This window comes from Bubalus kerabau, chromosome 1 (genome assembly GCF_029407905.1).
Source record: "Bubalus kerabau isolate K-KA32 ecotype Philippines breed swamp buffalo chromosome 1, PCC_UOA_SB_1v2, whole genome shotgun sequence".
Lineage (NCBI taxonomy): Eukaryota > Metazoa > Chordata > Mammalia > Artiodactyla > Bovidae > Bubalus > Bubalus kerabau.
This window is the reverse complement of record NC_073624.1, coordinates 10,454,469-10,591,646: the sequence shown is the minus strand read 5'-3', so window position 1 is coordinate 10,591,646 and position 137,178 is coordinate 10,454,469. Positions and strand designations below refer to the sequence as shown.

General features: G+C 53.9%; 8 protein-coding genes and 2 long non-coding RNA genes across 15 annotated transcripts in view; 8 read left to right on the top strand and 2 right to left on the bottom strand.

Annotated features, from left to right (window-relative positions):
• Positions 1-1,020, top strand: part of CDC42EP1 (CDC42 effector protein 1) — an 8,306-nt gene extending 7,286 nt beyond the window's left edge. For all 4 annotated transcript variants that reach the window (XM_055567237.1, XM_055567245.1, XM_055567226.1 and 1 more), the window contains one exon: positions 1-1,020. This exon is cut by the window's left edge and continues 635 nt beyond it. The gene's annotated coding sequence lies outside the window, so the exon portion shown is untranslated.
• Positions 1,021-1,218: 198 nt separating this feature from the next.
• LGALS2 (galectin 2) lies at positions 1,219-3,076 on the bottom strand. Its single transcript, XM_055567255.1, has 3 exons — positions 3,000-3,076; positions 1,531-1,690; positions 1,219-1,362 (listed from the first exon to the last, which is right to left on the bottom strand). The coding sequence occupies exons 1-3, from the start codon at positions 3,059-3,061 to the stop codon at positions 1,219-1,221; spliced, it is 366 nt and encodes a 121-aa protein (XP_055423230.1). The 5' UTR covers positions 3,062-3,076.
• A 24,405-nt stretch (positions 3,077-27,481) lies between these two features.
• On the top strand, positions 27,482-46,703 carry GGA1 (golgi associated, gamma adaptin ear containing, ARF binding protein 1). 2 transcript variants are annotated; one of them, XM_055567215.1, is made up of 17 exons: positions 27,482-27,881; positions 31,658-31,742; positions 33,017-33,092; positions 33,993-34,091; positions 35,097-35,220; positions 35,648-35,748; positions 36,598-36,678; positions 37,759-37,899; positions 37,982-38,063; positions 39,126-39,233; positions 39,931-40,032; positions 42,823-42,881; positions 43,329-43,495; positions 43,943-44,136; positions 45,138-45,307; positions 45,514-45,624; positions 45,721-46,703. In XM_055567215.1, exons 1-17 carry the CDS (start codon positions 27,839-27,841, stop codon positions 45,829-45,831), a joined length of 1,854 nt encoding a protein of 617 aa, XP_055423190.1. In that variant the 5' UTR covers positions 27,482-27,838; the 3' UTR covers positions 45,832-46,703. The 2 variants fall into 2 exon arrangements, with proteins under 2 accessions (XP_055423190.1, XP_055423182.1); XM_055567207.1 differs by having other exon boundaries at positions 27,483-27,881; positions 39,880-40,032.
• Positions 46,704-52,801: 6,098 nt separating this feature from the next.
• SH3BP1 (SH3 domain binding protein 1) lies at positions 52,802-65,469 on the top strand. Its single transcript, XM_055566053.1, has 18 exons — positions 52,802-52,995; positions 54,073-54,115; positions 54,346-54,450; positions 55,599-55,675; positions 56,121-56,232; positions 56,329-56,405; positions 56,895-57,033; positions 57,543-57,611; positions 57,767-57,857; positions 58,237-58,382; positions 59,166-59,277; positions 59,907-59,988; positions 60,069-60,149; positions 60,705-60,821; positions 61,373-61,470; positions 61,785-61,950; positions 63,143-63,237; positions 64,612-65,469. Exons 1-18 carry the CDS (start codon positions 52,937-52,939, stop codon positions 65,022-65,024), a joined length of 2,082 nt encoding a protein of 693 aa, XP_055422028.1. The 5' UTR covers positions 52,802-52,936; the 3' UTR covers positions 65,025-65,469.
• Positions 65,470-67,121: 1,652 nt separating this feature from the next.
• PDXP (pyridoxal phosphatase) lies at positions 67,122-72,933 on the top strand. Its single transcript, XM_055567182.1, has 2 exons — positions 67,122-67,802; positions 71,631-72,933. The coding sequence occupies exons 1-2, from the start codon at positions 67,229-67,231 to the stop codon at positions 71,945-71,947; spliced, it is 891 nt and encodes a 296-aa protein (XP_055423157.1). The 5' UTR covers positions 67,122-67,228; the 3' UTR covers positions 71,948-72,933.
• On the bottom strand, positions 72,908-83,977 carry LOC129643086 (uncharacterized). The gene is made up of 8 exons (XR_008710071.1): positions 83,793-83,977; positions 83,056-83,170; positions 80,858-82,657; positions 79,648-79,833; positions 78,833-79,022; positions 78,446-78,511; positions 75,209-76,003; positions 72,908-73,821 (listed from the first exon to the last, which is right to left on the bottom strand). It is a non-coding gene; the product is annotated as an uncharacterized LOC129643086 (long non-coding RNA).
• Positions 80,832-84,189, top strand: LGALS1 (galectin 1). The gene is made up of 4 exons (XM_055567191.1): positions 80,832-80,975; positions 82,298-82,377; positions 83,476-83,647; positions 83,985-84,189. Exons 1-4 carry the CDS (start codon positions 80,967-80,969, stop codon positions 84,129-84,131), a joined length of 408 nt encoding a protein of 135 aa, XP_055423166.1. The 5' UTR covers positions 80,832-80,966; the 3' UTR covers positions 84,132-84,189.
• Positions 84,190-87,610: 3,421 nt separating this feature from the next.
• NOL12 (nucleolar protein 12) lies at positions 87,611-92,321 on the top strand. 2 transcript variants are annotated; one of them, XM_055567158.1, is made up of 6 exons: positions 87,611-87,807; positions 89,113-89,218; positions 89,493-89,541; positions 90,056-90,198; positions 91,486-91,583; positions 91,851-92,321. In XM_055567158.1, exons 1-6 carry the CDS (start codon positions 87,725-87,727, stop codon positions 92,026-92,028), a joined length of 657 nt encoding a protein of 218 aa, XP_055423133.1. In that variant the 5' UTR covers positions 87,611-87,724; the 3' UTR covers positions 92,029-92,321. The 2 variants fall into 2 exon arrangements, with proteins under 2 accessions (XP_055423133.1, XP_055423141.1); XM_055567166.1 differs by having other exon boundaries at positions 87,614-87,807; positions 91,892-92,321.
• Positions 92,322-100,974: 8,653 nt separating this feature from the next.
• Positions 100,975-102,670, top strand: LOC129643066 (uncharacterized). The gene is made up of 3 exons (XR_008710053.1): positions 100,975-101,071; positions 101,565-101,694; positions 102,618-102,670. It is a non-coding gene; the product is annotated as an uncharacterized LOC129643066 (long non-coding RNA).
• Positions 102,671-135,365: 32,695 nt separating this feature from the next.
• Positions 135,366-137,178, top strand: part of TRIOBP (TRIO and F-actin binding protein) — a 24,657-nt gene continuing 22,844 nt past the window's right edge. The window contains exon 1 of the mRNA XM_055567134.1: positions 135,366-135,537. Within this exon, the coding sequence (XP_055423109.1) occupies positions 135,532-135,537 (6 nt within the window). The 5' untranslated portion in view covers positions 135,366-135,531. The remainder of the gene's footprint in view (positions 135,538-137,178) is intronic.

The following is a 137,178-nucleotide window of genomic DNA, read 5'->3' as shown; positions in this document are numbered from 1 at the left end:
AGGCTGAGAACCCCGGTCAGCCTCCAGGCACCGCCTGCAAGGAACCCAGATGCAGCCCCAGCCCCTGGTGGCTGGGTCTTGCCAACGACAGACGGGAGAACCCAAGTTGTCCCCAGACCTGGGCACACCTCTGCTGGACAGACATGGGAAGGAGGCCAGGGGAGACCAAGCTTGTTCTGGGACCCAGGTGTTCCCCTGGGCCCTGCTCGGCCACCTCACCTCCCTCCACTGCCACTCCGGACCTCCGGACCCAGTAGCCATTCCCTGGGCCCACCCTCCACCCCAGGCCCCCAACCCGCTGGAGGGCCCAGCCTCACAGTGCAGCCTTTGTGTTGGGAAAAATGCCCTTGCTGGGTGGGGGTGGGGAGCCTACCACATAGAGCCTTTGTCTCCTCTCCCGAAGAGACCCTCGGCCCCAGCTCATCCTGGAGTTGCCCCCAGCAGGGTCCCTCCTGCCTTTCTGAGAGCCCCCATGGCTGCCTCCCCAACATTCCCACCGCCGGCCCCATGTCCCAGAAGCCTCAGAAACGTCAGGTGTGTCCTCCTCACTGGGAGGGAGGAGGGTCCCACCTTCCCGTGCACCCCAGACCTGCCTCTGGGTCCTGATTAAAAAGGCTTTTTTTGATAAAAGGTGTCCAGTGAGATGCTTGAGGACCTGGGATGACCGTGTCCGCGCCACCTGCTCGAGTACATTCAGCACTGGGTTTGGAAAGCCAAGGACTCCCCCCACCACCCAACCAGGGCCCCCAGTGTGGGGAGGGACCAAGGCAGGGTGTAATGAGTAACCAGACTGGAATGAATAGCCCTGAGATAAGAAGCCCAGGTGGGAGCCCTTATCTGCAGTTCCGGGAACAGCCCCTGGCCCAGGTGCCTGGAACTGTAATCCCACAGAGCAACTTGGCACTTGTCCTGGTGAAAAAGGGGACTCGCAGGCAGGACCAGTGGCTCAGAGGTGTTTGGAGCTCATCCCCCACTGGGCAGCCTCAGTTTCCTTGTCTGTATCATGAGGACGCTAGCAGCATAAAGATAGTGGAAAACACCACGGTTGGAAAGACTATAAAGGTGGATTCTTTTGTTGGTTCTGAGCCCCAGGGGATGAGGGCAGAGGATTAGGAACAATAGGTGCATCGCAAGGGTCACTGATACCACATGAAAGGACAGCTCTGGGTCAGGAGTCTGCTTGCAGGGATGGGTCTTGCTCTCTGGTGAGGTGCTACCTCACTCTAGCTTGAAGGAGGAGACGAGGAAGTTCTGCACACCCAGGTAGCTCAGGTGGCTGTGGCCCAGCCTGTTGGGAAAGGTCAACTGGTGGCCATCTGGCAGCTTCACCTTGAATTCATTGTTCTCGAAGGTCACGATGAGCTGCAGTGGGAGGGAGGGCATCAGGGAGGCAGGAGGCACCCTGGAAATGGGCTTGGGCCATGACTGGTGGCTCAAACAGTCCCAGCACATGTCTAGGCCAGGGTGCCCCCACCATCTGTGCTCCCCCCTTGAGATGTGTTTTCAGGCCCCTTTCCCCTTTGACCTCACCTTGACTTCTGACCCTGGGCTGAAGCACAAGTGATTGTCCCGTTGCTCCGCCCCCCAGCTGTTGCCATCTCGTGAGTTGCAGACGATGGTGGATTCAGCAAAGCGTGGGTTGAAATGCAGGTTCAGTTTATCTGTCCCCTGGCCCAAATTAATCACAAAGCTGCCAGAGAAGGAGTAAGAAGTGAGAATAAGGGGCCAGCCCTGGGTATAACAGCTTGGGTGGCAGCGTCTTGACCATAAAATTGGTAGAATCACCAAAGGTTGTGTTAATTGAGGTTTGTGCCTTAAAACAAGGGAGGTGACAATTTGATCGGACTTGGCACTGGAGTATCACATTCCATTTAGAGCACAGACTAAGGCTCCTGACAAGTTAACTAATAGTGACATTTCAGGAAATGAAGGTGTCTATCCTTGGGAAAAACTGCCATTCTTAACTATTTGTTGTATGCCTAAGGTGGTGAGCTCCCTGTCATTAGAAGTATGCCATCAGGGGTTGTGTGATCTTTTAGAAAGATCAACAGAGGCCTTGGTTAGACCTTCACGGTTCCTGAGAGTGGGACATTCTGAGTCACGGGGTGTCTCCATTGGGAGGACTCAGGCCAGAGGTATCCCACATTTCTGCAACCTTGAGGGACCCAAGTAGGAGTAAGAGGTGATTTTTCTCTTGGCTCCTACTGGATGCTTCTGCCTGCCTGTCCCCAATCAAAAACTGATTGAGATCAGTCTCAAGAAATGCTGACCCTTGTCCTGCACACAGGACAGCCTAACGCTGACCTGTAGCCCCTGAGGTGAGAAACGTCTTGGATTCCAGTGGAGAGGATGCAAACGAGACCACTAGGCGCCCCCTGGTTGGTGCCCCTGGTTTAGTGCTGGTTGTAGTCGCTAAGTCTGACTTTTGTGACATCATGGACTGTACGGCTAGGCTCCCTGGTCAAGAATACTGGAGTGGGTTGCCATTTCCTTCTCCAGGGGGTCTTCCCGACCCAGGGATTGAACCCTGGTCTCCTGCATCGCAGGTGGATTCTTTACCAACTGAGCTATCCCTGGTTTAATGCATGTGAAAGGCCAGTCCCTGGTCCTTCAGCAGTATCAAGAGGGTAGTGTCCCCGGGGGTTGGGGCTTTCAGTAGAGGCATCTGACTCGCGGAGGCCTGGGCAAAGACCTCAGGGATTTCTCACTTGCCCCTTCCGTGTCTGTTGGGGCCAAGGAATTGAGCACATGGCATCCAATGTGAATTCTGCAGGTCCCCTAACCTGGCCTCAGATGTGAAAGCAGCCCAAATGGAGCCAGCAAGGGTGAGGGAGGGGTGTGAGAGGAGCAGAATGTACAAACGGCCCCCTGGCCAGCGGTCACTCTCACTGTCCCAACATCTCACAAGGCTGCCTTGCCTGCCCCACCTTCCCAGCCAATGCCAGCTCTGTGGCCGGCCCCCTCCCCGTCCTGCCCCACCTGCCCTCCCCTGGGCTCACCCATTAGCACCATCAGCGATCTTGCCCTTGATCTTCAGGCTTGACCCCATCTTCATGTCCATGTTCACAATCTCAAATTTCCCCTGCGCCAACAGAGAAACATCCCACACAAATCAATCACACTCTTCTGCTGGTAAAGCCCACTCGCCAGCATCCTCCCATCCCAACCAGGCCCCAGGCCCCCCTCTCCTTCTCCCCATGTGAGGCCTTGGAGCCAGGAAGGGAAAAAGCCAGAGAGCTCAGATCAAAGTTTCCTGGAGCCCTCTCTTGCCCATTTTGCTTCACTCTCATCCACCCCAGCCTGAAGAATAGCTGGATCTGGAGACATAGGGCCCAGCTAAGGGAACCTCAGTTTGCCCATCTATAAAATGGGTAGAGTGACCCCTGCCAACCTCACTGTTCCTAAATGTGTTCAAGTGATGAGGCACAATGCCCTCGGCAAAATCCCATGAACAAGGGTACGTTTATTTCTTGCACAAACTTGGGAGTCATTTTACGGATAGAAAATGACTGTATTAGGACTTCCCTAGTGGTCCAGTGGCTAAGACTCCACATTCCCAATGCAGGGGGCCCAGGTTCTATCCCTGGCCAGGGAACTAGATCCCACATGCTGCAACTAAGAGTTCGAAAGCCCCAGCTAAAAGATCCCACGTGCTGAAACTAAGAAAGATCCCATGTACCACCATTAAGACACATTGTAGACAAATCTTTTTTTATTTTTTTAAAAGAAAATAACTGTATGACAGGCAAGTCTAGGCCCATCCCAAACAGAGAATCTGTAAAACTCCATCAGTCACATGTCTGAACATGTCCATCAAAGTCCCTCTGTAAACCCCACACTCCTCATCTGTAAAATGGGCTGATCTGATTTATTCATTCAAACCCAGTTCCCAAGCACCCTTGTGACAGATGCTGTCGGATGCCCTGAGGTTAACAGCACCTTCTTCACCCTGGTTTGGAGGATGAGACCTCCCGTTTGTGAAGCCCCTCAAATAGGACTTGGCACAGACTAAAAGCAAATCGAGGGGCTGTGGTCATTAGGCTTACTTGCTACTGTGGGATCCTCCGGCTTCCTATTTTCCCACAGGACCTGGGCAGCGCGTGAATTTCTATACTCTAGTTAGAAGGGAGGTTCTCGAAGCTGGGTTTTCAAACCTCATGATCCAAGCCTGAGAAAATGTCCAGTTATCCATGATTGGAGGGTGTGAGGCTGGGCCAGACAGGATTCAGCAGCCACAAAAGACTTAGAACACTTAATGGGGGAACACATTTAAATTATAGGATTTCTGTTCACTGATGTCTTTTTTTTTTCTGGAGGGAGCTCACTTGGGAAGCCTTGAAACAACTTCCGGGACTGGAGTGCTTCGCTGAAAGTCAAGGGCAGTGTCCGTGGGGGGTAGATTAGGACTCCCCTGCTGGCAGCTGCCTCCTTTCCACCAAGGGGGAAGACAGTCCTCGGGTTCCTACACGGGTGTAGGGCTGCCCAGTTTTCTTGGTGGTGGTGGTTCAGTCGCTCAGTCGTGTCTGACTCTGGTGACCCCATGGACTGTAGTCTGCCAGGCTCCTCTGTCCATGGGATTCTCCAGGCAAGAATACTGGAGTGGGTTGCCATTTCCTTCTCCAGGGGATCTTCCTGACCCAGTGATCAAACCCGGGTCTCTTGTATCTCCTGCATTACAGGTGGATTCTTTACTGACTGAGCCACCAGAGAAGCCCTCTCCTGGAGTCAGTACATTTTAAAAGGAGGCCTGGGGACATCCTTGGTGGTCCAGTAGTTAAGACTCTCTGTGTCCATGCAGGGGCACAGTGTCCATTCCTGGTTGGGGAACTAAGATTCTGCCTGCCACAGGCCATGGCCAAAAATAAAGTAAATAAAAGGAAGGCATGAAAGAGGCCATGCCAAGCCAAGGAGGGTGGAGCATCACGGCACGTTGGACCCTACGATGCTTCAGAGCAGGGTTTTCCAGGCTCAGCGCCCTGGACTTTCCAACTGAATCATTCTCTGCTGTGGGGTTGTCATGTGTGTGTAGGAGGTAGAGCCTCAGGCCGGGTCTCTAACCACCGGATGCCAGTAGCACCCTCCGCCCAAGCAGTGACAACCAAAAATGCCTCCAGATGTCCCCTGTGTGTTAGTCACTCACTCCTGTCTGACTCTTTGCGACCCCATGGACTGTAGCCCACCAGGCTCCTCTGTCCATGGGATTCTCCAGGCAAGGATACTGGAGTGGGTTGCCATTTCCTCCTCCAGGGGATCTTCCCAACCCAGGGATCGCACCCAGGTCTCCTGCATGACAGGTGGATTCTTTACCATCTGAGCCACCAGGGAAGCCCAGATGTCCCCAGGGTAGGGGGCATTTCACTGCCTCTGAGAAAGTGGTGCTCAGAGGCCTAACCCCTCAGATGGGTGCTTAATGTAACATGTGGATCACCAGCCAAAATGGATTAAAATCCTCCTTCAGCCTCTCTTAGAAGGACAGAGAGCAGTCCCCTAGGAGAGGTTATCCCGTCCCTCCCAGAGGAGCATGGGTGACCTGCCAACAAGCAGCCCTTCACGGTGTGGGCCCTGCAGCACGCACAGTCCCCACCAGGCATCATGAGGAGTCTCCGGTCTCCTCCCTGGGATGGTCAGGGTGAGACTGAGGTGGGGAGAAGCACCCTCGCCGCCCCCATGGCTCCTGGAGGCTGCCTGGCTCAGACAGAAAAATCTCGGCCCCTAGAGCTGCTGCAGGGCAGGGCCGAGAGGAAGGCCGGGCTTGGGGATCCATCTGGGCAAACAGGGATCCCCGTGGGAGGGGGCAGGCCTAGTAACCTGTCCCCCCTCCGTAAGGTCTGCAGCACAGAGAGAGACGGGGATGCAAAGCTGGGTGGAGGCAGGTGTCAGTGGTCAGGTGACTAAGCAAGTGACTAGGGCCCAACGGTGCCCCTTATGGACCTTGGTTCCCCCATCTTTTTTTCTTTTAATATTTTGGCCTCACCTCATGGCGTGTAGGATCTTAGTCCCCCGACCAGGGTTTGAACATGTGCCCCCTGCATTGGCAGAGCAGAGTCTTCACCCCTGGTCCACCAGGGACATCCCCCTCCCCTCTCTTTAGTGTAAGAGATTTGGACTAGGAAGTCTCTTAAGAAGGAGGAAAGAAAGGGGAGGGTGAGGAGATCAGGGGAAGGAGAAGTCAGGCACAAAGGTCCTCCCTGAGAGGCAGAGGGTGGGGAGGGCACCATGCGGTGCACGCTGGACCCTCTAGTCACATCCACGCCCACATCCCACCTGTGCTGACTCTCCCAGAAAACTATGTCCCCCTGGAGCCTGTGAATGGGACCTATTTGGAAATAGGACCAAGTTGAGATGAGGTCGTAGTGGTTTAGTGTGGACCTCAAACTCCATATGACTGACATCCTTAGAAGAAGAGGAAATTTGGACCCAGAAACCCAGACACGCAGAGAAGCTGTGTGAAGACAGAGGCAGGGGTTGGAGGGAGACAGCTGCAAGCCCAGGAATACCACAGATTGCCGGCAACAAATAGAAGCTGGAAAAGGCAAGAAAGAACCCTCCCCTAGAGCCTTCGGAGAGAGCAAGTTCCCACCAACACCTGGATTTCAGACCTCAAGCCTCCAAAACTGTGAGAGACTAAATTTGTTACGGCAGCCACAGGAAAGCAATGCACCAGCCTCAGAAGATGCCGTCTGTAACCCAGTTCCCCAAATACAGGAGACAGGCTCAGAGAGGAGTAGTGATTTCTCCAAGGCCACACAGCGGACTACAGCAGAGCAGAGTTTGGAATCAGAGAATCGGGGAGAGACCTTGAAGAAGATCCACTTGACCCCCTGCAATTTACAGATTTTGCTCTAGGGCAAGTCAACCTTCTAGTCTCAATTTCGTCATCTTTTAAAGCTCAGGAGGTGTTAGTGGTTATCCTTGTTGCCGCGATTAATGTTATTGAGAGGAAATTCCCTGGCTGTCCAGAGGTTAGGACTCCAGTGCTTCCACTGCAGTGAGCCCAGGTTTGATCCCTGGTTGGGGAAATAAGATCCTGTAAGCCGAAAGAGATAGGCAAAAAATAAACAAATAAATTACCAATGAGAAAACCAGGCTGGAGGGGGAAAGAGACAGACTCAGAATGGTGGTGGGGGGAACAGAGAGCCTTGATGCTAAAGGACAGTGGAGGTGGTCTGTCCAACTTCCTCCCTACACAGATAAGGCAACCAAAGCTGGAGGGGCAGCGATGCTTTTTCTCCAGCATCCACCCCACCCCCACTCAGGTAAAGATTTGGAGCCGGCGTTCTCACCGACATGGTAGCAGCTCCGGACAGCAGCTCTGGGTTGCTCCTGGAGGTCTGGGCTCAGGGTCTCACCTTGCAGTCCAGCTTATATCCTGGAATATTACACATTAACTCCCCCCAGGCCATAAATGGGGACTTTGTTCCATCCTGCCAGGGTGTCTCTCCACCCGCACCTCCTGGTACCCAGAACAAACAAGCAGAAGGCTCATCGCCCCAGCCCAGCCTGCCCAGCCCAGAGCATCCTCCTGACGTCTCTCCAGCTCAGCCTCCCGCCTCCTCCCTGAGCCCTAGGGGATGTGACCCTGGAAGCAACGCTGCATTGGGCGCCAGGAGCTGGCACAAACCGTGTGAGCGTGGCAGGCCACCCAACAACCCTGAGCCCCACTTTCTCATCCTCAAACAGAGAGACTTGCTTTGTAAAAACCTCTATGCTTCTATGATGTCCAGATTCACTTTGAGAATCTTTTGTTTTCTCTCCTCACCCCATGCTTTTTCTGATTGTACAAGTAAGGTTTTGGGGGGGCGGGTAAAAATTTTTTTTCGTACATCTAAGTTTTAAAAGCAATCCATGGTGGATTTAAAGAAAACATCTAGAAATATCTACAACAAACTAAGTAAAGAAGGGAGTAGAGGGGCTGGGGGTGTGTGGTGGGTAATGGAATTTCAGTGCTTTGCTCTTTATTTCTACTACTTATATAATTGACATGCTTGCCATATGCAATGGGCGCTATTAAATAAAAAGAAAAGCAGGGGGCTTCCTTGGTGGATCAGCGGTAAAGAATCCGGCTGCCAAAGCAGGAGATGCAGGTTCGGTCCCTGATCCAGGAAGATCCCACAGGCTACTGAGCAACTAAGCCCGTGGGCCACAACTGTTAAGCCTGTGCTCTAAAACCCAGGAACCGCAACTACTGAGCCCTCGTGCCACATATACTGAGGCCCATGCACCTAGAGCCTGTGTTCCACAGCAAGAGAAGCCACTACAATGAAAAGCCAGAGCACAGCAACTGGAGAAGAGCCCCTGCTCGCTGCAACTGGAGAAAAGCCGGTGCAGCAGAGAAGGTCTAGCACAGTCAAAAAATTAAATAAATAATTAATTAATTTAGAAAGAAACAAAAACAGGGCTTCCCTGGTGGCTCAGTGGTAAAGAATCTACCTGCCAACGCGGGAGACACAGGTTCGATCCCTGAGATGGGACGACCCCGTATGTCCCAGAGCCCCTAAGCCCGTGCACCACAACTATTGAGCCTGTGCTCTGGAGCCCATGTGCCACAACTACGGAAGCCCCCGCTCCCTAGAGCCAGTGCTCCACAACAAGAGAAGCCATGACGATGAGAAACCCACGCACTGCAACTTGGGAGTAGCCCCTGCTCGCCACAGCTAGAGAAAAGCCTGTGCAGCAATGAAGACCCAGCACAACAGCTCCCCCACAAAAAAATTAATGAATGAATTAAAAAGTTATATTGAAAATATACCACCTAAAATGTCTGTTAAAAAAAAAAGAAAGAAAATAATCACCCATAATCCCAGCTCCAGGATAGAATCTGCTCACTTTATTGACACATTTCCTTCCATGTGGTTTTCAATGAATTTATATCACAGACGTCCCCTCTGTCTTACTCAAATGTTGATTCTGCTTCAGCCGGTAAACTCCAAAGCCCATGAATCTATATTTCAGAATGATACCTTCAGTTCAGTTCAGTTCAGTCGTGTCCGACTCTTTGCGACCCCATGAATCGCAGCATGCCAGGCCTCCCTGTCCATCACCAACTCCCGGAGTTCACTCAAGCTCATGTCCATCGAGTCAGTGATGCCATCCAGCCATCTCATCCTCTGTCATCCCCTTCTCCTCCTGCCCCCAATCCCTCCCAGCATCAGGGTCTTTTCCAATGAGTCAACTCTTCGCATGAGGTGGCCAAAGTGCTGGACTTTCAGCTTTAGCATCAGTCCTTCCAAAGAACACCCAGGGCTGATCTCCTTTAGAATGGAGTGGTTGGATCTCCTTGCAGTCCAAGGGACTCTCAAGAGTCTTCTCCAACACCACAGTTCAAAAGCATCAATTCTTCGGTGCTCAGCCTTCTTCACAGTCCAACTCTCGCATCCATACACGACCACAGGAAAAACCATAGCCTTGACTAGACAGACCTTTGTTGCCAAAGTAATGTCTCTGCTTTTGAACATGCTATCTAGGTTGGTCATAACTTTTCTTCCAAGGAATAAGCGTCTTTTAATTTCATGGCTGCAGTCACCATCTGCAGTGATTTTGGAGCCCAAAAAAATAAAGTCTGACACTGTTTCCACTGTTTCCCCATCTATTTCCCATGAAGTGATGGGACCAGATGCCATGATCTTCATTTTCTGAATGTTGAGCTTTAAGCCAAATTTTTCACTCTCCTCTTTCACTTTCATCAAGAGGCTTTTTAGTTCCTCTTCACTTTCTGCCATAAGGGTGGTGTATGGCAGTGAAATAGTCTGCCTTTCAATGACTAAATTTATTCAACTAATTTCCTTCTGCTGAACACTTACATTAATTCTAAGTGTCTATTATTAAAAATGCTGCTGCATTCAATTATTTGCACATAAAGTTTGGCAGCATCATGAGAACTTATTTAAGGCGGATTCCCAGAAGTAGAATTTTTCTGGAGCCTTGGTTTGGCGAGCTGAAGGGTTTTCCATTAGAGCTGACGGTGGCCACTCCGGGTGGGGTGCTGGGGGACCAGCCTCCTGAAGGCCTTTCCGTGCCAGGAGCAGACAGGTGGCTCACTGCCCAGCACTCACAGAAAACACCGCCTTCAGTTCCCTTCCCTCCCCCATCCCCACCGCGAGAGGAGAGTGATTTCCTCATTTTACCCGCGAGGAAATTGATCCTTGATCCTTTCTTGATCTTTTTCCCGTGGCCATTATAAAACTCAAACAAGATAAGGATTTGGCAAGTGCTTTATACACGGAAACTCTCTAATCAACAGAAGCTACACCTTGCGGAGGTGACATTCTTATGACGACAGTAGTAATTCTAGCTCACTGTGGAAGGTTTTGGAAAGTGCACAAAGTAAAAAGAACTTAAAAGCTCACTTGGTTTAGAAGAACGCTTAAACACAGGTGATCATGACCACATTTATGAACTGTGCACTTTTCTGTGGGCTTCCCTGATAGCTCAGTTGGTAAAGAATCCTCCTGCAATACAGGAGACCCAGGTTCGATTTCTGGGTCAGGAAGATCCACTGGAGAAGGGATAATCAGCCACCCACTCCAATATTCTTGGGCTTCCCCTTGGTGCTCAGCTGGTAAAAAACCTGCCTGCAATGTGGGAGACCTGGGTTCAATCCCTGGGTTGGGAAGATCCCCTGGAGAAGGGAAAGGCTACCCACTCCAGTATTCTGGCCTGGAGAATTTTTCCTGTGTGTATGTTTTACATCAATGAAAGATTTTTAAAATACTAGTAAGAAGGAGGGGAAAGAGTGGAAACAGTGGAAACAGGGTCAGACTTTATCTTTTTGGGCTCCAAAATCACTGCAGATGGTGACTGCAGCCATGAAATTAACAGATGCTTACTCCTTGGAAGGAAAGTTATGACCAACCTAGATAGCATATTCAAAAGCAGAGACATTACTTTGCCAACAAAGGTCCGTCTAGTCAAGGCTATGGTTTTTCCTGTGGTCATGTATGGATGTGAGAGCTGGACTGTGAAGAAGGCTGAGCGCTGAAGAATTGATGCTTTTGAACTGTGGTGTTGGAGAAGACTCTTGAGAGTCCCTTGGACTGCAAGGAGATCCAACCACTCCATTCTCAAGGAGATCAGCCCTGGGATTTCTTTGGAAGGAATGATGCGAAAGCTGAAAGTCCAGTACTTTGGCCACCTCATGCGAAGAGTTGACTCATTGGAAAAGACCCTGATGCTGGGAGGGATTGGGGGCAGGAGGAGAAGGGGATGACAGAGGATGAGATGGCTGGATGGCATCACTGACTCGATGGACGTGAGTCTGAGTGAACTCCAGGAGTTGGTGATGGACAGGGAGGCCTGGCGTGCTGCGATTCATGGGGTCGCAAAGAGTCGGACACGACTGAGAGACCGAACTGAACTGAATAAGAAGGAGAAAAAAAAAATCACAGACACTTGAATCTTCAACACTGTTCTCTTAATAATGCCTAACTTCTGAAGGGTATTTTATACCCACCCCTCATCACAATAAACTCAGTAAATTCTGAAGGTGATCTTTATTATGACCCCATTTTTCAGATGAGAACAAAGGTTCCCAGGCCTCACACAACCAATATGTAGCCGAACTTGCCTTTTCTACTAACCCATTGCTCAGATGACTGCCAAGGCAGTCACTTAGCAAAAAGAATATTTGACTTCCAGGAGGCATATGATCTTAAAACCTTTGTGTGGTGGCAGCTTCTTTGATGGCCCCCAGTGATCCCTACTCCTGGTATTCATACTCGTGTATAATTGGCTACCCTTGACTGTGGCTGGACCCAGTGACTCAATTCTAACTAATAGCATACAGAATTCTAGAAGAGAATACTAGTAGATTAGGTTACAAAAAGCCTACTTACAAAAAGAAAGGTTACAAAAAGATTGTGCTCTCTCACTCTCTCTCTCGCTCTTTCCCCTCTAGCTCTGGGAGAAGTGAGCCATACAATCAGCAGCCCTATGGAGAAGCCCATGTGCTAGGGAAATGATGTCTCCAGCCAACCAGCGATGAAGACCTGAGCCCCGCCAGTACCCATGTGAGTGAACTTAGCAGTGGATCTTCTCCTCTTTGAGCCTTGGGATGGCTCGTGTTGCCAACACCTTGACTGAAGCCTTGTAAAAGACCCTGAGCCAAAAGGCACCCAGCTAAATCCTATCTGGTTTCCTGGCCCCACGAGCTGTAAGAAATGTGTTTCTTACTTTAGGTCCCTAGGTTTTGGTAAATTTGTTACACCGCAATAGATAGCTAATACACTTTGCCAAGCTACTGTTATCAGAAGTTTGGTGGGAGAAATAATATTCATGAAAGCTTCCTGGCTAAAGAATCTGCAGTTTGCACATGTCCCTAGACCTTCTACTACCTTGGTCTTTTCAAAGAACCAGCTCTCGTTTTGTTTCCTTCATTATTTTCTGCTTCTATGCTAATTAACATTTACTTTTTCCTTTATTGCCTTTTTCTAACTTCCTGAGTCAAATGCTTAGTTCATTGACTTTTCATCTTTTCTTCTTATTAACTGGGGCTTCTGAGGTGGCACAGTGATAAAGAAGCCACTTGCCAATGCAGGTGACACAAGAGACATGGGTTCCATCCCTGTATCAGGAAGATCCCCTGGAGTAGGAAATGGCAACCCACTCCAGTATCCTTGCCTGGAAAATTCAAAGGACAGAGGAGCCTGGTAGGCTACAGTCCATGGAGTTGCAAAAAATTTTACATGACTGAACACACATACTTCTCATTAATAAATATATTTAAGGCTATAAATTTTCCTCTGCCTACTACTTTGACCAATTCTCACAGGTTTTCAGAAGTTCTGCTCAGTACTCCAAATGTTGCCCTTAAATCAAGCCAGATGATCAGAAAATTGTTCTCAGCACTTAGTACATCCTTGCTGCTGCTGCTGCTAAGTTGCTTCAGTCGTGTCCAACTCTGTGCGACCCCATAGACAGCCTCCTACAAGGCTTCTCTGTCCCTGGGATTCTCCAGGCAAGAACACTGGAGTGGGTTGCCATTTCCTTCTCCAATGCATGAAAGTGAGAAGCGAAAGTGAAGTCGCTCAGTCATGTCCGACTCTTAGCGACTCTTAGCAGCCTACCAGGCTTCTCCATCCATGGGAGTTTCCAGGCAAGAGTACTGGAGAGGGTGCCATATCCTTAACAGCAAGTATTTATTGACTGACTGAATAGCAAAAGTCATCATCACCATTAGGGAAGAATTAGAAAGTGAAACATCAATACTATAGGATTGGCTAAGTTTATGGTGCTACAAAAATATAAATGAACTATTATGTAGTCATCAAAAATCACATTTTTTGAAAAAAAAAATCACATTTTTGGGAGACCCTTGATGGCTGTGGTTCCCTGTTCGTGGTACAATGTGAAGTTAATAAAGCAGCTGCAGAAGCGAGTTCCCAGGACTTTGTGATGGGCCCTCACTGATCTGCTTGCACTGACTTGTACAGCAGCTGCCAGGCTGCACTGAGGGGCTGCAGTGAGGAGCAAGGCCCCCAGGAGGACAGGCTTGGCTGGCCACACAGGGTCTCCCCAAGGAACACGAGCAAGAGGACTTGATTCAAGTGCATGGGAGCAAGGGCCTCCGTAGATAAAGGGACGAAATACAGCCAGGCCTTAAATGAGGCCAAGTCTCGTAGAGAGACAAGCTAGGGCACAGGAAATGACTGCAAATAATTAATGACACCCCAGTGGAAAGCTTCAGAAAGTCCCAGATTCCTGGGGCCAGGGAGGGTTCTCGAATGTCATTTTAAAGCCAGTACAGCATTAGAATCTGAGTTCTAACCTGAGTTCTGTCTCCTCCCCTGTAAAATGAGAGCAATAATGTGGTGAGAATTAGGGAGATAAAGCCTGGCACTTCGTTAATAGTTAACAGACAATATTTGTTATTTTTATCAGGAGCCCGGTGCCCCACCTGTGTCAGCTGGAAAGGAGGCCGCTCACCCCCATCTGGTGGCTGCTGAGTCTGAGCCCCAGGCTTATGAGAAAGTTCTTGCAAATTCCCAGGGCCTCATCGTGACTGTTGTGAGCCTGAGGTACTGCTGCCCTCACGGGCCCCTTCCTCCATTAGAAAACATGGATGATGTATATGCTAGTTGCTCAGTAGCGTCCAACTCTTTGCAGCCCTTTGGCTGTAGCCAGCCAGGTTTCCTTGTCCATGGAATTTCCCAGGCAAGAATACTGGAGTGGGTCGCCATTTCCTTCTTCAGGGGATCTTCCCAACTCAGGGATCGAACCCAAGTCTCCTATGTCTGCCTGCACTGCAGGCAGACTCTTTACCTGCTGAGCCATGGGGGAAGCCCATATATTATATATGGTGGTAGTGTAGTTGCTAAGACATGTCCAACTCTTTGCAACCCCACAGACTGTAGACTGCCAGATTTCCTTGTCCATGGGATTTCCCAGACAAGAATACTGGAGTGGGTTGCCATTTCCTTCCTCAGTGAATCTTCCCAACTCAGGGATCGAACCCAAGTCTCCTATGTCTGCCTGCATTGCAGGCAGACTCTACCTGCTTAGCCATCAGGGAAGCCCATATATTATATATGGTGGTGGTTTAGTCACTAAGACATGTCCAACTCTTTGCGACCCCACGGACTGTAGCCTGCCATACTCCTCTGTCCATGGGATTTTCCAGACAAGAATACTGGAGTGGGTTGCCATTTCCTTCTCCAGGGGATCTTCCCCACCCAGGGATTGAATCTGGGTCTCCTGCATTGCAGGCAGATTCTTTACCAACTGAGCTACCAAGGAAGCCCCATATTATACATATACAGACATGAATACTACACATAGATATAATTCTAATTCATGTTTTAATATATAACTTGATCCATTTATTCAATGCAGCTATGGAATAGAATTCTATCTATGTGTAGTATTTGTATTATCTATGCACAGGCATAAATGCTACACATGGATATAATTTCATGGCTGCATTGAATAAATGGATTAATGTTATATATTGAAATATTTTCATCTACCTAGAAATTCACTTTTTTCTTCTGATTTTACATGATAGTAAAACATTTTGGTGGGCCCCTAGAGTGTCTGGGCCTGAGCCTCTGTGTCTGCTGCGCCTAAGGGAGAGTTTGGCTGGTGGCTTTCAGTAAGTATCAGCCGTCAGCCTCCTGCTGTTGGGGGACTTTGGTCCTGAGGTCTGTGGTATCTCTGCTCATCTCCTCTCCTGTCCTCCTCCCAGAGAACAAACAAATCAACTCATCCTTGATATCTCTCTGCACTCCCCTCCTTGCTCGTCTCCTCCCCAGCACCCTCTTTCCCAGATAGGGAAAGGTGCACGAAGTGTGGACATATGGGAAGCACTGAGTTTGGGGCATCAAATGGGACAATGATGCATCCTAGCTCTGTCGCCTACAAGCTGGGAGCCACGTCCAGCCACTTCAAGCCTCAATTTCTTCATCTGTGAAAGGGAGCTAATAATATCTTCTTCACAAGCTGATTATAAGTTGTTTTGCTTGTTTGTTTTGGCTGAACCACACAGCATGGGGGATCTTAGTTCCCTGAGCAGGGATCAAACCCATGCCTTCTGCAGTGGAAGTGTGGGGGAATTCCCAATTGTGAGAATTTTAAAAGATCTTTTTAAATTAAAGAAGTGAACCGATATAGCATGTAGTGTGCATATTAGATGCTAAAGAATTAAATAAATAAGCAAATGCCTTCCTTTCTTGCTTTGAGGGAGGATCCTAAATGGGCAGAGGTTTCACCTGAGACGATGAAGCCAAGTATCCAGAGCAGTGGAGACAGCAGAAGTGAAGTGAAGTTGCTTAGTCATGTCTCAGGAGCAGCATCCAACAGCGTGGACCCGGGCTGGTGAGCACATCCCTTTCTGTGCCCTGGAGGACAGGGCTCCTTAGGAAGGCAGTGTCCATCCTCCCAGAGTCCAGGGAGCCTGAGACCAGAGCCTGGTGAGTGAGGAAGATGCTGAGACAGGCAGATGAACCATCTCAAGGAGCCAAATAATCACATCAGCAAGTTAGGGGCTCTATTGCTACTGAACATATCTGGAAACCCATGATTCGTGATTTCCAGTCTCTGTCCAGAGAAAAATCCCTCTTATTCCCACAGTTCGTTTTTTTTTTCCAGGTGGGTTAGTCTCAGGCACAAGGAGGTCTGTCTATAGCTGTGTGACGCTGGGTGAGTCACATAACCTCTCTGAGCTTCAGCTGGTCCATTGGCAAAATGGGAACCGTAACTGCCACAGCTTATAGGGTAGACGCGAACTTTAAGGGAGAATTTGTGGAGTGTTAAGCACAGTGCTGACCTCTGTTCAGTGCTGAATAAATAAATGTTTGCTGTTATGAAATATCATCAGGCTTGCTTGGCTGTCCCACCATGCTTCTCCATCTCTGACCAGCTGACTACCTGTTCTTCGAGAGACATCCACAGAGCTCTTACCTTGTCTGGTCCAGGGATCTTCCTTGTCTAACCTGATCGCCAGGTTCTGTGGCCTCACCCTGAGCCCCAGCTGCCGGCTACACCGGGCAGCACTCTCAGTGGGCATCGTTCCAGGGCCGCCTAGATCCGCTGGAGCTCTTGGGTCATCCTCACCTCACCTGGAATTAGGGAAGGTCCTTGAGGGAGGACGGGATGGGTCGCTGTCTCTTAGCTACCCCCGTTCTCTGCTCCTGCCCCCACAATCCTTTCACCACTCACTGCAGTCTTGGTGAAATGGAAATAACAACACCCCACTGTCCTGCTCAAAACCCTCCAATGACTCCTCACACTTGAAACAAATCCAAAATCCCCTGTTGGCTGACCAAGTCCACCTGATCTGGTCCCATCCACCTTGCAGCCTCATCTCATCCCAGCTGCTCCCTGGCCAGGCTGACCTGTAGATTCACCAAGCTCATTCCAGCCTCAACCCTATGTCCTTGCTCTTCCCTCCACCTAGAACTCTTCCTCAGCTCTTGGCTGGACCTTTTCAGATTGGCCTTAATTCAAAAGGTGGAGAGAAAGATGATGGCTGGCTGGCTCAGTGAACGGAAGGATGACAAGGTGAGTAGGTGGTTGGCCGGGTGGGGAAGAGATGGATGGATGGATGGGTGGTTGTATGATGGAGCAACAGCTGGAACCACTCATCACAGAGCTCAGAAGTGGGTATTTTCAGGGGCTCCAATCCAGAGATGCATTGCCTCTTCCCTTCCTCTTCCCTCTGCCCCTCCCAGGATGTTACCCCAGCCCTTTGGACTGGGGAGGCTCAGGGGCACACCCACCTACGCACATGTTGGTACTGGGTGTATTTACCTAGGAGACCATGATGTCCTATAATGATGATATAAGAGACCATGATGACATAAGAGACCATGATGTCCTACCTCTTATAAGTGGCAAGAGGAACATTTTCCCATAGAGAACATCTCTCTAGAAATGAAACAATACAGCAAGCTGTTTCTGTTACTTGGATGGTCTTCAAGTACTCTTCTGGGGGAAAGGAGACCCCAGCCCTGAGCCTGGTTGGTCCTCCCGGGTCCAGGACACCCCAATCTTCCTGGGGACGGTGGGGTCTCAGATGCCTTAATGGCCTGGTCACAGCTGATAAGGCAGATGCATGGGGTACGGGATCGACACCTGTATTACAACCCCCAGCTGAGAATTCCCACCGGCTCCCAGCTCCTGATCAGCATGTTAATTCTGTCCCAATAAAGCTATCTTAAAATCAAAGATTCCATAAGGTCCTAGAGTCCATAATGACAACTTATTTTCACTTATTTTCCTTTTAAGACTCCACTTGGAGTCTGGGTTCCAGCCACAGGGCACAGCCATGGTGTTTCCTTTTTTATTTTATTTTTTAATTTTAATTGGAGGATAATTAACTTTGCAATATTGTGATGGTCTTTGACACGGTATTTTATGAAGATTGTAGAAGAGGAAACCTCTCCCCAAAAGAGAGAAAGCATTTGGCTCCTCCTGCTGGCCACTAGGAGAACAGTCTAAATTAGGAAGAAAAAATAGCTTGTCAACTGCTATAAACATTTATCTCAGAAAGAAAAGAAAAATGGACACGTATGTGATTTAAAAAACACTTCATAAAGCTCAAAAGGGTTTTACTGGGAAAATCAAGCTCCTCATCCCCTCCAGTCTCCACAGCCGCTCAGAGGCAAATAGTCTTGTCCTGCTTCCTTCCAGAGATGCCCTACACACAGGTACAAGTGTGCTATGCTCACCGTCTTGTATCTTGGTTGTATTCTCTTAATGTTTCTGGGAGATTGTTCCACGTCAGTAAGACATTTTTGTCTTTCCAAAGGCTGTGTCTGACTAGTGCGAGATGCAACTAATGGGAAACTAAGCTGGGCATACATTTAGTTTGAGCTTACTGGGTTACGGTTATAAGGTTCACAGTCAACTCCTAGAATATTTAGATGATTGCTAGTATCCTAGTGTAGGGATGGTTCCCAGAAACACTCCAATTACCCACACCCACTCACCATGCCGATTTACTTGGTGCCCTGACCTAAAGATGGAGGAACACAGGTCAATCACTATGTCACCATGACGTAGGTCCTAGGCACTGGACATGGGAAGATGTGGGCAGTGGAGGAGAACCAAGATCTGCATTGTACAGAGCCAGCAGCTCGTCTATGGAAGACTCTCTCAATCCTCAGACGTGTAAAATTACACGTGGAAGATTTAATTCCCACTGATCTAATTACAGCAGATGTCCATGCCATTGGGGATACAATTAATAACATAGCATACTGAACTATAAATGCGCCATATGCTATTTTCTGTTTTTGGTGGGTGTTGGGGATCACATGCAGTAGAACTGATCAGGACACCTCTGTTGCAGGACACCAACTCCTAACAGTACTGAAGTAGCAAGCACATCTGTGTATGACTTTGAATGTTTCATATGTCACGACACATGGAGTTCTATCTCACATGCAACACGTTTTGTTCTGACGAAATCTGCCATTCCTGGTGAAACAATATAGAAAATTTGTCTTTCTCAGATCTGACAAAATTAAACATTTCAGGTTTACATGACATCACCAATAACAGATTGTGAAGCTGAGAAAATTTTTTCTAAAATAACAAAATAAAAAAGACTTTTGATCAAACCTGCTAGAAGGCTGACTTTTCTTTCTCCTTATAGAAAAGAATAGAAGAAAGTCACTGCTGTATGAAAATCATGCAGCCTAAAATTACCTTTAAAATTACAAATACAGGTATTAAAGTGACATGTCAGGTAGTTAAGTAAAAATTTCTTGTTGTCCTGACTTTATGATTATGGTATTTGTTGGATTTTGAAGTTTGTAATTTATAGGAATTCATTTTCTAACACTAAATAAATACCTGATTTTGCCTACAAAATTTTACACATATATTTTTAAGAAGTCCCCCAATTTTACAAACTGCAGCCTCCGCAAAACTTGAGTTCACCTGGTCCTGGTGTAAAGCACATTTCTTAGATTGTATTTCTGTCCCCTCTCCCCAAATAAAAAAGGTTGAAAAGCTCTGGACTTGATATGTTATCTCGAAGCTTTCTTCCAGCTCTGGAATTTTCTGAATCATTGGGAAGTGTATCCAGTTCCCTCCCCTCAGCAGCTGCAACTCTGACCAAAAGACAAGAAGTCCTTTCTTGGAGTTTATCCAAGTCTTTCCTGCTGTACTTGGAGTCCTTGTCCCCTGAGGCAGGGAGTCAAAATGCCAGTGGGCAAAGCTCCAAGGGAGAGAGAAGGGAAGACAGAAAGTCTGAAGCTATAAGCTTTGGGGGAAAAGGAGGAGAGAGGTGTAGGACCAAAATTCTAAATCTAGGGAACAGAATTGAGGGACTCTCCCAATATGACAATTATGGTCACCACTCGGAACTTTCTTCAGCATTTATTGAGTGCACATATATGCTATGTAGTCTTCCCAGGTGGCAATAGCTGTAAAGAACCCGCCTGCCAATGCAGGAGACATAAGAGACACGGGTTCGATCCCGGGGTCGGGAAGACCCTCTGGAGGAGGAAATGGCAACCCACTCCAGTATTCTTGCCTGGAGAATTCCATGGACAGAGGAGACTGATGGGTTACCGTCCATGCGGTCACAGAGTCAGACAGGACTGAGCGATTAACACACATCAGTTTACTAGAATGTAAGTGCCACAAGGGCGGTGCCTGCCCCTGTTATTAGCCTCTGTATTCCCTGACTCAGGACTTGGCACAACAAGGTGGGAGCTCAATAATTGCTTCCATGTGTAACCTCTACCTCAAAGCTGCGCTCCAAGCCGCATCTCAGAACTCGAGAAGGAATGGTACGTATCTGTCCATCAACCAATTAACGTAGGGCAATATTTGCATATTGCCTCCCTATTGGTGAAATCCACGGTCCCTAGTTTCCTTCCAGCCAGTGGAGGGAGGGTCATAATACCGGCCTCTGTGGCCACAGTTCAGTTGCGACCCAATAGACTGCAGCACACCAGGCTTCCCTGTCCAACGCCAACTCCCGGAGTTTACTCAAACTCATGTCCATTGAGTTGGTGATGCCATCCAGGCATCTCATCCTCTGTTGTCCCCTTCTCCTCCCGCCTTCAATCTTTCCCAGCATCAGGGTCTTTTCAAATGAGTCAGTTCTTCACATCAGGTGGCCAAAGTATTGGAGTTTCAGCTTCAGCATCAGTCCTTCCAATGAATATTCAGTACTGATTTCCTTTAGGATGGACTGATTGGATCTCCTTGCAGTCCAAGGGACTCTCAAGAGTCTTCTCCAACATCACAGATCAAAAGCATCAATTCTTTGGTCCTCAGCTTTCTTTATAAGTCCAACTCTCATCCATACATGACTACCGGAAAAACCATAGCTTTGACTAGACAGAACTTTGTTGGCAAGTAATGTGTCTGCTTTTTAATACGCTGTCTAGGTTGGTCATAACTTTCCTTCCAAGGAGTAAGCGTCTTTTAATTTCATGGCTGCAATCAACATCTGCAGTGGTTTTGGAGCCCCCCAAAATAAAGTCTGCCACTGTTTCCATTGTTTCCCCATCTATTTCCCATGAAGTGATGATCTTAGTTTTCTGAATGTTGAGCTTTAAGCCAACTTTTTCACTCTCCTCTTTCGCTTTCGTCAAGAGGCTCCTTAGTTCTTCTCTTTCTGCCATAAGGGTGGTGTCATCTGCATATCTGAGGTTATTGAGATTTCTCCCGGCAATCTTGATTTCAGTTTGTGCTTCATCCAGCCCAGCGTTTCTCATGATGTACTCTGCATATAAGTTAAATAAGCAGGGTGACAATATACATACAGCCTTGACGTACTCCTTTTCCTATTTGGAACCACTATTTTGTTTTATGTCCAGTTCTAACTGTTGCTTCCTGACCTGCATACAGATTTGTCAAGAAGCAGGTCAGGTAGTCTGGTATTCCCATCTCTTTCAAAATTTTCCAGTTTGTTGTGGTCCACACAGTCAAAGGCTTTGGCATAGTCAATAAAGCAGAAGTAGATGTTTTTCTGGAACTCTCTTGCTTTTTCAATGATCCAGCAGATGTTGGCAATTTGATCTCTGGTTCCTCTGCCTTTTCTAAATCCAGCTTGGACATCTGGAAGTTCATGGTTCACATACTGTTGAAGCCTGGCTTGGAGAATTTTGAGCATTACTTTACTAGTGTGTGAGATGAGTGCAATTGTGCAGTAATTTGAACATTTTTTTGGCATTGCCTTTCTTTGGGATTGGAATGAAAACTGACCTTTTCCAGTCCTGTGGCCACTGTTGTTTTCCAAATTTTCTGGCATATTGAGTGCAACACTTTCATAGCATCATCTTTTAGGATTTGAAATAGCTCAACTGGAATTCCATCACCTCCACTAGCTTTGTTTGTAGTGATGCTTCCTCAGGCCCACTTGACTTCACACTCCAGGATGTCTGGCTCTAGGCTGATGATCACACCATTGTGATTATCTGGGTTGTGAAGATCTTTTTTGTATAGTTCTTCTGTGTATCCTTGCCACCTGTTCTTAATATCTTCTGCTTCTGTTAGGTCTATACCATTTCTGTCCTTTATTGTGCCCATCTTTGCATGAAATTTTCCCAAGTTATCTCTAATTTTCTTGAAGAGATCTCTAGACTTTCCCATTTTGAGATTGCATCCAAGTACTGCATTTCAGACTCTTTTGTTGACTATGATGGCTACTCCATTTCTTCTAAGGGATTCTTGCCCACAGTAGTAAATATAATGGTCATTTGAGTTAAATTCACCCATTCCACACCCTCCTGTAAAAACCCATTCCACACCCTCCTGTAAAAACCAGTTCTTCCTACCAGCTAGTAAAGGGTATGGGTTTAGAGGGATGGGAGTGGGGATGGGGTTGCTCAGAACTTTCAGTCCCCAGTCCCTTATTCTCCAAACTTGTTGGCACACAACTCAGTCACACAGCAAGTGTGACCCTACCTGGTATATCTGAGCTCTGAGCTTGGAGAGGCTGATGTTACCAAGAGCTGGGGCAGGGGGCTGTAGGGGACCAGAGTCTCACTAAGTTGCAGCTGATTGTCCACACCGCAAAGTCAGACCATCGGGATGGGTCTGTGTTACCCTAGACGGGCACATCTTAGATCTAAGGTCCTTGAGGAACCAGAGCAGGCAAAGGGGGTTCAGGGAACAGGGGGTGAACTGAGCATACAATAAGGCTAATTTTGGAGGGTAGATTCCTGGGCCACACACCCAGAGTCCTACTTAAACTGCCCAGGAGCCTGAATGCTACATTAGCTCCTCGGGGGATTTTGACACAGGCAGTCACCTCAGGGAAAACCACAGTTGGGTTAGTTGGTTATAGCTGCTTCATGGACAACTCATGTCTACTTGCCCATCCACTCTTAGGGATTCCCCAAGTCACTTAGAGGAACACATTTGCAAGCGGTGCAGATGAGAACAGCTGCCAAAGGCCCCATTCCTGCATTTCCTGTCTCCTGTGTTGGTCCTCCTTCCTTTCACCATCCTCAGATCCTTCCTTCCACACCTATGCTGATCCCCACCCCACCCCCGAGTTTGGGCCCAGGCCTTACCTTCACAGTCACTTCCTGTCTCCCTCGCCAATTCTTGCTCTCCAGGACTTGGTGAGGCAAGCTTAGAGCCTTCATTAAAAGTAGGATCTGGCTCCACACACACACACACACACACACACACACACACACAAACACAACACACCCTCCCTGGGCAATGTAGAGCACATTCCTGCACCCTTCCATCCATAAAGCTTATGAATAATAGTTTCAACTCCTTCACTTATTCAATGGGTGTTGATTGAACACCTATGTGTCAGCTACTCTTTCAAGCCTTGAGGATACATGGGTGAACCACATAGCTGAGATTCCTCATCCTCACAGAGCTGACATTCCGGTGGGGAAGAAAGACAGAAAACACAACGAGAAAAAGGAAATAGACGGTGGAAATAAGTGCTAAGGAGAAAAGTTCAGCAGAGAAAGTGGATGGAGAGCATGTACTGGGGATTCACTTTGCAGACACCCACCCATTGAATTCTCACAACCAAGTTTCAGATGAGAAGCCTGAGATCTAGGGAGTCTATGTGACTTGTCCTAGGTTTAGAAAGCAATCAAGTCAGAATTTGAACCTTGGTCAGATCTATGCCATCTTTAAAAAGTGAGTCTTGACAGCGTGCTCAGTTCAGTTCAGTTGCTCAGTCATGTCCAACTCTTTGCGACCCCATGAATCGCAGCACGCCAGGCCTCCCTGTCTATCACCAACTCCCGGAGTTCACTCAGACTCACGTCCATTGAGTCAGTGATGCCATCCAGCCATCTCATCCTCTGTCATCCCCTTCTCCTCCTGCTCCCAGTTCCTCCCAGCATCAGAGTCTTTTCCAATGAGTCAACTCTTCGCATGAGGTGGCCAAAGTACTGGAGTTTCAGCTTCAGCATCATTCCCTCCAAAGAGATCCCAGGGCTGATCTCCTTCAGAATGGACTGGTTGGATCTCCTTGCAGTCCAAGGGACTCTCAAGAGTCTTCTCCAACACCATAGTTCAAAAGCATCAATTCTTCAGCGCTCAGCCTTCTTCACAGTCCAGCTCTCACATCCATACATGACCACAGGAAAAACCATAGCCTTGACTAGACAGACCTTTGTTGGCAAAGTAATGTCTCTGCTTTTGAATATGCTATCTAGGTTGGTCATAACTTTCCTTCTAAGGAGTAAGCGTCTTTTAATTTCATGGCTGCAGTCACCATCTGCAGTGATTTTGGAGCCCCCAAAAATAAAGTCTGCCACTGTTTCCATTGTTTCCCCATCTATTTCCCATGAAGTGATGGGACCAGATGCCATGATCTTCGTTTTCTGAATGTTGAGCTTTAAGCCAACTTTTTCACTCTCCACTTTCACTTTCATCAAGAGGCTTTTTAGTTCCTCTTCACTTTCTGCCATAAGGGTGGTGTCATCTGCATATCTGAGGTTATTGAGATTTCTCCCAGCAATCTTGATTCCAGCTTGTGCTTCTTCCAGCCCAGCGTTTCTCATGATGTACTCTGCATATAAGTTAAATAAGCAGGGTGACAATATACAGCCTTGACGTACTCCTTTTCCTATTTGGAACCAGTCCGTTGTTCCATGACCAGTTCTAACTGTTGCTTCCTGACCTGCATACAGATTTCTCAAGAGGGAGGTCAGGTGATCTGGTATTCCCATCTTTTTCAGAATTTTCCACAGTTTGTTGTGATCCATACAGTCAAAGGCTTTGGCATAGTCAATAAAGCAGAAATAGATGTTTTTCTGGAACTCTCTTGCTTTTTCCATGATCCAGCGGATGTTGGCAATTTGATCTCTGGTTCCTCTGCCTTTTCTAAACCCAGCTTGAGCATCTGGAAGTTCACGGTTCACATATTGCTGAAGCCTGGCTTGGAGAATTTTGAGCATTACTTTACTAGTGTGTGAGATGAGTGCAATTGTGCAGTAGTTTGAGCATTCTTTGGCATTGCCTTTCTTTGGGATTGGAATGAAAACTGACCTTTTCCAGTCCTGTGGCCACTGCTGAGTTTTCCAAATTTGCTGGCATATTGAGTGCAGCACTTTCACAGCATCATCTTTCAGGATTTGAAATAGCTCAACTGGAATTCCATCACCTCCACTAGCTTTGTTCATAGTGATGCTTTCTGAGGCCCACTTGACTTCACATTCCAGGATGTCTGGCTCTAGATGAGTAATCACACCATTGTGATTATCGGAGTCATGAAGATCTTTTTTGCACAGTTCTTCTGTGTATTCTTGCCACCTCTTCTTAATATCTTCTGCTTCTGTTAGGTCTATACCATTTCGGTCCTTTTTCGAGCCCATCTTTGCATGAAATGTTCCCTTGGTATCTCTAATTTTCTTGAAGAGATCTCTAGTCTTTCCCATTCTGTTGTTTTCCTCTATTTCTTTTGCATTGATTGCTGAGGAAGGCTTTATCTCTTCTTGCTATTCTTTGGAACTCTGCATTCAGATGTTTGTATCTTTCCTTTTCTCCTTTGCTTTTCACCTCTCTTCTTTTCACAGTGATTTGTAAGGCCTCCCCAGACAGCCATTTTGCTTTTTTGCATTTCTTGTCCATGGGGATGGTCTTGATCCCTGTCTCCTGTACAATGTCATGAACCTCATTCCATAGTTCATCAGGCACTCTATCTATCAGATCTAGGCCCTTAAATCTATTTCTCACTTCCACTGCATAATCATAAGGGATTTGATTAAGGTCATACCTGAATGGTCTAGTGGTTTTCCCTACTTTCTTCAATTTCAGTCTGAATTTGGCAATAAGGAATTCATGATCTGAGCCACAGTCAGCTCCTGGTCTTGTTTTTGTTGACTGTATAGAGCTTCTCCATCTTTGGCCGCAAAGAATATAATCAATCTGATTTCGGTGTTGACCATCTGGTGATGTCCATGTGTAGAGTCTTCTCTTGTGTTGTTGGAAGAGGGTGTTTGCTATGACCAGTGCATTTTCTTGGCAAAACTCTATTAGTCTTCGCCCTGCTTCATTCCGTATTCCAAGGCCAAATTTGCCTGTTACTCCAGGTGTTTCTTGACTTCCTACTTTTGCATTCCAGTCCCCTATAATGAAAAGGACATCTTTTTTGGGTGTTAGTTCTAAAAGGTCTTATAGGTCTTCATAGAACCGTTCAACATCAGCTTCTTCAGAGTGTATATAGCCTTAAATCAATGTGGTAAGTGCGGTTACATTTTATTTCTGTAATAATCCATTTCAGTAATAAAAGAAACAAAGGAAAAGAGCTCTAAGCACATTTTATGTTACAGCTTTTATTGAGGAATGCAATAAACATATGTATCATTTTCCTGTACAATTTTAATGGCCTGTGGGGGAGAATCTTAAAAAAATCCCAGTCTGCTGAATGGTTGAGTTTAGGGGAAAAACTGACCCAGCACATGCCTCGCAACTCCCTGATGAGGTCACCGTGGTTCTGCAAGGTGAATCGAGGTCGCTTGCCAGGGCGACGGCCAAGCGGAACCGGAATCGCCAGATTCCGTTTCGGTCTCCGCTTTAACCCTCCGGAAGACCGAAGGCTTGAGTGGATACCATGGATCAGTTCCCCGACGGGCCGCCAGGGGGCGACGGACCCGGGTGACCCTGGAGACCGGGCTCCCTCCGGCCGCGGGTGGGAAAAAACAGATGAAGAGGGTCTGTGATGGAGAAACGGCAGAAAAGTCACCGAGCCTAGAAGTCTGTTCATTCCGCCCTCCTTGATTTCAGTCCAGCACCCGTCACTGTCTTTCGCTCACTGTTGCGCCTGGACCTTTCTAAAACAAAAGCCTGACTTTGTCATCACCACTCGTTGAAAGTCTTTAACGACACCCCCAGCATAGTTTACAAGAAAAAAAGCTAAACGCAGGAACTGCGTGATCTTGCCCCGGCCTATTTCCAGGCCAACAACCTCTGGAGCCGCATTAAACTATTTTGAATTATTTGAACTCATCATCCTCTTTCTATCCTGTGAATCCTGAAATGTTTGGTTCCCCTCACCTGGAGTACCTTTCCACTCCAGGTTTCCTGGGAGAATTCTGACTGTCTTTCAGCTAAATATCACCTTCTCTGTGAAACCTCCTGACAAGACACCCCCCACCCCCCACCCCGCAATCCCCTATCCCCGCCCCAGTTTAGGGTAGGGGGTCCCTCCTATGTTGCCATTATCCCTGGGCTTCCCCAGGGATAGGGGATGTAATATCTGGCCTTGTCTTTCTGTTTCGGCGCCTGTCCCAGAACAAGACGAATAAAGAGTGCATGAACGGATTGCAGAATGGATGCAGGAGATAGTACAGGGTTCAGGCTCTGCCACTTGTGTGATCTCAGACAAACTATCTGGTTCACGTTGTGAGAAATAGCAAATCATTAAACAATACTTTAAAACAGTGCTTGGAACACTGTAAGCACTCAAACGTCATTTTCACAGCGGCCAAGGTGCCATTGCCCTTTTAAGGACCCCCTCCCCACTTTTGCAGCTAAACGGAATATCCGCTCAGGGATCCGGAAGTGACTTCAGAGCCCCTCAGAAACATGGCCCCAGAACGTTCTTCCGGAAGCGGTCATAGGCATCTCCGTGACGCACGGCGATTTAGAGCGTCCCGCAGGGTTTCCATGGTGCAGCCCTCAGTCCCGAGTCCCTCGGCTTTCTCTTGTTCCCGAGCGCTCTGAACAAGGCAGGAGGCGAGTCGCTCTCGCGACATTAACGCCGCTTGGAGGGGTTGGGAAAACAGATGACGCTCTAGGCAAGCCCGTCTTCATCTCTATGGTGCCGAATGCTCTGGCGCGCCGCTCCAGCTCGTCGGGACGGACGTTGCCCCTTTAATCGGCGGAGGGCGGTGCCAAGGAGGTCCCGCGAGAGCGGCGGGGGGCGGGGGGCGGTGCCGAGGCTGGGGGCCTGTGGCCGATGGAGCCCGCGATGGAGCCGGAGACTCTGGAGGCGCGAATCAGTGAGTGTCCGGGAGGGGCGCGGGCCGGACCGGAACCGGAACCGGGGGCATTAGGCGGTCCCCTTCCCGACGGGGGCGGGGTACAGGGCGCCCCCTCCTCACGCTCCGCCCCCGGCCCGGTAAGGGGCGGTGTCCCCAAACCCATACCTCAGACCCTGGGGTGAAGAAGGGAGACTCCCACCAGCTGCATGGACCCGCAGTGGGATCGAGTGCCACCCATCCTTCCGATTCCTGGGCCTCGACCCCCGGGGCCGAGTGAGCTGCCCCCAGCTCGGCGCCCAGGACTCCCGGGATGGAGAGTGCAGCTTACAACCTCCTCGGGCCCAGACTTATCCGCGGAGCGGACACCCAAGTCATTCCCTGGACCCCGGGAGGGAGCAGGCGAGCGTCCCCGAGGGCTGCACCACACACCCAGGAGGGAGGGACCCTTAAAGCCCTGAATCCACTTTCTGGCGGTGCCTGATGGGACTCCCTCCTATCTGTTCCTTGAGCTTGCAACTCAGATTCGGTTGTTTCCCCACCCAGGAAGGTAGGACCCACTAACCCATGGAACTCCAAGTTCTGGCCACATAGAAACCCCTGAACTCCACAGGCTTGGGAGGGTCCCCGTCTCAAACTCCAGAAGTAATTTCAAGTTCTGTATCACTACCCTTAGTCCAGTCCCTCAGATTTCTGCACCGCCACCACAAACTCTTTTCCTGCCTCTCACCGAGTTTGCTCCAAAGGCCCGTGCATCCCTCCCTGTGTCTCCTCAGACCCAGCTCCCCACTCCTTCGGCTTCTGAGTGTTGGCCCCTCACATGGTCCACCTGACCTCCCTATCTCACACTGCAGAAGATCCTCGCCTCTCGTAACCCACTCTGGACTCTGGTCCTCAGAGCACGGCTTGCTTCTCCCTGGACTAGTGACAGCTGTCTTCCTTTCCACTCACCTCTGCACCAGGGCTGCAGGGAAGCCTCTGGGTCAACCCTCAGCTCAGCCCTTTGGTCCCAGGCACACCAGGGAGCCGCACAGAGTGATTTGGAATTATGGACAACCCCTTTTAAGCCAGTCTTGTGCAGCGTTGAATCTGGAGGTTGGTCTCAGAACCACACCTTCTCCAGGGATGTTTCACAGTCAGTCTGGCCAGTGGAGGGGGCGGGCATGGAAAGGAAGCACTCAGCGGCCATCGAGACGGTTCTGGAATGCCACAAGTGTCTAGGTCTCCACAATCACCTGGGGGTGGGGGATGGTCAGGGCCCTGACGGACAGATCTGACCAGAAGCAGGCCTTGAGCCATGGGTGATACAGAATGGTGTCAGGTTTAGCAACAGTGGACGATTTCTGAGAGGCCAAGGAGTTTGATCTGAGCAGGAGGCTGGACTCTGAGAGACTGGAGCTGAGGGTGTTTTCTCTTTTTCTTCCTGTTGGTGCCATGGCAAAATTGTAAGCTCTTTCCTTGCAGTGATTGGGGCTGACAGTAGCCTTTGTTGGGTAAAATATGACATCGTCACCACTGTAGAGTGACAAAGTGGAGTCGCATCCTGTTGTGAAACACCTCCTTCCCTGGGTGTTCTGCCCTGAGGCCTGCTGGGGGAAGTGCTCCCCCCAGGTAGAGCTAAGAGGGCTAGGAGTTGAGGGCCAGGCCCAGAGAGGTTGGTCAGATCTCCTTGGACCCAGAGGCCCTTGCTCTGAACCAGATGCAGAGATGTCCCGTGATGCCACTGCTTCATCCTCCCTGGCTTCTGACTTAGGAGCAGACTCTGGAACTCACTCAGACTCACGTGTCTCTTGACACTTAAAGAGACTTCCTGTTTTAGGTTCCCCCAGCTGGGTGTCACTGAGTAGGCAATATCCAGCCCCATGCTATCTTTCTAACTGCAGACTGATGTTACCCAGGCTCCGTCCCTGTTGCAGGACTGGGAGGCAGAGTTGATGGGAGCGGGGAGGCAGCTATTTCTGGCATTCCTGAGTGGTCAGCAGGGGCTTCGTTTCTCCCAGGGACTGGAGGGCTCTGCAGGGCTCCAAGAACAGAGACGTGTGCACAGGGAAAATGCTTCATTGAGGTCTCTGCTCAGCTGGACCTCTGAGGGCCATCCCAGAGAGCAGCAACCCCCACTAACACACACACGCTGTCTATACCGTCTCTCTGCTCTGAGTTTCTTTTCCATTTTTTTTTTAATGATCTGTTTTTCCTAACAGCATCTGCAGCGGTGTGCAGCACCCTGTTTGGTGGCTTGTCTGAGCAGTCAGTGTTTCCTATGCTGAGCTGTTGAGTTCCAGGAGGATGGGGGTTGTGTTCCCTGCCGCAGCCCCACACTCAAAATATTTATTGAATAAATATGAATTGAATGATTGGTTGCCAGGCTCTTGAGACCCTAGGGCACCAGGCCTTCCGCCACAGCACAGGACCCCAAATAGGCAGGCGCCACACGCCGAGTCCCCAGCCTGCCCCTGGCCACAGCTCCTGTGTCCCACCTCCTGGGCTGTTCCCTCCACAGCCCCCGCTCAGTTCTCATGCTGGGGCGGAACTGACCGGGACAGGCTGGGAGGTGACAAGAGATCCAGCTCTGGCTGCCCCCGCCGCTCCCCCTGGGTGGAGTATGTTGTTATCCCAAATCATTCCTTATTTTGCCGCAACTTTACAAATGGGGAAATGGAGGTTCGGGAAAGTTATGTGACTGACTTAATAGTTTTTTGTGGTTTTTTGGTTGTTTTTTCATTTTATTGCAGTACAGTTGATTTACAGCGCTGTGTTCATTTCTGCTGTACGGCACAGTGACTCAGTCCTACACATATATACATTATTTTTTATATTCCTTTTCCTTATGGTTTATCCCGGGATATTGAATGTGGTTTCCTGTGTTCTACAATAGGATCATGTTTATCTTTAATTGTTGTTTGACCGACACTGAGGGGGGTCAGGCGGTTCTGTCTGGCCTTGTTTACCACCCCTTCCTGTTGGCCCTTTCCTAGCCACTACCCACTCTGGATTTGAATTCCCCCAGAACCTCTCCCTGCCAGCCTGCCACCAAGCCCATGTTCATTCACTCATTTACTGGGGGGAGACCGACGTGTACGTAAACGGCTTCGATGCGATGCAGTAGCAGACTTGGGCCTGCGATGAGGGTCAGGTCTGGGGGGACACAGGCGCAAACTGCCTTGGCAGTTAGATAGGGAGGAGGCATACCTGAGCTGTGCTCCTTATCACGCCCCTCATGCCTTGCCCTGGGCTATTATCCACGGCTCTTCTCACATGCAGCCCTTGAGCTGTTCCAAGTCATGTCATCCCCAGCCTGGTACTCCCTCTTGTGCTGCCCCTCCGGGCAGCCTCCCCTGAGTCCCCTCCCCTGGTTCCCAGTTCCCATGACCCTTTTGTCTCCCTCCGTCACCGTGTACTGAGAACCTAGCTGCCCTTGGCCCACTTCCCAGCTGCGAAGCTCCTTGTGTTTGGAACTATGGCTGTTTTTCCCATACCTCTAGCTCTCCTCTGAGAGTGAATTCTGTGAGAGTGTGGTTAGACAGGCGGAGAGGCTTACAGCAGAAGTGACTGTAAGGGAGCAGCTCCTGAGCACTCTCTCAACGTGGGGCCCTTTGGGGAGAGGCTGTGAGGGGAAACCAGTGGCCAGCAGGACCTCTGCTCTGACCTGACGGACGTCAGTGCTGGGGTCTTGGGGCCGTTGGGGCAGGGAGTCAAGGAGAGGCCTTTCCGTGTGCTCAGTCGTACCCCAGGGCAGGAGCTGAAAGGGGCAGGGGTATCCTTTCGCCAGGTTACACTAGCCCTCTGTTCTCCTCCAGACAGAGCCACAAACCCCCTGAACAAGGAGCTGAACTGGGCCAGCATCAACGGCTTCTGTGAGCAGCTCAACGAGGACTTTGAGGGGTAGGTGACTTCCCTGTCCTTTGCTCACGTGCTCAGCACCTGCCATGCACCCTCCAGACCCAGCCTTGAGCAGACATGAGGGTGCATTGAGACCCGGTTTGCATTCTTAATGAGCTCCCAGATTAATGATGGCATCAGGCACTCTGTGCCTGGACCCATTTTACTGGACCCATTTTACAGGTGAAGAAACTGAGGCTCAGGGAACTCAGCAGTTGCCCTAAGATCTCACAGACCTGACGAGGCTCAAGGCTGCCTGACTCGTGCCCAGGCTTGTTTGGGGAGGACCTGCTGGAGAACTGCATGCTCCCCAGTTGGGGTACCCTCTGCTCAAGGCAGAGCCTGAACTGCCCGCATGAAACCCACATGGTGTGCTTGTCAAAACTGTCCGTTGGTGGTGCGTCCAGGCTTGGACTAGACCACTCAGCAGGGACCTTGAGGGGGACATTGTTAGCGGGCTCCCAGGTAGTGCTGAAGTTGGGAGCACAGCCCAGCGTGCTTCACCTCCGCTGCACCCCCCACAAGTGCAGGCGCTCCACTCAGGATGCCTTGTGACCATGACGTGCGTGGTCCCCAGACCAGCTGCTCGGGCCCAAGTCCCATCCCTTCAGTTAGGGGGTTGCCTGGGTGAGTACTGGATGCCTCTGACCCTCCATCTCTGCGACTGTAAAGTGGGGGTGATAGTGCTGCCTGCTTCAGGGGGCTCTTAGGAGCTTAGGCAGGAAAATGGAGGTGAGTCGCCTTGCACATGAAGCACTCGGTACGTGTTAGCTGTTGCTGTCACTGGTGACAGTTAGGATCTGGTAGGTGATGTCACATTCTCCCAGCAGAATGTTCTGGGCACATTGTCGCGTTCTGCTCCCTGGCTGGGCCCCTGTAGACCGTGGGCATGTCTGTGTTAGGATCGGGTAGGTGATGTCACCATTCTCCCAGCAGAATGTTCTGGGCACATTGTTGTGCTCTGCTCCCTGGCTGGGCCCCTGCCTCGGTACTTGTCTGTACAGCCACCCAAGGATACGCAGGTCATAGTTCTCAGTAAAGCCAGCCAAGGAGCTGAGCTCGTGCCTTTCAAAGGTTGCCGCCCTGCGCGCCCTGCCTGGCCCTGCTCTGTTGTGCCAGAGTCTCTGGCCCCAGTCAATCCGAAGAGGGAGTTGGGCCTTTGCGCATGCCCTGCAGGAGCCTCTGCAGACTACAGGTCCGGGGGGAAGAGTGGCAGCACTCTCAGGGTGCCTGGGGCTCTGTGACTAGTCTGGCTCTTTGCTCTTCCTTTCCCCCAGGCCTCCACTTGCCACCCGGCTGTTGGCCCACAAGATCCAGTCCCCGCAGGAGTGGGAGGCAGTCCAGGCCCTGACGGTGAGGAGAAGGAGAAACACAGTACCATCTGTCTCCTGACCATGTGGATGGCACCAGGGGTGGGGGGGGCGGGGACTGAGGTTTTTGGGGTCCCATCAGACTCCTCTTTAGAGCCCAAGGGAATTGTGCCAAGATGGCCTAGAATAAGGGTGTGTGCCAGCCTTTGAGCGCCCCATGGCAACCAGTGAACCAGTGGGCTGGCATCCCACCCCAGACCCTGCACAGTTAGGCCTCTTGCAGGGAGGAAGCCCTCGGTCATCTGGTCCGGGGATTCCCAGCTCCAGCTGTCCCTCAGATCTTCTGGAGGCTGAATCAGGGCCCCACTCCAGACCTGCTGACCAGAACACCTGTAGTACGTGCATCCAGGAATCTCCGTGTTTATAGAGCTCCCGGATGCATTGCGGGACCTGCCAAGGCCAGCCTGTTGATGGCCTCCGGACACAGGACACCAGGCACCCTTTTAATAGTTCGGTGTTTGTTTTAACATGTTAGGGTTTCGGTGTTTTTTTTTCCTCTCCTCACATGTTAGTTCTCACATATGCATGGCTTAGGATGAGGCTGAGGTTGATGGTGCCTATTTACGTTTCCAAAAAACCATCAAAGGAAAATAGTGAGAAAGTAATTTACAAGTGGTACTCAGATGTGGCCAGGCCATGGAGGGACTAAGTTCGTGATGTGAGTTGGGTGTCACCAGGCTCTCAGAGTGGCCCGGCCCTGTCTTCCAGGGGTGGTGATCAATCTCAGGGGTCTCTGAACCTCAGAATGCTTTTTTTTCCTCAAGTCATTTTCTCCCTTCTCACTGCTGGTCTCTGGACTTCTGGGCCCTGGCTGAGGTGTGGGAGAGAGGCTGCCTCCTCTGACCCTCCCAGGGGCCCCCGTACCTCACACCTTCCCCCCCAGGTGCTGGAAACATGCATGAAGAGCTGCGGCAAAAGGTTCCACGACGAGGTGGGCAAGTTCCGCTTCCTCAATGAGCTTATCAAGGTCGTGTCTCCCAAGGTGGGTGCCTCTATCGTATGCTCAGACTTGTGCTGTCATGGGGGGTTGAACAGCGAGGATCCCAGATCGAGAGAGGAGGGTGACTGCCCTCCTCCTGACCCAGCACACAGACCCTTTCTCAAGGTCCCCTTCACACAGCTGAATCCAGGACAGCTGGGCTTCTAGGAAGAATGTTCCAGGCTGCCCGGTGGCTGGCTGACTCGGGAGCAGCTCGGCACTTAGGGAGGAATGACTGTAATGAAAGAACAGCTTCCCCAGTGCGGGCTGCTCGGGTCTGAGCCCTCTCCCTGCAGACCTACCCGTGGCAGGTCTGGGCACCAGGGTGGGGTGCCCTGGTGCCCCCCCAGGTGTCTAGTGGAGGGTCTCCCTGTCCCCACTTCAAAAAGCGGGCTCCTGAAGCCTCAGATCTGAGGCCCCAGAGTCCTCCTGTAGGGCACGAACAGGTTTGGTGCCCCTTGTTGGGTATGTGAGAGCCCACCCCTTTCGCCCGTCCTCTCAGGCCCGTCCCTTGGCCCGAGGAGCTGAATGACCTAGCAGCTGTTCTCAGGAGTTGATCAGTGTGAAAGGTAGTTCCCTCAGCCGAGTGTACTGCTGGGAAACTGAACGGGGCCTGGGGCCAAACGGTCCCACACCTGCTCCTTCCCTGGCCAGCCAGGAGCCTAGTGGCTCCTCCTCCCTGAGGTCACAAGGTTAGGGTTCCACGAGCCAACTGTGAGTAGATGCTGGGCTCTGGGCCTTTCAGCTCTGCGTCCCCACGTGGTCTCACTGCTGTCACCTTACTGAACAGGTGGGGGACTAGGATGCCCAGGGCCGGCTCAGCTTGGGAGCAGCAGGGCCTGGAGCTCTGCCGGGCTGGTCAGGTGGGACATGAGAGTCCTGTAGGCTGAGGTTTCGGAGGGAGTCCTGGGGAGGCAGCCAGGTTGGGGTTGGGGTTGGGGTTGGGGTTGGGGCTGCAGTGAGTGAGGCCAGCCAATGCAAAGCCTCCTCTCCCCTCGGTCCCTGAAGTACCTGGGTTCTCGGACATCAGAGAAGGTGAAGAACAAGATCCTGGAGCTTCTCTACAGCTGGACGGTTGGCCTCCCTGAGGAGGTGAAGATTGCAGAGGCCTACCAGATGCTGAAGAAGCAGGGTGAGGCCCCAGAGGTGGGGGTGACCACCCTTTCTGCTCTGCCCTGGGGCTCCAGCAGCTTCAGGGCCCTGTCAGCAAGATCATGGGTGTGCCCTTTAACTGCTCAAGACCACAGAGTCAGTGGGGCCTCTTTATGGCTCTGCCTGAGGCCAAATGGGCTGCAGAGAAGATGGGTTTGAGTCAGCCTTCCCCTCAGAGAGTGGCCCCCCGGGGAATGGTCTCAAAATAGAGGCTCCTAAGTACGCCCTCTGCTGGCTGCTGCTTGGCGTGGTAGTTCAGGAGCAGGCCTTGACCCGGAAAGGCAGCACCAGCTGCTGGAGAAAGCCTGCCTCCACGCTCCCTCCTACCCTGGCCTGCCCCGATACCCTGGCCTGCCCCGATACCCTGCCCCGCCCCAGCCCCGAGACAGACAGTCTCCCCACTGCAGGAATCGTGAAGGCCGACCCCAAGCTGCCAGATGACGCCGCCTTTCCCGTTCCTCCACCTCGGCCGAAGAATGTGATCTTTGAAGATGAGGAGAAATCCAAGGTGAGGCTTCAGGGAGGGCCAGAGGAGGACCCCAGGCCCCTTGAGGGTCGGCGGATCCCAGCCCGTGGCGGCGCTGTCCCTGGATCAGAGGCTCGCACTGAGCACGGCTGCGTGGCGGGTCCAGGCACCAGGTGTTAAGCCCTTACGTGTGCTGATGCTGCCCGCGTGGTGCCCTGCGCTTAGTACACACGCGCCTGAGCCTGGCGGCCGGGGGTTGGTCTGCGGGCATTTCATAGGCTGATCAGCAGGTTGCCTGTCTTTATGTCTGTGACTCTCAGCAGTAATTTCGCTAGCCTTTTGTTAAAGAAGCATGTGCTCATGGGCAAGAACTTAAAACAGCCCAGAGGTAAGATTAAAAAAAAAACTCCTCTCTACCCAGTCTAGTCCCAGAGGGTAAATGCTGTTGAGTTTCCTGTACTTCCTTCCAGAAGAATTCTCTAGCAACATTAATGTAATTTTTCGCACCATTTGTGGAGAACTTATTTCCGCTGGGCACTGTGGAAAGCACTTATGTGCGTGTGTCACTTGTCCCACGGCCACCACATAAGATTAAGATGTTAGTAGATTCTTTAAAAAAAAACAACAACATAGGATTCATTTATTTTATTTCATTGGCCTCTCAGCATGTGGCATCTTAGCTCCCTGACCAGGGATCGAACCCACACCCCGTGCAGCAGGAGAGTGGCGTCTTAGCCCCTGGACGGCCAGGGAAGTCCCCACTGTCAGTAGGTCCTTGCCGCCCCATCGAGAGCTTAGTGACTTATTCATGTCCCACCTCCAGGAAAAGGAGCCAGCATAGGACCCCAGGCCCAGAGAGTGCCGTCACAGCGGGTCCCTCTCTCTCCACAGATGCTGGCCCGCCTGCTGAAGAGCTCCCATCCTGAGGACCTCCGAGCAGCCAACAAACTCATCAAGGAGATGGTGCAGGAGGTAATAGCCAAGCCCAGGGCTCAAGGAGGTGGCGGGAGGGGATGTTGAGCTGGGCCACCGAGGGGAGCTGTGTATATGTGTGGAACTCTGCAGTGACCCAGCTAAAGGGCCGTGACAGCACAGAAAGGGCTGACTGAGTCAGGGGGCCCTGTGGGCAGAGCCAGGGTCAGTAAGTGCAGAAGAAAGCATTTCCCAGCAGCCAAGCTGACCAGTGCTGGCTTCTGTGAGACTGACTACCTCTTCTATAAAAGTTAGAAAGAAATTAGCTCTTACTGTACTTAAGATAGAGTATGTATACAGAGAAGGAAGAATATACGTGTATTTCATAAGGACGTATACCTGTGTTGGGGGTGCATGCTGAAATCTTTTTTATTGATAAGAGTAAGTCATCAAAAGAATGCAGTCCAGACACACAGAGGCAGATGTTCTGTGCTATCTTAGGGTAAGCTGTGTGCTCTGACAACCCAGAGAAAGTCAGGGCAGCCTCTTTCAAGGAGGGCGACTGTATCAGACAGCACAGCACAAGCCCACCTTTCATTCCACAAGGAAGAAGCGTGCGGGGTGAGCAGAGCGGGTGCGGGATAGCAGGGTCCCTTCTGCAGCAGCCTTTCAAGGCCATGAGCTCCCCCCACTTGCCACACACCGACAGACACCTCACGGGGTCCTGGCACTAGTTTCTCTGTTGGTGACCACTCAGGTTCCCTTTCCCTCTCAAGTACAGGCATCTCCTTTCAAGGGACAGAGGGAGCGGGAGGGTCGTGTAGAACCACAGGTGTGGATCTAGGCCCCGGGCCTCCAGCATCACCTGGCAAATGTGTTGGACTCAAAGATCCCTGGGCCACCCCTGGAGATCCTGATGAGCTTGTGCGTCTAGGGCGTTGGCGAGAGGAGAGGAAAAGTGAACACAGGGTGGGCCAGGGGCTTCTTGGACCAGAGTGCCCTGTCCGGGCCCCGAGGGGCTCTTCGCAGGGGCTGATCCCACACCCAGCGGGCGCCCTCCAGGGTGGTGGGTGGCAGCATCCTGGCTCAGGTCCGGGCCTGACCCGGGCTCTCCGGGGCTGTTTGCCAATGCCTCCCCAGGACCAGAAGCGAATGGAGAAGATCTCGAAGCGGGCGAGCGCCATCGAGGAGGTGAACAACAACGTGAAGCTGCTGACCGAGATGGTGATGAACCACAGCCAGGGCGGAGCAGCAGCCCGGAGCAGCGAGGACCTCATGAAGGTGCACCCCCCCGCCACCCGGCCTCCCCACCCCCACCCCAGTGCCCCCCGCCGGCCTGACCTGCTCGCCCTGCCGCCCCCAGGAATTGTACCAGCGCTGTGAGCGCATGCGGCCCACCCTTTTCCGACTGGCCAGTGACACGGAGGACAATGACGAGGCCTTAGGTGAGCTGCAGTTAGAAGGAGCTACCACTAGGGGCCCCCCCCTCCCTTCTCCAGCAGTGATCTTGGGTTTCTCCACTTTGAGGAAGAAGGAAGCGAAGCTGAGGGGCTGACCCTGAGAAAGGATGGGCCAAGCTCCCCCTTGGCAGACATCTCGTTTACTGCCTGTAAGCTGCACAGGAGGGGGAATTGTTCCTTTTTCACAGCTGGGGTTCAGGGAGGGAAGTGGCCTGTCCAGATCATCAGAGTGGTGGCAGAGCCAGGGAGGACCGGAGGCTCTCCGTCCGGACACTGCCTCCTGGTAAGGGTGAGCTTGAAATCAAGAGCAAGTCCCTCAGGCCTGAGAGCCTCCACGGCTGGGCCCCGTGGCCACACGGAAGGGTCTCATCCTTGTTCTGTGCCACCACACGAGCCACGCCTCCCCGGCAGTGGTCCGGGTACCATCTCAGCCCCCATTCATGGCATTCCCTGAGCGCCTCCCACGTGCCAAGTTCCTGGTGCAGCCAGGAGGCTCGCCCCTCAGGTCCCCCTCAGCCCTGGCCCCGGAGGACCTGGCTTGCGGCAGACGCTGTTCTAGGCCCGGGGCTATGGCAGTGACCAAAGTAAACAGAGCCAAATCCCCCAGGAGCTCTTATCCCATGAGACAGGAGCCTGAGGGTGTGAGCCTGGCAGTTTGTTGGGCGGCAGTAAGGGGCATGGAGAAGAGCAGGGAAGGAACTGGGGTGTGGGGCTGGGGGTGAGGGAGGGCCTCCCTGAGGTGACGTGGGTAAAGACTGGAAAGCAGGAAAGGGTGAAGCCATGTGGAGATCCAGGGGTTTCCAGACAGCAGGGCCGGTGTGGGGGCCTGGAGGCCAGGGCCCGCGTCTGTGTTGAGGGGCTGGCAGGGGGCAGCCCGGAGGCTGGATGAGGGTCACAAGGTGCCTGAGGCAGAGGAGTCAGTATGGGCTGTCCCCAAGCCCCGCGCCCCTCCCACGAGGCTTGGGATGCATGTGGGGCATCCTCCCCACCTCCCCCGGAGGCCCCCACAGTCCTTCAGCCCAGCCCTTCCCCTCCTGCCTGTTCCAGCGGAGATCCTGCAAGCCAATGACAACCTTACCCAGGTCATCAACCTGTACAAGCAGCTGGTGCGGGGCGAGGAGGTCAACGGCGACGCCACCGCTGCCTCTATCCCCGGTGAGGAGGTGGCGGGAGAGCTGGGAGGGCCCACCGGCCAGAATCCAGGGTGGGGCGCTGGTCCCAGAGCTCAGTGGCCCCTTAAGATGGGGGAGGCCCCCACTGGGAGAGCTGGGGGAGGAGTCTGTGCCAAGCCTGCAGCTGCAGGGGAGGAAGTCTGGATGCGGAGCAGAGGGGAGGGGGCTGAGGGTCTGGCAAGGACAGGCTGGGGAAAGAGGGCCTCCCTTTCATTTGACAAATCTGACGCCTGTTGTACGGGCCTGGATGACATCCCAAGGCTTAGTTTGATTATCAGAAGTGCACAGGGAGGGCTTGACACATAAACATTACAGCTCAGCTCCACTCCGGGTAAAGCGACAGCCAGGGGAGGCTAGAATGGGCCCTGTTGGGAGAGGTTAAGGGGGGCACTACCCGGAAACAGCAGAGTCTAAGAGGAGCCTTAAAGGACGAGAGGCAATCAGCCAACTACAAGGGAAGCAGGAAGTACGTTCTCTCCAGAAGGGACACCACATGCCAAAGAAGGGGCCTGGCAAGCAGATCCCAGGCAAGGGTGATGTGGCCAGGAGGGGAGCTTGCTGCTCCCCAACCCCAGGGACTCTGCATGTCCTCCGCCCGGGGCTGGCCTGACTCTCCTTCCCCACCCCAGGGAGCACCTCGGCCCTTCTGGACCTCTCAGGCCTGGATCTCCCTCCGACAGGCACCACCTACCCAGCTGTGCCCACCCGCCCTGGCGACCAGGCCAGCCCGGAGCAGCCCAGCACCTCGGTGTCCCTGCTTGATGATGAGCTCATGTCTCTGGGTGAGGAAGGGGCTGGGGCCGGGCCTGGAGCAGGGCAGGCTCAGCTGCAGGTGGGGTGTGATACCCTGGCACATAAGGCAGCTTTCAGAGTGTGGTCAGGTCAGACTGTTCCTCCTCCTCCTGTGAGTCCTCTGGAGAATGGGGGAGGGGCATCAGGGCCATTTCACAGCTGAGGAGGCTGATGCTCAGAGAAAGGAAGGAGATCCTGCCAGGTCCTACTGTCTGGGGTGAGGCTGGCCCCACCTCTGATAAGCCAGCCACACCTAGGCTCTGGTGGCCTAAGGGAAAACAAAGGGACTTCCCTACAGCAGGTTAGAGCCTAGAATTGGAGCTACCCAGGCAAAAATCAGCAATCTCCTCGCCCCTGAGAGGAAGAGGAGGGGAGCTCTAGGCTCTGAGCACCAAAAACTCCAGGGAAGCTGAGCTCTGTGACCCCCGCTAGTCCCAGACCAGGCCTGCAGTCACTACAGGAGGGGTCGGGGCTCCTGAGCCTGGCGGGGAAACGGGCTCACCCCTGGGGCAGAGCAGGGGCACCCAGCTGGGCACACAGTTTTCGAGTTCCCAACTTTCAGGGGCAGTCGCCCCATCTGAGAGCGTCGAAGCACGAGAGCCTAGTAGCCACCTCTTCACAGTGGCCCCGAAGTTGTGACAAAATAGAGGTAGGTGGTCGGGCTCTGTCACAGGAAACCTTACCCTGTCACGGGTCTCAGAGGATATGTTAGGAAAGTGACTTGGAAGCCGAGTCAGACTGAGTTCTCCCGAATTGGTTCTGAGGTAAAACCCACACCTGATGGACTCCAAGAAGTGACAGAAGGCCAGGGTCCCAGCAGGGACACCCCTGACACACCACGCTGCTGTCTTAGCCCCGCTCCCCTCAGCCCAGGACACAGTGAGGCCAGCACCCCTGGTTTACAGATGCCAGAACCAGGCTCCGAAAGCTGAGCCTCTTGCCCAAAGGGCCACGGGCTTTGGGTGAGACCCTCCGATTCGGAAGCCTCCCCGGGAGCCTCTCTGCTGCTCTGACTCGGCCATCAGCCAGGACAGGGAAGCGAGGACTTAGAGTGCGGAGGGGGACGAGGGGGACAGCGGACCAGGTCGAGGTCTCCTCTGCGGGCTGGTCAGCCAGCACCCCTTCCCTGGGAGGCTCTGACCACAGGGCGTCCCGAGGCCTGCATTGGAATCCCACCACCCGCCCCGTTTGCCTTTGGAGCCGGGGGAGACTCTGAGAGAACCGAGCCGAGCTGGGCGGCAGCTACCTGACCTGGTGGCGGGTCTGTGAGCCCAGCCCCCACCCCACCCCTAGCCAGTGGCTTCGGGGAAGCCACCTCCCTGTGAGAGGCTGTGTGTGCTCGGCACTTCCTGTCCCCGCTGTCACAGCAGAGCCCTGAGCCTCCAGCTTCCTCTGCTTGCTGCTCAAAGTGAAGAAAATGTGGGAACCAGAACCCGACGTGGCAGGGCAGCAGCCGCCCAGCTCCCCCCTGCTCGGGGCAGTGGAGGAAGCCTGGGACCACAAAGGGGGCTCGTCCTGAACGGTTCTCTGTGGCAGGAAGGGTGCGGGGTGGGGGTGGGGCAGGCAGCACAGGCTTCCCGTCTGCCAGGGAGGGTGTCCCAGTGCTTCTGTGTCTGAATTGTCCGATTCATTAGCGACAGAGGCAGATGCTGCTGTTGTCTCCGGAGGCGCAGGAAGGTTGTCACCAGCCCAGGGTCACAGCTGAGTGGCAGAGCTGTGTCTGAACGCCAGTCTTCAGGCCTTGCTCTGGTCACGTCCACACTCTGGGCTTTCCAGTGGTGTGACCGTGGGCAGGTTGCTTAACCCCTCTGAGCGCCTGCTTCCTCATCCCTAAGGGAGGTGTGAGAAGCCCACACCCACCTTTTAAGGTCGCCTGAGGATTGAGGCCCGTGTCTGCAGTGCCTGCCTCAAGGGTGTGGGAGCTGATAGTCTCCATTGTTGGCCTTGGTCTCAGGCGTGTCCAGACGAGGAGGCCCAGCAGTTGCGGCCTCCCTCACCTTTGCCCATCAGGTAGCACATCAGCCTGTTGTTCCATCACTTGAGTCATGTCCAACTCTGTGATTGCCCTTGGACTGCAGCACACCAAGCCTCACTGTCTTATTCACGCTTTGCTACAAACAAGACAGAGGTTAGACTGCCTGGTGACCTACTCCCCTCTACTGACCAGCAGTCAATGAGCAGGCCCTTCCAGAGGGACCACTGCCCTCTTTGCCCCCATCAGCCAACCTTTTGGCACATGCCAGGGCAGACAAGGCTTTTATGTCTGCCCTGGCCGCCATCTGCATGCTGTGCTCAGGGCCCCTGAGGCCCAGCCCAGGGTTGCTCAGTCTCGGTCAGGCTTGGGCCCAGCGCCCTTCTGATGCTCAGAGGGTATCTATCCGTCGAGTCAGTCATTGGACGGGCACAGGATGCTGATTCCTGCTGCCTGGATCTGTGAGAAAACGGACCTCACATAGTGTCTCCCACCCCCCACGCCAGCTCCCACCTGCCCACTGTCAAACGAAAGCGACCTCAACCCTGGCCTTAGTGGTTGAGTCGGCCTCAGAGCGGCAAGAGAGGAAGTGTGTTTGGGCCAGAGAATGGGCCCTTGGGATCTTCAGTTTCTGCTTTTCTCTGCTGAGACAGGGAGGGGGTTGTCCCCTTTGAGCTGAACCTCTTGGAAGAGGGGGTGCAGGGTGAAGGTGGAAGCCAGGAAACCCTGACCTGACCAGAGTCCCCCCCAGCTCTCTTGCCTCTGCTCACAAATCCAGCTCCTTTACCTCTCTCTCACCTCCTTGTAGGCCTCAGCGACCCCACACCCCTCTCTGGCTTGGATGGTGCTGGGTGGAATAGCTTCCAGGTAGGAGGGGTGGGGCAGGGCAGCTGGGACAGGCATCCTGAGGGGGCAGGGACGGGAGAGGTGGGCAGGAGGGCCCAGGGCATGGGCGGTGGGGGTGGGGGGCAGCCATCTCCGGATGGAGGGAGGTGGGTGGGCCTCTCCTCAACTTTCATCGCTTTTCCCTGAGGTCTCAGCCTTGGGTTTCCTTGGGTTGAGCTAGGGGCTCCCTGTTCCTTTCTTGTGACTCTGAGGTCCTTGAAATGGGATGTTTTCTCGTGTGGCCAGATCAGACTTGGCCACCAGTGGCCCTGGAGTCAGGGGCTCAGGCCTGTGGGGATGTCTGCACCTCTGCTGCTGCTTCCCCAGATGTCACCTGCCAGGAGGGGAGGGGGCCTCAGGGCAGCGCCAGGTGACCCAACACCTTTTCAGTGCAGCCTCACCGCCCTGCATCCTTTGTACACCCAACAGTCATCCGATGGCACGGAAGCCCCAGCCCCGACTCCGGCCCCCAGTGTGGACAGTCGGCCCCCAGCGCAGACACCCCCGCCTGCGAGCAGTGGTCTGGATGACCTCGACCTCCTGGGGAAGACCCTTCTGCAGCAGTCACTGCCCCCGGAGTCCCAGCAAGTGCGGTGGTGAGGGTCCGCCCTGCCCAGACCCTCCCCTGCCCCGGGCCAGCAAAAAGAGGCCCAGTGCTGGTTTGGTCAGTGAATGGCATGGCCAGAGCACCACCGCATGCCAAGTGCTGCTTGGGGCTCGAGGGACACAAGTGACCAGGGCAGGCGCAGGGCCCATCCGGCAGGGCATGGAACATATGAGAGAGGAGTCCATGCCCCACTCACACACCCTCCCCCAGGCCTGCCAGCCCCTGAGAAAGACCCAGAGGGCTGCCAGGAAGGAGGGCTCTGAACCCAAGTGGGTGGGGGAGCATGAGTTGCCTGCTCCAAGGCGAGGAGACCAAGGCCAGAGAGACAGGGTGTCTGAGCTAGCCGTCAGGGACCACGAGGACCCCAGCCGTTCCTGTGCCCCTCATCTTCTGGGCCCTGAAGATTCACCTCTCAGTGTACCATCCCCCCAATAAGGGAGAAGCAGCAGCCAGCCCCCCGGCTCACACTCCGGGACCTGCAGAATAAAAGCAGCTGCAGCTTGCCCAGCTCCAGTGCCACCGGCCTGCTCCACACCGTGTCCCCTGAGCCCCCCGGGCCTCCGCAGCAGCCCACGCCCACCGAGGTCTCGCTGGCCAACATCACTGTGCCTCTGGAGTCCATCAAACCCAGTGAGTAGGGCAGTGGCGCGGCTCCCTGCCTGCACCCCACTCCTCCCCCCACCTTGTGCTGTTGGAAGATAGATCGGGGGCAGCAGGTGGGAAGATGGGCTCCCCTCCCAGCCCTGCCCTCTGGGTAAGACGCTTCGCCTTCCTAGGACTCAGTTTCCTCATCAGTCCTGGAGTGTCACAGAACTGCATTCCAAACTCCAGGATGGGGAATTCCTTGGCAGTCCAGTGGTTACGGCTTGGCACTTTGACTGCCAAGGGCCCAGGTTTGATCTAAGATCCCACCAGCCATGCAGCATGGCCAAAAGAATAAATAAACTCCAGGGTGGCTCCAGGGGACTTCTCATGGGTGGCCCCTGCATCGCTCCCCGGGAAGGCAGGGCCAGGAAGTCTGGGGGTGGTCTCCCCAAGACCATAGGGATAAAGACCCAGGTCTGAGCCTGTGCTTCTGCCCAGGAGCAAAAGAGGGGCCACTTACAGCACCAGACTATGACCAGATAGAGGAAGACCAGCCAGGCTTCTCAGCGCTGTCCATCTTGTAAGCTCACGATGACAAGGGCAGTCCTTGGGAGCTGGTTAGTGGTGCCACTGTCTTAGCAGCCTGGGGGACCCTGAACTCAGAGACACAGAGTGACTGTGCCTGGGTCACACAGCGAGAACGTGCCCTCAGCTCCTGCACAGCCCTTCTACTCCAGCATGCCAGGAGCAGCCACACGGCACTGCGTGAGCCCGACTAGGACTCAGTTCCAGGGTGGGCGTCCTGCCTCCACCATCATGCTAGAAGTCCACCTGCCCATCTTGGCCCCAGACTATACCCCTGACTGCACTGCTGCCCAGGGTCAAGGCAGCACGCTGGGTCTGGGTCTTTTCATTCATTCCCAGCAGAGCAGTGGGCACCTGGGGTCAGCCGGGTGTGAGGGGCTGATCGGATGTGCCTGGGCTCAGGCTTGGCACCCCGCCTCCACCCCCTGCCCCCATCAATCTCTCCCCGTCTCCCCTGCCAGGCAGCATCTTGCCGGTGACCGTGTATGACCAGCATGGCTTCCGGGTCCTCTTCCACTTTGCGCGAGACCCGCTGCCTGGGCGCTCCGATGTGCTGGTGGTGGTGGTTTCCATGCTGAGCACCGCCCCCCAGCCCATCCGCAACATTGTTTTCCAGTCAGCGGTCCCCAAGGTGACATGGGTGTGCCTCTCCTCAAAGCAGGGTGATTTGGGGCTGGATGTGGAGTCAGCTCTCTGGAGCAGGGGGTAGAAGGGAACCCAAGGGCAGGGCCCTGGGGTCCTCAGGGTGGCACTCACAGGAGGCTGGCTTTGTTCCTGAGGGACTGGGGACAAGAAGCCAGGGCTGGCTGTCCCAATCTGCCCTCCGACCCTCCACAGGTCATGAAGGTGAAGCTTCAGCCACCCTCAGGCACGGAGCTGCCAGCGTTTAACCCCATCGTCCACCCCTCGGCCATCACGCAGGTCCTGCTCCTTGCCAACCCCCAGAAGGTGAGTGAGGGGCCCGGCTGTGACAGGGCGTGGCCATGGGGTGGGGGCAGCCTCTTCTCCCGCTCTGACCCTCTGTCTTCGCCATCTCTGCTTCAGGAGAAGGTTCGCCTCCGCTACAAGCTCCTCTTCACCATGGGCGACCAGACCTACAACGAGATGGGGGACGTGGACCAGTTCCCCCCACCAGAGACCTGGGGGAGCCTCTAGAACCGAGAAGGCTGGGGAGAGGAGGGGCCACGGGACTGGCTGCTGCCAAGCCTAGGTGGAGGCCATGGCAGCCTGGGTGTGTTCCCACGGCCATATTCCCCTGGGTCTGGTGCTTCTCCCCTCACCCCTGCAGCCCCCACCATCCTTGCCCCTCCCCTACGGAGCCAAACCCAGCAGGAGGCGGGCCTGGGTTTGCACTGGTGGGGACTGTCATCACAGGTGGGAGCCTGGAGCAGGGAGGGCCTACACGCCCCGGAAGGACTTGGGGTCATGGGGGAGAAGCATGGCTGTCGGGCAAGGGCCAGGGCCTCAGGCCTAGCCCGGACCCCAGCCTGGGGAGAGGTCCTCCCTGCCTGTCTCTTATGCCTTATGGGAAGGCCCAGCCATAACTCGGGGCCGGGCTGGAGCCGGGACCAGCTCAGGCCTCCTCCATAGGAACCGGGTGACTGTGGGGGTGACGCCTGCACCCCCAGCCCTTTGCACTCTCGGGTTTGTGGTTTGATTCTCTTAGCTTTTCTCTCTGAGTGGCCCTGTGGTCACCATCTCAGGGGGCCCAGTGCGGGGAGCCCCCCTACCTGTCCCCCACTCCTCCTGGGGATCTCACTCTACCCGCCTGGCCCCTTTGCTGTCAGGCCTCTGGGTGGGGGGGACTATGGGGGTCATGTGATGGCTGGCCCAAAGGTAATGCCCCAGGCGGTGGCCCCAGCTGGGGGCTCCCGGGCTCCTGGCCAAGGGAGGTCCTACACTGGAGTTCTTGCGTGTCTCTTTCATTCACTGGGCTTTGTTCACCCATCTATCCATGGGCAGAAGTGGGGTCGGTGCGTGAGTGAGAGCAGGAGTATTTATGGAAATAAAACGTCCTTTTTCCTGGACCAGCTGCTCTTGTGGCCCTTCTGAGAAAGAGGGAGTCAGGAAGGATCCAGGCGTGCGAGGTCCCCGGGGGCTGCCCCGCAGACTCCTCTGCCTCTCCTGGGAAATAAGGCCACGGTTCCCCTCCTCCCCGCTCCTGATCCCGGCACCGGAAGAGGCCCTGCTCGGGGGCCTGTGGCCACTGCTGAGTCACCAGAGAGAACCCGGGGGGCTGTGGGGGGCCCAGAGCCATCCCAGCTGGAAGCGAGTGGCTGCTTGGGCCTGCTAGGAGCCCCAGCTGCTGCAGACACTGAAGGGGAGGCCCCTGACCACTCACGACTTCCTCTTGCTGCGCTCAGCCCTGAAAGCACAGCTGCAGCGCGGCACCACCCGAGGCCCCTGCCTCAGCTTCTCCCTCTCGCCAGAGGCTGCTCCCAGGGCGCAGGCGCCACCAACCGCAGCCCCTTTCTGCAGGGGCCCCCTGCCATTCCCCGGGATAGCACATTCCCCCTGGGTTTTCGGGGTGTTTCTCTTCACTGGGAGGCTGGGGTCCCGGCCTGGGGCGTGGCTTAGAGACTGGCAGCTGAGGGAGCCAACCAACGTGCAGCAGAGCCATTGACAGGCATTCCGCCGGGGGCCTGCCCCTTGATAGGGAGCCCTCCGCGCTCCGCTCACAGACATCTGGGGAACCCTGCTCGCCACTTCTCTTTCCTAGAAGATGGTGGGAGTTCTGCTTTGAAGACACGAGTTTTCACTTTTGTGTAACCCAGTGTTTCCCAAGTCTGAATTTGGGCGCTGAACACCGTCCTGTAGATACTATTGGGAAGGGCTGGAGGCCAGTCCAGCCTGTGTACTCTTTTCCATCCAGCAAATGAGGGCTCTTCTCTGCGCCAGCCAACACTGGACACGCAGGGCAAGGGTTTCTCCACGGGGAGGGCGTGCTGTCGGTACAGGAGAGGGAGCAAGCCTCTGAGTCCGCATCTCCAGCTCCTCACAATCAGGAGCCTTCTGTCAGATCTGCTCCGTGTGACCACCATCCCACCTCTGGGCCTGCAGACACCCTGACCTCAGGCTGCTGGCTTCCTTCCTGTTCGCCTCCCTACTCTCTAGGCAGGAGTCTGCCTAAACACTTAAATGATGCCTCGGAAAGATAATCTCTCCTTGGAATGTTCTTATAAGAAGAATGTTATTCTTTTACATGAGACAAAACCCTGCTCCCTGTAGCATGCCCCTAGGGTCCCAGAAACTCCCTCTAGGAGCATGTGTTCCACAGGCCGTGGAAGGGTTGTTGTGGGCCTGGGCGCCAGCGTGACTGCCAGCTGGGAGCCTGGGAGCTCTGGCTGGCTGTGTGACTTTGAAGAAGGTGCTTCCTTCTCTGGCCTTTAGGTTCCTTGTTTGAAAAGGTGGGAGGGACCCAGTGAGCTGTAAGGCCCCTCTGAAGAATCCTTGGGCCAAAGGGCCCCCCCGGGTGTCGACTTGCAGTGACCACAGGGACAAGATCTGTTCAGTCTTTTAAACCACCCTTCCCTGATCCAGTCTACCCATCCAGCTGTCTGTCTGTCCATCCCGCCAAGTGCCTCCTGAACAGCCCCGTCCTCAGACCCCTGAGCCAGGAGCATGGCCACCAGAAGCTGGAGGTGGACAGGAGGTGCTCCACGAGCTTGCATCTGTCTGAGGGGCCAGAAGGGGTGCTCTAATCAGAGGAGAGGACCCTTTGCCTCCACCACCTGTTGTATCATCCCCAAATACAGGGTGTCAATCTAGACAGGTCCAGAGCCTCTGGAGCCCTCGGGCTGGGAGAGAGGAACACAAGAAAGTGTTCTCTGTCTCCTCAAGGATGACCCCCACCTCCACCCCAGGAGCAGTGGGACTTCCCACGCCTCAAAGCCACACTTCCACTTCTGTTTGTGCCGCTGGAGGCAGCTGCTTTCCTAAGAGCAAGCACAGGACACTGCTCATCCCTTCATAGCAGCCAAGAGAGACAGAGGCCGCCACTCGCCCAGAGAGCCTGTTTCTGCTGTTTCCTGATGCCCCTGCCCCCATCCTTCACAGGCCTCCTGGCAGGGTTCCAGGCCAGCAAGGTAGATAAGAGGGGAGCCGGCCTAACCTGGTGCTGCCTGAGGCCTGGAGCAAGCAGTCCCTCCCTCCAGCCCCGTGAAAGTAAGAAACTTGAGGCTCGGGGAGCTTATCCAGTGCCTGAGGGCACATGTTAGGGCCCAAGTGTGACCAGCAGTCCTGGGAAGTGACCACCCTGACTGCACATCACCACCCTCCTCACCCCCCGGCAGGTGCTGTCCCCCAGGGCCAGGGTTGAGGGCACACGCTCTCCAGGCTGTCAGGACTGTGGTGTGTCCCTGCCCCAGCTCCACCCAGGATTTCCTGGTAAGTCCTTTTGGCTTGAGGACGTTTTTGGAGCCACAGAAATGACTGCCACCCGCCTCGCTGCTTGGGGCAGAAGCCTCCACATGAAGGGCAGCACTGATCCGGCCACAAACACTGTCAAGTGTCTAAAAGGGGATGTTTTTGCTCGGTTCTGCGGCCCCACCGCTGACCCCTGCTACCACCACCTCGACGCCAGCCACTGGCCTCCCTGCCCACATCCTGCTGGAGCTTCAGCAGTGGGCGCTTCCCAGGCCGTTGCAGGTTTTTGCAGACAATCTGCACTGAAGCTGCTGGGCCTCCTGAAGCAGCCACGGGGATTAAGGCGGGAGGCGGGGGCGGGCAGGGCCCAGCATTTCTGGAGTCCAGGCAGTGCCATCTGGCGCAGCAGGAGAGCACGTGGCTGTTTTGGAGCCTGTCAGATTTGCTTCCTAACTTGGCTTCTACCATTTAGCCGGCCAGGGATGTGGGCCAGGAGCCTGGGTCTACTCACCTATAAAACCCCACGATCCCAACCTCACTGGAGAAGGTGCTAGAGTATCTGACAATAAGTGCCATTGTCCCCATGTAGCAGGACACAGAGGGCAAGGGGCAGCTGAGGCAGGAATGGGGGTTAAAGGATCTTTCCGTTCCTCACTTTGCAGGCTGAATAATAAACAGGGTCAGGCACTGTCTTAAGCATTTTACATATCAATTTATTTAACACAACACCCTATCAGGTAGATGCTATTGTTATCCTCAAGTGAGCAAGTGAACTGCCTCAGCTCAGGTCACCCTGCTAGTGAGAGACTGAGCCCAGCTAGCCAGCTCTGTCTACACCAGTAAGCTCTGTTCCTGCTATCTCTTTGGGCTGGAAATAAATGTCCATTGATGCAATGTCTTCACTTGCCATTCAAGTTAACTGTTTGTTGAGCTCCTGTGACTGTGCCACATTGTTCAGCCCCTGAATTCAGCGTGAGCCAGCCAAGACGCAGGCCCTCATCAGGAGGACACTCAGCAAGTCATTGGCTGGTGACCTCTGTGGTCCCACATATGCAGTTCTAAAACTATGATCTCAACATTCACTGATTGAAACCTCGGTGTCTGAAAGTCTCTGATGACAACATCCTTCAAAGGAACAGCTTATGCTCCAACTACAAGGGCTTCAAACCTTTATATGAGTGTTGATGATCTGAGTGTGCTCAGGCTTAATTATATCCTAAAATATACCCCTTACCCAGCTAAGAGGTATGGCAGTGCCACCCAGGCTGGACACAGAGGAGCCAGGTGCCCTTCCTGCAAAGGCTCTTAGGTTTGGTTGGAGGGGAGTCTGAAGCCCAGAGGGGCGGCCCAGAGTTCAGGCGGCCTGATTATGGGGCTCAGTTGTCTCCACAGCAGCTGCTGCTACAGTCCACATGGACTGAACTCTCCTTAAGCTGGAGCTGGGGGCTCAGGCTCAGGCAAAACTAGGAAGGACAGAGGTACAAGCCAGGACTTGCCCTCAAGGCCCTTCAGAACAGCTGGGGAAGTGATCAAGTCCAGGCCAGTATGGTCTGGGCCAAAGGCAAGGCTGGAACAGGGTGGGGACCCCACGTAGCCTGGAAGTTTCCCAGATGCCAGGCCGTGGCACCTGCTGTCACGTTGCTGCCTCAGGAGTCTTCTGTTTCCTGATTCTGCACGCAGCTGGTTGCGACAACTGCAGAGACAGGGGAAACTGAGTCACCGTGAAGTCCAGTGGCGAAGGTGGAGAGGCTAGAACTAGAACCCAGACATTGCAAAGAGCAGCCCCACATCTTAAGAAGCCAAGTCTACATTGGACCCTGATGTCTCTTTCCATCAAGGCATTCATCAAGCCCCACCTTCCTCAAGAATCCTCTCCTGGGGGGCCTTCCAGCTGGGAGAAGGGAAGTGGGCAAGGAAACCTAGCCTGGGATTGATCCTGTCATCCTGGCCTGAGCCTTTGATCGAACAACCTCCCAACTTCTGGCCAGGATTCCACATTCAGCTTCCCTTTGCAGCCCCTCCACACCCCGCTAGGGCCTGCCTGCTCTCCCTTTGAAGAGTGGAGGGGCAGCCAGTGTCCAGCGCACGCCCACTGTGTGCCAGGGCCCATGCTGGGCACTGGGAATGTGTTAAGATGTCCAAATCGGAGGCTCTACTCTCAGAAGCCCCCAGTCTGCCAACTCATACACAGCAGTAGGTGCTCGAGTAACCCTCAAAGTGAACTGGAGCTCTAACGAGGCAAAGAGCAGTGAGTGAACCAGGACTCTACCTCAGGCCCCCCCGCCCCCCACCCTCGGAGCTCCTGATGTCCAAGGGGTGCAGAGGTTCAGAGTAAGGAGAGCCTGCTGCTACTGCTGCTAAGTCGCTTCAGTCGTGTCTGACCCTGTGCGACCCCATAGACAGCAGCCCACCAGGCTCCCCCATCCCTGGGATTCTCAAGGCAAGAACATTGGAGTGGGTTGCCATTTCCTCCTCCAATGCATGAAAGTGAAAAGTGAAAGTGAAGTCGCTCAGTCGTGTCCGACTCTTAGCGACTCCATGGACTGTAGCCTACCAGGCTCCTCTGTCCATGGGATTTTCCAGGCAAGAGTACTGGAGTGGGTTGCCATTGCCTTCTCCGAAGGAGAGCCTACTGTTTCCCAAAGACTCTCATCTTGAGTTTACTAGCAGTTATGGAGCATCTCCCTGAAGAAGGACATGGCAACCCACTCCAGTATTCTTGCCTGGAGAATCTCATGGACAGAGGAGCCTGGTGGGCTACAGTCCATTGGGTCGCTAACAGTTGGACACAACTGAAAAGTGACTGAGCACGCACGCATGGAGCATCTACTATATGTCCAAGTCTGTTTTGGGTGGAGGCTCAAAGAAATAACTACTACTGAGTTTGGGGAGGTCAGAGCATCAGCCACATCACTGCCTCACAAGAAGTTAGGGCAGGGACTGAGGAAGTCCTCCCAGTGAAGGGACTTCATAGATGGAGAAAACTCCATGTGAGGCCGGAAGACAGCAGGGTGGTAGGGAGCTGCTCTGGGAAGGTCTGCCATGGCTGAAGGAAGGTGAGTACCCCCATGAAAGGGGTGATGCGAGCAGAAACGAGTGCTACAGGAGCAGGCAGGGGTATCTCGTCCACTCTTCTAGGTGGGCAGGGTCGGGACAGCTGACCCACAGGCCTTTAGAGGCAGTGAGGCCAGAGTTCCAGGACTTGTCCCAAGGTACACTGGCAGCCAGGTGGCCCAGGACGCCAAAGCAGCCAGCCAATCATCTTCCAGCAGGGCCGAGGAGGCTGACCTTTGGCTCCAGGTGGCCAGGGGGTCCTTTGGGAAATGAGGGGCAGGACAGCATCCTTTTGGAAAGCCCGGATGGACCTGTTCTTGGCCTCTGACTCCTAAGCATGGAAGCCTGTGTCTCCTTTAAGAGGGTGCTGAGGTTATTTATACCTTGGCCCGCAGGCCAGTGGGTGGGGCAGGAACCCAGGAAGCCAAGCCGGGCAGGCGCTGTGGCTGGAACGGGCTTACCTGCTTCCCGCCACCGGGGCTGGGCGGGGCGGAGCGGGGAGGAGGGGCCGCGCACACAACCTGTGAATCGCCGGACGGCCGGCGGACCCACACTCGCCGGGACCGGCGCAGGGCGAGGCGGGGGCTGGAGGGGCCCGGAAGACGCGAAAAGAGCGAGAAAACAAACTTGGGAGAGAGGAGTGACCTGGGGGCCGGGGGCGGAGTCGCCAGCGGGGGAGGAGAGAGCGAGCCGCAGCGAGAGCGCGGCTGGCCCAGGAAGCGAGGAGCGCCGCCCACCCATCCGGGGCGAGAGAGGCGCCGCGGGCCGAGGCAGGCTGGGCCGGGGGCTGCCGGGCCCTCGACCCCCACCGTGACCCCGCGGCCTCCAGCCTGCCCCCAAGATGATGAAGAGGCAGCTGCATCGCATGCGGCAGCTGGCCCACACGGGCAGCCTGGGACGGTGAGTGTCAACTCCTTCCTCCCAGCCCCATCCTCACCCTGGCAGGACCCTGGGGAGGCCAAGGACAGCTGGACAGCCACCTTAAGACTGGCCACCTCTCCTCCTTCCCCGGAAAGGCACCCCCACCTCCAAAGCAGGAGGAGCAGGCCCTGGCTTTTGGGGCAGGGGAACCCCCAGCTCTCATTGGAGGGTGGGTGGAGGATCAAGGATATTGGGTCTTCTCTGTCTCTAGGAGCCCCCAAGTGGATGATCCTCCCCCACCTCACTTGTCCCCTCTGTACAATGGGGGTGTTAACCATCCCTGGTTGCCTAGGGGAGGTGATGGTCGCTTAAGGACCCAGACCTCGGGGGAGCAGAAGACACGGGGTCCAGGCGGCGATGGAAGGAGGGGCTTGCCCTTGTTGTGCCCCTCACCTCTTCCTGCCACCGCTAGCCCCAAGGCCTCCTGCTTCTCTGTCTTGCTTCTGCTTTTCGTAGCCTCAGGTGGAAACATCCCCAAGTCCACAAACCTCTGGGCTGGTGGGGTGGAGGCCGGAAATGTAGGGAGCTCCCAGAGCCTGCCTTCTCTCCTCTTACCCCTGTGCTGGGCCCAGGGAAGGGGTCTAGGTGTCCACAGACCCCCACCTGTGCAAGCGTGGGCAGCTAGGCCACCTTTCTCTGAGCCGCAGTGTCCACTCATGTCCTGGGCCCCTGCCGGCCACCACAGTGTCCAGAGTCCTGTGTGACCAGCAGCTTGGGAGTCTGAGCTTGCACACTTCCCGTTCTTGGGGCCAGCCCAACCCTCCTTTCCCTGGGTCAGCAGAAGACAGAGACTCCTGAAGTCACCACTTCAGTTTCGTCCACCCTGTCTCAGGACACGGCCCTGGGTGGAGGAGGAAAAGGCCCAGTATCCCATTCCCGCCCCCACGGAATGTGTTCTGACTGGGATTGAGCGGGCGGGCCACCCAGGGCGGCCTGACTGGGAGGGGCATTGGGAGGAACTGGGGTTCAGGTGCCCTGATTGGGGAGGGGCAGCAGGAGGAGGCCGGGGGTTTCCTAACTTGGTCCCGCTCAGCAGAAGCTCTCTCCCCCCCACAGCACCCAGGAGACTGCAGAGTTCCTGGGTGAGGACCTGCAGCAGGTACGTGCCTGGGCTGGCAGCGGGTGGCAGGGCAGGTCCATACAGGCTGTCCGTGGAGGCCCGGGCGGGGATGCCAGTGGGGGCCCTGAGTTGAGTCATTCCCACGCTGTTGGCCATGGGGTCCCCAGGAGTAGTGAGAGAAAGATAGTTTCTGCTCTGGGGGAGAAGAGGGCAGTGGGGCATGGGGGATGACAACCCCCCATGATCTATAACCCCCGGACCCCTCCCAGGTGGAGCAGCGGCTGGAACCAGCTAAGCGAGCAGCCCACAATGTCCACAAACGGCTGCAGGCCTGTCTGCAGGGCCAGAGCGGGGCGGACATGGACAAACGGGTGGTAAGTGGGGATCCCAGGGAGGAGGGGCCTGGGCAGGACATCTCGGTCCAGTGGGACAGTGAGGTCGGGGCTGGCGTCTCCCTACTAGTCTGAGTCTCTGGCACCAAGGGGGTGGAGGTTGCTCTGTCCCAAGGCCCTTCCGGCCCCTCACTCATGAGGTCCTATTTCTTCCCTTCCCCTTCTTGACCCCGCCCCCTCAGCGACAATCCTCTGCACCAAAGCCAGGCCCCTGACCACCTGAACGTCTCTGTCCAGTCAGCACCCAGAGCGAGTGCTTTCAACTCGGCAGCCTGTGAGGGCTTCCTGAAGGAAGCGGCATTTGAACTGGATTTTGTGTTACTCACTAGTATTAATCGGCAGCCAGTATTTATGGACTGATTACGGCTAGTCTGTTGCTAAGATATGTCTATGCCTTGCCTCATTGAATGCTGACAACAGCCGTGGGAGGAGGCTGCCTTTATTAGCACTGTCTGCAGCAGGAAATGGAGATGGAGAGGTAGAGTGACTCGTTCAAGGTCACACAGCTAGTACGTGGCAAAACCGAAATTTGAATTCGGGTCTCCCTGACCTAAACTGGTGCTCTCCACAACACTAGCTAGGGATGTGGGAGGCATGTTTTATAATCAGACAACCGTTCAGGACGGCCAGAGCAATAGGGAGCCATAGGGGGTTTTGAATTCCTCAGAAGCTAGGTCAGCTACAGAGGCCCTGCGGCAGGGGTAAGGGTCTACTCCAAGGCTGTCTTCCTGGCTCCCCACTCTCCCTCTAACTGTGCACGGACCTCAGGCAAGCTCCATGCACCCTGTTTTTAGTGTTCCATTCAGTGATGGGACTTGGTCTTTCCTTTCTGCCCATTCAAGTGGCTTCTGGGAGGGGGCAAGGGGGCCTCGGATGGGTCGGGGCTCTGTGCATGGTCACGCGGAGATGTCACCTCCACTGTGCCTTGTCTTATCTTGCTTCTACTCTCACCTGTGACCGTGGCCCTCCTGGGTTCCTGCCACTCGTGTCCAAGCCCAAGGCCTTGTTGGGGTTCTACCACCAAGAGACTCGCCATGTGCTCAGACCGGTGGGGTGGGGAAAGGTTGAGGGAAGCCCAGCAGGCAGGTGTGCACACCCATGCTCATGGCCACCCCTGCCCCTCCCTGCAGAAGAAGCTTCCCCTCATGGCTCTGTCCACCACGATGGCCGAGAGTTTCAAGGAGTTGGACCCCGATTCCAGCATGGGGTGAGCATGGACAGGGCCCTCAGCCCTCACCTGGAGATGCCGAGGAGGGATCTGGGCTGGGAGAGGGTCCCGATCAGAGAGGGCACCCACTGTGAAAGGATGACCAGGCTGGGAAGAAGGCCTGGGCTGGGAACAGTGTCCAGAGGTCAGTGAGGGCAGCCAGGCCTGGGAGGGCATTGGGCTCGGTGAAGATGAAGGAGAGACAGAACAGACAGGAGGTCGGGACTTCCCTGATAGTCCAGTGGTTAAGACTCCATACTGCCCATGCAGGAGATGCGGATTCAATCCCTGGTCTGAGAACTAAGATCCTGTCATGCATATAGTCAAAAGAACTTTGAAAAAAAGAAGAGACAGGAGGTGATAGGGAGGGAGGAGGCCCTCAGTCTCTCCAAAGAGGGGGTGAGGGGCTGTGGGAGCCTGGGCCCACTGGGTGCTATGTCCACAGGAAGGCCTTGGAGATGAGCTGTGCCATTCAGAACCAGCTGGCCCGCATCCTGGCCGAGTTTGAGATGACTCTGGAGAGGGATGTACTGCAACCGCTCAACCGGCTAAGCGAGGTGACCCCCCCCACCTTCTGCCCCCAGCTCCCCCAGCCCCCACCTCTGCAGCCCGCTGAACCCCCACCCCCACCTCCTACCCACGCCTACCCCCAGGAGGAGCTGCCAGCCATCCTCAAGCACAAGAAAAGCCTGCAGAAGCTGGTGTCTGACTGGAACATGCTCAAGAGCAGGTGGGAGCCACAGCCTCTAGGGGGGTGGTTCACACCTAGGTCAGCCCATGGATGTGGCCACAGAGCTTCGAGACCCCTGCCCCACTAGGAGGATGCTGCAGGGTCCTTAGGGGTATAGTGTGTATCCTTGTGCACACACCTGGGGCTTAGGAAGACACATGGTAATGGTGCATACGACGGGGCCTCTGTGCACATGCTTGTGCCAGCTGGAGGTAACCCCAAAACCTGGGAGAGCCATCAACAACCCTCCAAGAACCCTGGAGGGCCCCCACCCTCCACTCTGGAGGTGGATAGCTAGGATCACCGAGCCCGCCACCAGGGGGGCGCCCCAAAGCACTGCCCACGCCAAGCCGAGACCCCAGACCTGTGCCGCCCTGGGATTTATGTCTATCAACCCCCAGAATCCTATGGGGTCAGGCCGATGGAGGGGCACTTGGCTCTGGACATGCCATAGGGACAGTGACCACCCCACCTTGGGATGATCCTCAGGCTCAGTCAGGCGGCTAAGAACTCCAGCAGCGGTCAGGGCCTGGGCGGCGGCCCGGGCAGCCACACCACCACAGCCAACAAGGTGGAGACGCTGAAGGAGGAGGAGGAGGAGCTGAAGAGGAAGGTGGAGCAGTGCAAGGTGAGGGGCACTGGCGGCTTCCTGGGGGCAGGGGTGGCAGGGGTGGGCGCCATTCCCACTGCACAGGCCACGTGGCTAGGAAGCAGCCGAGCCAGGATTTGAGTCCGGGCTGCCAGGCTCCGGGGTCTGTGTACTCAGCCGTTACCTGGTAGCTGCTTCTGCCTGTACCATACCCGTAACACCTGGGCAGGAGGGGACGGGGAGGAGGGCGGGAGGGGAGAATCTTGGCGTCTTGGCTGAGTGAATGAATGAAGGGTGAGTGAATGAAAGAGTGGTGAGTAATACAGACCACTGGGTTGAGGATATGTGGACACAGAGGAGAGGAACAAAAGAGCCCCTCAAGAGCTTGGAGGGGTTCCCGTGGGCTGACCCAGGAGCAAACCCTGGCAGAGTGAGAGCAGAGTGGACTCCGACCCTCCCATACAACTTGGGCAAACCTCTCCCCGCTCCAAGCTTCCCCAGCAGGCCGCAGCCTCCCTGGTACAAGCCCTGCTCTCTTTGTCCCCAAGGACGAGTACTTGGCCGACCTGTACCACTTTGCCACTAAGGAGGACACCTATGCCAACTACTTCATCCACGTGAGTCCAAGACCAGGCTCCAGCCACCCGGAGCTCGGGGGCCACTGAGATCCCCTGCGAGGTGGTGGGAGGGAAGGGTCTGAGTTTGTGGCCCTTGGGGGAGACTCAACTTCCCTCACTTTCCACCCCCGGGGGGTGCCCCCTTGTCCCCACAGCTCATGGAGATTCAGGCCGATTACCATCGCAAGTCTCTGAGCTCGCTGGACACAGCCCTGGCTGAGCTAAGGGAGAACCACAGCCAAACAGGTGGGGACCTGACCCCCACCCCTGTCCCCCACCCTGCTCAGGGCCTGTTAAGAAGCTTGCACTCCATCCCGAAAGGCACTGGGGAGCCCGGGACGAATTCTGTCCAGGGGAGGGCTCAATGAGATTTGTGATGGAGAGATTGCTCTGGCAGCTACAGGCAGGATAGAATTAAGGGGCAGGATGGAGACCTTTTAGGAGGCAGAAGGGAAGTGACGGAGGCCCAGGCTGGGGTGGAGGCAGTGGAGGTGGGCGGTGGAGACATGTGTGGGATGGTTTCAGGATGTGTCCTGTGGGTGGTCAGGAGGGAGGTGGAAGCCCCCTGACCTGGCTGCTCAGAGGTGGGAGGACCCCGGGCCGCTGATCTGTCTCGTCCCTGCAGACCCCTCCCCCTCGATGACGGCCGCCCCCTTCTCCAGGGTGTATGGGGTGCCTCTGGGAATCCACCTGCGAGAGCTGGGCCGGGACATTGCCCTGCCCATCGAGGCCTGCGTCATGATGCTGCTTTCTGAGGGCATGAAGGAAGAGGTGGGGCTCGCTGGGGCAGGTGGGGCAGGAGCACGGGCCTCTCATCCTGTCCCACCCCTCCCACCCATGCCTGTGCTGGGGTGTAAATCCCACTGTTAGTGCCCAGGTGCCAAGAGAAGGCGTGGCCTCCTGCGGTTGAACTGATGCCTCCTCCCCCTTAGTGATGCTCACGTGGGCCAGGCCCTGTGCTATCAACCCTTTGCATTCCTTGCTCCATTGCATTACCCCAGGAAACCTTATAGGGAGCCCTCCATTTTTACAAGCCTTACCTCTTGCAAAATTGGCTCCATTTTGCAAGAGGTAGACAGAGGCCAGTGGGTAGGCGTGCCCAGTGGCAGGTGAGAAGGTTGGTGGAAAAGCTGGGGAAGCCACGTGAGTCACGGCCCATGCTGCCCTCATCCATCCTGTGCACCTCAGTCCTGCTAGCACATCGGCTGCTTTCCTGAGGACAGGCCTTTAGGAGGTGGATCACACTTCAAAGACAGACCTAGGCTTCGGGACAGTCCTGCGGGGCCTCTTGTCTCTCCTCCACTCCTGTCCAGACTCCAGTCTCCTCATGACTTTTCCCAGCTCCTCCCAGGCTGCTTGTTTTGCTCAGAATCCTAGACGTTGAGAGTCGAGAGGAGCCACGGACACGGTGATGTTCGCTCTGCCCACAAGCCCAGGGGACCCCCGAGGCCCCCTTCCCCTGGGCTCATGAGTGGGCCAGGGCCTCCCAGGCAGGGGGTCCTGTCCCCACCCCGACCCCTCCGTGACCCCCACTCACCCCCTATCGCCTCTCAGGGCCTCTTCCGTCTGGCCGCCGGAGCGTCGGTGCTAAAGCGCCTCAAGCAGACCATGGCCTCAGACCCCCGCAGCCTGCAGGAGTTCTGCTCTGACCCGCATGCTGTGGCAGGTAACCTGCACTGAGGAGCCCTGGGTGGAGGGCCTTCCCCCAGGGCCCTACCCTGAAGCTGCCTGAAATGGTCCCACAATAGTTTAGCTTAAGGCCTGATACTCTGCCAAGAAGACACTTGAGGAGGCACAGGGGTCCTTAACATGGGGTCCATCGTCAGCCCCTCCAAACGTGTACATTTTTCTGTGGACAAGATTACTAGCTTTCATCTTTTTCTCGAGAGCTTATGACCCAAAGAAACGATTCAGTTCAGTTCAGTTCAGTCACTCAGTCATGTCCGATTCCTGTGACCCCATAGACTGCAGCATGCCAGGCCTCCCTATCCATTGCCAACTCCCGGAGTTTACTCAAACTCATGTCCATTGAGTTGGTGATGCCATCCAACCATCTCATCCTCTGTTGTCCCCTTCTCCTGCCTTCAATCTTTCCCAGCATCAGGGTCTTTTCAAATGAGTCAGTTCTCCGCATCAGGTGGCCAAAGGATTGGAGTTTCAGCTTCAGCATCAGGGTTAGACCTAGACATGTTAGTATGAACAAGAGCTACAGGTTCCTAACATGGAGAGAGCCAGGCACTGGGGGTAAAGGTGGCGGCCCTGGGGGCTGAGTCTAAGTCCCTGCCACCATTCCAGGTGCCCTTAAGTCCTACCTGCGGGAGCTGCCGGAGCCCCTGATGACCTTTGACCTCTATGACGATTGGATGAGGGCAGCCAGGTGAGGATGAGGGGCATGTGCTGGGGAGGACTAGGCTGCATAGGCCGCCCAGGACAGCTCACCCGGTCTTTCCTCCCCAGCCTGAAGGAGCCGGGAGCCCGACTGGAGGCCCTCCAGGAGGTGTGCAGCCGTCTGCCCCACGAGAACCTCAGCAACCTCAGGTAAGTACCCAGCCTATCCCCCACCCCCCCACCCCCACCACCCCCTCTGCCCTGGCCTCCCCAGCCAAAGCCCAGCTGGCCCTTCAGGGCCCTGGGCTGGAGTCCTCCCACCTTGTACTAGGCAATATTTCTGAAAATACCTCTTTGATGTATTAGCCATGTGTGTTTTAATACTAGATGTTGAACTGAATATATAGCTTGAACCCTGAAGCCATGCCACCCAGTGGCTTTAGATCGCTCCTCTGCCTCTCTGTGGTCCCCAGCTAGCAATTTAACTCTTCGTGCCTTGGCGCCCTCACGTGGAAGACATGGAACATAACAGTCCCAGTCCTGTAGGGCGGCTGAGGGGTTCACAACTTAGTGCCCGCCATGGAGGTGGTGTTCAGTAGGTCAGCTAATGTAACTAGTGAAAAAAATGTTTAAATGTCCCATGTGGTGTCTTTGCTGCTCTTTGGAAACCCTGGGCTGGGAAGGTCTCAGGTCTTGGGGGCATCCGTGGGTATTCATGGCCTAAGATATCCGGCCGCTGGTCCAAGCCTCCTTCCCACCCCCCAGGTATCTGATGAAGTTCCTAGCGCAGCTGGCCGAGGAGCAGGAGGTGAACAAGATGACACCCAGCAACATTGCCATTGTCCTGGGGCCCAACCTGCTGTGGCCCCCTGAGAAAGACGGGTGAGGGTCTCTGGGTTAGGGGAAGGTGGCAGTCTTGCCCCCCATTTCAACATCTGCTTATTTTCCCCCTGGGCCCCAGTTTCTCCATCCTTGGAATGGGTTGAGCAGCTTCTATTGTCAAGGCTGCTGTGAGGATCATGGGATCATGGACCCCACAGGGCTTCAGAGATAAGACATTCTGGGTAACGGCTTTAATGGGGTGCTTGGTGGCCTGTTGCAGGAGCCAGAGATCTGGTTCCAGCCTCACCCCTCCAACCTTCCAGGGATGAACCTTATAAAGTCACTCTGGACCTTCATTTCTTTATTTGTAAGTTGGAGAGAAACTAGACAGACATTGAGAATTTTTGCTTTGGGAATGTGATGAGCTAATAAACAGAGAAATGTGTTATAAGCTTTAAAATGCGATGATACATGAGCGGTTGTAATTCACCTGGCCATGGATGACAAAAGGATTGATCCTTGTGTCCCCAGCACCCAGCACAGGCCCAGGGAGCTGGGGTCACTAGACTTTGCTAAATGATGCGTCAACTTTGGCTCTCTTTTTGTCCCAGGGACCCAGCCCAGCTGGATGCAGCCTCGGTCTCATCCATCCAGGTGGTAGGCGTGGTCGAGGCTCTGATACAGAACACTGACACCCTCTTTCCTGGAGGTAAAACTCCTGTCTTTATGAACGATCCACCCAACTTGGTGCCCTCCAGACTCAGTTTCAGTCCCTGGCAGCCCCGCAAACTCACCAGGAGGCCTGGAGGAAATGGCTTCTCCACCTCTAGCCTCAGTTTCTCATCTGTAAAATGGGGATGATTGTGCCTGCCTTGTGGGATTGCCGTGAGGCCCACCTGGGAGTGGGAAGGTGAAGCATAGTCTAGATAACATCAGGAGAAGGGGAAAGTGGTCCTGACGCCTGGTGAGGCGGGGAGGCCGGTGGAAGCTCTGAAAATTCATACCTGCGCCCTCTGTCTGTAGATATCAACTTCAACGTGTCAGGCCTGTTCTCAGCGCCTGCCCCCCAGGACAAGGTCAGCGACAGGCCGGCTTCTGAGGAGCTTCCATCGATTCCCACACCTACCCCGGCCACTGTCCCAGCTCTCGGTCTGGCCCCTGCCCTGGCCTCAGTGGCTACCAAGGAAAGGTAAGGACTGATGGGTATGAAGGGCCCTGTCCTGGCCCCAAGATGCCCAGCCAGAGGCACTATCTCCCAGGGCCTCCAAGAGCATTTTAGGAAATATCATTATATTTTCCTCCAAATACCAGATTTCCCAGTTGGGAGTGGGTGGGACTCAGGCATATTCTTCTCAGCCTCTGATATGTTCCTATGTTCCCTGCTGTGTTCTATAGCTCTTTACTGAGCACCTACTCTGTGCCAGGCACTGATTCAGGCCCTGGAGATTTAGGAAACTGAGCATTTCGGAATTTGTAAATACCGTACTTTCCAGCCTTCTCTTTGATCCTTTAAACTGGAAGAAGGGCTGCGTGGTGCCATGCTGTCTCCTTAGCCAGTGGGTGTTGTTCAGTTATCACAGACTGCTGGGGCCCAGAACATGAATTTCCTTAGATGAAGAAGACAGACACATGCTGCCCTTAGGGCTTGCATTCCATGGGGGAGACAGAATCAACCAGAACACCAGTATAATGTCAGCCAGTTATGTGTGCTATGAACAGAAGAACAGGGCTGGGTGGTCGAGTAGGGAACAGGGATCAAAAAAGTGGGGGTCAGGAAGGGCCTCCCCAAGGAGTAGCCAATAAAGCAGAGCCAGGAATGAGCCATGGCTTCCTCCTCTGCTTCTCATCCGCTCTGTGGCTTCTAGTGGTCGAAACATCCCATAAAGATCACATGGAGGCTGGGACTTCCCTAGTAGTCCAGTGGTTAAGAATCCACCTTGCAATGCCTGGGACATGGGTTCAATCTCTGGTCGGGGAACTAAGATCCCACATGCCACAGACTGAGCCTGTGAGCCACAACTCGAGAGTCCGTGCACCACAACGAAAGACCCCGAGTGCCACAACTAAGATCCAACCCAGCCAAATTAATTACTTTTAAAAGCAGGTCGCATGGAGGCTGAGAGCTGAGACTTTCTGCCCCCCATCCTGGCCACGTGGGGGACCATGGACACTGTCACAGGAGCACACAGCAGCCAGGGCTCAGTGGACGCAAACTCGGGCCAATGCTAGAGGATCTTGTCAGACCCCAGGCCCGGCCACAAGGTGGTGGGGAACAGCTCCAGGAGGACCCAGACTCAGCCTGTTGGCTGGGAGTCTCCCCGGATGCCTGGAGACCTCTGGGAGATGCCATGGCTGACCCTGACCCTCTCCTTCCCTTGCAGGGCAGAGTCCGAGGCACCCCTCAGACCAACCTCCCCCAAGGTCAGTCGGAGCCCCCCGGAGGCAGCCGCCCCAGCAGAGGAGACGGCTCGGAGGAGTGAGTTGGCCGTGGGAGGAGAAGGGGCAGAGGGTGGGCAGGGAGAGGGATCAACAATCCCATACTGCCCCATGTTTTCAGACACCCAGGGGAGGCATGGAATCCAGGGGGCTAAGGGCCTGGGTTTGCTGCCTGACATTCTGGGATCAGATTCCAGCTCTGTGACCTTGGACAGGCGACTTCACCTGCCTGTGCCTCAGCTTCTTCCTCTGTGTAATGGGACAATAACCGCACCTACCATGAAGCTATTTAGATAATTAAATAGGGCTGCCTGGCCCATACTCAGCACCCAGTAAATGTGAGTGTTGAGGGCAGTGGAGTCCAGTCCCTCAGGAAGCTCCGGGATCACGGAGTACAGAGGGAGGTGGGGTCTTCAAAGCACAGTGAATGAAGGGGTGGCAGTGGTGGTGGTTAGGTGGTCTCCTTCTGTGCCTCTTGGGTACAATTACATGTTGAAGTGGCCTAAAGTCAGGCAGGTGAGAAGGTCAAGGGTTCAAGTGGAGAATCTGCCAGGGTGACTAGGACACTTGAAAGGCCCAGCCCAGGAGGCGCTCGAGTTTTCCACCTGGATGGCAGTGGATGGAGCAGGAAGCTCTGGACCGGCCAGAGCTGGCAGGTCACACAGGGACCTTCTTACAGGAGGGGGCGTCTAGCTACTTCTCCTGGAAGGGGTGGGGACAGATGGGATGTTAGCTCACCAGAGGACAAGATAAAGGACTGTCACCTGGGCTCATCCTCACGGCAGCCCTGGGAAGTCAAAGCTGTCACCCCATCTCAGCGATGAAGCAACTGAGGCTCCAGGGGGCAAGTCCCCCAGTGGGTGGAGGCAGAGCTTGGAGCAGAGCCCAGCTGTCCTGGCCCCACCCAGGCCCTCGGCTGCCTTGTGAGGCTGGACCATGCAGATGACTCTGAGGTGGGGCAGCCCTAGTGGGCTTCTGAGCCGGGGGTGAGAAGGACCCAGCTGGCCAGTGGGACAGGCGGCATTTCTTTATTCAACAAATATGTACTGAGTGCCTACTCTGTGCCACCCATGTGCTGTGCCAGCTGGACGGAAGATGGCCTCACTTAGTTTGCGTTCTAGTCAGGGAGACAAGAAGTAAGGGAGCAAAATTGAAACTGACAAGATCACTTCAGAGAACACGAAGTCCCCCATGAAGAAAATATGACTGGAAGATATGACAGTAACTGGGGCCGGGTCAGGGAGGGGCCCTCGAGCTGAGGACAGATGTGGACAGAGGCCTGAATGGTGAGCAGCCCGTGTGGACCCTGTTCCGGCAGAAGGGACAGCAGATAAAAGTTCTTGCGGTGGCATCAAGCTTGGGGGTTTGCCCCAGGCAGTACAGACACCTAACCACCCCTTTCCTTCCTCCACAGCCAAGCGCCCAGCACCCGCCAGGCCCACCATGCCGCCCCCCCAGGTCTCCGGCACCCGCAGCTCCCCTCCAGCACCACTGCCGCCCCCTAGCTCTGGCAGCCCCGTGACCCCTCGGGCTCTGCCCCGCCGTCTGGTTGGCAGCAGCCTCCGGGCCCCCACGGTGCCACCCCCGTTGCCTCCCACTGCCCCCCAGCCTGCCCGGCGTCAGAGCCGCCACTCACCAGCTTCTCCCAGCCCGGCCTCCCCAGGTCCGGCCTCTCTCAGCCCAGTCACTCTGAGCTCGCCTGCACATGTGGACCTGGGGGTGGCCACTGAGGAGGGAGAGGGCCCTGAGGCTGCAGGCAGGGCCCCCACTGCCCCAGTCATCCCCCCTCAGGCCCGGCCCAGGAGCCTCGCCTCAGAGACCAACTGAGCCCACAGCTCCTCCCCGACACCCCTCAGCATCCCTTCCCTCCCGCCTTGTCCTCCCAGGACACAGCCCTCAGCCCTCCCAAGGGGGCGGGAGCCTCCAGCCTTTGCCTAAAGTGCCTTGGTGCCCGCTGGGTCGGCCCCCACGGCAAGAAGGACTCAGGACAGTCCTCCACTTCCAGACCTTTTCCTCTTGGATCACCCTGGGCCTGAGGGGCCCCTCAGCCACCTCTCTGCTCTCTGGCAGGATCCCAGGGGAGCTGCCAGAAGGAAGCAGAGGCTTGCCTGCTCCCACAGGACTTTTTTTTTTTTCTCTTGCCAACATTTTTTTTTTTTTTGTAAGGCTAGCAAATAAATTATTTTGGACAAAACTGGAGCAGCTACCCAAATGATAGTTTTCTTTTCTGTTCTTGAAATAAAGAAGCCACTTTCATAAAAGGGGAAAAAAATTACTTATTCTTTGCCTTTTTTTTTCTTATCTGAAATAGTAACAGCCAACATTTTTAGTGCTTACTCTTTGCTACATGTTGTACTTTTCTATGCATGAGTTCCATTTAATCCTCTTTCAGGGAAGTAAATCCCATTACCTCTTACAGGTGAGGAGACTGAAACTCAGAAAGTGACCAAGGTCACATGGCAAGGGAGACATGGACCTGGCCCAGGTCTGCTTGATTCCAGAGCCTGTCCCTCACATCCTGAGCAACTGGAGTTTCCTTTTCTTCAAATGTGAAATCACTTTAACAGCTTTCACCACGGAAATGTTGTTGTGAGGATTAAATGAGACACTTGTAAAGACCAAAGCACTGCCCTTGCACACAGAAGTAAGTGTGCAAGGGCAGTGTGAGTGATGGCTGTCGTCGCTGTTTTCCCCCACCTGTGGTCTCTGTTCCCAGGGAAGGCTCCCCGGGCAGCAAGGATGAACTGTCTTCAAACATTCCCTGACCATACTCTGTGCCAGACTCTGGGCGAGGTCCCCACTCAGCCCTATGCCCAGGGAGCTCCTGGGGAAGGGCAGGAGAACTGACAGTTAGAATCATGTATCATGGGAGTTTCCTGGTACAGTGGTTAGGACTCCTATTTCACTGCCAAGGGTGCAGGTTCAATCCCTGGTCGGGGAACTAAGATCCTGCAAGCTGTGTGACGGGGGGGAAAAAAAAAGGTCAGGAGCAAAAGCCCAGGGCAATGAGAAGCAGAAAATATAAGCCCCAGACGCCGACGGTGTGCCTTTTCTCAGGTCTTTGAAGCTCCAGTTGATCCTGGGGGTCAGACCAGTCTTCAGAGTCTTCTCAGAGGTTGGCAGACAACCTTAGATTTGTGACACATTCCTCACCAAGTAGGCCCCAAGCTGCCTCTAGCCCAGTGTCTCTCCATTCTGGCCTTACAGTAGAATCCCTGGGTGATTAAAAAACAAATCAAAAAAAGTCAGGACTCACCCAAAGGAATTAAAATCAGAATTTCTGGGGTCCTATCACACGTTTTAAAAAACGTTTATCGAACTATACACTTAAGATCCACATATCTTACTATATATAAATTATATAATTTTAAAAATCTGTTTCCTTGGGAACTCTACTGCGCAGACAGGGTGGAAAACCACTGGTCCAGGCCAAGGGCTCCAGCGTCTCAGGGGACACCGTGTGCCTCTCTCCCCAGTCACAACCACACTGCATCCCAGAACTTCTTCCCAGGACTCCGCTCGGAACTGGAGTGTCTAGGGTTAGGAAGGCAGTAAGATTTGACCCAAAGATAACATCTCCTTTAATATTTGTTTTCCTCCTAGCAACCATCTGTCTTAAGCTTGTGATTGGCTGGGGAACGAGGAACGGGCCTTGTTGTTCCATTCGTAACTCCTTATTGGTCAAAAAGGTCAGTCCCTCTCCCGGTAGGCCGCTGAAGCTCTGCGGCTACTGGTCCAGAGGAGCAGAGAGGCGGGACGAAGGACCAGGCTAGATCTTCATTGGTCCCCCTTCCCTTGGTGGAGCTCGAGATTCTACCCTTTTCGCCAGGCTCCTGTAGCTCCCAGCCCCGCCGCCGCTCCTCTCCGAGACTCTCCCTCCCATTGGCTGCAGGTCAGGCCGTGGCCCCGCCCCCTAGCCCTTCCGGCGCGCCGATTGGCCGGTGCCCGCGACAGGCCTTCTGCGGGCGAGCGCGCTGTGCCCGCGGGAAGAGAGCGGCGCGGCTCCGGTGTGCGGGCAGCCAGCCGGCTGCATGGCGCGCTGCGAGCGGCTGCGCGGCGCGGCCCTGCGCGACGTGGTGGGCCGGGCGCAGGGGGTCCTGTTCGACTGCGACGGGGTGCTGTGGAACGGCGAGCGCGCAGTGCCGGGCGCCCCCGAGCTGCTGGAGAGACTGGCTCAGGCTGGCAAGGCGGCGCTCTTCGTGAGCAACAACAGCCGGCGCGCGCGGCCCGAGCTGGCCCTCCGCTTCGCGCGTCTTGGCTTCGGGGGGCTGCGCTCCGAGCAGCTCTTCAGCTCCGCGCTGTGCGCCGCGCGCTTGCTGCGCCAGCGCCTGCTCGGACCTCCGGACACTCAGGGCGCGGTGTTCGTGCTGGGCGGTGAAGGGCTGCGGGCCGAGCTGCGCGCCGCCGGGCTGCGCCTGGCGGGGGACCCCAGCGAGGACCCGGGCGCGGCCCCGCGCGTGCGCGCCGTGCTTGTGGGCTACGACGAGCACTTCTCCTTCGCCAAGCTGAGCGAGGCCTGCGCGCACTTGCGCGACCCCGACTGCCTGCTGGTAGCCACCGACCGCGACCCGTGGCACCCGCTCAGCGACGGCAGCCGGACCCCCGGTGAGCGCGGGGAAACAGCTGGGGGGGTGGGGGGCGGCCCGCGCTTTCAGCTCCATGCCTGGGGGTGAGGGCTGGGGAAGGGGCGTCTCCAGGCGATAGGAGGGGGACTGGAGGGATGTACGGGCGGTTCCCACCCAGCAACAGCCCAGCATGTCTTCACGGCCACATCTGGTATTTCCTGCAGCTTTCTTGCAGCTGCCACCCTGTGAGGGGCAGAAGTAGGGTCCGGTTGGACAGATGAGGACACTGTGGCTCGGGGAGTCACAGGTGCAATCCAGGGCCCCGACTCCCAACCCTAGCCTTCATGAACCAGCCTCCATGACTCCTGTCATTTTCCCCACCCGCCATCGGAGTGAGGTGGGAGAGTTGGGGACAAAGCCTGCTCCCCTACCCCGAGGGTTGGAACAGGCGTTTCTGGCGGCAGATTGAAGGCAGGTGTGCGGAGAGAACGGGCGGTGGATGGAGTTTGACCTGAGTTCCAGCTGCAGGGCTCTGTAATCTTATTAAATTACATAACCGTGGAGCATCTCCTCCCTGGGGGTAAAATGGGAATACTAACCATGTCAGTTTTAGTTTCGCTGAGGAGAGAGTGATCAGGGCAAGTGCTTGCTCGGTAATAGGTGCTCAGATGATGTAAATTGTATCTGAACCCTCTCCTGTTACAGAGCTTTATGAAGCACCTTGGTGTCTGTTATTTAGTTTCAGAATTATTCTGGAGATGGAAGTTATTGTTCCATTTCCAAGTTAAAGCAACTGAGGCTAAGAGAAGGGACATGAGCTACCCAAAAGCAAGAAGACCTGAACTTGGCACTTGAGACCACCTTATCCCCAGTCTCTAAACCCCACCCCTGCCATCCAGGGCACTCTTTGCTGCTGTCATTTAGGAATTTCACATCTGCAGAGGAGGCAGGAGCAAAGGAGGCTCCTATATCTTGGAGGGTTTGCGTTAGACAAGAGCAGAGGGTAGCAAAGGCTAACCAACAGCAGGGAAAACCCGTCAGTTGGCTGAGGGAGGGACAGATCTCCATCACTTTCTCCCTGCTGGCCACTGACTGTATTGATTCCAGATCCTCGGAGGGCAGGGTGAAACTGATGGAGTAGACAGAGTATTATGATGGGTGGCAGGGAGGGCCTAGAGCTGAGGAGACCTGGGAAGGCTTCCTGGAGGAGGCATCTTGCAGGACAGGGCTCTCAGGAATGGAACAGGGCTTGGGCCATGGCAGAATCAGTTCCAAGCTGGGAATCTTAATAGTTCTAGGCCTATCTTGGCTTTGCCGCAGACCTACTTGCTGCATGACCACTTCAGTGTCCCCATAAATCCAAGGGGAGAGCGCTGCTCAGGGCTCCCAGCTGCCAACGGCTCCTGCCTACCTGAGGCCGTGCTGTGAAAAGTGAGTTTCTCCAGAGGCTTCAAAGCTCAGGTGAAGGCTGTGGGTTCAGAAGCTCGCCCAAGGGCTCAGGAGGGATGGTGTGGAGGTGCTGGGGAGAGACCAGGCCCTGCCCAGGTGTGCCCCTTGAATCTCAGCACCCACTTGGCTTTGCCCACCAGCTCTGCTGGTCATTCCCACAGCCAAGAGGGGGAGACAGAGCTCAGGAAATACACCACTGCTGTCCTGTTTGAATCGTGCAGCTTTGTAAGTGGAATAACATTTTAAATAAAGACCCCAGTATGCATAAAATCTTAAATAATGTGAATTTCACCCCAGTTCCCCCTCCCATCCCTATGGGTCTGCTTAATTGTGTGTTTATCTTGTTACCACGTGGCAGTCACTTGAGTCGGCAAATAGAAAGGCCTGCTGTCCTAGGAATACGTCACCAGCAGAATATACAGGACTCTTGGATGACAGGATGTGGAGAAGACTGGGATGTGAAGGTCTGAGGGCAGAGTTGCCTTCAGACTCCCCTGCTGGGATGTTTGCTCCCCCAGAATACGATATCAGTTTCCTTCACTGCTCTATCCCTGGTGCCTGGCACATAGTTGGGCCTCAGTAATACTGGCTGAGTGAGGTGGGACACAAGGGGCCAAGAGTGATAGGCTCAGACCTGGTAGGAAAGGAAGACGCTAACAGAGCAATGGTCCTGGAGCCGAGAAAATCCCTTTGGGGTGACTCAGTTGAGCCCTTTCCATTCTGGAAGGAATTTCTAACCAAAGGGTAAATGGCTTTTCCTTCTGACTCAGTTCTTAGGAAACCGAGTGGGCAAGTTCTAGGTCAGAAGTCAGGGAGACCTGCCCCACTGGGTCACTCTGGGCCGGTTCTGCCTTGATCCCAGGGAAGTTCCTCCTCCTCATCTGGGGGCTGCAAGGCTGAAGACACTTGCTGTTTGTGCACCTTCTGTGCCTTTGGCTTAATCATGTTGAATGTCATTCATTGTGAGAAGGGAGACAGGAGGCCTGGAGTGTTTGGGGTCAGACCAGTGGTATACTGATAAATGTTTAAGAACCGGAAGAGCCTTGATTTACACTTTCGCCAGTTTCTGTGGTGTTAGCACACTCCCTGGTGGCCGATTTCAGCCTACCAACATGAGGTCACTTCCCATCGTGGGCTTGGGAAGGAAAGTAAGTACACACCATTCTGTAATATTTCCATCATTGCAGATGTAAATAACCTCAAGAGCATAGATAATGGTAAAATAATTAGGCAGCAATGAGTTTTGAGAATTTATTACCTTTGTTTTAAACATTTTATTTAAGTTCATATGAGTTGACTTTAAACAGTGGCTTTGTTTAACTACCAGCTCACAGAATTCCTGAAAAGGAAACATTCAGCACTCTGGAGCCAGTACAGGCCGGCCCTCGTGTGTCTGAGTCAGACTTACTTGAATGCATATCCTTTATCTGCCACTTACTAAGCTGTGCAACCCTGGACAAGTTACTTAACAACACTGAACATCAGCTTTCTCGTCTGTAAAATGGGTATTCACGAGCTCCTGCACAACCCCTGGCACTTTAGAATGTGCTTAGTAAATTGTGATTATCATCATCATCTGTTCAGGGACATTAGCGTGAAGGTAGAACATTCTGGCACAAAGACATATCGCTGGGATGGGCACAGTGGACTCATTGTATGGGGCAGGATGGTACTGGGCTGAGAATCAGAACCGTCCTTTTCTCAACAGCCCTCCTATTGTTCAATACTTGGGTGCATTCCACAATTCTGCTTATTATAGTTACTGCAGCCACGGACATCTTCAAGCATGTAGCTTTTGTCTCCAGTTTGAATTCTCGCCTTGTGATCACTCCCAGCGGAGGCAGACTGGGTCAGAGGTGCAAACATTTCTGTGCCCTGCTGTGTTCCAAAAGAGCTGGTGCCAATTTCCGACAGAACACATTCTTGTAGCAATAACCACAACTGCTGTTGGTTAAGTGCTTTTCCATTTCCAAAGCACTTGGCCCCGTGGTGCCCACAGCGCCTCTTTGAAGGCAGGCATCACTTGGACCCCCTTTCCAGTGAGTCCAAGGAAACTCGGAGAGATTGGCTTGCCCAGAGATGTACGGCTGCCAGGGTGAAATAGTGAACCACAGGCAGGACTGACTGAGCCAGGCCTGGTTATGTGCAGTGGCTCCATATTCGAGATGGGAAAACTGAGGCACAGGGAGGTTAATAGCTTGCCCAAGAAAAGTGGAGATGGAATGTGAATGCAGGCAGCTGGTTGCAGAATCTATGCCCTTAACCCCCACACTAAGACTGGGAAGCAGGCGGCCTTTTCACTCATTTCAGCCTGATTTAACCCCCATGCCAAGCTGCCTCTGAGGATTCCACTTCCCAGGCCTGGATGGATGCCTTCCCCGCTGTTTCCCGCACTGACCAAGTGTCCATGTCCCTGCAGGCACCGGGAGCTTGGCTGCCGCTGTGGAGACAGCCTCGGGCCGCCAGGCCCTGGTGGTGGGCAAGCCCAGCCCCTACATGTTCGAGTGCATCACAGAGCACTTCAGCGTGGACCCCGGCCGCACGCTGATGGTGGGCGACCGCCTGGAGACTGACATCCTCTTCGGCCACCGCTGTGGCATGACCACCGTGCTCACGCTCACGGGTGTCTCCCGCCTGGAGGAGGCCCAGGCCTACCTGGCGGCCGGCCAGCACGACCTCGTGCCCCATTACTACGTGGAGAGCATCGCGGACTTGATGGAGGGGTTGGAGGACTGACCCACTGACGCAAGCGCAGCCACAGCCCTCCCTTACCCTGTTCCCGTAGGTGGAGGAGATGGGCCAAGAGCTGCATTAAGGGCTACCGGCTCCCGCACCCCAGTTTCTACCCGGGTGGGACTGGAACCCAGGGAAGGAGTCAGGGTCCCCACACCCACTCCCAGCTGTGGCTGGGCACTCTTTGCTATCCCAGAAGCTGCCCCCTCCCCTCTTACTGGTTCACCCCCGCCTGACCCAGCCAGGTGGCCTTATATCCTGCCCTGTGACCTCCCCTTGTTTCAGTCTGGGCCCTGCTGCCTTGTGATCTCCCCAACCCTGAGCACTTCCGCCCTGGGGCCGCTAGAGCTTTTCCTGGGTCCTGGCCTGGGGTGCCTGTTGACCAATCAGAGGTCTAGGTAACCAGGAATCATTATTGCCCTGAGCCCTGAATGGACCAATCAGAAGGCTAAGTGATAGTGATGCATTGCTGTTGGGTCCTGAGTGGACCAGTTGGGAGCCTAAGTGACAGTGACCTCAGTTCCTAGGTCCTGGGTAGACCAATCAGGACCCCAGCTAGTAATGAGCCATTAGTCTCTTGGATCCTAAATAGAACAATCTAGAAGAGAGACAGTGGCCTCTCGACTATCTGGGTCTGACTGGACCAGCCAGGGGTCCAGATTTCTGTTCATAAATAAGGGTCCAAGTGCTGAAGACACCGCTCCTCCACAAAGGGGGCCCTTAGTGACTCTGGAGGCTTCTGTAGTGAGGGCCCCACCCCTCCCTGATCATGGTATCAGACCAGTGCTGATGGTGGCCACAGCTTGGGAGTGGGGCTTTTGTGTCCCCGCCTTGCTATCAGTGTTTGCTGTGCCACCTCTCTCCTGTGCCCACCCCAGTTATTTATTATCGTGTGCCACTGATGGTGGGGGTGGGGGCTGAGCCTTCCCCAGCCACTTCCACCCCTGTTGTAACTGGTCCTCCCGTACTTAATAAAGTGCGAGTAGGAGTGTCTGTGTGGGTTCAAGTCTGTGTCCAGGGTGGGATGGGGGGAAGAGCCCCTGCCTGAGCCTGTTCTCCCCAAAACCGGCCCGTTCCCTCTGTGAAATGATCCACCCCAGTTCCAGTGTGTTCTCTGTGTAGAGTGGTACCTTAGCTTAATAGCAGTTTATGCCTCACTGAGTCTTTTTATTTTTTAAAAAAATTTTTGGCCATGCCACATGGCATGTGGAATCTAGTTCCCCGACCAGGGGTTGAACCTCCGCCCCCTGCACTGGAAGTGCAGAGTCTTAACCACTGGATCAGCAGGGAGGGTCCTCCTCACTGAGTTTTTATATAACAATATGTTTCAGTCCTTCAGGAAATCCAGCAAGCTTGCATTACTCATTCCACTTTACTCCTTGGGGAACGAGGATCAAAAAGGTGATGTTAGCTTACACAAGGGCACACACCTAGAAAGTGTGACCACCTGAGTGGGGCTGAAACTTGTGTTGACTCTGGGAGGCTGCAGCCCTGCTCTGTAGAGACTGAAGGGGGAGACAGGTCCTCGCCCTCCTCCAGGAGCTCAGGGGAGATGCAGTGCACACCCCTCCACGGGATTTCAGGCATCCGTCACACCTGGGCTGCTGCTGGGACTGCCCTGCTGGCCTCGAGCTTCCCCAGGGCCTCCTGCAGAGCAGGTGCCCAGCTGGAAGCTGGTTGATGGGCAGGCCTGACTGTCACTGATGTACTTGTCACTTGAGCTTGCACAAGCCCGTGCCTGCTCAGCCTGTTTCATCTGTAAAGTGAGGGATGGGACTTCGAGGTCTGGAAAATTCTCTTCAGTGTGGTTCTTCTTGGGAAGATGGAGTACTTGACTGAGTCTGGCTGCATCAGGAGGTAGGAGCAAATGTGCTTTTCTGGTGACTTTGGGTTAAGGCATAAAGGAGTTTATTGGCTGCCCCATGAAGTGGTCCAACACCCTCCAGGTGCATCCCTCTCATCCTCTCTTATGGGCTTTGGATGTGAAAGTGGTTGCAGCCATTATGTGATCACAAGGCATGGCCTGGTATATTTCTCTGCTCTGTGACTCAGCTTCATAAAAATGGGAAGCGCTTGGGGTATTTTCCCTAGACCTCTAAAAGTTGCAAACCATCAGAAAAAGTCTAAGACCAGCACAATGAATACCATATGGTCTTCACTAGATTTCTAGCTAATATTTCAGGAAACCGATGACACCAATTGACGAAACAACTCCTTCACATTATACCTCCTGGTTTCAATAGGTTCCTAGTTTTGCCTCACCCCACCCCCACCCCTGCCTGTTGACTACTATCTTGGTGAACAGAAGCCTGAGAGGTGCTTTCTGTTGTTCCTGCCATAAATTTTCCCTCTGGGAGTGGCTTCGAGTTAGGGGCCAAAGCTTAGACTCGCTGAAATAAATCTGAGCTTAGTCTACCATCAGAGTCCCACAGAGCACTCCTTTTTGATTTCATTTTATCTATTACAGATAATCATAACTACAGGTCTGTAAATTTTACTTTTTTCGCAATTCCTTATGCATCCATTTAGCCAACTCCCCAGGACTTGGAGCCATGTCTAAATTCCACTGGTAACATTTACCTTTATTTAATTAAATTTTTTTTAAGAATGCACATAATTTTTTTGCTTTTTGCCAAGCTGCGTGGCTTGCAGGACCTTAGTTACTCAGTCAGGGACTGAACCCAGGCCCTGGGCCATGAAACTGTGAGTCCTAACCACTGCAGCGCCAGAGAATTCTAGGTTCACCTTTAGAGGCAATGCAGCACTGCTACTTGGACCGCGGGTGACCACGTGACCACCTAGGAATCGAAGGTTCCTCACCCCTGCCCTTTCATACTTTCTCTTTTCAACCCACACATTTCTATAAGCCAGGGCCTTGGTAGCAAATCCCACTTCTCTGACACCCACTGAAAGGGAAAACTGTTTACCCACAGGATACAGTACTTCTGACACCAAAATGTGCGAGGTTTCTACATCAAGCAATTCTCCAGTTTTCTGTGAATACCACCTGGGTGTCCTACAACCTAATTCAATTTTGACACTACCTGCAGTCAGTGCAGACCCCACAGGTTAAGGGCTCAGCCCCCCTAGACTTTCCCCTACTTCAGTGCCAGGCCCAAATGCCAGGTTGTTACCTGTACTCTGATCCACTGGCTATAAATCAGAGGTTCCCACAACCCCCTTCTCGGGTTTGATCATTTGTTACAACGGTTCACAAAACTCAGGGAAACTATGATTTGGGGTTTATTCTACAATAAAGGATACGACAAAGCATACCGGTGAACAGCGAGATGAAGACATACACAGGGCGAGGCCCTAGAGGGTACTAAGAGAAGAGTTGCTGTCCCAGTAGGCTTAGGCTGTGCCACCCTGCCAACATGTGGGCGTGTTCACCAACCTGGATGATCTCCAAACTGTGTAGCTTGGGGATTCCTATGGAGGGGGTTTATCACGTTGGCATGATAGATTATTAGTCTCTAGCTCCTCTCCCCTTCTTGGAAGATGGGTGGCGGACCCGAAAGTTCCAAGCTTCCGATCACTGCTTGATCTTTCTGGTGACCAGCCCCCACCTTGAAGCCATCCAAGTGCCCACTAAGAGTCACCTCATCAGAACAAAAAATGCTCCTATCACCCAGGAAATTCCACAGGATTTAGAAGCTCTATGTCAGGAACCAGGGTCATAAACCAGATACACATTTCTTACTATGTCACACTCCTTCAGTTATTTGTTTTTTATGTTTTGCTGCACCAGCTCTTACTTGCAGCATTCAGGATCTTAAGTTGCAGCATGTGAACTCTTGGTTGTGGCATGTGGGATCTAGTTCCCTGACCAGGGATAGAACCCAGGCTCCCGGCATTGGGAGTGCAGAGTCTTAGCCACTGGACCGCCACGAAAGTCCCTAATTTCAAGTTTCAAACCAACAGAAAAGGTGTAAGTGAAAGTGAAGTCGCTCAGTCGTGTCCAGCTCTTCTCGACCCCATGGACTGCAGCCTACCAGGCTCCTCTGTCCATGGGATTTTCCAGGCGAGAGTACTGCAGTGGGGTGCCATTGCCTTCTCCTAGAAAAGGTGTAACAACGGCACAGTGAACACTCATGCCCTTCATCTACATTCCCAGTTGTTTTCTATTTGTCCAATTTGCTTAGCTGCTCTGTATGTATATTGACATTTTTAAACTGGCTTGTTCGAGAGTATGTTACAGGTATGAAGACTGCTGCTGCTGCTGCTAAGTCGCTTCAGTCGTGTCCGACTCTGTGCGACCCCATAGACGGCAGCCCAGCAGGCTCCGCTGTCCCTGAGATACTCCAGGCAAGAACACTGGAGTGGGTTGCCATTTCCTTCTCCAGTGCATGAAAGTGAAAAGTGAAAGTGAAGTCGCTCAGTCGTGCCCGAGTCTTAGTGACCAGGGACTGCAGCCCACCAGGCTCCTCCATCCATGGGATTTTCCAGGCAAGAGTACTGCAGTGGGGTGCCATTGCCTTCTCCAGGTATGAAGACAGTTCATCTCAAATCTTTTACACTGTCTGTCCTAAAAGCAGGGGCTAACTGTGGATTGTGGTTGTGCAGAAGAGTGAGGACTGTTTATCTGGCCATAATCCATGATCATACAGGAACCCAGATCTCTTATGATTTCATTGAGCCACTGAATCAATCTGCTGTGGAAACCTCCTAGCTCCAGACTGCTTGGTATGTGAATTTTTCTTAATTTTAAAGCAGTTTTTCTTGAGTTTTCTGTTACTTGCAGCTCCAAACTCTCCTGATACACAGGTCCCAAGCACATTATAGAAAACATTAAAATGCATCCACAGCCCCCATTAAATATATTTATGGGGGGGTTACTATACATATCTCCAAGGATTTTTATACTTTCATTTTAGACATTATTTGGCTATGGGGATCTAATGTAAGAGTGACCAATCTCTAGGAAGGCTTGGACATGCTTTTGAAGAAGAAAATTCCACCCACAAAATTGCTTTCAAAGGCAATACAGTTTTTATGACTAGCAAGGGTTAGGTTTGACCAAAGTAAACATTTATTAACTTCCGCTCTGCAGTCTTAGTATTTGGGGGCCAACACATTTTTTTTTTCTTCAAGTCTCAAATATTTTCTAAGCTCTTAAAAAGCTCTTAGCTTCCTCTGAGTCTATAATTATGTCACCCCCCTCCCCACATACACACACACATACCAGAGAACCATTAAAAAAAAAATAAAGACTCATGCCTGAGCCCTGGAGGATAATGAAGGACAGGGTCTGGACCTCACCTAGACCTCATATAAGAGGAGAGGTGATTCTCCAAAGGCAAGCTGGGGCCTGTGTTCAGAGGGGGCCAAACACTAGGTGGGAAGGCAAAGTGACAGAAGCCCCTGTGTTTGGGGAGACAGCTGGCTGAGCACGTGCAGCCGTGCAAGCAAAGGCAGGGAGGTGAGAAAGGATGAGCAGGTAAATGAGGAGGTGGGCTCCAGCACAATCTGCTTGGGAAAGTATCTAAAGTTGGGGGCATCCCCCCACTAATCCTTCCGACCCTTCATGGAACAGGGGGAAAAGATCACTTTTGAGGTCCAAGAATCCCAGCATCACACTGTTCTTCCCTTGGCTCAGCAGATGAAAGCACTGCAGCCCAAGCTCCCCGTGTGACCCTGGCCAAATGGCCACCCTCTCTGGGTGGTCTCCACATCATTAAATGAAGGAGCTCTGGAGCTGGCTCTGGCCACGCCCACCCTCCCCAGCTGGGCCGGCCAGGCTGCCTGGGGGTGCAGAGGGTATCTCAGGGGGTCTGGTAGCCCTGCCCACCACAGCCAGCTGGAGGAGCCACAGCCTTCCTGGGGGCTGGGTGGGAGCCGGCAGCCTGGGAAGAGCCATGCTGGCCTGGATCTCCTGTCTGGACAAGCTCAACTCATTTCTCACAGCAGCAGCCAAGGTCCAGCCCCTAGGGCCAGCCTGCAGGATGGAGGAATTCCAGACAGCTGGCTGCCTCCACTGCAGTGAGGCACAGGAGAGTCTCTGGGTGGGGAGGGGCTTGGCCTTGAGGAGTGCAGGAGAGAAAGCTGACTTTCAGCCCCTCTCACATCACTCCTATAACCCTCCAGGCAATGGGTAACATCCCCACTTTCCAGACCTGGATACAGGTTCAGGGAGGACAAGGATCTTGGCTGGAGTTACAGCCCGGTAGCCCCCAAATCAGGACTTGCCCCTCCTCTCCGATTCTGGTGTCAGCTTGGCTTCAGGGCCCCAGAGCAGCTTCCCTGTGCAGACGTTTGACCGAGGTGGCTGCTTCAGGAGGGAGGTGAAGATGAAATGAGATAATGGATGAAAGCGAGGCGCCGGGCACAGGGCCTGACAGATAAGTGCTGCCACCAGCAGAAGGCCCTGAGACTGTGTGGGGGGGGTATAATGCAGCTTGTCCTTGCCCTCCACCCCCATAAAAACACGGTCCTTCTTATTTATAGGGGACACTGGACTCTGTAGTCTCCCCACCAGAGCCTGGGGATGGGGGGGCCTACCTAGGGATGACGTGGGGGTGAGAGGGCGGCCTCCCATAAGTGTTGACCCAGGAAGGTGAACTCAGTCTGGAAGAAGATAAAAGAAGATGGCAAAAACCTTCTGAGACTCTATGAACAAAAGAATCATCTATTAAGGATATACAACAGACCTGAACTCTACCTTGTGCTAACCTTGTGCAAGAGAGCAGGCCTGCTCATGCCCAATTCACAGACAGGCTGACTGAGGCAATCAGGCAGGCCAAATGCCACAGAGGAGTAAAACAGCCCTCATCCAACAACATACACTTCCTGGTGCCGAACCCCATCTTCCAGGATGCGGGGGAAATGAAGGAGCAGCTCCTGAGGTCCTAAGAGCCCCACCACTGGGGAGTAGCCAGCCAGGCTCACCTGATGGCCGTCACAGCAGGGACTGCATCTGAAGCATCTCTGGCTTTGGTCCAGGGCTCCTCCTGAAATACCCTCATTCCTTGTCCAGGCAGAGAGGATGTCTGTGGGCCTCAGAGGGGAAGCTCAGAGGAAAGGCAGTGGAACTGGGCACCATCCATCCCTCCCTAATGCAGAGGTTTGGAGGGAGGCCCTGGAGGAAAAAGGGAAGCACTTTTGCTGGTTGGTTTCTGAGGCAGCTGGCTTGGTCTAGGAGGAGGGGTGAGGGACTCACAGGGGGTGCCACCCAACCTCTCTGGGCCTGCCTCTCAGCCCCGTGCCCTCGCCCCTCCTCCTGTGCCAATGTGGGCCTCAGTCTCTGGAGGAAGATGGGGGATGGGGAGGCAGCGAGCTCGGGGCAGGGCCTCTAGATGTGAGTCACCCGTGGTCCACATCTTCTTAGCTCTTCAGTGCTGGTGATTTCAGAAGGGGGACACTGATGTGAAGGAGGTCCTGTTGATACCTCTCTTAGCAAGCCCCCCACTGCACCCACCCAGGGCTCCCCATGCTCCTCTCTCTACTTGGTTTCTGAATGTGAGGTGAGCACCCCTTGAACCCACCCTCAAGTCTGTTGCTACAGTGATTTTCCCTGCAGTCTAAATCTGGCCTCACTACTCAATCTTCATGTAACTTTCTGTGGCCTCCCCAGCACCCTCAGATCAAACAATGCCCACACCCCTCTGTGAAGCCCTTCATGATCCAGTACCATTGGCCTCCCAGCCTCATAACCCCATCTTTCCCCAGCACCCCCTGAACTCCAGCCATGCCCAGATGCTCACAGTTGCCCAGATGCTCACAGTTCCCCAGGCGTGTGCTGTCTCATTTCTGTGCCCATGCTGGAATGCCAGTCCCTGCTTCTTCACCCATCCTTGAAGATCGACCTTCTAGAACTTCCCTGGCAGTCCAGTGGTTAAGACTCTGCCCTTCCACTGCAGTTGGCACAGGTTCAATCCTTGGTCAGGGAACTAAGATCCCGCATGCCATGTGGGGTGGCCAAAAGGAGAAAAGACCCACATTCTTCCCATTCTGGACCACCCCACCACAGTGCTTGCTCATGACTTCTCTCAGAGCCAGCATCGTGCTACTTCTTAATTAGGTTCACAGTCAAATTCTGCCCCCAACAAAGAGCTACTTGAGAGCAGGTACTGAGGGCTTCATCTTTGAATCCTCTGAGGCCAGCTCAGGGCCAGGCACATAATAGTACTCAGTAAAATACCTGCTAAACGGATGGGGAAAAGAAGTTGTGCCTGGCGTCAGAAGGAGAAAGAATGGAGGCGGGTGCACAGACCGGGGACCCCAACCTTTTATGGCCTGGCTCACCCTGGGCCTCCTTCCAGGCCTGACCCTCTTGGACAGGCCAGAAGCTGTTTAGGCAGGGGCTCCTGGAGGATCCGCAGCAGGGCCCTCGGGAGGGCCAAAGCCTGCGGCCTGAGTCCCGAGCCTGGGCAGCAGCCTCAACCCTGACACCGGCCCAGCCTTTCTTTAGCGCTATTGAAGAGCAGAGTAGCAGCCGCAATCCCTGTTTCCGGGGGAGGCAGGGCTTTGTGGTTAATGGGTCCTGGGCCCTCTGCAGAGGCGCCCAGAGCGGGCCACGCCCTGGCCCCTGCCAAGGAACAGAGCCTCTCGAATCCCAGATCTAATTCTCGAGGGACCCTGCACCTCTTCAGCTGCCTTCTCTGGGTATCCCCCCAGCTCAGCCAGCTAGCCCTGGCCCTCTTCCAGCTAACTCTTGGACCTAATTCATCCTCAAACTATTTTCCACTGGCTTCCCCCAATCCTTGCCACAGCACAATTTTGGGAAGGGGTAGGAGAATTGGGAGATGGAGCCTGGACCTTGTGGGAGTGGCTAAGAAGGAATGGGGGGGATCTCCACTCCGATTGGTCATCTCTGCTCCAGAACGGGCTTCAAAATTCCATTCACTCCGCCTCCTGTGGCCCCCATCCCTTCCTGAGTTACAATTGGCTCAGCATTCAGGGGGCGGGACTCACCGGGGTCTGGTCCACTTAAAAGGGTGGGAGCGGCCCAAAGCTCATTTCTCCTGCAGAGTCTTCAGACAGCTGGTGCCGAAGTTTCAGAAACATCCTCCTCTCTTCAATCATGGCTTGTGTGAGTATGGGGACCCCCCCCCCACCCTAAGGCCCAGAGATGGTCTGGGGGCTCAGCCGGGGAGAGCGAGGGTAGATCAGGATCTGGGTTCTAGTTCCCGTGGTGCGGCCTTGAACAAGTGTCTTTTCTGGGCCTCAGTGGCCGTGTCTGTAAAATGAGGGTAGGGCCACAGTCTCCCAAGGCCTTCTCTGGCTTAAGAAATTTCTGGATTCCTCCAGAGTCTGATAGCACAATTATTTCTGCCAAGGTCTGACTTTCTGCAGCTCTCTTGAGAAGTGAGAGTGGAAAGGGTGTGGCCGACTGGACATGGGGGCGGGAGGAGCATTTTCTTAGTGCCCAGGACACTGTCCCTTCCCCCTCCTCCACCCTATAGAAACTCCTCTCCCTTCCCCCCCTGCAGCTGTCCCCAGTCCCTGGGCCAGGGCAGAGTCACCCTGTGCTCCAGAGAGCTCTGAAAAGTCGCCAGGATCTGAGCCACAATTCCTGGGGGTAGCCTGCATAGGTTAGCCCGCTGCAGTGAGTGATTCTGTCCAAGGCAGTCAGATGAAGGTTGGGGGAAGAGTGCCCTACGACCCTTTCCTCCAGGCTAGGAGGGGTGTGTATGTGTGATAAGGGATATCAAGGAGCAAGCTAGAATATTCTGCAGGCCCCGAGGGACAGGATTCAAGTTTCTGGCAGGAGGAACCACTCACACCAGTTAAGCTTTGCACTTGCATTGTTAACCCTGAACCAGCCAGGGTGCAGGCTCCTACCTCGGGGCCCATTCTCCCTTCTTAGAGGGGTCTAACTGTGCTCCTTAGGGGACTCCCCTCCAGCCCCTGTCCCTCTCTGAACAGAGGGGCTTGAAGGGGATGGTGGACACCGCCCAGCCCCAGGCCTCTTCCTCTCCAGCAGATGTACAGACAGCCTCACTTACCCTCCTTTGCCCCCCAACTCGCAGAGACCCATGTGGAGGCGGGCTCTCTCCATCTATTCAGCGAGGCAGGCAATGGAGCAGACAGCACTCCACCTCCCAGGCTAGACATTGCATCTAAAACCCCCAGGCTAAATGGCAGAAACTTCTAGATCCTGTCTTCTTAGAATCTCAGTCATGTTACAGACAAGAAATTGACTCAGCTGGGAGTAGGGACTTGCCCAGAACCACACAAAGAAGGAGAGCCTAGGACTTGCAGCCGGGTTCCTCAGGCTTCAGGTCGGCCTGGTCAGAGCACCCTAAAAAGGGGACGACCCCACCCCTTCATCCCCACCCACCCCTCTAGACGCCCCACCCCGCCCCCGCCATTGCGTCCTCTAACCCGTCTGGGCGGGGTCTCGCCTGGCAGGGTCTGGTCGCCAGCAACCTGAATCTCAAACCTGGGGAGTGCCTCAGAGTGCGGGGCGAGGTGGCCGCAGACGCCAAGAGGTGAGGGGGATGAGGGCTGGGGCGGCGGGCGGAAGGGGCGGGGGCTCAGCTCGAGGGAGGAGCCGGGCCCGGCCAGGGGCGTGGCTGGCTGGGCCCGGCCCCTCCCCCCGGCGGGGGGCAGGTTTTAGGTCCGCCGCCGTTGAGGCAGTGTCTTCTGGATGAGTCACTTCTTCCGCGGGGTCTGGACGCCCCCACCATTGTCGCACCCTTAAACTGAACCAGCTGCGGCCTCGTCATCTACCTCGGCTGGCCTTCCTCTCGCCCTTGCTGTGGGCGGGGCCTGAGGGGGCGGGGAGAAGGGATGAAAGGGCGTCACCCTTGCTGCCCGCTTTGCGAGATCCGTTTTTTTTTTCTTTCACTCCTTCCTGAACTTATCCTTCATTCGGCCAGCTGGCCTAGTTTCTCCGGAGTCTTGTGACCTTGGATCAGTCAACCCACCGCCTTGGGCCTTATTTGTTAATCAGTTCATGGAGGGGGGAAGTTGCTGTGTGAAGGTGCAATGCTGGATCTCTCGGTGACGATGATGACCAGCTGACCGTATTAAAAGAGCCGCAGGTTTCACGCGCACCACTTGTGCCATTTTTTCCAAACCCTCAGAGGTAGGCATTGCTGTTAGCTCCACTCAGCAAATGTATTATTGTTATTCGTTCATGAGCCCCGCAGTTATTGAGCACCTACCTGCTGTGTCACGCATCGTGCTGGGCACCAGGGCTACAGATAGACAAGACGGCCAGGACAGTTGCCTTCCCAGAGGACGCCATCTGGAGGGAGTCTCTGACCTTGATCAAAGGGGCTGGGACACAAATTCATGTCTGCAAGAGTCCTGGCTGTCAGCATAGCAAGACCCTTAAGAGATCCTCTTGGTGCAGCCTACGCTGTGTAGATATGGATACTGAGATCCAGAGAGGGGCAGGGACTTGCTCAGGGGCGCATAGCACGGAGGAGGCAGGGACACAGCTGGAATCCAGGTTTCCTGCTTCTCAGCTCAGTGAGTTTCCCCAGCGAGGTGCATTCACATGGACTGGGTGGCACAGACTAGAGGGCCTGAGGGGGCTGTAGCTGGTGGGAGTGGCCTCAAGCCCACCTGTTACCCTCTAGCTTCTTGCTGAACCTGGGCAAAGATGACAACAATCTGTGCCTCCACTTCAACCCTCGTTTCAACGCGCATGGGGACATCAACACCATCGTGTGTAACAGCAAGGACGCTGGGGCCTGGGGGACCGAGCAGAGGGAATCTGCCTTCCCCTTCCAGCCTGGAAGTGTCGTGGAGGTGGGCTGGGGTCTGGGGGCGGCGGGGGATCAGGGCACTGGGTGGGCTGGGGCAGAGCTGGGTTGAGTGGCTAGAAACCTAGGGCCCAACCCTCCAACCCCGCTCCCCCTTCCTCCACCTTCCCATCTCCCTGCCCTTCCCTCACCAGTTGTGTGATCCTCGGTGAGCAATATCCCCTTCTCCCAACCTCAGGGCCTCACCCATGAAGCAGGGCTATTGTCAGGGCCGAGTGAGGAAAGGGCTCTGTGAAGGCCTAGGACCTGCATGCTGCAGCTGTGGCCGTGGAGTCAAGGGTCTCTGTGGGGTCCACATGCTCACTGCCTTTCTGCACCCCTAGGTATGCATCTCCTTCGACCAGACAGACCTAACCATCAAGCTGCCTGATGGATACGAATTCAAGTTCCCCAACCGCCTCAACCTGGAGGCCATCAACTACCTGTCTGCAGGTGGTGACTTCAAGATCAAGTGTGTGGCCTTTGAGTGACATACGGGCCAGCCAGCCCATGGCCCCCAATAAAGGCAGCTGCCTGTGCTCCCCCTGATCCAGCCTCCTGTGTGTGTGGGTGTGGAAGAGGAGGGTTCCACCAACTGCCCCAAGCCCTGTCTCTGCCCTTTCCTTCACTTTCATTCACTACCTTGATGCATACCTTTTGGGGGGGGTGGGGCTGCGCTATGTGGCTCGTGGAATCTGAGTTCCCTGACCAGGGATGGAACCCAGGCCCATGGCAGTGAAAGCATCTAACCATTGGACCCACCAGGGAACTCCCTTGATGTTATACCTCTTAAGTGGGCTTCCAATCCACTCCATTATTCTTGCCTGGAAAATCCCATGGACAGAGGAACCTGGCAGACTACAGTCCATAGGGTCGCAAAGAGTCAAACACGACTGAAGTGCAGGCATACCTCTTACGTGCCACTGACATCTTCTTCTCCTGGGTCCCCTGGGCTGAACAGAAAGCTCAGTACCCAGTAGGGAGCTCAATACTAAATAAGCCCCAGTCACTACCCTCAAACAGTTCCCAACTCAGTGGACTCCAGCACACAGTAGATACTCAAAAGGTATTGAATAAATGAAAACAAGGAGAGTCAAGAACAGGCTGATTCATGCCATGGTATCTGGAGCAGCACAGAGGGAGGTAGAGGGAAGAATACCTGGGGCCCCCTCATTTGTTTTCATGAGCTAGGAAGCCGTCCGATTTCAGACAGGGAAAAGCTGTGTGCCTTTCTGGGCCTTAATTGACCTCACTGAGCCTGTTTAATTCATGCATATAACGGGGAGGATAGCACGGAGCCTCTCATGGGATTGCTGTGAGGATGAGGTGAGGTGTGTGAAGGAGGACAAGCATAGGGCTGGCACATGACAACCACGCAGTGGGTAGTATATCCGTCCCTGCCCCACTATCGCTTGAGATCTTATCCCCTGAATCTGAAGGGGAGGAAACAGGCTCTGGGTGGTGACTCCCTGGTCTGTACCACGCCCAGCTGAGCCTTCTGGGGCTCCCCAAGCACCCCAGCTTTGTGGTGCCTGGCCACACCCCTGAATGCTGGAGTGTAAGGGCAACCAGGGTGCCAGTCTGGAAACTCAGGACCCTTAACCCAACAATGGGAAGATGGGCTTGGGCGATGGCCCTGGCACCACCTGCTGGCCCATTTCTGATAGGAGGAATGGGGGAGGGGGATGCTAGCCCCTGCAGAGAGCCTAGAAATAGAGGCAGGTGGGCCTCCTGCTGCACACAGCCTGTTCTTCCCTGCAGAGCAGAGGAGTGCAGGGGACTCACACAGCTCGTGATAAGGCCTCCACGAGCCCCTCTGCTGGTTTCCAGAGGATGTGCTTTCCAAGGCCAGCCAGGCTGTGTTACTCTGGAGGGCAAGGCTTCACCCAGCTCCGTCATGCTCATTTGTCACAAGGGATGGGACATGAGCTGATTGCTGGGCAACCCTGCACACTGACCACGCCTCTGCCCCCTTTCCTTTCTGCTCCCTCCTGTAGGGCTCCTACCTCCCTGGGAAACAGCCCCTGGGAACTGAGCCAGTGTTCCCAAAAGGCTTAGAATCAGAACCTCAGCAAGCAACCCCCAAACCCCAGGGCAGCCTCCTGAGGTGTGTGTGGGGTGGGAGCTTGGCTAATTTCAGTCTCCAGAACAGCTAGCATCAGCTGTGAAACACTGGATAAGTCTCTTTCCCCTAGCCTTAGTTTTCTCACCTGTAAAATGCGGGCTGTTATTTTCAACTGGCCCCTTTGGGTGGATCACTCCCATCTCAGTGGGTCCGCTGCAGGACACATCTCTATGTGGGCCTCGGAGGATGGAGAACACAGGCTGGGAGCTGCCTTGAGCCACACCCAATCTCCAGGCTCTCCTGGGGCACCCAAGTGGCCACCCAGAGAGAGACAGCTTTGGAAGTCTGGCTGTGGGTGGGGCGCCCTCTGCTGGACATTGGAGAAAGTGTCTTCTTGACTGCCTTTTTCTCGCCCTATTTACTCTCCCTACACTGGCTGAACACACAATATACCAGGACTGGGACTACAACCAGGCAGAGGAAAGCTCCTGGGGCAGATTAGGAGAGAGATCACTGACTGTGGAGGAAAGAAACTGGGCTTGGAGTCAGATAGACCTGTGTTCAAACCCCAGTTCCATCACTGTGTGCCCTTGGACCAGTTACATAACCCCTCTGAACCTGTTTCCTCACCTATCAAATTGCAATACTAGTATCCACCTTGTGTGACTGTTGCAAGGATTAGCTGAGATAATGTGGAGAACTGCATTGTGCCTACCACATAGTAGGGGCTCTGTAAACATTGGTTCCCTTCACCTCTTTTCAGACCCCGTGTGTCCCAAGAGCCTATGAAACTGGGTCCAGAGAAACAATAAGTAGAGTTCTGTCTTTAGATGACAGGGCTCTGCCCTCAGCACCTGCTCTTCTTGTCTGTGTGACCTTGGGTAAGTGACCACACCTCTCTCAGCCTCATTAAAACGGGACTCATATCTCAAAAAAGATAATCATTTAGGGACCATGGCGATCCAGTGGTCCACACTTTCACTCTAGGGGACATGGGTTCCATCTTGGGTTGGAGGACTAAAGATCCCACATGCTACATGGCACAGCCAAAAAAAAAAAAAAAAAAAAAAAAGATAATCGTGCAAAGAACTAAATGGCAGCTGCTGTTAATTCTTTGGCTTATTACCTTCATCATCATTTCTATTAAGAAAATGTGCCATCTCTTGCTGTGTCTGAACATAAAAATATGCTCAATGAACATAAAAATAATTTCAAGGAGAAAGTGATCCTAAAGGGAAGTGTGTTAAGACTGTGAGCTAACTGCAGCAAAGGGCTCTCAAGCTTTTGGAGTCTGGGTGGGGTTGCCAGTCCCACATCTATTTCCCTGGAGTAAAGGGGACCTGGAACTCCCAGGGAAGAGTTTGGAACAACGGCACCTGCCCGGGGTGGTGTGATTCACTCTGCGCTGGGAACTTTCGCAGATGTGGCCTCTTTGAGCCCCTCGTGGGCTGGCAGCTCCAACTGGGTGGGCTGAGAGGGCCGACTGCACAGAGATCCCCACAGAGCAGCTGTCTTCTTACTCTGCACCTGACCGGACGTTCCAGGAGGGCAGAACCCCTCCACACACAGGGCAGCAATCGGGGGTGACGCTGCACACCACTTAAGAACGAGCTGACTTTAAGTTACTTCCCCTGAGCCTCCACGGAAGGCCGCTCGCCGGGCATCTTGCTGGGAGTAAGGCGGGGCGCAACACTGCAGCCAAGGCAATGCTTCTACCCAGTAGGGTGCCAAGGATGGCAAGCGGCATGGCCACTAGTGGCAGTGCCGGGCCAGAGAGACAGTTGTTCATCACCTTGTTCGGCTGCGGGGAGTGGGGAGCGTAGGGGCGGGGGCAGAGATCCCGCCTGTTATACACGAAATAGAGAGGGACGGGAGGAACGCAGGGCGGCCCCTTTAAAAGGCGGGGTCCGGCGAGCGGAACGGCAGAGCGTCGCTGCGGAGCACTTCCGGGAGGCTGTCCGTTCTACAGCCGGAAGTGTCTTTGGTGCGCGGAATCCGCGCCGCCGGAGCGTTCCTGCTATGGGCCGCAACAAGAAGAAGAAGCGAGATGGTGACGACCGGCGGCAGCGGCTCATCCTGAGCTTCGACGAGGAGAAGCGGCGGTGAGTGCCAAGGCTGAGCGGATCTCGTTCGGGCCGCCGGGCAAGGCCGAGGCCGGGAATGTCCGCACACGCTCACGCGGAGGGCCCTTCCGGTCCCGCCCTCTCGGCGTGGTGCGGAGCCCTGGCTGGTGGAAGCCGCGGCTCTGGGCCCCCCAGCCCGGAGGGATGGAATCGCCCGCCCCGCCCTCGCGTCACTTCTCTGCTCCCCAGGCCGCCTTGTGATGCTGTGTGCGCGGCCCGAGAGCGGGCTTCACCCTCCCCAGCCCGGCGGTCTCGCTCGCAGTTGTGTTGTTCAGACTATCAGTCCTGTCGGACTCTGCGATCCCATGGACTCACAGTAGACTCAGCTGTTTTGGGTGAAAATGATTAGTGAATGAAACAAAGGCCTCCGGACCTTTGAGCCGGTCCTCTAAGTCTTAGCGTCTGGTTTAGCACCACTCAGAGTGCCACCTGGACCTATGGTAGTGGGTCAGCGAAAAGCCTGGTGTTGGGCTCCAGAACAGATAGGAATGGTGCGGCCAGACCTAGGAAGATGAGGGGGGCTGAGATAAGATGGAGCGTGGGGAAGGAAGTGCTGGGGCGTCGTCAGGAAACTCAGGGAGGCATCAACAAGACCTACAGACAAGCCGAGGGGCAGAGTCCTGGGGAAATGGGTGTTGGTCCAATGGACAGTTTGTGGAGGTCTGGCTGAGGGTGGCCTTGAAAGCCCCAGTTGAAGCGGACTAATTCACTGAGGAATAGAGTTTGCCAGTGAAGAAGGGACCCTCACCTGCTCTAGGTTCAAAGGCTCTCAGCCTATGTCCACCACCTGGCCCTGTTGCTGGCAACTAAGAGCCCAGGAGGGTAGTGAGTGGGGAAAGAGGCAGCATCTCTCTCTCTTTCCCTAACCTTACACTCTCTGACCCCCTTGGGCAAGTCATCTTATCTTTCTCTGCCTCAGTGTCTCCCATCTGTAAATTGGGAATGGGTACCTGATTGAGGACAGGGGAAAAGGGGGTGACAGAGGATGAGATGGTTAGATGACATCATTGACTCAATGGATCTGAGTTTGAGCAAACTCCAGGAGATAGTGAAGGACAGGTCATGCTGCATACAGTCCATGGGGTCACAAAGAGGCGTGACTGAGCAACTGAACAACAATAACCACCCAATATGCATGCTGTTAAGATTACATGAGTTAATACGTTTACATTTTTGGAATGGTGCTTAGCACATGGTGAGTGCAGTATTAGCTCCCCCCCCACCCTTTTCCTGGAGTGAGCCCTTCTTTCCTTGTGTCTTGTTTCTCTTGCCTCTTTGCTGTAGGGAGTACCTGACAGGCTTCCACAAGAGGAAGGTAGAGCGGAAGAAGGCAGCCATTGAGGAGATCAAGCAGCGGCTGAAGGAGGAGCAGAAGAAGCTCCGGGAAGAGGTGCAGAGGGAGAGGGCAGGAGAGTGTCTCTGACTCCCAGGGACTCTGCAGCCTCGCTGGCCCGAATAGGGGCACCTGCAGGGCTGAGGGGAGGGGGCGGGCAGGCCTGGGGTGCAGTTTATGCAGATAGAGATGCTGTGGTCCAGGTGTGGGGAAGGTTCAGGGTAAGATCTCTTGATCTTTCCCTCCAAGCCATGGTCTTACTCATTCTGGAGGGGAGCAGTGTCTGGGCTGAGAGGCCATACTCACCATGTTGCCTTCCCTTTGGTTCCAGCGCCACCAGGAATACTTGAAGATGCTGGCAGAGAGAGAGGAGGCTCTGGGTAAGTCCAGTCCTTGACCTGACCTGGAGAATAGCCAGTCGGTTGAGTTTATTTATCCCTTGGTGGGTGGAAGGGAAGGGGTACAAGGACTGCAGAGAAGCTGACATCCCTAGCTTTAGGGATCTTGGTGGTGCCCTAGGAGCCAGGGGTGTCCTCAGGTACCTCTAGATGTCAGTGGATCAGAGACCAGGAGGAGACCCAGACCTCTTGGCAAATGGATCCTGAGCAGAAACCCCAGTTTCTGAGGCCTGGAGGGACTGGGGGTGGCAGCAGCTCCTGGGGTCCAGGTGGGGACCAGGTGGTCTGGGGTGTCCCTGGAGCATGAAAGGAGGAGTTGGGTCATTTCCAGCACTTGTCTGCAGGCCAGGCTCTGGAGCCAGTGACTTCTGGGTGCACTCTATAGAGTAGAGGGAGCCGTTACATTCCAGGGCTGGAGTCAGGGGTGGGGTGTGTGCTGGAGCCTGCTTGCTTGTGTCCTGGGGCTGAGGCCTGGTCCTGCACCCACCCTGCACAGAGGAGGCTGACGAGCTAGACCGGCTGGTGACAGCAAAGACAGAGTCGGTGCAGTACGACCACCCCAACCACACAGTCACCGTGACCACCATCAGCGACCTGGACCTCTCAGGGGCACGGCTGCTCGGTCTGCCCACACCTGAGGTGGGGCTCCCTCCCAGCCTGGGGGAAGAAGGGACATAGGGTCAGCCTGGTTTATCAAGCGGGTCAGTAAGCGCTGGTCCATGTCAAGGATTCCAGTACAAGGGGCTCTTTCCTCTGGGTAACCCTCCAGGGCCTGGACCAAAGCCCTGAACCCTGGGGCTTCAGAGTCAGCTCTACCACGAGCAGCTGTGGGAGCTTGGGCAGGTTTCTCTGCCTCGCCTGCTTCTTCCTTTCACCAGTACGTTGGGGGTCACTGATGATAGCAGCTGCCTTGCCGGGTCGCTGTGAGGATAAGGGTGGTCAGTCCACTAGAAGCCCTCGAGAGCGGCTGGTTGTGCTTGCTACCCCTGCAAGACACATCTCTCTGCTCTGACCTGTGAGGTGTGAGTCATAGCAAGTTCCAACCAGCATTTAAAAAAAAAAAAAAAAAGGAAATAATATCAAAAGTATCAGAAAGCATCCCAGCAGGTGTTGTCTTATGAAACCTATGTTTCAGTTAAGGTTGTGTAGGGATTTATGCACATGTATGTGTATAGTTTGGAGAAAGAAATGACAACCCACTCCAGTATTCTTGCCTGGAAAATCACATGGATGGAGGAGCCTGGCGGGCTACACCCCGAGTCGCAGAGAGTTGAACATGACTGAGTGACTAACACACATACGCGTGTATAGTTAGTTACCAGGTAAACCACACCCCCTTGCGTGGGTTACAGTGTCTCTAAGTTCTAGAGCCACTGCTTTATTACATCCTCTCTGAGCTCACGCTCGCTTTGTGTTTGATGCTTATTCTTCTGTTCGTTACCTGTGTGTAAAAGTCGCTCAGTCGTGTCTGACTCTTTGAGACCCCATGGACTATAGCCTGCCAGGCTCCTCTGTCCATGAGATTCTCTAGGCAAGAATACTAGAGTGGGTAGCCATTCCCTTCTCCAGGGGATCTTCCCAACCCAGGAATTGAACCCAGGTCTCCCGCATTGCAGGCAGATTCTTTACCGTCTGAGCCACCAGGGAAGCCCTTTCTTCTGTGTGGTCTGATGCAAAGACCAGTCTTGTCTCTATTTTAGAATTTTTCCATTTGCGAGTGTTGGTGTGTGCCCCCTGTGGGCCGTGGCGGTGGAGGACTTCAGAACCCAGCTCTGCCCCATGTCATTCCTGCTTCAGGGCACATGTGGCCTTTCTGCACCTAGAGCCGCCTTCTGAGCCCCGAGCAGGCGTGGGAGGCAGCAGAGTGGTGACCGTTCAGGAGGCTCAGGCCTGTTGATCCGCCACTCCTGTTCTGTGCTTCTTTAGCAAGGGGCCGGGTCTGGGCCTGAGGAGGAGGTGTCATCCGTGGAGAAGCCGACCAGAGCCTTGCCCAGGAAGTCCAGAGACCCTCTGCTGTCCCAGCGGTGAGCCCTGGCCTGCCCTCCCCTGTGAGCCTGCTCCTGTGGCTGGCGTTGTGACAGTCCCCTCCCACTGGACCGTGGTGGCTGGTGTAGGGCAGAGTGCCTGGGGTAAAGGACCTTTGTCGCTGTGAGCTGAGGAGCTGGCAGGCCCTCTGGGACAGAGCACGCTGCCTGTAGAATGGCATTTGGGGCCTGTTCTGACTTCCCTTGCATGAGCTGGGCTGTCAGGCACCCCCCAACCCACCCTTCCGCCCATATCTTATTCCCCAGGGTAAACCGAGGCTCAGGCCTCACCAGCATTCCTCCCATAGGATCTCCTCTCTCACGGCCTCACTGCATGCACACAGTCGCAAGAAGGTCAAGAAGAAACGTCTTCGCCGGGCCCAGGACACCACCAAGAAGCCCCCGAGTGCCACTCGTACCAGCAAGACACAGCGCCGCCGGCTGACAGGCAAAGCCCGGCACAGCGGGGAGTGAGCTCGGAGACCCCGGCCAGGCACCAGCCTTGTCAGCAAGGACCTGTCCTGTCTCAGCTGGGCTGTCTCATAACCCAGCCTGCACCCAGGCAGTGACTACAGCCCAAGCTTGGGAGGCCAGCACCCCTCCAGCCTGGGGTTTGGACTCCAGAAGGTGCGGACAGCTGAGAGCTGGCCTCCCCCAGGAGGAGCCTCCGGGGGCCAAGTTTGGGGCGTCTGGCCAAATGTGAACCTCCCTGGACCTTCATCAGATTTGTGAAACTAAGCACACGTGTGGTTGGTTTGTCCCTGACCCTGATGCCGCACACCAAGGGCAGGCGTGGGGACGTGGGTCACCCTCGCTGTCCAGCACTTCTCCCTATGGGTATGTGAAAGTGGTGCTAGGCCTGGGCCCCCATGGGCTGAAGCCCAGCGCCACCCCTGGCAGACGCAGAGTCTGCCTGCAGCCCTGGAACGCCGGCCCGTGGGTGAGCAGGGATGGCCTCTGCCTTTTCCTAGCTGGAAGTTGGGCTTGTCCCTCCCCTTGGCCTTGCTGGTCTCCTCAGCTGACATTGAAGGAGTGGAGATGGGGAGTCCTGGAGTATTCTCGCCCCCAAACTTGGGCAGCTTCCATAGGCTTCCAGCAGCTCCCAGACAGCCCAAGAAAAAAAGAGTGATTAGTCATTTGTAAAGAAAATCTCTCTCTCCTCACTGAAAGCGTGGCTGGCGGATGCTCTGTGAGGGCTGCCGATTCTTCACACTTCTTCCAGGTGCGGCTTCAGAGCCGATGGAAACCAGCCTTGTTGCAGCAGGTGAGTGACCTGTGTCACTCACACTCCCCGCTCTAATGACGGAGCTGGGCTGGTGGCAGGGGGTAGGTCCGCCTGCCACAGGTGGGTGTGGTGCAAGGGTAGGCAGCCGGAGCACCTGTTCTGGAGATTCAGACCCTGCTTGCGCTGACTGGTTCCTGTGGCTGTGGACCAGGGCCCAGGAATTTCGGGCGCTGCCCTGATTCAGGGAGCCGTGCCCAGCCCTGACACCAGGACTGCAGAGGGGCGAAGGGTGAGCTTTCAGCCCCTGTGAAGCTGGTGGGCTATTGAGTGTGTGTGAAGGGAATGCAGGTTCCGCCCCTGCACTCGGGCTCCTGGAGCCAAGGGGGCAGGGATCTGGGGTCTGCAGGGCAGGCCTTCCCCTTCACTCACCATGGAGGGCCTGCTGGACACAGTCCTGGCTCTGCATTGGGCAGGCTGTCTCCCATCACCATCAAAACCCACCATCTGGGGCATCCCTGGTGGCTCAGGGGTAAAGAATCCACCTGCCGGTGCTGGGGACATACGTTCGATCCCTGGTCCGGGAAGATCACACATGCCACAGAGCAACTAGGCCTGTGTGCTACAACTACTGAGCCCCTGCTCCAGAGCCTGCTTGCTGCAACTAAAAAGCCTGCGCAGCGGTGAAGACCCAGTAGAGCCAAAAAAAACCCACCCCATCTGGTGCTGGCTGTGCATATCTGAAGGCCACACCTGGCCGTGGCAACGTGAAGCTCAGGGTTTATGGCTGGGAGGCCCTGTGACCTGGCTTCTCTGGCTCCTTCCACTGATCTCCCTGCTGCCTTCCTGTTGTCCTCCCCATGTGACTTAGGGTGGGGCCACTCGCCTCACTTGGCTGCCTCCATCCATGGTAGATGGCGGGGTCTGTTACTGGACCATCTAGATGGTTCTGGTACTTGACCCAGGGCAGTGAGTCTCCTGACGCCCTCATGAGCAGGAGCAGAGATGAGCCCGGGGTCTGCACACACGGCTGGGCTGGGGTTTGAGTCCTAGTTCTACTGCTGGCCCATTGTGTGAGCCCCCTGCTGCTGACCTCCTGGAACTGTTACCCCACATGTAAAGTGTCATAAGACACTACCTCGCAGGCCTGCCCGGAGGCTGAAGTGAGGCCACATGCATGAACCACTTCCCACGGCTCCTGACGTTTCTGGGTGCACCTTCCGTGTGCACAGCTGCTTCTCACACACCTGACCCTGCTGTCCATCCCCAGTGCCATAGGGTCTTTTCACAACTTACAATCTACATTTGTAACATTGATCTGTATTAAATTCTCATCTGTGTCTCTCCCATCTGTGCCCTTTTTTCATCCAGCAGACCAAGAAAGTTGAATCATGGTGATCTTTGTCAATCCTAAGATCAAAAGTGCTAGAGTGAGAACCCTCTGGAGAACTTTCCATGTTCTACCTGAATTCTTCCTGTTACTGTCCATCCGTCAGGCCCTGCGGTTTGGGGCCTTTAGGAGCTTAATCAGGAAAGATTAGATTTAGCTACATATAATGTGAAACAAGATTTTAAAATAACTGGCTTATATAAAGCTAGAGTTTTCAGGTTAACAGAAATGGAAGGCAGCGAGCCTGAAGCTGAGAGGGCAGGCTTTTAGCTCTTGGTTTTGTGCCGTATTAAACACAGGTTCTACCTCGTGGTCCAAGATGGCTGCCTGAGCCTCAGCCATCGTATCTGCCTCTCAGTTACAGAAAGGAAGAAGGAATGAAAGTCAGGTCCCTCCTTTTAGAAACACATGATGCTTGTGCTATTAGGCAGGCAGCAAAGGCTTTAGGGCAGGAGGAAGAAGGAACTTCTAGCTGTCAGGAAGGCTGAGGAGCGTGGCTTGTTCTGGAGAACCATGTACCCACCTAGGAATTGGGGAGTGTGTTGCTGACGGGGGAATTGGTATTGGGGTGCAAGCAGCAGATTCTCCCACAGGAGCCAGAAATGTTAAAGGGCTGTCTGGAGGGGATCCAACCATGGAACTAAAGCCATAGCAGAGGCTTATCCGTTCCTGTTACTACACTGCAGTTTCCTGATGGGTCAGGCCTGTGCTAGTAAAACAAAGCCATGGCCATAGTTACCGGGAGCCAGGCCTCAGCTCAGCAGTAGGCTCTGGTTTTGGGGTAGCCTGATTCTCCCTGGGAGCTTAGGGTGAGGAGGCCAGGTGGAGCCGCCCTGTGGGTCTGGAACTGAGGAGGAGAGGGACTGGATGTCAGGCAAGCCTTAGCTTCCTGTTCCAAAATCCTCTGGATCCTGGGACTTCCCTGGAGGTCCAGTGGCTAAGGCTCCATGACCCCAATTGAGGGGGCCCAGGTTCAATCCCTGGTCAGGGAACGAGATTCTGCACGCTGCAACCAAAACCCCGTGTAGCCAACTAAGTAAATATGAAAAAAAAAATCCCCTTGACCTGATGTTCCCTAGACTTGAGCTGTTGCCCTCCCTTTGGCTATGTGGATGGTTCTGGGGAGAGGTTCCCAATTCATCCTAGTGTGGGGTGCTCACTCCCTGCGCTCGTGAGCAGGTCCATCTCAGCAAAGTCCTGGTCTGAACAAGCATCTGCCTCCTTCAGACACTATAGAAGCCCGCCCTTTAGGTGTTCACAGGCTGCCCTCAGCCTGCCCCGCTCTCCTTGGCTCTCAGTTGCCTCCTCTGGGAAGCCTTCCCGACCCCTGGGAATCACTCATTTCTTCATCTGGGCTCCAGGTACACTTTGTGTTTCTTCCTTTTAAACACTGATCATGTTCTCACTGGGTTCCCTCTCTCCCCTGGCCAGGCCGTGAGCAGAGTGGGAAGTTTGTGTCGGTCATTTCTGTGTGTCTACCCCCGCACAGGACTGGAGCCCCTAGGTTTTCGGCCAGTTCTGGCTGGATTACACTGAACTCAGTCCCCCTCCCCACCAGTGTTCTCATATAATCCTTGAGATAATCTTTCTGAGAATGTTCTTGGCCCTAGTGCCATGCCTTCCTGTCTGCAAGTTTCTAAATCTAGTTTTTGCTCCTCACCACAATCATCTCCCTCAGGCCTTTGCTGAACCCTTCCCTGTCCAGTGAACTTTGCTCTCTCCCTTCCCTCTTAGTCACCATGACTGGCAAATAATCAGCTGAAGGAGGATAGGAAATTTATCAAGCGCCTCCAATGTGTTAGTGACATTATCAACTCACAACAGTATTGTGTCGTGGGTACTAGCTCCATTTGACAGATGAGAAGACTGAGTCTCAGATTAAGTACATCAAAAGTTACTGTTAGAACTAATAAGACATGACCCTCACATCTCATGGGAGAGACAGACACATGGAGTTCACCCTGGAGGTCAGGGTTTGATGTATAGGCCCAGGGGTGGGGCACAGAACAGTGAAGAGGTGACGTTGACATGAGTCTTGAAAGATGGCTTGGCCAGGTGGGTGGGAGAGGGGATGGGCAGGCAGGCAGAGAGCCCTTGGGGAGCAGAGGTTGGGGAGGGGTGGTCAGAAGAGAGGAGAAATCTGCAGAGGCCTGAAGGGACCAGAAACTTAAGGGTCTCAGGTGCTGAGCTAAGGATCTGGATCCTTATCCGGTGGCCAGCAGGAGTCCCTGAGTTGGGGGGGGCGGGGGTTTAGCCTGAGGAGAGTCAAAGTCAGGGATTCATTTGAGAGCAATCTCCCTGATGGCATGGTCAGGGAACACTGAGGGTGTGAGGAAGACAAGAACCAAGTATTTACTGAGCACCATTAAGGAAGTGCTTAGTAAAGTAGTATTACATGCTTCAGCTCAGTTCAGTCGCTCAGTCGTGTCCGACTCTTTGCAACCCCAGGAATTGCAGCACGCCAGGCCTCCCTGTCCATCACCAACTCCCGGAGTTTACTGAGACTCACGTCCATCGAGTCAGTGATGCCATCCAGCCATCTCATCCTCTGTCGTCCCCTTCTCCTCCTGACCCCAATCCCTCCCAGCGTCAGAGTCTTTTCCAATGAGTCAACTCTTTGCATGAGGTGGCCAAAGTACTGGAGTTTCAGCTTTAGCATCAGTCCTTCCAAAGAAATCCCAGGGCTGATCTCCTTCAGAATGGACTGGTTGGATCTCCTTGCAGTCCAAGGGACTCTCAAGAGTCTTCTCCAACACCACAGTTCAAAAGCATCAATTCTTCAGCGCTCAACTTTCTTCACAGTCCAACTCTCACATCCATACATGACCACTGGAAAAACCATAGCCTTGACTAGATGGACCTTTGTTGGCAAAGTAATGTCTCTGCTTTTGAATATGCTATCTAGGTTGGTCATAACTTTTCTTCCAAGGAGTAAGCATCTTTTAATTTCATGGCTGCACTCACCATCTGCAGTGATTTTGGAGCCCCCCAAAATAAAGTCTGACACTGTTTCCACTGTTTCCCCATCTATTTCCCATGAAGTGATGGGACCAGATGCCATGATCTTTGTTTTCTGAATGTTGAGCTTTAAGCCAACTTTTTCACTCTCCTCTTTCACTTTCATCAAGAGGCTCTTTAGTTCCTCTTCACTTTCTGCCATAAGGGTGGTGTCATCTGCATATCTGAAGTTATTGATATTTCTCCCGGCAATCTTGATTCCAGCTTGTTCTTCTTCCAGCCCAGCGTTTCTTACATGCTTAGCATTGAGCAAAACAGGGTGGTCCCTGCCGTCCAGGGACTTACGTTCCTTGAACTGTATCTATGGGGATGGAGAGGAGGAGACTTGAAGAGAGATAATAACATTTATTGAGGTACTCACTGTTTACCAGTCCCTCTTTACCTGGTTTAACTCACTGAGTTCTCATGGTAACCCCACAGGGTAGGCAATTCCACTGAGCCCATTTTTCAGGTGAGGCAGATTTAGGTGACCCCCACCCCACCCTGATGTGTGCAGGACATGCCTTTAGCTGAATTCTAACTATTCACTGTCTCTCTGTCTGAGCTGGGATTTAAGCTGTAGGTGGTCTCTGGCTGGGCATATGTACATCTCCAGGGAAAGACCCAGAACATAAGTATGCCCAAGTCGTGGGTCCTTCCTCACATAGGTGATACTCTACATACATACACACTAACACTGCCAGGCTGGCTGAAGAAGGCCTGAGAAATGGAAAGTGGAGATCCAGGATCTTACCTCCAGGGGGCGCCACTCACGAGGTCGACAATGTGAAAGATACTAGGAACAACGGGAGTCATGCCCAAGATCCTGGCAGAGGGAGCCCTCCCTCAAGTCTGGGGTGACCAGGGAGGGCGTCCTGGAGGGGGTGGCATTTAAATCATCACTTCTTGTTGTTGTTTAGTCGTTAGGTTGTGTCCGACTCGTTTGAGACCCCATGGGCTGTAACCCACCAGGCTCCTCTGTCCATGAGATTTCCCAGGCAAGAATATTGGAGTGGGTTGCCATTTCTTTCCCCAGGGGATCTTCCCAACCCAGGAACTGAACCCATGTCTCCTGCATTGCCCACTCCATCCTGAGCCAGGATCACCTGTTCAGGGGATCTTTACCGCTGAGACACCAGGGAAGTCCTAAGTCATTGCTAATGGATGACAATCTGTGATTTACCATTCCAGAGACACTGCATGAAAGAGAAGTCCTGAGGATTCATTTGGTTACTCACACAGTGTTTAAAAGCAATTTGACTTAGCCATATTTTAAAAATTTGAGGTTTCATCTAAATGTTCAGATTTTCAGCTTCTCCAGTAAAAACAAGCCTGCTGGCTTTGAATCACCACTTACTTCACAGGGTAGCCTTGGGCTGGAGCCTGCCCTGATGACCCCTTCAGAGATTCGTGCCTTCCTGCCCATGCTCAGTTGGGTCACAGCCCCCTTCATCTCTATCTTGCCTGCCGAGACCACGTGATTCTCCAACAGGCTGATGAGCCAGGAGGCCTGGGATGACCATTCCTGCTTGAATAGTGAGGAAACTGAGGCTCAGAGCGATAGAGGGGATTAGAACTGTCACTTATTGTTCTGCTTCCCCAGATCTCTGAAGAGGTTATCTGGGCCCAGGGGAATGGTGTGAACAGAGGGGTGGAGGCGAGCAGGCACAGACTGTTTAGGGATCTGAAAGAGGAATGGGAGACTGGGGCGAAATGGTGACAAGAGGTGATGCTGCCTGGCTGCCACCATCATGCCCTGAGCTACCCCGCAGAACTCAGAGTATGCTTTCAGACCAGGCACTGTCATCGAGGAGCTGAGTCTGAGTTTCCCGTCTATATAATGGGGCTGTAGCTGGCCTTCCCATATCAGGGCTGAAACTACCACAGTCCCCTACAGGAAGGGGCTTCCTCAAACAGCCCCCTTCACTCCTCCCGACACACCCTTGGCTCCCCAGCCCCCTCCTCCTGCCTCCTTCAGGACCCTGACTGCTGCCCGACCCCCCACGGTTTCCCCTGCCTTAGAGAAGTACAACCAGGCAGGCTCCAGAGATACAGAGAGCCCCTCAGAACAGCCCACCAACCCTGCCCCCTGATTCTTCCCCTCACCCCCTTATTCTTTCCATTCCAGCCTCGCTGCTTCTGACCCTGCAGCCTGAAACACTCTTCCCTGGGACCTGCAGGCTCACTCTGCCTTGTCTTCTCCAGGTCTTACCTAAAAGGTCACCATCTCAGAGCGGCCTTCCACAACCACCTTATCTAAGAAGTGATGCCCTGGGTGGGAGGGAAGTTCAAGAGGGAGGAGATGTGTATATCTATGGCTGATTCATGATGTATGGCAGAAACCAATACAACACTATAAAGCAATTATCCTCCAGTTTAAAAAAAAAGGATAAAAATAAAAGTCCTTCCTCAAAAAAAGAAGCAACTCCCTCCCCACACCAGCCACTTCCAACCCCACCCCCACCCCAGCTTCATTTTTCTCCTTAGCACTACCACCAGCCAGTACACTCCATGTACTGCTTATTTATCTTGTTTGAGATCTGTTTGTCTCCACTAGAATGTAAGTGCCCTGAGAACAGGAGATTTGCTCTTTCGTGCACTGATGAGTCCTCAGCATATACAACTGACGGCGCAGGGGCTCCGTAAGTATTGAACGAATTGAAGTGTCTGTAGTGCCGCCCTGAGTTGGCTCCTGATTTTACTGCTTGATGGTGGGTAGAGGGCCATACCTGAGCTTCAAACTCAAACCAAGCACCCACCTCACCCCCAGCTCAGAGAGATCAAGTAACTGTCTCAAGGTCACACAGCCAAGAAGTGCTAAAGGCCGACTACTCCCTGTTTTGCTTACAGTAATTGGGGCTGAGCAGAAAGATCATTATCCTTGTTATGAGATGTGCTTTCCACTCACTCCATCCTGAGCCAAGATGACCTGTCCAGAGGTCCGTCTCTCCCACTAGACAGTGGGTGTGCCCTTTCAGAAGGAGCCACACTTTGTTCACATTACCATTTCCCAGGTGCCCAGCACAGGCCTGGCATGTACCAGGTACCTGTAAGTGTCTGAAAGAATTAATGACTGAAGATGCTCTGTAGTGACCAGCAGAGTCCAGACACACCAGGATTTTAGTCTTGGCTCTGCCACTTACTAGCTGGGTGACGCTGATGAGATAGTTAATTTCTCTGATCCTAGTTGCTGTGAAATGAGGACCTTGGTACTGAATCCTTCAGGTTACTACATCCTCACAGATGTAAAGATTTTGGAACAGGAGCTGGCACACAGTACAGGGTGTCAGCTTAAAAAAGAAGGCATATTTTTTAAAAAGGAGAAGCTGGGCATTTTATGAGTGAGCGCCACATCAATGGAAGTGTGCAAATGAATGTGCAAATAGTTGAAAACTCCTGGGCTTTTCATTTTGTCCTCAACAGTTACTACTTCCATTTTATAGATTAGAAAATTGAGGCACAGAGAGATTAAGTCTCTAGCCCAAGGTATGGGCTAAAGCCAGACTAGGGAACTGCGGCGGGAATGAACCGAAGGGAAAGAGATTAGAAAGATCCAGACTCGCCAGTGCCAGCCGCCCCGAAAGCCTCCTGGGAACCTTGACGCGGCTGTTCGGGCTAAACGTGCGGCGGGTCCCGCACTCGGAGATATCTGGGCTCCGCCCGCCTCCGCCCCGCCTTCTCCCCGCCCCTTGCCCTCGGGTTGTCCAATCCCTCACCCTTCATGTAAATGAAGCACCTAGGGAGAACCTATGCGAGAGCGGCAGAGGCGTGGTCTTCGCCCACCTCCCGGGCAACGTTCTGATTCATTGTTAAAATAGAGAGGCTGTGACCCTTGGCACCCCACCCCGGCACCCACTGTGTGTGGAAACCCGAGCCGAGGTTAGTACCGCGAGCGGAAAGGTGAGAAGGGAGGGGAGGCTAGTGAGGAAAGGTAGAGGAGTGAGGGACACGGGGAGGGACTGTCTGACTATCTGGATGGAGAGAGGTCCAGGGATCCATTCTCCGGGTGGGGCATGCATGTCCGCTGAAGGTTTCTCATTGTATCCACACCTAAACTGCATCTTAGAGAAGGGTTCTTAATTGGTTGGGGGTGGGAGGAGGAAGCAGGATCGGTGAAGGGCACGTGTAGTTGAGCACCCCACACTCGCCCGCAGGGAAATAAGCAGCGTTCTCGTCTGAGGCTCCTTTATGTGGCGGGATCAGGAAGGAACCGCCCAGACTGGGCAAGACCGATGCGTTCCCCCCACCCCCCACCACTGGGAGCAGGGAAGGACAAGGAGAGATGACGGCCCTGGGTGGATTAGAGACCCCGGGGCTACCGAAGGGCCAGTGGGTGCCCCCTAGCCCCCTCAGTGCCCATCTACTTCCCCAGGTCTGATGGTCAAGGAGCCAGGAATCTTCTCCCTGGTTGCCCCAGGGGAGGATGTGAAATCCCCCAGGTCTCCGCTGAGATTGGCAACTAAGGCCAGATCCCCTGGGACACTTTGGAGGAAACTTGACAGGTATGAGTTGCTGACCAGGGGGCAGGTAAAGTGCATGTGTGCTTGGGGATATGGATTACTCTCACTCCACCCCCCTTGATGGGGGTGAGAAAAGCATCTTCAAGTCACACTCTTCTAGTGGGGCTCCCCTGCCCACCCCCCCCACCCCCAGGGCATGGGGTTGGAGCCCTCAGTGGAGCCCAACGGGGAAAGCCCGGTGCTCCTCACAACTCCAGGGTTTCTCTTTGGTTGAGCTCTGCCAGACTTGCTGTGTGACCTTATGTTGTTCATTTTCATCCATGATTTTGTCCTCAACTCTGAAAATACCTGGCTGGCCACTTGCCTCTCTTCCCAGGGTTTCCCAGGGGATCTGTGTGAGTGGACAGTGTGATCCAGTATCCCTCATGCCCACCTCTGAGAGTGCAGGGAGACACAGCCTGGGTTTGAATCCAGTTCAGCCACTGGGACTTTAAGTGAGTTATGGAATCTCTGTGAGACTTAGCTGCCTCATCTGAAATTGGCATTCATTTTATCTACAATGCATGTTAACTGTAAGTCAAGGGCACTGAAACTTTGGGGTGCATTGGAATCACCTAGGAGACTTGTATAAAATGCATTGTATAAATGCCTTGTGTAAGTGTCTTATCTCCAGAGATGGAAGGAACTGGGAATATGCATTTTATAAGCAGCTCAGCTGAGTCTAACGCAGGGTGCTCAAAATACACTTCGAGGAACACTGAAGTAATAAGTAGAAATCACATGTCAAATGCTTGGCAGAGTGCCTGGTGCTTAGGAGGTGCTTAATGAGTGTTTGTTGAGTGAATAAACGAACAGATGAAAGAATTGATGGATAACCTCATTTCCTTGGTCCTTGGCTGTCTGGGATTAAACCGGGCTGGAGTTCAGGTCAGCTGGTCTTTGCCTCCCCCTGTCATTCTTCCCAGGCCCCACCATCGGACTGAAGGAGCTGCCTTGGCCTGACGCAACTGATATGGAGGGGGTGGCTGGAAATGCCCCCTGTGAACGCTTTGAAGCTGATGTGCTGGCCCAGAGCTGCTGTCAGGACTGCTGCCACCCTGAGGAGGCCCACAGAGCAAGGGACCAGGTGGGTAGGCTTCCTGGAGTGGTTGGGGTGATTTGGGACAAGGGAGTCTATGATGTGGGTGCTTGGCTGGGCCACTAACTTGCAGCTGAGCCCAGACACTGACCTTCCTTGTGGTCAGAACCTCAGTTTCCCCAGTCTGTACAGTGAGGTGGTAGAACCACGTTCATGTTTCCCAAATGCCAGTCATTCTCCTCCTGCTCTTATCATTTTTTGCCAAGCATCATATAACCTATTTCTTGCTGTGTTGTCGCTTCAGTTATGTCTGACTCTTTGCGACTCTGTGGACTATAGCTCGCCAGGCTCTCCTGTGCATGGGGATTTTCCAGGCAAGGATACTGGAGTGGGTTGCCATGCTCTCCTCTAGGGGATCTTCCTGACCCAGGAATTGAGTCTGCGTCTTTTATGTCTCCTGCGTTGGCAGGCGTGTTCTTTACCACTAACGCTACCCGGGAAGCCCATTACTTGCTGTATTAGTCTTTAAATCCATGCCCTTTTTTAAACTTATACTAAAACAAAAGTTTACATCACCACCACAAATAGAAAACTAGGATCATGTCCTTCATATAGAAGGTTAAAAGGAAAGAAAGGAAAAGGAAAAAGAAAGTCAGAAATGTCATTAAATTCTAACCAGGAAGTATTGTTATAGGCTAAAGGCTCTGAGCTTGGGACTTCCCCAGCAGTCTTGTGGTTAAGACTCTGTGCTTCCACTGCAGAGGGTCCTGGTTTGATCTCTGGTCGGAGAACTAAGATCCCACATGCCAAGTAGGGTGACCAAAATTTTTTTTAAAAAAGAGGTTCTGAGCCTGGGTCCTGCTGTCTGTCTGTTAAAAGGGAGACTGGTAGGTGTTAGGCATTATAGATACCCCATACCCACTGAGGGCTTGCTCCTTGAAGGTACTGGAGGAGTGAAAGGGGAGACATTTTCTCACTTTGTGATGGATGAAGTTCTAGGCTCAGCCCTGGTCTGTGTGAAGCTGGGGCTATAAGAAGCATGGGACTGTGACTCTTCAAGAGTGCTTGACGCTGACCTCCTAATGACTGTGCCATTCCCAGTGCCCCTCTTGAGCCTGGTGGCCGTCTCCATGCAAGCGTTAGGCTCTGAGAAGTGGTCATTATACGGGAATTGCTATTCAGCTTTGGAGCCGGCAGACCAGAGTTCCAGTCCTAGTTTGCCATTTGTGCCACCACGAGTCATTGACCTCTCTGGTTTCACTCTCCTGATGGGTAAAGTGGGGCAACAAATCCTTTCCCTCAGGGCATCCAGCCCTGCGTAGCCCAAGTCACATGTGGCTAATTCAGTACACACTAGTTTCCTTTCTTCCATCTTCCCAACCAGAAAAATAAACCTGGGAGATTCTTTTCTACCTGTCCTGATACTGCCAAAAATAGCTCCCCAGCCCTCAGCCCCAAGTTCAGGAAGCAGATGCTTGAAAGCCCTCTGAGTCCATCTCCCCTGCAGATGACCTTCTCCCAGTGGTGGGGGGGGATGGCAAACTCGGAACAGGAGAAGGAACCTGGGTTCAGACACGTCAGAGTGCTAGTCTCAGTCCCACTCCTTCCCAGATGAGACCTTGGGCCACCTTGTGTGTTCACATGTATTGAAGAGGTGCTTTTATTCTTCTTTTTCTTTTTTAATTTTATGGATGTACCACATGGTATGTGGGATCTTAGTTCCCTGGCCAGGAATCAAACCCTTGCCTCCTGCAGTGAAAGCATGGAGTCTTAACCACTGTACTGCCAGGGAAGTCCTGCAGAGGTGCTTAAAATGTGTCAGGCATTATGCTAGATTTGGGGAAACAGTGCTAAATAGAACAGACAGAGTTTCTGGTTCATGAGGTTTGTAGTCAAGCAAGAGAAATGGAGACAAAGTAATCAGGCAAATAGTTCATTATGGTTGAGATAAATGTTGTAAAGGAACAGCAAGTGGCATGAGGATAAATGGTGGAGTATTGGGGAATGTTACTCCAAGTGAATCATATTTTAGCTGCCTGCTGAGAACTATGAGGGCATGGCCAGTGAAGTTGGGGGAAGAGGAGGGAAACAGTGTGTGGAAAGGCCCTGAGGCAAAAAGTAGGAGGCACACTTGAGAAGGGAGAGAAGCCAAGGATGGAGAATGGGGTGGGGAGCTGGTCTCACCAGCCTTGTGGGAACGTTAGACTTTTCCCTGAGAGGCATGGGGAACCACTTAAGATTTTAAACACGGGAGCGATGTGATCAGATTTGCATTTTCAAAAGTCACTATGACTGCAGGACAGCAGAGAGTGTGAGTGAACCAGGTGACCAAAGAGGAAAACTGCGATTACTCATATCAGAGATGACGGAGATTTGGGGATGGAGACAGATGGACACATTTCAAAACTAACTGAATAGGAGCATGTAAAGGAGCTGGTCACTGAGTAACGTGAGGGGCCAGAGCGTGGCTGCCTGCTAAGTTTTCTTCCTGGGGCAGGGTTCCTGGGATAAGAGGTTTGTTTGGAGTTGTTTGGGGTGGTGAGTGCGAGGTGCCTGGGGGACACAGTGAGGATGAGGGGGGTTTACTTACTATAACGGGCTCAGGAACCAGACTCAGAGGAAGATAGAGGCTTTCGAGTCATCAGGATCTAGCACTGATGAAAGCCCTGCTCACAGATGAACAGGTTCAAACATGTGGAGTCACGAAATCTGTGTGTTAAAAAAGCACCCCCGGCATGGATGGAGCTGTGCATTTCCCAGCGGGATCCTTAATTACACTGCGGAGCAAACTCATCCCTGAGGGGCCTGATACATGTATCACTTGGGGTTAGAGCCAGTTCTGATGGCTTCACCTATGTTAGAAAATGCAGGGACTCCCCTGAAAGTCCAGTGGTTAAGACACCGAGCTTCCAAGGCAGGTGGCATGGGGTCTGATTCCTGGTGGGGAACTAAAGATCCCATATGCCATGGGGCATGGCCAAAAATAGATACATTAAAAAAAAATTGAGTTTTTTTTTTTAAAGGAAATGCAGAAATGGCCCCAGGCCCCAGAGCAACCCTTTCCCAGAAGCTTACTTCAGCTCCCCTAGGCTCCTAGGCTCTGGATGCATCTCTGCTCTGCTCTCAGCTGAGTCACCCTGGGTGGGAGGTGCAGGAGGGCTTATCCCTGGGAATCACACAGTCTTGACCAGGTCATGGCCAGGTTCTGGATGGAGGGGTGAGGGGCTAAGTGGGAGGGTCTTGCTGTATGTCAGACTCCACACATTCCTTTTCAATGCATCTATTCTTAAGTGTATTTAACATATCCTTCATTTAACGCTAATAAAATTCCATTGAATGTTTTTACATTGTTTATGATATTTAATATGTACAGACCAGGCAGTGTTATAAGCCTTTTACTTATATTAACTGATGTAATTCTCGTAACACCCCTAGGAGGGTCCATTAATTACCTCCACTTTATAGATAAGCAAACCAGGCTCAGAGAGGGAAGTCACTAGGCCGAGGTCACTCAGCTGGGAAGTGGAGGCGCCAGGATTGGGCCTGATGTCAGTCTGAGGCCAGAGCCCGTGCCGACCCGCCAAACAGGAAATCAGAGCTGGGGACTAGCTGCTGGGCCTACTCGTGTGGGTGAGGGGTAGTGATGGGGCTGGAGGTAAAAGCAGGGAGCAGGTACCATGACAAACTGGGGGTCCTGGTGGCCCCAGCTGGGCTGGGACCCCTTGACGATTCCCTGAGAGCCGCTCCCTCTTCATTCACGTGGCAAGGTCCCCAGGGCAGCCAAGGCGCCAGGCTGGGCTGCAGTTCTGACACCTCCCGCCACCGGGCGCTGATCAGAATCTGGCTCCGGGGCAGGGGGTGAAACTGAACCCAGCCGGGCGTTCTCTGGCTCAGCTGGGCTCAGTAGACACTCCAGCCCACTCCTCGGCACTGCCCAGGTCCCCCAGGGGTGGCCTCCCTGGAAGCTGGAGACTCTGTGCCCACCCTGGGGCTGTGGCCTCTGCCCTTTTTCTGGGCTCCAGGGTCCCCAGGGAGCCCTTGCCCAGGCCCCCCGCCCGCCCCTGCTCTCAGGTGAGCCGTGAGGATCGGGTTCCTGCGGTTTCATGTCCTGCATTGTTCTTGGCTGGGCCCCGGCTTATAAAACAGTAATGAGGGGCCCCTGCTCCCACAGCTGGGCCCTCTAAGGTTTCCGCTGCCACGGCTGCCACTGCCACGGCCCAGAGTCAGGGCCTGGGAGGGCGGCAGCGCGGGGGCCTGAGCCGGAGCCCCCCGGGGATGAAGGTGCTGACAGCCGACAGCCGCCACCGCGGGAGCCCGCCGCCCAGGTAACCCGAGAGGAGGCGGGGTGCAGAGTGCCACGGCCGCTGTCCCCCCTACCGAGGGAGGGCCCTGCCACCCCAGGAGATGGGGAAAAATGGGGGGGCCGTCCCAGAGGTGAGCAGCCGTTCCCCCCGGATGAGCCCAGCACCTGCCTTCGCAAGTGTGGCCCTGCTCAAGGCTGGAGGCAGCGAGGAGCCAGCAGTCGGCTCAGGGGCCCCGTCCCCACTCCTGGGACCCTGACCTTCCAGCCCTGGAGCCCCAGACTCTCCTTTTGGAGGGTGTATCTCTCCTTTTCTCCAAGGTCTCCTTTCCCATCTCTTCCTCCCTTAGACATTTTCCTACATTCTCGGGTCAACTTGATCCTCCCCCTCAGTCCTCATCCATGTCTCTTGGTGACAGAAGACCCTTTGGGATCCTTTTGTGCGCTTCACATCCTCAGGCACACGCTCACACATGTGTGCCAACACACACAGGCTTGCTTGTGGGTATGTTGATGCATGTGTTTATATAAACAAACGTATATGCACTCTGCAAACAGATGCACCAACGTACCCACTGGCCATGCACACGTACGTGCACACGCAAATTCTTGCACACACTGCAGGAATTTACACGAACACATACCTACATACATGTGCGCATGCACACACCCTGTACCTCTGCCAGTCCCCAGCTTCGGTCCCCAGGGGCGCTTCGAGTCTGATGGACAGCTCTCCTTGAGAAGCAGAGATCCCCGAGGCGCTGTCTGGAGACTTCCACACCGCCTGGTGGGGGGACGGGTGGCGCAGGGGGAGGGGAGCCCCCACGTGGGCCGTGACCTGCCTCCTCTCCAACTCTGTCTTAGGAGCCTGGGAGGCCTGAGAGCGCTGAGGTGCCCTACTGCGACCTGCCCCGCCGCCAGCCTGCCCCTAAGGACCCGCTCGGCACCCCGACCTCCAGCCGCCAGTCTGTGGTGGGTCCAGGCCGTGGGCCAGAGCCTGAGAGGTGGGTAGGACCCTGGGCCCTGAGGAGGGGTTCCCGGGGTAGGATGCCCTCACCCATCCCACCCCACACCCCTTCATGATGCAGCCTGTGATGGCTGCTGGCGTGGGTCACATGGTCCGTCCACTTGGCCTGGGCACAGGAGCAGTGGGCATGTTCCTTTCGGGGATGGAGCAGCCGTGTACCCACCCTGTGTGGGCATGGCCCAGAGCCTGCTCACATTTCCTGGTTCCTTTTGCTTTAAAAGATTAAACAGTCTTGCACCCAGGGGCACTTTTTATCATGCACCTACCTGACCATGCACTGCTCCAGGCTGTCTCCACTCCGGGGCCTCGGTTGGACTGAAGTCCCTCTGTGGGGCCATGGTGCCTTGGAGGGCATGGCTGAGAGCCTTGAAACCTGAGTTCTAGCTTCAGCTCCCTCCCCTATGGGCTGTGGGAACTTAAAAGTGAGTTTTGGCCTCTTTTTATACCTCAGTTTCCCTGTTTTGTTTTGTTTTTTAAAGAGTTATTGAATCACATCAGCATTGTTTTGGGACTGTGTGTTCCTATTTAAAAACAAAACAGTGCTGAATTCAAATGTTTCAGAAAGTCTGGGATAAACAAATTTGAATGTCTTTTTTTGCAGGACTTGTCAGAGGTTTTAGTTTGCTAGCATGCGTTGTGCTTTTGGGTGGGGAAGGTAGAAGTATGTAATATATTTCAAACTTATTTGATCACAGGCCTCTTTTAAGGGTCATCACCCTTTTCTATCTCACAGGCTGATCTGTGGGTCACTCTTTGGGGATAAAGCCAGCTCTAACCTACTGGCTTCTTTAAAGCAGGGCTTTCTTTACAGCCCCCTCCCTGGTATCCAGACTGGTGGCCCTGTCACTTCCCCTGGAGCCCTGCTACCTCTCAAACCCCCCATTAGCCCAGCACTATTCTGTCTTCTTAGTCTTACCGAGCTTGGGATTCTCTCTTCTGCTCCAGGGACATGGTTAGGGCTGGGGCCACAGCCCTGAGTCACAATGCTTTTCTGCCTTTTCCTAACTCTGTGACCTTGGCCAGTCCCTTGACTTCTGTGAGCCTCAGTTTCTTCATCTATAAAATGGGAATCATTACACTCACTTAAAAGAGAGGCTTTTGGAGCTAAACAAGATAGGCCCTGTGAAGGGCAGAGCACAGACAGTACTTGGTGTTAGCTTTCTCCTCCGCCCAGACATGGGCTGTGTGTGTACCTGAGCGGTGGTGGGGTGTTACTCCTTAACTTCTATTACTTTGAGGGAAAAAGTCATGAGTCTGTCTCCTCTCCCAGGGGCCCGCCAGCAGGGCTCCTGGCAGAGGGCTTCACAGCTGCCTCCAGGAGCCGGGAACCTGAGGCAGCTCCCTACCTGGAGGGCCTGGCCTCCTCCCTATGTGGCAGCTTCAACGAGAGCCCTGACTCTGGCACCAGTGAAGCCCCTGATGATACCAGCGACTCATCATTGGTGGTGAGATGGGGGTGGGAGGCCTGGGCCAGCCCTGGGATCCCGCCCAAGCCTCCAGACAGGGCTGAGCCTCTCACACCAGGGAAGGGAGCCCAGGTCCTCTGCAGACTTAGCCAGCATATTGGGCTGCCCATGGAGGGGCGGGGACTCTGCAGGGCCGGCCCAGGGGGGCTGAAGATCTGGCTATGACAAGATGGAAGTAGGCATTTCGCTCCTGGTGAATCACCAACGGGCTCCGGCTGCCAAAATCTCTCAGTTCACAGAGGCTGGGATGTTGGGTGTGGTGCCCAGAGCAAGAGTGAGACTGGCCCTGGGCCCTGCCCTGGTCACACACTGCTCAGCCCCATAACCAGCCCTGGCATAAATCTCCAAAGATCAGAGGAAAGAGAGCAGGCTGGGGGGCCTGGCAAGGGCGGGGCGGGGGGCGGGGGGGTTGGGCGGCCATTTAGCCGGGAAAAGAGGAGACTCAGGGGAACTTCCTGGGACATTCAAACCTCAAAGGTCTGTTCTGGGCCACAAGAGGCAAACTATCCATGAGAACATAAGGAAAAGTGAGAAGATTCAGAATAAAACATCCCAGCCTGTGGGCAGTGTCTTGGAAAGTCTTACCACCCCTCTCTGAGGTAGAGACTTTTATGGCCCTGCCTTGGGGCAGGAAATCTGAGTCTCAGAGAAGAGAATCGTATTACTTGAGGCCATGCATCTGGGAAGCAGTGGGGCTAGATTTTGAACACACCTACTTCTATGGGGACTCTGGAATGTCTCTGGGGTGGGGCCCCTATACCAAGGCCCTGCTATTACCTGGAGTCTGACTGCCCTGGGTATGAGTCTCCTCCCCATTTCTCAGCTGTGTGACTTTGGGCAAAGTCTTAGCGCCAGTGGACGTACCTACTGCACAAGGTCGATTGAAGATCCCAACACAGTCTTGAGTATACAGCAGGTGCTCTTTCAATGTCAGTTCCTCTCCCTTCCATCTACCCATCTCACGCGGGGAGTGCAGGCCCTGGGCTCTCTCTTTTTGGATTCCAAACAGACTTTCTCCTCCCCTTCTCTGGCAGGACTGGGACACTGTTGAGAGACGGGAGGAGGCCCCCAGTGGGGACAACTTCACCGTGATGATCCCACGGAAGTCTCAGGAGGTGCCAAGGGCTGACGGTGCCCGCAAGGCTCCTCCTCTCCTCACCCAGTCCCCAGTGGGAGGAGGAGACACTGCAGGCCAGAAAAAGGAGGGTAAGTACCTTTTGCCAGGCCAGGTCGGTCCTTAGGACCACAGGTGTGGTGATGGCCCGGGAACTTGGAGCCAGATGGCCAGGTTTCTGGTCACATGGGCCCCTGGGTACATCTTATTTTGACAGCTTAGATCAATAACAGTAACAGTTCCCATATAATTATGGAGCAGACATAATGTGCCATGCAACTTGCTTTAAATACATCATCTCACAACTGGTGGGTCAGGATCTTCCGGTTGCAAGTGACAGAAACTGACTGAGTGAACGTCTAGGGGAATGACTTCAGGTTTGGCTGGATCCAGGTGTTCAGACAGCATCAGAAATCTGGTCTCTGCTCTGCTTACTTCTGTGTTGGCTTCATTCTCAGCCAGATCCTCCCCTGATGATGACATGCTGAGCTGCAGCAGTGGCAGGCTATATCCTACCTAATTTCCAACTCCCACAGTAAAAGGGTACAGTCTTCCCTATTGATGTAGCTGTGGTCCCAGGAAGGGTTCTCCCTGGACCCAGCATGGTTCTTGTGCCCAAACTGGTGACCAGGGATGGGATCGGCCCCCTGTGCAAACCTCATGGTCTGAGAGTCAGGGAGAGGAGATGGCCTGGAGGATATTAAGGTGATGTTTCCAGAGAAAAACAAAAGATGCTGGTCAGACCAAGCCCACTGATGCCTGTGAAGCTGGTCAACCCAGGACGCTGGGCCCTCCATCACTACTGCACTGTGTTGCTTCCGGGCCTGTGTCTTCAGCATCACGAGGATTCGGAAATGTGAGATGGGGCACCCATGTCCTAACCCCACGGGGCAGTCTGGGCTTCCCATGGCTCCTGTAGCATTCAGACATCAAACACATGAGCACTAATTGTGTGTAAGACCTTATGCTAGACACCTTGGGTGTTCAGGGGGAGATAGACATCGTCTCTGTCCCAGAAAGCTCATCATTCAGTAAAGCAAACAGACAGGAGATCAGAAGCCCAGGACACAGGAAGAGCAGAAACAGCTGCAGGGACAAAGGCAGAGCAGAAAGAGCTTCATTCCAGCCGGGGAAGCACTCAGAGGAACGCCTTCTGGATGTGGCGCCCTAGTTGAGGAAACTGCTGAGTACAGTCTAGGAGTGTGACGAGGGAGTATCCTGGTATGCACAGCTTCAGCAAAGAGGGGGGTGTATAGTTGGGCCGAACCATGCAGGCCTCGAATCGAGCCAAGGGGTTTGGACTTTCTTCTTCTCTCTGTCTTTTTTTAAAGTGTCTCTACGTCCTTCTTTCTTTTTTCTTTCTTTTTTATTTATCTGACTGTGTCGGGTCTTAGTTGCAGCACGTGGGTTCTTCATTGCATTGTCACGCAGGATCTTTCATTGCGGCACACGGACTCTGGTTGTGGCAAGCAGCTTCAGGAGTTGCGGCATGCAAGCTTAGTTACTCCAAGGCATGTGGGATGTCAGTTGCCTGAGCAGGGATTGATCCCCCATCCCCTGCATTGAAAGGCAGATTCTTAACCATTGGATCACCAGAAAAGTCCCTGGACTTTCTCCTTTAAGTAGTAGGGAGCCACGGAAGGTTTTTGAGAAGGGGAGTGATGTCCTGAGCCTTAAAAGAGTTTCACTAGGGCAAGGATGCCAAGGATTCAGGGTGCGGCTGCAGGATGAGAAACCAGTTAAAGAGAGTATCGCAGCCGCTGTAGTAATAACTGGTTCAGGCACAAATCACCGGCAGATGCTAAATTCCTGCATGAAGGGTTGTTGGGGAACAGGATATTCACATGGCCTCAAAGTATCACCCCTCAGATTACACATTGGTTATGAAGGGAAGAGGCATCCTTAGGATGGGGAGATCTGGCAGACACCAGCTTAACCAAGTGGTCGCTCAGCATCCTAGCATGGGGCAAATTGGCTGGGTGCCCCTGCGTGATGCACAGGGGAGGACACAGCATCTTTTCCCAGTTTGGCTGCTAAAAAAAAAAGAATCCATCTCCTGCCTCTAATCCCAACAGAACATCAGACAAACCCAAACAGGGATATTCTGCAAACTAACTGACAGGATTCTTCATGAAAGATCAAAAAGGCCTGAGGAGCTGTTCTTGAATGAAAGAGTCAGGGAAGCGAAACGCCACGTGTATCCGGGCTTGGGTCCGGGATAGGAAAATAAAGAGCTATGAAAGACATTATTGGGATATGGGGAAGTTTGAATATGGACTGTATGTATTGTATCCATGCTGTGCTTCCTGAGTGTGAGGACAGAAGCAGACCGTCCTCACTCAGGAGGTGTACATGGAGGGGCTCTTTGGTGGCTCAGACAGTAAAGAATCTGCTTGCAGTGCAGGAGACCCAGGTTTGATCCCTGGGTCGGGAAGATCCATCCCCTGGAGAAGGGAATGGCTACCCACTCTAGTCTTCTTGCCTGGAGAATTCCATGGACAGAGGAGCCTGGTGGGCTAAAGTCCATGGGATCGCAAAGAATTGGATGTGACTGAGTGACTAACACTTTTCATGGACGGCTTAGAGGTGAATTGTCATGAGGTCTTTTTAAAAAAATTATTTATTTATTTGGCTATGTGGGTCTTGCAGCACAGAGGATCTTCAGTCTTCACTGCAGCACGCAGGATCTTTCAGTTGTGGCATGTGGGATCTAGTTCCCTGACCAGGGATTGAACCCGGGCCCCCTGCATTGAGAGCTCAGAGTCTTAGCCACTGGACCAGCAGAGAAGTCCCTCCTTACGCTTTATGTGCAATCAGCAGCAGTTCTGGTCGGCACCTCCAAAACACACTCCAAAATATGTCTCCTTTTTGTCATCTCTGCCACTGCTCTCTGATCAAAGTAGGGGTTATTGCTGGACCCTCCTTCAGTCTCTGGCTTTGCCAGGCCCCTTCAGTCCATTCTCCCTCCAGCAGCTGAGCCATCTTTAAAAACATTCATCAGATGTTGTCAGCACCTCACCCTCACTGCCCTGCCCTCTCAGGCCCTGGGGAGAGGGCGTGTGGAAAGAAGTGCCTCCCCAGTGTGAATGGCCTGATCGTGGTGGGATTTTGTACTAGACATCTGCTTTCTTGCTCTTAAACACAGGGTAGGGGGGTGGGGGGGAACCCTCACTATGTGACCTGCTTGATCAAAGGCAGTCACCGCTGTCTACCTGGTGGCAAGCTCCCAAACTGCAGCAGGAGGCCACGGCCTGGGAGGAATCAGCCAGGTGCGAGATGCTGGGAACGCTTTGACATCCCTCTAGGGCTCCTCCCAGTTTGCAGACACACTGGATGGAGCAGGCTGTGCCGAGCCCCGGCTGGCTGAGGGACAAAACACAGATGCCCTGAACATCTGCATAGTCTGCCCCGTGTGCTCAATAAAGGGGCTGCAGGAATGAAGTCAGATCCTGGTTGGGCCAGGCTCAAAGGATGCACTGGTGAGGGGAAAGGGAAGGAACTGGGCCTGGGGTGCTGAACCAGCTGTGAGCCTCTGGGAGGGGTGGGAAATGCCATCTCAGCCAGCACCCAGGCTCACCGGGTGGGAAGACTCCAGGACGAGGCAGAGCTCAGAGCTGGAAGGTGGTGGGGCAACATTACTGCTCACTTATGGTGTGCTAGGCACAGGAGACACAGCTGTAAGTGAGAAGGTGAGGCCCCTGCCCACAGGGACCTCGGAGGCCAGTGGAGGCGGGCAGAGCATTGCTGGCCATGGGAAATGCCTGGGTTTTATTCCAAGTGCAGTTGGGAGCCCCGAAAGTGGTTTGTGTGCTTGTTTTTAAATCTTTTAGAATAGTTGCAAAAATTGTACAGAGAATTTCGATTACACTCTTCACTCGGGTTCCTCCGGTGTTGCCATCTTACATAATTATAGCCCAATTATAAAAATTAAGAAATTAACACTGGTAACAATACTGTTAACTAAACTACAGACTGTCTTTGTTGTTTTTAATGTTTATGTGTTTATTTGGCTGTGCTGGGTATTAGTTGCTGCATGTGGAATCTTTTAGTTGAGGCATGTGAACTCTTAGCTACAGCACGTGGGATCTAGTTACCTGACCAGGGATCGAACCTGGGCCCTCTGCATTGGGAGTGTGGAGTCTTAGCCACTGGACCGCCAGGGAATTCCCACTACAGACTTTCTTTGGATTCACGTTTTCCTCCACAAATGTCTCTTTTCTGTTGCAGGACCCGATCCAGAATCCCACATTGCATTTAATCATCATGTCTTGTGAATTTTCTCCCCTCTGAGATAGCTCTCAGTCTCCTCGTAAGCTGGGGTGGTCTAGCTAGGTTTGCTTTTCGAAAGGATCTCCCTGGGTAGATGATGACCTTGTGCCCAGAGTGTACATGTTAGAGGGCTATTGTGAAAAACGAGGGAGGCTGAGAGCAGGGAGGTGGGAAGAGGTAGATGAGAGAAGCTGGCAGATTTGGAATGTCATGGAACATCAGTCCATCAGGCAACAATAGGCAAAAAAATTTTCTCCTCGGGGGCAGTGCTATGCCGGCTTCCAGGATCCTAGTTCCCCGACCAGGGGTGGAACCCGAGCCCTGGCAGTGAAAATGCCAAGTCCCAACCACTGGGCCACCAGGGAATTCCCAACGATGAAAACTTAGTGTCACTCTGTGTGTGGTTCCAGTCCCCTGAAGGGTACTAGAGACTCAGGGTTCAGTGATACCAGCTCAGAGAGCTTGGAGGAGGCAGAAGGTTCAAAGTAGGAGAGGGATTCCTTTTTTGTTTTTTGGCCAAGCCATGCGGCTTGTGGGATCTCAGTTCCCCCACCAGAGACTGAACCCTGGGCCAAGGCAGTAAATTCCAGCCACTGGGCCACCAGGGAACTTCCCAGAAAAGAGGGACTCTGAAGCATGGCCTTTGATGAAGGCAGTCATGGCCCCGTCAAGATGAGGCCACGATAGCCTTTACTTCTCTTCTGAAGCACCAACCCAGGGACGTACGTGCACAGGGCTGGTGGCTGCCATATGCTTGGGGACCAAGGGACTGAGGGGGTGGAGGGTGATACCACTGTCATGCTGCCCTTCATGGGGATGGGGGTTGTGAGGATGTCCCTCCCTGAATAGGGAAGTTACGCGAATCCCTTAGATAAAAGCTTCTTCAACTGTGGCGTGCATGCAGATGGCCTAGGAATCTTATTAAAATGTGGATTCTGATGCAATGTGCCCAGTGGGGGTAGTGGTGCTGAGAGTCTGCATTTCTAGCAAGCCCCTCAGGTGAGGCCATTGCTGCCTGTTCACAAAAGGAAATTTCTAGAGCTCTCACACAGGAGTCTCACTGGAAGGGAGGGAGGGAGTTCTGGGAATCCAATTGCAGGAAGTAGAACAGAAATGGAAAGTTGTTGGTAGCTGCTATGAGATTCAGCTCTTCCTCTCTGGGCTCACAGAGGCGGTTTTCAAAACTGCTCTTGAAGAGTTTGCTTCTTTTCTGAAGGTCACTATGTGACCTTTGGCTCTACCACCCACCCCACTTTGACCAAGTCCGCCTGGTTTTCAATTTCAAATTCCTGACTTCAGCCTGAGAGGGGCACCTAAGCCCTCCTGCAGTCTGCTTGCTCCGAGGGGCAGAGGTGTGTGAGGACCTCCAAGAAGATGGTGTGGGGTCTGCCCCAGTTATCCATCTTAGGGGACCAGGAAAAGTAGGCTATGGGAGCCGCCTGGACCTCTCCGCTTGCCTTGAACCTGCCTCCTCTCTCTAGGCTCTGGAGGTGGGAACCGAAGCGCTGGACAGCACTGGGCCAAGCTCCGGGGAGAAAGCGGGTACTTCTCCTTGGAGCGGTCCCGGTCGGCGTTTACCCCGGCCTCCCCTGCGACGCCACAGAGCGGTCCTCGAAGTGCCGCCTCCCAGGCTTCCTCTCTCCATCGCTCTGCCCCAAGGAACGCTGTCCAGGCTGCTTCCCCACAACACGGGGCCTCCCGAGCCTCCTCTCCCCACCGAATCATCCAACGGGACAACGCCAGAACCTCACCTACTCAACAGGATGCCCCCAAGACCTCTTCCATACAGCGGGACACCCCCAGAGCAACCTCTCCTTCAAGAGTTGCCCCACGAGACAACCCCAGAACCTTGTCTGCCCAACAGGACACCCCCAAGACCTCTTCCACACAGCGGGACACCCCCAGAGCAACCTCTCCTTCAAGAGTTGCCCCACGAGACAACCTCAGAACCTTGTCTGCCCAACAGGACACCCCCAAGACCTCTTCCACACAGCGGGACACCCCCAGAGCAACCTCTCCTTCAAGAGTTGCCCCACGAGACAACCTCAGAACCTCATCCACCCAACAGGACGCCCCCAAGACCTCTTCCACACAGCGGGACACCCCCAGAGCAACCTCTCCTTCAAGAGTTGTCCCACGAGACAACCTCAGAACCTTGTCCGCCCAACAGGACACCCCCAAGACCTCTTCCACACAGCAGAACACCCCCAGGGCAACCTCCCCCTCAAGAGCTGCCCCACGAGACAACCTCAGAACCTCATCGACCCAACAGGACACCCCCAAGACCTCTTCCACACAGCGGAACACCCCCAGAGCAACCTCTCCTTCAAGAGTTGTCCCACGAGACAGCCCCAGAACCTCATCCACCCAACGAAATAATCCTTGGGTTTCCTCTCCCCACAGAGCCACCCAACAAGACACCTCCAGAGCCTCTTACACCCAACAGGACAACCTTCAAGCTCCTGTTCCGACTTGTACTCCCCAGCGGGGCAACCCCAGACCTTCTTGTGTTCCACAGAACACACCTAGAAGCTCTTCTGCCCAAAGGGACAACCCTAAAACCTCTTGTACCCAACAGGACAATCCCAAATCCTCTTCCTCACGGTGGGGAAACCCCGGAAGCACCTCCTGTCAGGGCTGCACCCAGCAAGACCATCCCAGAGCATCTTCTCCCCATCGCTCCTCTCAGCGGAACAACCCCCGGAATGCCTCTCCCCACCGTACTAACAAAGACATCCCATGGGCCTCCTTTCCCCTCCGGCCAACGCAGAGCGACGGCCCCCGAACCTCTTCCCCATCTCGCTCCAAGCAAAGTGAGGTTCCCTGGGCATCCATTGCCCTCCGGCCAACCCAGAGTGACCGGCCTCAGACCTCATCTCCTGCTAGATCAGCTCAGCGGGACTCACCCCAGTCTTCCTCTGGACCCACCCAGCACAACTCACCATTCCGGGCCACTGCCACCTCCCATAACCCAGGCCACCATGGGGCCTCCAGGACCTCCTCGCCTCTGCACCCCACTCCCCATAGTGCACCCCAGACCTCTTCCGAGCCCCCCCAGCCTCCATGTGCTGTGTGCATTGGGCACCGGGACGCCCCTAGGGCCTCCTCGCCTCCTCGCTATTTACAGCATGACCCCTTCCCCTTCTTCCCAGACCCCCACGCATCTGAGAGTGAATCACCCCACCATGATCCCCCCTATATGCCCCCAGCCATATGCATTGGACACCGGGATGCCCCCCGGGCTTCCTCACCCCCCCGCCACACCCAGTTTGACCCCTTCCCCTTCCTCCCAGACACATTGGATGCTGAGAACCAGTCCCCGCAGCACGACCCTCCTCAGTTCCCCCCACCTGTGTGTATCGGGTACCGTGATGCACCCCGGGCCTCCTCCCCGCCCCGCCAAGCCCCCGAGCCCTCCCTCTTGTTCCCGGATCTCCCCAGAGCCAGCACAGAGAGCCTGGTCCCCTCCATGGACTCTTTGCATGAGCCTCCTGCCATCCCTGCACCGGTTTGCATTGGGCACCGCGATGCACCCTCCTTCTCATCTCCACCACGCCAGCCCCCCGAGCCCTCCCTCTTCTTCCAGGACCTTCCTGGGACGAGTATGGAGAGCCTGGCCCCTTCCACCGACTCTCTGCGTGGCTCCCCAATGCTGCCCCCTCAGGTGTGCATCGGGCACCGGGATGCCCCTCGCGCCTCCTCCCCACCCCGCCACCCGCCCAGTGACCTAGCACTCCTGGCACCCTCACCTCCTCCAGGCAGCTCAGGGGGCTCCTGGGGCTCGGCACCCCCAGGGGAGATCAGGCACAACTTGGAGAGGGAGGAGTACACCGTGCTGGCCGATCTGCCCCCCCGCAGGAGGCTGGTGCAGAGGGAGCCGGGGCCCCAGGGCAGCAACGGGGGCCGCACCCGCAGCCCTGGCCGCGCAGAGGTGGAGCGCCTCTTCGGGCAAGAGCGCAGGTGAGCCCAGGGCCTGGGTGGCCAGGTGGGCTGGGGAGGAGGCTTGGCAACAGGCCAGGTGGAAAGTCTGCAGGCTTAGGTTCCAGATGAGGAAAGGGTTTAGACCCCCTGCCTGCCACTTATTGGCTGTGTGACCTTGAGCAAGGCACTCCACTTCTCTGTTTCCACGTGCTAGAGTTGTTTTTGACAATTAAATGATAATACACATAGCCTAGTAGTTAAGAGCAAAGACCAGGGTCAGGCAGGCTGGGTTCAAATCCTTGGTCACAGCCATTCTCCAACCTATGTGATGCAGCAAAGTGATTTAACCTACTTGAGTCTCAGTTTCCTCATCTGTAAAATTGGGACTTAAATACATTAATTTAAATGAGGTCAAACTCTTCATTGGAGAGTCACAGGTTTATTTTATTTTTTTCCCACCTTGTGTGAGGGGGGAAGAAAAGAGTCCATTTTTTTTTTTTTTTTTCCTGCGTTGACAAACAAAACTCATGGGTCCCATACATTTCAGAAAACAGAGATGTCAATTTAAAAGTATGGCCAGGAGACTTCCCTGGTGGTCCAGTGGCTAAGACTCTGTGCTCCCAATGCAGGGGGCCTGGGTTTGATCCCTGGTCAGGGAATCAATTCCACATGCTGCAACTAAGAGTTCTCATGCCGCAGCCACGACTTGGCACAGCCAAATAAATACATAAAAATAAATTTATTAAAAAATATATAGCCAGAGCCATATATCTTAAATAAGAGAACCCACAGGATGGCAGACTTTTTGGAAGTTCAGTGTTCCTTTTCTGGGACACGGTGACAGCACCTGAAGTCCAGGCGTCACACGAATCTCCTTGGTCATCGGCTTCATTTACACGGGCATTTAAGACCCAGCAGAGCATCTGCTTTTCCACAACCTCAGGGAGGAGAAACATTTCCTCCAGATCCGGCTGAGATTTTCATCAGCAGTTCCAGCCTCATAGTCTGTAAGGGTCAGGGCTGGAATTAATTAGTTAGGGACCCAACCCCAGTTAGGGTCAAGAGAACCAAAAACATATAGGTCTGAAAGTCTCGAAACTTTCAGTGTAGAAGTCAATAAATTACAGCGTATTTACAGAGACCAAGTTGTACAACCATCAGCACAACCTAATTTTAGAACATTTCTATCACTGTAAGGAGCCGGTAATATTTTGCATCCACAATTCCTCTCTTTGTTGTCCCTTAGACAACATTTTCTCTTAGATTTGAATCTGCATGAAAAATCTTATCTCTTCTTCAGATTTCCTTTCCCATAAAGTTTTATCCATTTACTACCCAGGTGACAACCTTTGTGGGCTCCGGCCTCAGTGTAAAATACACTTTTTGTTAGTTTTTTTTTTTTTTTCTAGAGAAGTTTTAAGGGTCACAACAAAATTGAGTGGAAAGTACAGAGATCTGTGTAGACACTGTTCCCACAGGTGCACAGCTGCCTCTACTATCAACATCCCCACCAGGGTGGTCCGCTGGTTACGAGCCATAGGCTTACACTGAAGCATTATCACCCAGAGTCCATAGTTCACAGCAGCGTTTACTCTGACGATGCACATTCTGAGTTCAGACAAATGTTTAATGATATGTGTCTACCATCAGAGTATTACAGAGTAGTCTCACTGCCTTGCAAACCCCCTTTGTCTTTGACCTTTTATTACTACTCTTTTTTAAAAAAGATTATTTATTTTTTTAATCATTTGGCCATGCCTTATGGCATATGGGATCTTAGTTCCCCCACCAGGGATCAAACCCTGTCCCCTGCATTGGAAGGGTAGAGTCCTAACCACTGGACCACCAGGGAAGTTCCATAACTCTCTTTGGTCTAATGTCAATTTGCATACATTTGACTTTATCTGGTAATTCAGCAGAGTCTTTAAGCCAAAATTGAATTTTCTTTTTTTCCTACTGTGATAACTTAGATAAAAGATTTGTTGCAGAAGTCTGGAATATGTTTATAGTTTGATTAACCATTTAATTGTTTTTACACAGATTCTTCATTTTATTTTGCTCCCTTTGAAGTAGATTATCTTTTTTAAAAGCTTTATTGAGGTGTGATTGATATATAAAAGTTGTATATTTAACATATATGTTTTGGTAAAGTAGATTGTTTACCTTTTAACCAATGTTTTACAACTCTACTGAGTAATTAACATTTTCCCTCTTGTATGGTATTTTTTCCAAGTAGGAAACCATTTGTCCTCTGAAGATAAAATTTGAAAACCTATTTAAGTATCCGTAAATGGCAGGCTGAAATTCATGAATGGGTGGCTATAAAGCGATACTTTTCTTTTCTCCCATTTATTCATTCAACATATTTATCCAGCATCTACTCTAAGCATCATTCTCACTGAGCTTGGAAATTTTTCCTTAAAGGGTTGTCATATTAAAGCATTAGGAATTTTGGCTTGACATCTTCATTTTCTACCCTCTTAATGCCTTTGGAATCTTTTTTTTTTTTTTTAATTGAAGTATAGTTGCTTTACAATGTGGAATCTCTTGTCTTAGAATCATATAAGCATTTCCTAGTCTCTTAAATTCAAATCAGAGCCTTCACGGAATTTGCTAGACTCGACAGCTGTTGTCCTTTAATACACTCTGCAAGTGGAAGAGCCCATCCAAGCTTTCAAAGGAAATGTATTTCCTTTGTCGCCTTCGGTGCAGCCACACCAACCCTCAGGACCAGGTTGCCCAAGGAGACACTGTTGGTTCAGCATCAGAAAGGCTGGGTCTCGGTTGAAGGCTCAGAATCTTCTTGGTCTCTCCATCCCGCATAGGGGGAACATCTCAGAAGGAATACTCATTTAACACACTGAAGTTTATATGGAAAATGCCCTCACTCGGGAGAGAACACACATTTGCCTCACCAGCTGCACAGGGTCTTTGCTGCCATTCTCCCCACCTACTCAGCGTTGGGGTTTTTACTCCACAGAGGCTCCTGGTTATAAGAGAAACTCAATCTAAGGTTCAGATCTCACAGAGCAAGGAAACTCTCTCACTTCAAATTGGATTAAAAATCAAACCTGATTAGGCAGCCTTCAAACTCAGAAACACTCCAGAGTGGGGAACTTCAGTTCCCTGTGAGTCACATGCCAAGAAGTGCTAAAACAGCAAATTAGTTTATGGATCTGATTCTAATGACATTGACAAAAGCCATAACACAAGAACAAAGCCCAAGCCCATAATTGTTTTATTCTCCAAACCTCTATAGAGTTTCAGCCTAGTCTCCAAGCTAGAGGCAGACTGCAGAGCACAGGTCCTTGCTCAGACCTGAGCAGAGATTCCTCTTCCTGTTTTGCTGGCTTGGTCAAGGTCAGCACCTGGTCATCTTTCCCAGGCTCCTCCTGGCGTGGTTTAGTCACCAGAGACAGTTTCATTTGTCAATTTAAATGAAGTCTGACTCTCAAACCCTCTTGCAATAAATATCCCAAATGTCCAGTGGAGGGTTAGGTCTTATATATGGGAGGGGAGAGATGCGCCCAGATTCTGTTCAGTGTTCCTACACTTCAACAGAGACGTCACGTTACATGTTAATAGCCATGGCTACCAATTATTAAGCACGACAACTAGCTGAAACCAGGGACTTAGGGGTTATCTTTGTTGGATGTGGCGACAATGCCTAGAGTCTGGTGTCTTAGAAATGACATTTTCATGAATGGTTTTATGTTGGCCTTTCTGGAGTTGTGGAGCAGAGGGGATATTTTGTTCTTCTGATCTTGCTAAGAGCACTTTTACTGACAGCTAGGATGGCTGCAAGCCTGTTAGTAGTAGGGGGAAAACAGGTGGGCCTCAGAAGTCCAAAATCTACCATATGGGCAGGAAGAAGGCCAAAAAGAATGGGATATGGCGGCATATGACATTATGCATCTCTGATCGCCACCTCATGGCTTGTGGGAGATGAGGTCAGATAGCACAAGTGCCTGGAACCCAGGAAGTGCTCCATAAATGTTTGCCATTAAGATCATGTGTGTGCAGTGCTTGGCACACGGTAGGTGCTGAATAAATCTTAATTCCCACAAGGACCAGTTGAGACTATGTGGGTGAGCTGTGGGCCACTCATGGGGTAGTGGCCAGAAAGGAAGCACTGAGTGAGACAGGAGGTGGTCAAGGCCAAGGTGGAGCCCCCTACTTTTGCTCACCCCTTTTCTCACTTCATCTTCACAATAGCCCCGTGAGGCAGGTGGACTACTATCCCCATTTTGCAGAAGGGGAAACTGAGGCCCTGAGAGGCTCCTCCCTCACTCCGGGCCCTTCATCTAGCTTGAAGTGGGTCCCTGAATCTGCCACTGGGGGTGGGAGTAGAGGAGCTGGGGTACCAGGAGTGGGACAGCCCCAAGGACCCTCAGAGGGGCGGCTGCGTTTGCTCATAGGAAGTCCGAGGCACCGGGGACCTTCCAGGCCCGGGACGAGGGGCGGTCGCAGTGGCCCAGCCAAGGTCAGAGCCAACTTCTCCGAAGACAGTCCAGCCCTGCCCTCAGCAGGGAGGTGAGCACGGCCAGCCTGCTGGGGGGCCCCTCTACCCCCAAGGGGTGGGCCATTGCTTCTCCTCTCCCCCAGATGCTGGGCGGGGGTCCTGGGAGGGAGGTTCTTTATGAAAGGGTCAAAGCCCCAATCATGGGTGTCCAGCTCCTCTCTCTCCCAAAGAGTCGGCAAAAATGAGGCAGACCCCAGTTCATCCATCTTGAAGATGGCTGTTGCCCTCTTCCTTCATTAGGCATCTACCAAGTTGGGAAGTTTTCAGGGAAACTTCCCATGGGTCAGTCCAGCTGTACAGGCTGTCTCTTCCAGGGTGGGGATTTGCGTGTTTAAAGTAGCTCTTAGGTGGCAAGGCCCACCCAGGGGATGGGGTGTTGGTGGTGGAGATTCTGGCCCCTGAGAGCCCAGGTTGGAATCAGTATCTTGGGTGGAGGGGTGGTGGGGGAAACTGGAAAGTGAGCAGCTCTTCTTTTTGGAAGTGAGGAAGGTGGGTGAGAGGGAAGGGCTGACACCCTCAGGAAGGGATTTCAGGGGCCCTAGGTACTCTCTGACCTGCTTTAATCCAGCCTGCTGTGAAGAGAGAGCTTGCAACTCCCCTGAGGCCTGGCTGGGACCCCAGCTGCCTGTCCTCCTAGACAGACCCCACCCATCCAGGGGCCTGGAGCCTCACCCACCCCTTCACCTCATCCTCAGGTAACCAAGTCCCCTGTGAAGCAGGCAGAACCAGCCCGACGTAGCCGCACAGAAGCCCCTCATCCCAGGAGCCCCGAGAGGCGGTCTGAGGGGGACCGGTGGCTTCAGGGGTCCTCACCGCCCCCGAGGACGTCAGCCAGAACTCCTGAGAGGGAACAGCGGACACAGAGACCCCTGGAACGTGGCCTGGCAGGCCCAAGACAGCCCCTGGGAGGGTGGCGGAGTCAGGAGGAGCCACCAGGATCCCGGGGCCCGCACAGATGCCTGGAGAGAGGCTGGCGCAGCCAGGAGGAGGGCCCAGGCCTGGGAGGCTGGCAAGGACTTGGGGAGTCCAGCTGGGGGGCTGCCAGAGCCCCAGAGGGAATGTGGAGGGGCCTTCCCAGGGAGTCTGAGAGCTGGAGCCTGCTAGATGGCCTCTCTGGCCACAGGTGGCAGTCAGAGACCTGGGAGGAGCCCCTGGACAGGTCAGCTCAGCGGGGCTGGGGTAGCCTACAGGAGCTGTCCAGTCCTCGCCAGCCTGTGACCCCCCCGGAGAACTCCAGGGCAGGCCCAGGGGAGTTCTCGAAATCCCAGAGGCCTGAGACATTACCAGCCATTGGCAGGGGCACCGAGGGAGCCTGCCCACACTTGCACGGCTCCGAGAGGCGACCTGAGTTTGACTGGAGGGACCTGGTGAGCCTTCTTGGGGTACCCAGGGAGGGGACATGGAGCCGCTCAGAGGAGCCGACACTCACCTCCCGTCTTCCAAGGCTGGACTGGGAGGGCCTCCTGGAGCTCCTGCAGGCCCAGTTGCTCCACAAGGACCCAGCGGGACACTGGGTTGGCCCTGGCCAGGCTTCCCCAGGCACTAAGGGTACCCTGGAGCTGGAGCAAGACCGACACAGCCAGCCTGAAGGAAGAGCAGGGGCTGCCCTAGTCAATGGATACGACCCCGGGCAGTGGCCCCAGAGCTCCGCTCAGCTGTCCAGCCCCACAAGCATCTCCATCCAGTGGCCAAAGACCAAAGTGACAAGCGGACCAGCGTCCTCAGCTATGACTGATCTGGAGGAGACGAGCCAGTTGGGGAGCAGGAGCCCTCCAGAGGACCCCAGCTTGCCACAGCGGGAGGTAAGTCAGTCTCATTTCCAAGGGACAGCCTGAAAGTCAGCCCCACCTGACACAAGTCTCCCGAAAGGTCACCCCTCAGCTCCTGCACACCGTCTCTCTCCTGACGAAAACCTATCCCTACCACCAAACTGCAGTGATAATACCCAGCCCTTTCTTTGAGCATTTACTAGGTGCTAAATCTTGATCTGAATGTTTTATGGTATTTTCCTCATTTACTCTCCGCGGCAGTCTGATGAGAAAGGCAATATTTACAGATAGGGAGTCTGAGACACAGAGAGGTTAAGCCACTCACCCAAGATCACACAGCTAGTAAGGGCTTAGGGTAGGGGTGGACCGCAGGTCTGCTCTGTGCAGATCAGCCTGAGGCCTCCCACAAGATGCACTGACCAGGGCCTTCTCCCCTTCTGGCCCTACGATACTTGGTTTGTGTTGCTTTCTGGTGGCCTCTACCTGGCCTTGTCTGGGAATGCAGCCAATGTGGTCACGTCCCCTCCCCACGGCAGTATTCCAAGTTCCTTAAAATCCAGGACGGCTTCACTTACCCCTCTCTGGCCCCTGCAGTGCCTTTCAGGCACAGGGAAGGAGTTGTATAAATGCTTATTGGTCTGAGCTCACTGCTGAGACAGCTGCTTCAATGGGGGCCTGTATGGAAAGCAGGCCCAGTGCCTGGCACATAGTAGATGCCCACGAAGTCCCTGCTTGATCTCTTTGGCCCAGGGGCAGGGTCACAGAGTCAGTGCTGCCCCGAGCGTTTATTTGAAGATGGGAAGGGTCCTAGAGACCAGAACCCTGCAACCTGGCCTCAGCTCACCAGGGACACAGCATATTTTGACACCCAGCTTCTCTTGGTCCTGGCCTTTGGTAGTGTGGGACCAACTGCTCCCCTGACAGGCACCACTGGGGCAATGTGGAGGTTCCTGCTCCTTCATCCATACTCTCCTCATCTCCATGATGTGCAGCCCCATGCTGCCTCCCCCATGGACGACAGGGGAGGGTTCACGGTGTGTTGGGACCTGGGCTGGGGGCTTTACACACTTTTCCATACGTGCCTCAGATAGATACAGTGCCCAGACGCATTCAGCGTTTGCCGTGGGTCACACATATATGTGCTTAGTTGCTCAGTTGTGTTCGACGATTTGTGACTCCATGGACTGTAGCCTGCCAGGCTCCTCTGTCCATGTGGATTCTCCAGGCAAGAATACTGGAGTGGGTTGCCATGCCCTCCTCCAGGGGTTCTTCCCGACCCAGGGATTGAACCCAGGTCTCCCGCACTGCAGGTGGATTCTTCATTGTCTGAGCCACCAGGGAAGCTCATGTATAAGGCGAGAGAAATGGGACCAAAGTATTGACTCCAAAGCCCAAGGTTGCTTGTTTGTTTTTTTATAGCTGTTTTACAGTGTTGTGTTAATTTCTACTGTACAACAAAGTGACATAGTTATACTCTTTTTAAAAAACAAACAACTCACTTAAAAAATAATTTTTCTTTTTTTTTTTTTGGCTGTGCTGAGGCTTTGTTGCTGCATGGACTTTTCTCTAGTTGCAGAGAGTGGGGGCCAGTCCCTAGTTGCAGTGTGCAGGCTTCTTATCACGGTGGCATCTCTTGTGGAACATGGGCTCCAGGACATGTGGGCTTCAGTAGTTTCAGCATGTGGGCTCAGAAGTTGTGGCTCCCGGGCTCTAGAGCACAAGCCCAGCAGTTGTGGTACACGGGCTTAGTTGCTCTGCAGCATGTGGGATCTTCCTAGATCAGGGATCGATCCATGTCTCCTGCATTGGCAGTAGATTCTTTACCATTGAGCCATCAGGGAAGCCCTCCCTATATATATATATATTCATATTCTTTTCCATTCTGGCTTATCAAAAGATATTCAATACAGTTTTTTTGTGTTATACAGTAGGACTTTGTTGTTTATTCTATATATAATAACTTGCATCTGCTAATTCCAAACTCCCAATCCTTCCCTCCCCACCCCCCCTCCCCTTGGCAACCACAAATCATGCCTGTGAGTCTGTTTTGCAGATATGTTCATTTGTGTCATACTTTAGATTCCACATATAAACGATATCATGTATTATCTGTCTTTCTCTTTATGACCTACTTTGCCTAGTATGATAATGACTAGCTCTATCCACGTTGTTGTAAGTGGCGTTATTTCATTCTTTTTTAATGGCCGAGTAATATTCCATTGTGTGTATGTACGTGTATGTTCCTTGTTCAAGTCTCAGATCAGGTGCTCTGTCTGAGATGCTTTTCCTGAATACTCACCCCACCCCTGGGCTGGTGATGTTTCCTTTCTGGGCTTGGTAGTTCTGCTACTCTTCATTGAGTCATGCTCAGTTGTTGCCATTTTCCCTTAAAACACATGAGCTCCTTGCGGGCAGGAGCTGCACCTACTTTATCTCCATACCCCCAGCCCCTAGCCCAGGGCCTGACACAAAGGAGGAGCTCAGCTCAGTGGCTGGTTGACCATGAATATATGGATGCTTGAGGGCCAAGAAACAGATTGGGGGTGGGTAGGTCAGTGGGTAGATGATGAATGAATGACAGATGACAGATGTGTGAAAGGGTAATGGATAAATGATATGTGCTGGACAAATGAGAAAGAGATGTCAGATGGATGACAGATGGGTGGGTGGATGGATGGATGGGTGATAAATGGAACAGATGATGGGTGCTGGATAGGTATCGCATGGATGGGTAAATGTTGTAGAATATGCATGATAGATGGTGAATGGATGTTGGCAGGATGGGTAGATGGATGTTGGATGGATTAAGGAAGGATACATGGATATAGGATGGATGAATAGATGATGAGTTAATTGAGGATGGATATATTGGGATAATAGATGTTGGATAGATGAGTAGGTAGATGATGTAGGGTAGATTTTAGATGGTGGATGGATATATGGACCAATTGATGTTGGATTCTAGATGGACGTTAGATGGATGGATGATGAATGGATGGAAAAGAAGTTGGATAGATGGATAGAACCTGGGAAGGGAAATACCCTAATCGAAGCTATGTTCCTTCTTATCTCTAGTTCCAATCAAAGGAGCCTGAGGAACCCGAACAAAGCAGAGGCCAAGACTCACTGACTGATCAGAAGGAGGCCGATTCGGTAGTTGGGTCATTGGGTCATGGGTGTGGGTCATAGGGAGGGGAAGGGAAGGGAAATCAGGTAGGAGGTGGGCTGAGGTCCTGAGATGAGCTCTGGAGTCATCCAGACCAAGGCTGGCTCTGTCATGGGGTCACTGAGAAGAGGCGCTCTAGAGGAGCTGGGCAGCAGGGCTACCTTCTGGCTTGGAGACCTGGGTGGTTGGACGGTCCTGGGGTCAGAAGCCCAGGGCTCCACTTTCGTCTTGCTAGGATGCCCTGAAAGGGTCACTGCCCTTCCCTGGGCAAATGGCAGTTTGACTCTGATAGTCTCGGAAGGCAAGGTCCTCCTGGGTCTGAAGGGCTGGCCACCCTGGGAGAAAGGGTAGGTTTCCAGGAGCTGGAGCCAGAGAGGCGCTGAAGAGGGCCAGAGAGGTACAGAAGTCAGCTGGGCCTGGAGGATCTCCAGGGTCCCGGGCAGGAGAGATGTATGCAAGTGGTGGGACCCGCCAAGGCTGCTGGGAAGCCTGGCTGCAGCTGGAGCACATGCTCTGCCCCGCCCCTCCCCAGGACCTGCCAAACAGACTGTTTTCATCACCCTCAGCCTCCAGAGAGGTGAGGTCAGAGCCGAGGGCCTGGGGCAGCGGGAGGCGGGAGAGGGAGACCAGGCTGCTTGGGGCCAGTGCTTCTCTAATCCTGTTGTTCTGCTGTTTCTCATGCTGGCTCCTGAAAAGCCGGGTGTGACGGGGTGAGGGGGTGTCTGTCTGGCCTTGCTCCTTGTCTGAGCTGGGGGGATTCTGCCCGACCCCTGACTGTTGGGCAGAGGAGGAAACGAGGGGCAGGGCAGTCATCCTGGATCATATAGCCCACCGGTGGCGGGGCTCAAATTAGGACCCGGGACTCAGAACTCCCCACCCAGGCCTCTCCCTGCTCCCCCCGCAACACCGCTTCCCAGCTCTGCCCTGATTGCCTTCATGGCCTTGCAGAGTAGAAGCAGCATGCTAACTGCTGAGTGGGCCATCTGTGAAATGGGAGGTGATGGGGACTGGTCACTAAAGGTGCTTCCAGTTCTCCCAGGGACTCTGGCAGCTTTGCTCTTCTTCTTTCTGTGTTATTTCTTCACATTTCCTGGGGCCGGAGTTTTGTGAACAAAGAGGAAATAGAAATACAGTGGTCTCCCTTTAGGCTCCATGAAATGGGCCTGCCCCAGCAACCCAGAAAATCTCTCAGTCCACCCCCAGAAAGTGTAGACTGGACAGAATGACAACTGCCTCATTCTTTCATTCATTCGCTTGCATACTTAGTGAGCACCTTCTATATGCCTGTGTGTGGGCCAGAGGTGAACTGGAGTGCCATCATGGAGCCTACGGTCTAGTGGTCAGGGCTGTGACGGGGATGTGGTGCAGGGTCGGGGCCGTCCTTCCCCCCAGCGTCCTCTGGACATGTGCTTTGATGCTTCATGCCCCACATCCAGAGAATCTCTGGATGCTGGGGACTTGGGACACCTGGGTTCTGTCCTGCCTGTGCCAGTAACCTCCTCTGTGACTTTGGGCAAATGCCTCTGCTTCACGGGGGCCTCAGTTTCCCCAACAAGTGAAGGTGAAAGTCGCTCAGTCGTGTCCAACTCTTTGAGACCCCCATGGACTATACAGTCCATGGAATTCTCCAGGCCAGAATATTGGAGTGGGTAGCCATTCCCTTCTCCAGGGGATCTTCCCAACCCAGCGATCGAACCCAGGTCTCCTGCATTGCCAGTGGATTCTTTACCAGCTGAGCCACTAGGGAATCCCCAAACAAGGATGACTCCAAAGCGGGTGCACTTGGGGGCTCTGCTGGGTATGACTGTAGATGTCTGGGACTCATTCCTTTCACAAAGGTGAGGAGAGTAGGCAGATGGGGGACTCGGGGTTAGGGGACACTTGGGTGACTCCTTGGCTCCAGAGGATTGTTGCCATGGGGAAGAGGGACCCAGAGTTTCTCCATCTTTAGATATTTCAAGAGAAGCTGGAAATATGTAGTTATGTGTTAACCTCTTGATTAACACTGGAACCTAATGCAAAATAATCTGAAAACCCTATGCGGGCTGAACACACATCTGTGGTCTGCATTCCCCTCCCGCTGGCTCCCTGGGGTCCAATTTGAGGGTGGAGAAGTGCACATTCCCAAGGGTGCTGAGCCCCCAGAACCCTGCCAACCAATACCTCACGGGTGAATGAGTTCACAAGCTCTTTTCTCGGCAGTTCTGGGATGGAGGAAGATGGCAACTCTGGGCCTTTGAGGTGGGCATGGCAGCATGGGCAGGGGAGGCTGTCACCAGGGACTCCCCCATCCCACCAAAGGGACCTGGGGGCCAACACTGGACCCTGTTTGACAGGCAGACAAGAGGCCAGCGGAGGGCAAGGCTGGGAGCCCACTCAAGGGCCGACTGGTGACCTCATGGCGGATGCCCGGGGACCGTCCCACGCTGTTCAATCCGTTCCTGCTGTCTCTGGGGGTCCTCAGGTGGCAAAGGGTAGGCTGGCTCCAGTGGGGTGGGAGGGGTGAGGGTGGGAGAGAGGGGGGGGAGGGGAGGGAGGAGGCTGGTGTTAGGCAAAGGAAAACCAGTAGGGGCTGAGAGGGAGAGATGTGGGACCCGCACTTGAGAAAGGAGAGCTGGAAGCAGAGCCCTGAGCTCCCTTGGTCTCTGCGGTGAGGGGCCTGTCCCACCTGCAGGACTGGGCTGGAGCCGCTTTCAGCTTGCAGGGTGAAGGGTGATGGAATAATCCACACAGCTGAAGCTCCCAATCAGCATATAGGCCAAGGGGAGCCAGGCTGGGAGGGGGGGAGGGGGAGAGGGAGAGAGGGCCTGCGAGGGGCTCTGGGATTGCAAAGTGTGTCTCAGACCTGGGCCTGAGCCAGTTGCACAAACATCTGGCATTACGTAACCCATCCTCTACCCAGAGAGGTCTGTAAACACTCAGGCCTCTGGTTTGGGGTTTCCTCAAGAGCAAGGAGAGGGGAGGGGAGGCAGCTGAGACTTGCTCTCTCTGGCCCCTGCATCACGGTGGAGGGAGCAGGCCTGGCCACCTCCAGGGGCCACAGGCTGGCTTGTGGGCTCTCTTCTCTCAGTGACAGGCTGGTTCTTGTACTCTGATAAGCTGGGGGTCTAGCTCTAAGCTGGGCACATTGCTGCTGCTGCTGCTAAGTCACTTCAGTCGTGTCTGACTCTGTGTGACCCCATAGACGGCAGCCCACCAGGCTCCCCCGTCCCTGGGATTCTCCAGGCAAGAACACTGGAGTGGGTTGCCATTTCCTTCTCCAATGCATGAAAGTGAAAAGTGAAAGTGAAGTTGCTCAGTCGTGTCCGACTTAGCGACCCCATGGACTGCAGCCCACCAGGCTCCTCCATCCATGGGATTTTCCAGGCAGGAGTGCTGGAGTGGGGTGCCATTGCCTTCTCCAAAGCTGTGCACACTAGATGCTGTAATTAGACACAGTGTAAACTCAGGGAGGTGAGGTGGACTTGCCCAAGGGTGCATGGCTAGGGTTTAGAGGAACCAGCCGCTTGCTGATTTTCCTCATTTCTTGATGAGAGCATGGCTGCAGCCAAACTCACGAAGCCTCAGTTGCCACATCTGTCTAATGGGAAAATAATATATATATGCCGATGATCAGGGCTGCAGGGAGGACTGGCTCAGAGAGATCAGGATGTACAGAGGTGTGAGGGGGTGGGGTGGGGGGCAGTATCCAAACACTAACTTTCCCATCTGCTTCTTCTTTTTAGTATTTAAAATATATATATCTTGGCTCAGTTTATTTATTTTTGTTTATTTTTTGGCCACATGGCATGTGGGATCTTAGTTCCCCAACCAGGGATCAAACCTCTGCCCCCTGCAGGGGAAGTGTGGAGTCATAACTACTGGACCACTGGGGAAGTCCCCCATCCACTTCTTCATTTCCTCTCTGCTCTATGGGGGTTAAGGCACAAGGATAACCAAGCAAACACGGTTATCTAGGCAGGGTGGTATCTTTAAGGGGCGGGAATTACCTTATCAGCCCAACTAAAGGTCACTAACACAGAGTAGTTCAGCAGGAAGGAGCAGGTAAGTCCTTGGTGGGAGAGCAGGGGAAGAGAAATGCGGAAATGGACTCTGGGATGCTGCTGCTGGTGATGATAACCAGCATTTATTGTGCACCTACTCTGTGCTCGGCTCTGTATTCAGTGAGTGGCACACCTAATTGCATTGAATCCTCGCCCTTGGGTGTAACAGGTATGGTTCACATTGTCCATTTCATAGATGAAGGAATGAAACTCACTCATTCTAGGTCACACATAGGGGAGAGCTAGGATTTGAAGCCTGCTCTAGCCAACCTCAGAGCCCACCCTGTCCCCACCACCTCCGTGCATCCGTGTCTCCTTGCAGAGTCCTTGCAGCCCCGAGAGGCTCCGCAGATTTTCCCCATTGGACAGATACGGCAATTGAGGCTCAACGAACTGGCAGCTCTTCTCTCATCCAGGGGTGAGGAAAATCAGGAGCTGAGAGACAGAACTGCTAGTGGAACCACCCGGACAGTTACTCAGAGCAGCATTAAACATCTCTCAGGCTGGATAGTGAAATTAGTCCAAGGTCAAGAGCCAGGAAACCTAAGGCTTGAGTTCTGTCTCTGCTCCTAACTGGTGTGGCTTTAGGCCATTGTCTCCCTTCTCTGAGCCTCGTATTGTTATCCTCAATAGAAGAATGGTCTGAAACTGGATAACCCCAAAGTTCTGTTTAAGAAGTCACTCCTGGGTCCCTAAAGCTGTACCATCCCTCTTACCAGGGCAAGTTGCCGTTGTGCATTCACTCACTGGACCAACATTTGTGAAAAACCTGATATGGGCTGAGGCCCTGGGCTTTACATGATATAGACGAAAACCACTCTTCCTGCCCACAGGGAGCTCACAGTTTGTAAGGACACTGACATAGAACTGGTCAGGACACAGTGTGGTCATCACTTGAGTTGTAGAGTATACAGATGCAGGGAGCTTTGGACACGGAGATTCTCAGTCTGTGCTGGGGGCACTCTGGCTTCCTTTGGACTGAGACTTGAAGGGTGAGGAGGAATTTTCCAGGCAAACAAACATTTGGAGGGAGGGGAGGGAGAGAGTGAGTGTGTGTGTGTTGGGGCATAAGAGGACAGGAAGGGAAGTGTTCCAGACACAGCACAGAACAACATGTGCCATGAGGGAGGCACAGGGGACCTGGCTTATTCTGGGACGTCCTGGTGCTTGTGCAGCCCTAGCACGTGAAACGTGTGTGTGTCTAATGATGAAGGACAGCAGGCAGGGGCCATACGATAAGGAGCACTGACTGCTGGCACAAGAATGTACCTCTCAGCAGTGGAGAAGTGTTGAAGAACTCTGGGCAGGGGAGTGTTCTAATCACTGTGTTGAGGGTACTGGAAGAGAGTCCCGGGGGGCCAGGAAACCAGCAAGGAGGCTGGTGCTGTCAGGTGCCCAGTGCCCATGCCACTGGGCAAGGGTGGTAGCTGAGGTCTTCTGTCCGTTCACTCTCTCTCCCAAGGACCAAATAAATGCCTGAGTGAGGTACAGGGGTAGGGTGAGAACACTGCTCAGCAATGCCAGAATGCCAGTGTCTAGGAGGACTTATCCGTGGTCTCATTTCTCAGGGTGGAGAGAATTCCAGTGGGAAATGCTGGGAGAACTTCAGCTCCCTGGGCCTCCACTTCTTTAATTTGTGAAATGGGGATAGTAATTATAATCATGACAGAAATAATTTCTGAACCCCAAAGTGAGATGGCAGAATCACTGAGATGGTAATTATTCCAATCTCCCTATGCCCCTACCTAAGGAGAACTAACTAGGGATAAAGGGGGTGTTCTAGGTGCTTTACTTAAATAAACACTTAATCCTTACAGCAGCCTGTGAGATCATAGCATCATCTCATTTTACAGAAGATGAAGCTGAGGCACAGAGAGGTTAAGTACTTTGCTTAAGGTAACACAGGGCTTGAGTCACAATGCTCCATAAGCCATTCCATGCACTTAGCAACAAATTCCATCACAGTCCCTCCTCAGCTGTAGGCTTAGAGGAGCTCCTGCAGGCAAAGAACCTCTTAAAAACCACCAAGTGCTTTGGGAAAGAGAAACGGTATAGTCCACACCCAAGAACACAAAATGAGGTTCTTAAACAGAGAAAGACTCCCTGTGAGGAGGGGGCATTTAAATGGGAAGGCCCTATGATTCCAGAACTCACTTTGCGCTTAGATTGTGCTAAGTTGCTTGGCTCTTTGTGACGCTATGGACTGTAACCTTTCAGGCTCCTCTAGGGAATTCTCCAGGCAAGAATACTGGAGTGGGTTGCCATGCCCTCCTCCAGGGGATCGCCCCAACCCAGGGATGAAACCCGAGTCTCTTGTATCTCCTGCATTGGCAAGCGGGGTCTTTACCACTAGCGCCCACTCTTACTTGTTACGAACCCCCGCCTCTTCTTTCTGTGTGATCTTGAGCAAGCTGGCTCACCTCTCTGAGCTTTCATTTTCTCATTAGTAAAATGGAGGCAAGGACACCCCCTTGTCGGGTCTGTAGTTAAGGACGAAAGTCCATTACATAGGTAATGAGCCAGGCTGGGCGAGTGGGACACGCTGAGTTGGTAGTGTTGGGTGCTTTGCCCGCGTCGTCACCCAATCGAGGGGCAGAGCCCTAATAGACCCATCGCTCCCGTCTGGCGCCTGGCGACTGGGTCGGGGGAACCGTTGCTGGGCGACGAGGGTGCCACACCCCGCTGCCCCCACCCCGCACTCCCGCGCAGCGGCAGGACCGAGTCACCTGCACGCTGGGCCCTTCCTTCCTCCCAGCGCGCCCCCGGGGCCAGAGCCCGACCCGCCCTCCGCTGCCTCCGCCCCCTCCGCCCCCATCCGCCCCCATCGGCCCCCATCCGCCCCCATCCGCCGCGCCGGGGACCGCCCCCGCTCGCCCGTCCCGTCGCAAGAGGCCCCGCCTCCGGGCCTTTCCCGCTCTCCCATTGGCCCGCCCGCGGCCCCCGCCGCTGTTTGTCCCGGCTACCCCGCCGCCCATTGGCCATTCCGGATCCTCCCAGGAAGTTTGAAAAAAAAAAAAAAAAAAAGTTTTATGGGCGGATGGAAGGGGCCGGGGCTGCGCCGGGGAAGGGAAGGGCCGGGAGGAGCGGCGGCTGGCGGCCGAGAGGGGCGGCGGCGGCGGCGGCGGGATTCCCGCTCCGCTGAGCCCGGCCCGAGAGCCCTTTCCACCTTCCTGCCTCCTGCTCTTGCCGCCCCTGGGTGCCGACATGACGGTGAGTGCTCCCCCCCGCTAGGGGTGCAGCCCTTCTGCACCCCCAGGCCGGGAGGAAAGCGACAGCCGGAGCCAGAGCCGCGCCGCTCCCCTCTGGGCAACCCCCTCCTCACTTCCCGGAGGCGCGAAGAGGTCTCGGCCGGAAGAAGGGCAACCCCGGCCGCACGGGCCGGCTGTCCTGCCTCACCTTCCCCCGGCCTCACTTTTCCGAGCCAGGAGCCCGGTCAACCCCTACCCCGAGAAGATGGGAACTCTCGCTCTCAGGCACCACCCCCTAACTTTTGCGGGTCCAATCATGGACAGATTCGGGGTGGCCCTTTCCCCTTCTCTTCTCCAGCTCCCCTTAGTAAAAACCTGATCTGACTCCCCCAAGTTGCGCCAGATTTTTAAGTGTCTCCCAGGGTTCTGGGTCGCGGGAGGAGCGGAGATGGGCCTAGCCCGGGTCTGGGTCTCGCCGGGGGCTGGAGAGAGGCGCTCCCTTGGTTGGAATGGGTCTCGCTGGTGCGGGTCTGGGAAGTCTGTCCGCCGTGTGGGCGCTGGGCGCAGGTTGGCTGGGTGAAGAGAGGCCTCTGGAGCCCATCCTGGGACTTCTGAAGTAGCAGGATACCGTGCTTTCCCGGACTTGCCACTTCGCAGTGGCTCTGGGACCTTGGGTGGGGCAGGCCAGCGATTGGGAGTGAGGAACACGGTGGCAGGGATTTGTCTTTCTCTTGGGGATGAGCCATACCCAACCTCTATCAGTACTTGTACCTTAATTATCATATTGCGTCTCATAGCTGAGTTCACCAATAGCCCCTTTCCACAGTGTAATAAACTGAGGCTTGGAGAGGGGCGTCGGTGAGTTGCCAGAGGTTATCCTGAGTGTAAGGGAAGGAGTAGCCCTTTTCCAGGTCACTCTGGCCCCTTCACTGTGATGTTCTGGAAGGGAGGGGCAGGACTGCTTTTGGTTTCTGGCAGGCGCCTTAGGGAGGCTCTGACAGCCTGGTGAGAAGAGTTGGGGGCAGCTGAGCAGCGTGGGTGTGCGCAGGGCCCCTGCCTCCTAAGTGCGATGACCTGCTCACTGCCTGGACTTCCTCAGCCTCTGCACATCCTGCCACCTCTCTGCTGGCCCTTCCTGTTGTCAGCAGCCTCCCCTCCCCTGTCAGGGAGCAGAGAGGGATGTGGGGGGAGGAGCTGAGTCAGTGTCTTCCACGCCACCCCCCCATCCCCGCCTTAGGCTAGTGGAGAGTGGTTGCATTGCCTACGGGGTGCCTGCCAGGCCCTGAAACTGGGTGCTGTCACATTACCAGCTTGGATCCCTGCAGGTTGATGGTAACTCCCGGTCTAACCCATGAGGACACCGATGAGTTCACACTGTAGGTAGTGAACTTACGTGCCCTGGGTGACACGGCCCGGCCCTGGCTGAGCCAGAATTTGTAACTTGGTCTGTCCTAGTTTTGTCTCAGGATCAGATAAATGTACATAGTTGCCTTTCCTGGGGAAGCACATGCTGAACTCAGGTAAGGCTGCCAGAAGCAGCATGTGGGGGCCCATCCCTGCTGGTGGGAAGAGGCTTCCCGAGGGAAATGACTTCCTGGGACTATAGGACTTTGTCAAATGGAGAGGGATCGGGGTGGCGGCGGGGGCGGGGGCGGGTACAGTG

Bases quoted from the DNA above. Each gene is read 5' to 3' on its own strand.
- LGALS2 (XM_055567255.1), bottom strand. From the start codon at position 3,061: ATGGACATGAAGATGGGGTCAAGCCTGAAGATCAAGGGCAAGATCGCT. The intron at 1,691-2,999 runs GTGAGCCCAGGG...CTTCTCTGGCAG, and splicing joins ATCGCTGATGGTGCTAATGG to CTTTGTGATTAATTTGGGCC. The intron at 1,363-1,530 runs GTGAGGTCAAAG...CTCCCACTGCAG, and splicing joins GCCCAGGGTCAGAAGTCAAG to CTCATCGTGACCTTCGAGAA.
- GGA1 (XM_055567207.1), top strand. From the start codon at position 27,839: ATGGAGCCCGCGATGGAGCCGGAGACTCTGGAGGCGCGAATCA. The intron at 36,679-37,758 runs GTAATAGCCAAG...ATGCCTCCCCAG, and splicing joins TCAAGGAGATGGTGCAGGAG to GACCAGAAGCGAATGGAGAA. The intron at 40,033-42,822 runs GTGAGGAAGGGG...ACCTCCTTGTAG, and splicing joins TGATGAGCTCATGTCTCTGG to GCCTCAGCGACCCCACACCC.
- SH3BP1 (XM_055566053.1), top strand. From the start codon at position 52,937: ATGATGAAGAGGCAGCTGCATCGCATGCGGCAGCTGGCCCACACGGGC. The intron at 59,278-59,906 runs GTAACCTGCACT...CCACCATTCCAG, and splicing joins TGACCCGCATGCTGTGGCAG to GTGCCCTTAAGTCCTACCTG. The intron at 61,471-61,784 runs GTAAAACTCCTG...CTCTGTCTGTAG, and splicing joins TGACACCCTCTTTCCTGGAG to ATATCAACTTCAACGTGTCA.
- PDXP (XM_055567182.1), top strand. From the start codon at position 67,229: ATGGCGCGCTGCGAGCGGCTGCGCGGCGCGGCCCTGCGCGACGTGGTG. The intron at 67,803-71,630 runs GTGAGCGCGGGG...ATGTCCCTGCAG, and splicing joins CGACGGCAGCCGGACCCCCG to GCACCGGGAGCTTGGCTGCC.
- LGALS1 (XM_055567191.1), top strand. The intron at 82,378-83,475 runs GTGAGGGGGATG...GTTACCCTCTAG, and splicing joins GTGGCCGCAGACGCCAAGAG to CTTCTTGCTGAACCTGGGCA. The intron at 83,648-83,984 runs GTGGGCTGGGGT...CTGCACCCCTAG, and splicing joins AGCCTGGAAGTGTCGTGGAG to GTATGCATCTCCTTCGACCA.
- NOL12 (XM_055567158.1), top strand. From the start codon at position 87,725: ATGGGCCGCAACAAGAAGAAGAAGCGAGATGGTGACGACCGGCGGCAG. The intron at 90,199-91,485 runs GTGGGGCTCCCT...GTGCTTCTTTAG, and splicing joins TCGGTCTGCCCACACCTGAG to CAAGGGGCCGGGTCTGGGCC. The intron at 91,584-91,850 runs GTGAGCCCTGGC...CTTATTCCCCAG, and splicing joins GACCCTCTGCTGTCCCAGCG to GGTAAACCGAGGCTCAGGCC.